Genomic DNA, 144,179 nt, shown 5'->3' on the forward strand with positions numbered 1-144,179 from the left:
TGTAAGGACTCCAAGCAACAAATTCTATTAAAGAGTATGTGTGGGGACAAAAAAAGTGTGTGAATTAGTCAAGGACAAACCAAATTAAGAGCTAAGAAAAGCATTTCATCCTTGATAGAGTCTTTGACCTTGTTATAATTACTTTGTTGGTCGGAATGAAGAAAGAAATGAATTTGAATATTTGGTTCTGTGCAGCAACCTGACGGAATATGGAACAAAAAATTTTACTCAACCTCATTCAGTTCGATTTTTGACACAGCTAATTGCAGTGTTACACAGAGAAAACCTGGCATTCTCTGAGAGCGGAATAAATCAAGAATGAGAATTTTTCTGATTAAAGTGACGATGGATTTATTATAGATTTCATGTTAACTGTGATTCACATTATTAATTCATGAGTCAGGCTGTCAGTCATGTGAATTCACTGCTGTGAGCTCTCAGCAGTCTCTGACACACACACACACGCATTTGTCATACAGTAGATGTGAGAGCAGAGGATTTATTTACTGTAGATAGGATGCTTCATCTGCAAATATGTAATACCTAGAGCATGAAAGGGATGAAAATCTGAAGAGAGTTTCTTAAACTCTCTCCCTGGTTTTCTTTTGTAGCTCAACTGGTAGATATGCAACTATTGTAGCAACACCAAGGTTTGATTCCCTGCAGGAAAAAAACAAACTGATCAGATCTATACATGCAGGTAAACTCAGTTTACTTCATGACCCATGACTGCGTACATCACTTCATTAATCAGTATTCTGTTGATAAAACACGTAAAAGTTGCTTAGTTAATGTTTCCAGTTAAATGTCCAAAGTATTTCAGTCGAGTCATTTATAATTGATCAGTTATAATTATTCATTTTAAATGAATATACATGAAATGCTCATAGTAAAGATGTTCTGTGAAGCCTGTATGTTTTTGGGGCTTTTTTGTTTAGTAACATTATTGTTACTTTAAAGGTACCATAAACTCAATATTAGAATTTTGTCACTTGTCGCACAAGAGTGTTGGCTCTGAGTTAAAGCAAAACTTGTCGCAAATACTGACAGAATTCCCTTTTAGCAGGACTTCTCCGATATAATATTGGGCAGGAAAAAATAATAATAATTAAAAGCACACATTATATAGCAATCTAACCTGCACTAAACTGTGCTTATCAAGACATGTCATGATGTATTTAAAGCCACTTGTAACTGGCAATGTTTAAAACTCTTCTTTTAGCACAGTGTTTGATTGACAGGTCTTTTGTTGTTGGGATGCATCTGGATATATTACAGTTTCACATGTGATGTGATCACATACTGTTGGTTTTTCACTACCTCTGAATGTGTTTGTAGTGAACAAATCACAAAACGTATGTCTGTGAAATAAATGTTAATTCCAGGTGAAAATGGGTCTGGATATCTTTTTCCTCCTGATCTTTCTTTATGCTCTTCTGATAGTTCTGATGTGGACCCTCTCTCTTGCTCTTTTGGTATACACAGCTGTATTTAAGTGTTGTAATAATTGCATAGCCCCACTACATTTTTCAGTACGCAAGAATATTCACATGACGTTGGCTAAAATGGAAAATTGACTAGCCTTTAGTTTGAGTTTTTACATTTCAATAAATATTCTCAGCAGCCAAACACACTGCGGCACGGATCACGTTTATCCTCCCGGTTAGTGAACATGCATTTACTGTAGACTGGAATATTTATTTTTTTTTTTTTAATTTTACTAGATTTGTTTGTAGTTTTCGAGGATGGAGGCATTGTGGGTTTTTGTTACATCCGATTGAATGTGAGACTTTTCCCAGTGAACGATTAGGGCGCCTTCATTACCAACTTGAAACAATTTAAAACAATTCCTTTACTACTTTAGGGCTCATGTGCCTTGCCTGAAATCATGTGCTGACCCAACTCCCCAGAACAAAGAAAAAAAACCCTCTGACCCATTTTAGTGTGAAGTAGTGCAAGTTTCTATTCCGTCCTTACGGCTGAGATGAACAAATGAGAGCGCGGAGGCCGTCCCCGCCGTCTATAAAGAGCATTGTCTCACACAAACCAATTTATTGCAATTCCCACTAGGACAGAAATAGATTTGAGTATAGTGATTGTGCGCTGTTTTCATATAGACAATGATCATGCCCGTAGGGCTAGAAAACGAGAGAAATACAGAGAGGGAGGCAGAGAAAAGGAATGTAAAATTGCTGAGATGTTGGTGCTGTGGAGGCTGGTTAACTATCCCACGTCTACAATGAACACACTCAATGGGTTTCCGCCGCAACAGTCCGTCTACACCGTGAGCACAAAACACAACAAAACCAGGAAGCGTGTTTGGAGTGTTGCTCGTTTTGTCACGTGGCGTGGCTCGCTTGCAGTGTTGACTCTTCAAAGTTGGCTGTGCTTCAGGGCTGATCAATAATCACATGTAGAGCATTAGTTTCTCCTGCCAAGTCCGTGTCCTGTTTAGATATATACACCAACCCTGTAGAGGCCTGAAACAACGGGCAACTCAATATGATGAATGCAGAGCAACAGCATTACACACCAATTAGAGCCAATTGAAAACATGGGTGTTTATGTTCAAGTGGGTGTTGGTTTGAAGAGAACAAAAACAATATTATGACGGGTGGATGTACAGTCTGCATGTGGGAAATGGTTGAAAGGGGCTTTTGAAAGAATGTTCCAGGTAGCATCTACTGAATTCGTCGAAATAAGCAAAAATCATATCCTGTAAAGTAAGGAAAGTCAAGTCAGTTCTGAACTAAATAACTTTTCATGACATATTTTGTGCCAAATAATTCATATTTGGTATCAAATAATTAATAAGTGCTTTAACAAAAAATAGAAGCTTCCCTTTTGGCTTTTAAAACCTCTGAAATGTCTCACTGGTTTCCTTTTTAAGTGCATTACTGCAACAGATGCTGTCGATAGTTGATAACATGAATCAATATTTTATTTGAGCCTGTTTATGGGCAGATCTTTGATGGATACTACCACACTGTAAATGCTTGATTTATGCAAATGTTAAGGGAAAATTAGTTTTCTCCTACTATGCTTATTTATTTATTTCAGATGTTCTGATCTATACTTTATCATTTATACATAATCATTAGAAAAGACGCATCTGACTGAAAAAATAACTTATGAAGGTTGTATTAATTATTTTGTGAGCTTGGAATTAGCTGGGTTTAAGGTTAGCCAAATGATTTTACTAATGATTGATGTGATATGTAACTTCCTGTCATCTGCATTGTGAGAGCTGCTACTCTCATAATGCAGTGGCAATTACAATTAAGTGGTTTGTCTGTGTGATGTTTATAAGGCAGAAGAAAAAAAGAAAAAAAGAGTCAATTATCTATGGTGGAAGAAAGCAAGGAATGGAATGTGTTTTTTATGTGGCTACAATGGCTGCTTGTACCATTAGCTCAAGAAACTTTAAGCTGTTTATTTCTTAATCTTCTAAACATTAATTAAAATGGTATATTTGTATGTGCGTGCAGTCCAAATCACTGTCGTCCACTGATCTCAGGGTGTTTTAGACTGACAAAACATTAATTAGAATTTCGCCTTTGTCAGCTTATCTCATACCTGCAGGACAGAAGCAAAAGAGAGAGAGAAAGGGAAGTTTAGCTCCACTGGGAGCAGGTGTGAGAAGAAGAGAGAGAGAGAGTGAACCCTCAATTTCATCAATGTGCTTCCAATCTCTACAGGCCGGGCAAGTTTAAGATCGAATCATTGGAAGGAAAAATAAAAATAGGGCAATATTTTGATTTTTCAGAGTAAGGTGAAATGAAACGTAAGGTCCATAGAACTTGTTTTAACTTTAGCGTCATGTTTTTAGAATGCAGTTTCATGCACAAGACTCAGCAAAAGATGCGAGCGCAATGAGCACTTTGAGCACATCCCGTTTTTCTGGACTACCCTAATAGTTCTAATAGCCTTTCCAACCTTAAAAACCAACTGCTACATGGTAAATAATAGACTGAACTTCTTTTTTTTTTTTTTTTTTTTTCAACCAAAGCAGTTCCAAACAAAGCCACAGCAGAATTAAGCACTGCACATTTCCGAGCAACACATACAACAATGATAAAAACACATTGCTGAATGAATCTGTGTTTTTGAGTGAATGATTCAGTGACTTATTCATGAATACTACTATACTACTCTTTCTATTTATGCAATATAGCCATATATCATAGCTACTACAGAAACAGTAAGTGTTGAATGCTATGCCAAACATGAGTTTCATCCTTGCAAACCACACACATATATATATATATATATATATATATATATATATATATATATATATATATATATACTTTATTTTATTTATTTATTTTTTTCGAATTATTTAAAACACTGATGAGGTGTTTGGAAAGAATCAGTTGAGTGAAAGATTCAGTACCTCATTCATATGGACACTTGTTTTGTACCTGAATGAATCAGTGTATTGAATGAATCGATTTATTGAATGATGCAGCATCTCACTCATAACGAGTTATTTGTTGCCACCTACTGGTGTAACGGTGTAACCTACAGAAAAAGTCTCCACCACTAATGTCCAGACAGATAATGTGTCCTGGTATTACAGTATATACTAAATTAATATAATTAGTTGCTAGAAATGCTGTTCTTTAAGCATAAAACATATTGACAGTGGCATGTGATATTCTATTCTGGGCTCTAAAATTCTGATGCATGAATTATTAAATCACAAAGTAATATATTTTTTTTACATGTTTGTTTTTACTTTTAAACAAGTGAAAAATCATGCCAAAAAAAATCAAAAAAACTATCAATATATTATATTTTGAGGGAGTTACATATATGTCCACTGTAGTGGACACCATGCATCAAAGGTATAAAAAGTGAATCAATAGAACTAAATGTGTTAAATAAATAATAAATAAATAAATAAAAATAAACACATTTTTAAAATATTTACTACGTGAAAATGGTTTGAATACACATAAGAACATTCAATAACAACAAGCTATGTCATGACGGCACAGAAATGTGAAGAGTAACAAACAAAACGCAAGAGTGTGTGTCTATGGGACAGGGGTGTGTGGGGCTGTGTGGTGCAGTGTGGGTGGAGGGTGGGGGTGGGCTATTCATACACATGTGAGCACAAATACAAACACACACGCGCACACACACACACTCCCACCACACAATCATGCACGCATATATCTGCACTCATACAGTATACATGTAAAAATGCCTTCAGTTTTATATGACCTAAAGAATAAATATAGACTGTAAGCATTGAAATAAATTATCAAATCTGAAGACTATTTAATATTTCTGTTCAATAAAACCACTCAAGTGTAAATTATATCATAATTTTAAAAAACATAAGGCAAAATAAAGCAGAACCTATATATAGGCGCATAGGCAGAAGCATACCCTTTGGTGCATGACGTCCACTGTAGTGGACAGATATATTTTCTGTCACAGAAAAAAAAAAAAAAAAAAAATTATTGTTAAAATCTGGATAAATCTATTTCTGACATCCTATTTAACTGAAAAATATTTTGTTGTACCTGTCTGGTTTTCTGAGAATAAAAATATTTAACACTTATTCCCGAGGAACATGGTGCATCCCCTTTTCCCAAAACATATTTCAAAACAAAAAAAATAGATTAAAAAGACAACAATTAAATGGAATCGTAGACAACACTTTGGGGGTTCGCCAGTTGGTGGTTGGGACATGATGCTACATTTTAAACAGTTCAAAATGGCTTCCAAATATCTGTCCACTGTAGTGACCACGATGCATCAGAGGGCTAAATCATATCTGACCTTGTAGATACACAGACATATTTTACCACATTCAAAATAGTATTCCATTCAAATCAGTTTTCAGTTGATTCTTTTTCCTTACAGTAAATGAGTAAAGTCTCTCTGTACATTCAGCACCTCAGAAACTGTACAAAAGCTTTGTAATCTGGTACAAAACAACATACATCCGCTCAGACACTTGCACCTTTACTTACAAACCAGAATGGCACACAAACACCTCAGCGTCATGTCTCTGAATCCAGTTGGCAAGGTTCTCACACACAGACATCACCTCAGCACCATTACCAGTCCTCTGAATGCAGCATGGCAGGGTCTCCACACAGACAGAGCGAATGAAGCCAGCAGACCTGCCGCTCTCTCCTCCTCCGCTCAGCCAAGACCCCCCTGCTGTAAGGCGGATTGAGGGTGTCTAGCAGGGTAAAGTGGAAACCTTCTTCTCTCAAACTGCCCCAGGTCTGACCCAGACATTTTTGCTTGGCTCGTGGTGAGATGGAGCCACACACTGGGCTTTTTTCTTGAGTTGTTGTGGTGTCTAATCTGAAAGCCTGCTTAACTGTTCTCAACACTGAATGTAGAGCAGGGATGGGTGGGTGATACCTGCTGCTATGTACTCGTTTCACAAGTTTATTGACCTTTCAGTGTGTGGGTGGCCTGCGGAGCAAGATAGATAGATAGACAGACAGTCAGTTAGACAGTTTCAGTATACATACGGAGATAATTTTGATAGTTTTGGTAGATACATTTTGATTGTTAGAAGTGCGGTAGTTATGTAGCAAGATAAACAAATTGGTTGATAGATGCACAGGATAGATAGAGAGAGAGAGTCTGGTAGGTGTTAGATGTCCAGGATAGATAGAGAGAGAGAGAGAGTCTGGTAGGTGTTAGATGTCCAGGTCAAAGGTGACAAAACAGTTCGAAAGAAAGAAAGAAAGAGACAGTTTCAATAGTTATGTAGGTAGATAAACAGTTCAGTAGATAGACATTTCGATAGTTATGTAGCAAGATAAATGAACTCGTTGATAGACGGACAGTTTTGATAGACAGCTGATATATAAACAGTTCAATATATGTGTAGATAGACAGACAGACAGGCGGAGAGTACAGTGGTTGCACAGACAGACAGACAGACGGATGTATAGATAGATAGGCAGATACGTGTGAAGTTCTGTCATTTAGCGAGTGCAGGGACAGAAAATTCTCTGATTTCAACACACCCTTTCATTCCCTTACCATTGCAAAACAGAACAAGAGGAGAAGAGAGCAAACGCAGATGAAAATGTTACTGGAAAGGGCAGCTACACTGAAAAACCGCCTCCTCTGAGAATTGTCCTCGGCAGACATGAAAAAAAAAAAAATTGCATTTTGTACCGCATAAAAGCCTCATCTCCATAGAAGGAAGAGAAGGAGAGAGAGAGGCAGCTTTTGAGGCAGCCTGTCCAAAACGACTAGGCCCTCGCACAGTCTCATTACCTGAAGAAAAACTGTGCCATTAAATTGAAATTTAATTTGCAAAATTGTGTTTTAATGTAGCTATTCGCCTCCATCCTTCCAAATGTGGCTTCTGTCGCCGGCATATCTTAAGGCAATTTAATTGGACTAATAGAGACAGCTGTTAATAGCAGGGCTTCTATTGTGTGGCTTTGGTGGTTTTTCATCAAGGCCGGACCCTCAGGACACACTGATAGAGTTTGAAGTAGATTCACTTGGAATCCAGAAGAGAGCTTTCAGCTTCTGCAAGCAACAAGGAGAGAGATTTGACACAACACACAGGCAAGCACATGTGCCGTATGGCTTCTCTCAGAAAGTCCCTCAAAATCCGCTGAAGTAATTCACATGCCAGTTTCAGCTTGCCAGTAACACCATATGCATCTTCCATGTAGTCAAGAAGAGGCATGAGAGGAAAGATACAAAAAGACGGATATGCACTCCCTCTTATATCCCCATCCTCTAACACCTCATTATAGGACATATGTGCGGCACTTCTCAGAGAATAGAAAAACCTCATCATCAACATCAAAAGGAAAGGTCATGTCCAAGGTCAAGGATATGGCAGCCCATATTGAGTCTGAACAGGAAGATTTACAGCTGAAGCATTATCAAACGCTCCTCTATCTGCGCATAATCAAAGGGCATTAGAGACAGAGAAGCTTCAAATGGCCTGCATTACAGAGGCAGCCCTGTAATGGTATGACAATGGAGAAGCATCTCTAGAATATTAAGGTGCCGTGTGCCGGAATTCACAATGAATTCAGACACCGGCTCCAATCCCCATGTTGGCCGATGATGAGTCAGGCCCATGCGAGCAGCCTCCAATATGAGCCAGTGAAGACTTGCGTCAGACAAAGGCAGCAGATCTGGACTTAGATTTATTATTTGTCATATCAAAAAGGATTACAGAGCGTGATAGGAGTGAGTTCTACTCTAGTGAGTTCTATCTTTATATTTGTTTCATAGAATTGCACTACATGATATATTAATTACAAATTATTAAATTATATTAAATTATACCAATTTTCATTTTTAAAATTAAATGATTATTATTTACAAATATTGATTAATATTATTTATAATTTATTACAAATATATAAAAATAAGTTGTATCAAATATTATAAACTTGTAATTGTATTATTTTGAATAATTTGTATAATTTTTTATTAATTAAACAAACACACACACACACACACACACATATATATATATATATATATATATATAAAACATTTGTATTTCTCTTTGAAACAAATATTTAATATTCAATAAAATAATAATAATAATAATAATAGTACTATAAATATGCTATATGCAGTACATTTAAAGAATATACATGCAATGTTTGTAAAGTGCAGTCTTAAAAACGTTTTTCAGACTGAAAAACGAGGGAAACTTTAGTTGAAGGTTCAAAGGTGTCCACTAGAGGGCCTAATGAGGTGGTAGAAGGCAGCATCTTGTGTTTTCTGTTCCCTTTTCATCCTTCAACTGCTTGGCACATCTCATGAAGCATTTATATAACATTTAAAAGCATTTTATGCTTATATCTTTGCTTTTTATATTTTGTGTTCCTATACGCAGAACAGTCTGAAAACCTTCCACATTTTCACTGTTCTGAAGTATGCAAACCTAAATACTTTAAAATGACTCCTTAGAATCCCTGAAATTAAAGCCAGTTCTAAAAATATCCTTTACTGGTGTTTTTGTCTTTCTTTAGAGCCGACGGCCAAATACAAGACCAGCACCAAAATGTTGAGGAACAAAAGAGAAACGAGACAGACAGACAACCTCAATCTGTGAAACTGGAAAGTGAGTTCTAGAAAGCTCAGTGAATAAAACCGAACGACGAACCATGCACTTGTATAGCCTGCAGGTTTCTAATTTGAACATTGTTTTTGAACACCCTCAACAGCTTCATCAATGCAACTCAAGTAGCTCTTCATTAACTCAAAACGGGAAATGTTTCTTTTAAACTGATACCGGATATCGTTTTGCATTATTATTAATAATAGGCTAATAACCAGTAATATTATTAAAGTCTAACAAAATAGAGCATTCTGTAAGTGGGAGACACTCAACAAGTTGCAAATATTCTGAGTGACAGCCACATAAACGTATAGTTACATATGTAATTATTTATAGTATACATTACATCCAGTATTCAGTATTAAACATCAAGCGCATTTTGAACGTCTTAAATGTGTATGTCCAATAGTGTGTGTGTGTGTGTGTGTGTGGACAATCTGGCAACTGAAAACCGATATAAATAGAGGCAATTTCTTCAACGTAAAGATTCCAACCCCGCTTGAGCTCTCAAAGTACAAGAGTCTTTTATAAACTCCCGTCTGCGCTTAGAAACGCGTCCACATCACTCACATAAAGGACCGCTTTGAAAGCCCCGCCCACAATTTGAATTCCGAGAACCCGATTGGCTGCGTTATCCCCCTCCTCCTTCATCCATTGGTTGGCGGCGGATCAGTAACAATGTTTAATGCACTATGAGACAGAGTCAGACAGTCAGAGAGAAACGCGCAGAGGAGGCAGAAAGGACACCGGCACACCACAGTGCATTTATTCCCGTACCGTTATTGACAGCTGGTCTTAGTGACAGTAGGATTGAGCTGAACACTTTCGGTTGATATGCACATTTAAACTTTGGACACTTATGTTTTCCCCTTTTCGGTTTTTGTATTAGGGACTGGACGCATTTATCACGGGGATGTCTCACCCCGCATCAATGCAGTACAAGAAGCTATTCGCGCTGGTGATAGCAACGGTTGTGGATGTATATTTTACGCTTGGGTCAAGATATCTGTCCTGAAGCGTCTCCAGTCTGAGTCGATGAGCGGAGGAGAGTCACTGCATCCTAATCAGCCTCATTGACATTACAAGCGCACTTTTGGGGAGCACTTTATTTTTCCACACAGACTAGCTGGAGTTTTTTTCCACTCATTGGGAAGGTGCATGAAGGATGTAACTCGTCTTTGGTGATGGTTGTGTTTAGAGTGGATATAAGGCTACAGGTAAGTCTGTGTGATGTTTCTCATCATCATCATTCTGTTCCAAAGTGTCACCCTGGAGAAAAAAAAAAAAAAGATGAGATGACATGTCATATATGGTCCTGGAGCTGCTGGATGCGCACAGTGCCAGAGAGGATGCAACAGCTTCTTCTCGTATTTATTCAAGAAGCGCAGTATAAATAACCATCCCGGATTGTGTTTCATTTGCTCTGCCTTATGCGACTATGTAAGAATTGTATTTAACAGCCGGATTATGCCGGTTAAGAGGCTTATTTCAACGCATTTGCATTCAGGGGGTTGCCTTAAGACAGCAAGGTATAGATATGGCATCAGTTAAGCAGCTGTTTCAGGACGCAGTGACATAGAAAGAGATTTATCCGTTTTTATTTGCTCACCACCTTTATCCATAATTGCGCGTTTGATGCGCGTAAGGCTCTTCGTGCCACATGGCGCATCCTCGACGCATTGCTTAGCCTACATGTTGAAAGCAGAATAACACAAACATCCACCTGTGTTCAGCGCTAAAGCGCTCCGACGCATCTTAGGGTTGGATTGACATGCCATCCACGTCGTTCGCCAGGGAATGAGGAATTACGCATTAGAATTACGCGGTCACACTACAGTGAAAAAAAGCGCATATGCTGAGACACGAGGTGTTTGTTAAAATCTGTATGCCAGAATTAAAATCATCAAGTGCAATATTATATGCAATGATCTGATAAAGATTTTTTTTCTTTTCTTTTTATTACAGGAGAAGAGGCTGGGAAAGGCTATTTCTTTGTGGAAACTGGATTGTGATTATGCCTCCAATGCGCCTGGGCGTTCAGCAGAATATAAATTAGCTGTACAGCCCCACCGTTTGTTGTAAAAACTCAAGATAAAGAGAGCCCTGCTACAGAGGAAAGAAAAGAGCATTCAAAGGAAAAGCCCACATAATGACTTTACACATGTTTTATCATGAATCGGCATGTGTGCTCAGTAATTGAAGGTAGAAATTGTGATATTGCCAGGAAGATCAACAGGTCAGAGGCGTAAAACGCATCAGAAACCTAAGACACTCTCACTAAAAGGGATGCATCTTTCTGTTTTCCTTTTCCTACTTTTATGGGCGCAAGCCCTGACATTGAAAAACTTGAACTACTCAATACCTGAGGAGAAAATTCAGGGCGTCATTGGAAACATTGCCAAGGATGCAGAGCTGGAACTGGGAGAGCAGGGGAAAAAATCCAACTTCAGGGTGTTGGAGAACTCCGCCCCACACCTTATCGATGTGGATCCTGAAAGCGGGCTATTATACACTAAACAGCGGATCGACAGGGAAATACTGTGCAGACAAAACCCCAAGTGCCAGCTCTCCATGGAAGTGTTTGCCAATGACAAGGAGATCTGCATGATTAAAGTTGAGATACAGGACATAAATGACAACGCACCAAGCTTTCCTTCTGAACAGATCGATATCGACATATCTGAGAACGCAGCCCCAGGCACACGTTTCCCCTTGGCTGCTGCCTATGACCCTGACACTAAGGAGAATGGCCTGAAAACATATCAGATCACGCGGGATGATTATAGCATATTCTCTCTGGATGTTAAATCCAGAGGGGACGGAACCAAATTCCCTGAATTGGTCGTTCAGAGGTCCTTAGATCGAGAGGAACGGAGCCATCACACTTTAATTATAACTGCCACAGATGGAGGGGAATATCCCAAATCAGGCACAATGCAAATTAATGTGAAAGTCACTGATTCCAATGACAACAGCCCTGTGTTTGAACAGCCCTCATATGTAGTGGAGATCCCTGAGAATTCACCCCCAGGCATGATACTGATAGATTTAAATGCTACAGATCCTGATGAAGGGATTAATGGGCAGGTTACTTATTCCTTTAGCTGTTATGTTCCAGACAGGATCAAAGAGTTGTTCTCAATAGACCCCCGAACGGGTGTCATAAAGATTCAGGGTAAAATCGACTTTGAGGAGAACCCAATTATAGAGATTGATGTTCAGGCAAAGGATCAAGGCCCCAACCCAATTCCTGGCCATTGTAAAGTCACCGTTAAAGTGCTTGACAGGAATGACAACTGGCCGTCGATAGGTTTCGTAGCTGTGCGTCAGGGGGCGGTTAGTGAAGCAGCAACCCCAGGGACAGTGATCGCACTCGTCAGAGTCACAGACAAAGACTCGGGCCGCAATGGGCAGCTCCAGTGTAGGATTTTGGGGAACGTTCCCTTCAAGCTGGAGGAGAACTATGATAACTTCTTCACAGTAGTGACTGACAGACCCCTGGACAGGGAGGTAAAGGATGAGTATAACATCACTATTGTGGCCAAAGACAATGGCAACCCACCCCTGAACTCAACAAAGTCTTTCACTGTTAAGATCTTAGATGAAAACGACAATGCACCCCGCTTCACAAAAATGGTCTACCTTCTCCAGGTGCCTGAAAACAACATCCCAGGGGAATATCTGGGTTCTGTTCTTGCTCATGACCCAGATTTGGGCCAAAATGGTACTGTATCCTATTCCCTCCTTCCTTCAAATGTAAGCGAGGAGTCTATCACTACATATGTTAACATCAAACCCACTGACGGTGCAATTTATGCCCTGAGGAGTTTCAACTATGAACAAACCAAGTATTTTGACTTCAAGGTCCAGGCGAAGGATTCAGGTAACCCTCACCTGGAGAGCAACACCACTGTCCGTGTCAGCGTTCTGGATGTTAATGATAACATTCCTGTCATTGTCCTTCCGTTACTTCAGAATGACACTGCTGAGATCCATGTGCCTCGGAACGTGGGAGTCGGACACATTATCACCACCGTGAGAGCGGTGGACAATGATTTCGGCGAGAGTGGTCGCCTCACCTACGAGATCTCAGATGGCAATGAGGAACACTTGTTCGAGATTGATTCGGTGACAGGTGAGGTACGGACAGCCCAGCCACTGTGGGAGGAGGTGGCACCTGTTGTGGAACTCATCATCAAGGTGACTGACCATGGCAAGCCGTCACTGTCCGCCATGGCCAAACTTATCGTCAAAGCCTACTCCGGGCCCTTACCAGAGGGTGAACCACGCATCAACGCAGAACACCATAACTGGGACATGTCACTCCCGCTAATAGTAACCCTGAGTATCATCTCAATTATGCTCCTTGCTGCCATGATCACCATAGCAGTCAAGTGCAAACGCGAAAACAAGGAGATCCGCACATACAACTGTCGGATCGCAGAGTACACTCACCCGCAACTTGGCAAGGGCAAGAAGAAGAAGATCAACAAGAATGACATCATGCTGGTGCAGAGCGAAGTGGAGGAGCGGGACACCATGAACGTGATGAACGTTGTCAGCAGTCCCTCCCTGGCCACCTCTCCCATGTACTTCGACTACCAAACTCGTCTGCCCCTCAGCTCTCCTAGGTCAGAGGTCATGTACCTCAAACCCACCGCCAACAACCTCAGTGTTCCTCAAGGGCACGTTGGTTGTCACACCAGTTTCACGGGACCTGTTACTAACACCACAGAGACGCCAGTGAACAGGATGTCAATAATACAGGTAGGAACGACAACTTATATTCTCCTTCCTTATTACCCTCCATCCCCCTCTCGTCCTGCTCTGTCTCACTAGGTCAATACATGAATGGATGAGTAGATGGGTGTGCATACAAAGCAGCCAGTGAATCATAGTGTGGGGGGGAGAAGGGGATCACAACCGGTGATGATATGAAACACGAGTCGTTCTCCACCCATCGCCAGATGCTGAAAAGCACCGTGCTATCGTTTTTTGAAATCTAGCTTTGCTCATATTGTTTCAAGTAATGCGTTAAGAGGAAATTGAGTATGGAACACAATTCTGTTCTGGAGATATTGTTTTAATGTTACCTCTGGTGAGGCGAGATTTGATGCACTGACAGGTTCAGCCCTAAAGGCTTGTTATTTCATAACGGCCGTACCATGATGATTTGCTGCTCTTGCCTAGAATATATTTCCAGCTACTATATTGCAAATGAATAGAGCTTCGATCAATATGTAGTTTCCTGTGGCGCTTTGAATGTAAGGTTCCTACCTCTTACAGTGACAGAATTAATGTTCTTGTTTTCTTTTTTTCTTTTTTTCTGCTAATGCTCACATGCTAGGTCAAATAAATACATGAAAATGTATTTTCATCCAATGTAATGCAATTTGTCTTGACCTCAAACATTTCAATTTTCAGCCTTGACATTGTAACACCCTTACCGTATTACTTACTCAGCAGGTTTGTCTCACCTTCGTACTCAAGAACACTGTGACAATCCTCTCTCTAATAAAGACGCTCAAACTGCTTTTCAACGAAAGAAAGAAAGAGCTTTCCCAGATTTCCTCGTTCCTTGCTAATGCGTCTTTGTGTGGAGCGATTTGGTTAAGCCAGTGACAACTTATGTGTGTCTGTGCTGCTAAGCCAGTTTAAAGTCATTTGAAATCTGTCGTGTCAGATGAGGCTAAAGTCACCTCTTTAAACTCTGTACATCAGGTACGCGTGTATGTGCAGCGACTGAGATTATAGCTGGCAAAAATTAATTTAGCTCTCTTTTGCTTTATGCCTTTAATCAATTTTAGATACATATTTATTTTTAATATCATGCTTTAAATGTATATATATGTACTTTAACTTGCTAATTTTGCTATTTCTCATATTTAGGGTTAAAGATTTGAACAAACCTCTAACTTTAAGTATTAAACTTTGGTGACTAACTCGTCCCACACTGTTAACAACACTATCAACCATACAGAGCACATTAATATTGTGGCTAATTAAAAAAAGTTATATGTGAGTGATTTCAGAGGTGTGAAGCTGGTGTTTTTGTGGATAAGCTTGAATTTGTACTTGCACGTTTTCATAGGTGTCTTGTCATTCTCTATATCTGTGTGTTTGCTGCTGCATGTTTCTGCCCACGATTGTGCGAGTGTGTGCGTTGCTATTCATCGCATCCCAGCTGCAGGTTATAGGTCAGAGTGAGGCCCATTATTCTGGGCCCTTTAATAATGAGCAGAATAACTGCAGAGGTCTCATCAAACCACAGACGCAGGCACTACAGCATAGATGCATGCCCTTTTCTCTCACTACCTTCAACAAACAAGCTCCAAGACACATATATGCGTTCTGTGTTTACAGAGATCCATACAATACAGGATATACTCTCCATTATTTACAGCAGAAGTGTGGCAAGAGGCAGATCTGCTATCCTGTTACTGAGCCCGTAAAACAATCTGGCTCTCCTCTCCCCTGGCCTGGAACAGAGAGAGAGCGAGATTAAAAAAGAGCCATAGAAATGCGAATCCCAGTTGAGAGGTTATAAAAAATGTTAGAAATCCCTCCCTTTCCAGTCTCTGTCGATCGATGTGTTCGGGCGCTGTCATCTACATCTGTCATCGAAGCTAGAGGTAGCCTGAAAGCTGAAAATAAATGGTTATATATACAAATATATATATATATATATATATATATATATATATAAACACAGAATCCCCAGTGCTTGCTACACAGCTGCACAAGGGCATTTCAAATGCTTCCCATCAGGCCCAGTGGCAACAGCAGCAGCGACCAGGAGCTCCTTAATGGTGTTTTATAGTAGCTGATCCAGAGGTTGTGAACAGCTGGCCATTGAAGTAATAGCCTGCGTCTGAAATGAAAAGAGGTTCAGGGTCAATTACAGTACCAGAGCTGTCTGCTCTCGGAGAACACAACAGAATGAGGGGTGTAATTCGATTGGCCGAGAAAAGTTTCCTGGATAAAGGGATGTAATAACGCTTAATTGCACCACAGGCGTCCGGATCTATTACTTAATGGTGAACTGAGGTTTAAGAAAATCTTCAGTGGTATCCTTCCAACCTGGTAGCAAGGGAATTTTGTCTAGAGAGCATTTAATATCCACCCTCATGTTTGCAATATACTTAACAGCATATTTGAGGCTAGAAAAAAAGCCAATGTATAGTGGTGTATTTATTTGCAGGGAGAAAAAAAAATATTCATAGCTTAATTTGCTGCTTAGGTGAAAATACAAATTTTCCTCTTACTTACTTCAGTTTTAGAGCGAGGAAATGTGTGTGAGGTTAATACAGCTGATGTGAGCATCAGGGTTGGTGTTCCCGGCTATAAAAGTGTCCCCTAGGTGGCGACAATCTGCCTTCAGTGTCTTGCAAGCACATAGCAAAGTGAATGAGGCTTGATTTGAATGCACATTTGATTTGAATGTTTGCTATCAAATTTATGTCTTTCTGTAAGCGTGGCTATAAAATTTGTAGTGAAAGCTGCATGTAATTTAACATCTTTTTAGGCTTCCATTCTTCTTTTTTGTGTTTATCCCTTAATAGAGAGGTCAACTGATCCTCATAAGGTCAAACAAGTAAGGCAGGAGTAGCAATTGGGGGAGGGCAGAGTGCTTGACACACTCCAGTTGTTGCCGGACAATAGTGATGCCCCTCCAGGGATTGTCCATCTGAGCTATTTCTATCCATTAAATGCACCTAAAAACAGAAAGAGAGGAGTGGAAAGCAGATGACAACAAATCATGCTGTTGAGTAACTGCTTTGATATGAGGACTGTAGTTGTGCTTGTGGCATAATGCTGTTGTGTGGTGCAGTGAAGTCACAGTGTTTCATAGAGATTGGGTTTCTGTCACCTTGTTTTTGCAAAATTGAGCGATAAAAGCGGGTGTCAGGTAATCAAATTGCTGCATGAGTTCTAGATGTATTGCTTTGGGAACTGAAGCGAAATACTGTCAAATGGCAAGGCATGAGAGAGTCAATGTCTGACAATCTGTTTAGTGCCCTCTTTCTCTCTCGCACGCTGTGTGTGTGTTTTGCAGTGGGACAGCAGGAGTGAGAGCACAGTCATGCATGCTAATGGTTCTGTCCTTGCATGCTGCATTATACGGTACATTGTGTGTGTGCAGTGTGGGAGGGGTATTAGTATGTGTGTGTGTGTGTGTGTGTGTGTGTGCTTGCAAATTGAGTCATAACATTTCCCCTTGATGGCTGTAACAGCCCATTGTTTGTCCTCCAAATCTCTTCTCTTCTCTTCTCTTCTCTTCTCTTCTCTTCTCTTCTCTTCTCTTCTCTTCTCTTCTCTTCTCTTCTCTTCTCTTCTCTTCTCTCAGAGTAGTTTTGTGCACTGAGGCTTAGACATTTTGAAATACTTTTTTTATTTTTTTTCCTTTAAGCTCCCTGCCTGAGAAATAGAGCGTTTGTTTACGGCTTGGAGTTAAAGACAAAAGACTGAAAGAGAGAAATAGGGATCAAGGAGAGATAATCATAAATGTTCAGAGAGGAGTTCTTCCTCCTCTTTCGGTCCCAGCTCGTCCTTCTTTAGCTTATGTGTATTAAATTTGTTCTTTCTTCTGCCCTTGGTGTCTTGTTCATATTTTCAGATGGTGTGTTCGCGCTGAATTATTGATAGGTGGTTTTGATATACACACGTGATCAATGTGTTCTGCAGTATACGAGGGAAATCTAAACAGCACTTGTCTGCCAGGCTTAAACGGTGCACATGAGACCCTACAGTAAATCCTACCTTTGTTTGTTTGATTTCTCCAAGCTTTAGGCCTTCTAGAGTTGCAGGGGTTTTATTTTCTTTACCTCGTGATCACATCGTTTGTGTGACTGTTTATTGTGTGTGTGTGTGTGTGTGTGTGTATTCTGAGCTCATACGATCCTCTGCTATATTTACTCGCTCATTAATAAATCATCAAATTTAACAGAACAAGACAAGACCAGAATGTTGCGATAATCGTCTTTAATTTCTCACACCGCTTCATGTTAACAGCGGAAGAGTGTGACCGCAAAACCTCACCTTCATTAAATGATCTTTCAGAGAATGTGTTCATATTTTGGATATTTTCTTCATCCTTCATGTATACATAATCATCTATGCTGCACAAACAGACACTTGTTTTTTATTCATCTGCGAAGAAGCCTTGGATTTCAAGTGCTTTGAATCCAGATTAGAAGAAGGATTGAGATTAGCCCAGTTCTTCGGGAGATGAAAATCAATTCCGCGAAGCCAGAAACAACAAAAAAATCCATCCGTCTGTCCTCCCCTCCCTTCCTCCTTCACGTGGTCGCTGATTTTCTTTGGGTGCACTGGAGTGTGTCAAAACCTCGGCATGAAAAATGTAGCAGGGAGGGTGAAAAGATCTCTGTAGTTTTTTGGCACACATTTAGGCGATTAATTACCACACAGCTGAAGTGTACAGATATGTGTATAATAGCAGAGACATTTGTTGAACTGCATGTATAATGTATGGCAATTCTGGAAATCCAAGTAATGCCGTTGAATTATTTATTGAGTTGTATAGCTCTATAACCCAGCTCCGTCCGCCCTGCGTGGTTTGGAACCCCAGACCCGTTTGGGAACCAGCGGGCCGAGGCCATTAATAACTCATAAACGCATTCGTAATTTTACCCCACCCTTGTACAGTTCCGCTTGAACGATGGAATTAATCTTGAGAAAGTCATTGTGCCGGAGTCGTTGGGCTAGATTGACGACGTGCCTCTGAATGAGCAGACGAATGAATGGATGGATGAGTGAATGATACATATGGTCTGGAGAAGCGAACGGATATGAGAGGCTGTCGGATTTCTTCTATCCTTCTTTGTGACCAAATACATCTTATCTCAGTGAATTTGGAGCCAGAGAGACTGCTATAGTTTACGGTGCTGAAGTTACATATTTTCTTTAATTGTATGCCCCAGTGAATATTCATAAAATAAACATAAATGTCTTAAATATAAATATAGTTATTTATATATATATATATATATATATATATTAGGGGTGTAACGGTACACAAATATGACGGTTCGGTACGCACCTCGGTTTTAACGTCACGGTTTGGAATGATTTCGGTACAGCAGGGGGAAAAACTAAACTTTTTTTTTTTTTTTTTTAAATAAACAGTGGTTTACTGAACAAGTTGCTCTTTCTTTAAATACATTCAGTTATAAAAATCGACCTCAGCTTATGCTTAAAACTATAGGATGCCCTTTTACATTATAATGTTACAATTAGGCCTTACAACTTAACCCAAATTTAAATTTAATTACTATTTATTTTTAAATAGATGATCAACACTCAACTTAAAAAAAAAAAATAATGCACATAATGCAGTTTTTAAATTAGCTTATAAATAATAACATTTCTAGGCTATTTGTTCAAATATATTCAGTTACACACTGGCTGTCATAGCATGTTTCATAACAGATTAATTTAAACATACATTAAATAATTAAGACTAACAGGTTTAGCAAAATATAATGAGTATAAACACTGATTGAGCAATTAGCTACATGAGGCATGAGATGTTCAGTCATGTTTATTCGCGATAAAACTAGCAGTACAGAGGAAGGAATGATCGCGTTCACTCGCGCTCCGCTCTGCACAAGTCTGCAGCGCGTCACGGATCAGACACAGGAACCGGAGCTGATTGCGGCCACTCGAGTCAATTCTGTGGGTTTATAACAGCACGTTTCTGAACCATCCCAGAAGCGGCTCTCCAAGGCGTTTATACAGCGATGTCATGCCACATCAAAGACTGTCAAAACGGCATTTATTATTTGAATTTCCTGAAAAAAAAAAAATTATAATTACTGTATTCGTTCGGTACACATACGTACCGAACCAAAAGACCCGTACCGAAATGGTTCGGTACGAATACGTGTACTGTTACACCCCTAATATATATATATATATATATATATATATAAGGGCTATATATAGCTATTAACAATGTACTAACAGTGTCCCATAGTCATTTCTGTCACAGCTTTTTGTGGTGGAAATGACAATTAAACTGTATTATCACACTTTTTTGAATAATTTGACAAAATTACAGCTTGATTGGAAATGACAATATATTCTCCTAAGCAAGTATATCATCTTTGGAGAACATTTTTAGGATTTATTTGTTGTGGTGAAAATGATGCCACAGCTGTGGGACAGTTTTTGACACATTTAGAAATGATCTTCTCATAAATATTGAAATGGTTTATGATTATTTCAGTCTTTGTTTAGATAATCATCATTTTAAACATTTAATAATTCATATCTGTATGATTGATTTCCATATTTGAAAATTGAAAGTGTGTCTGGGACAAGAGCAGTGCTGATCTAGGAGAGTATAGCAAAGATCATTTTAGATGTTTATGTTAGTTAATGTGTCATTTTTGCGAAGCGCAGCAGGCAAGTAATGCTCTTACAGAGCAGGGGTTATTTAATTACTTAAGCAAGCCCTAAAACCTATTCGTTCTGAATGTGAAAAGGAGAAATATTCCAGCAAGAGTAATAAGACCCCAAGATTTGACCCTCGAGGCAGTAAAACACTGAGGCACTTGAACTAATTTGCTTGGTCAACTCAGAGAAGGACATAGTGGAGTAAAATTTTTGAGGAATTGAGCATAAAAACTTTTGGTGTTTGTTTAAATTATACCTGCAACAAAATGTTCTTTTTTTTCTATTGATTTCACAGTAAACACCAGTGTTCCTTGTTCCTTGTCCACAAGGACGTTGCACGGCAGGGTGTTTGGGAAACAAGTCCCAGTTACTCCCTGTCAATATTTGTTCTGGCTCCTCCACGCGAACAGTAGTGGCTAAAGCTAGCCTTGCTAATGCTTGAGGGCATTGGCGTTGGAGTTGCTGTCAAAGGTTTGGTTGCTTATGTGCTTGTTTGTTTTGGATAGTGGGATAAGCTAACCCTGATGAACATGGTTTAGACTGTGTCAGTGATTTCAGGCACAGTGACACCCACATTTCAGATGGCTTATGGTTGTGTACACTCCACTCTTTTTCTCTGGCGCCAATTGCCAGCTAGCCTTTTTAGCCATGTGGCGCTTAGTTTTTGAGACGAGACACTCAATAAGACAACTGCTCTTTAATTAGAAACAAAAACATCATCTGCATGTTTAAATGATGCAGACACTAAGCTAGAAATCTGCTTGGTTACACGTGTCAAATGGCTGACCTCTGCCTTTGTTCCTTCCCTCTGAATGCTGTAGCAACTTGTAAATAGTTAATGCTATCTGTGTGAACAGTGTGGCTGCTAAACAAAAAGCCAAAATCAAATTACAAGGCCAGAATGAATTAATCCAAAACAGGAAAACAAATAATTGAACACAAGGACTGAATTTGTGCTGGATTTAATGAATGAAATGAAATCCCACACATCAGCAGATAGTGAAAGACTACATTCACACAGTAACAGAGTAGGTTTGTTAGACCTGTTTTAGAGTGTGTTCGCTTTGCTTTTTTTTGCATCTTGCCCATGAATCCTGTATTTTAAAGATGCCAGGTCAAGCTAAAATAAGTTTAACTTCTAAAAATGTTCTGTATTTTGATTGTTGATTGGACTCATTAATGTGCTAATTGTGAAAACACATGAATGTTTTGACAGTTGCCATGTCTGATATTTACTTCAGTTGCTGTGGTAATGGGTGTTCATATTTATAGCACAAATAGAAAAAGAATTTGCCTTTTTTTTCTTTACTCATTGTGTTGATTGTTCGTATATTTAGTCATTAAAAAGGTCTTGCGTAGACACATTAATTGGTTATGAAACAAGTTCTAATGCAGGGGTGTCCAGACTCGGTCCTGGAGGGCCGGTAGTATGCCTAGTAAGACCTTGATTAGCTGCTTGTGTTTGATTAGGGTTGGAGCTAAACTCTGCAGGACACCGGCCCTCCAGGACCGAGTTTGGACACCCCTGTTAATGTTAATGAACAAATAATATTCTAAATGAGCGACTGTGTGCACAATGTTATTAATTTGCATAAAATACACCCAAACCATCTCCATATAAGGTCTTTCATTTAGTCTTTCACTGCTCTCAGCAAACATATGACACTCTCTAAAGATGCATGATTTTGCATGTATGTGGTTTCAGTTGTCCTACAATTTAAAATAAAGTTTTACTTCAAAAGTTATTGATAAATTATCTGCTTTTGAAAGCATTTGCATTCAGATTTCACACACAAATTTGTGCATGGTTAGTGATTTAAGAGCCAATATTCAAACCACAACTACTGTAAGCTGTTGTATGAACAGGCAAACCACAAGTCACACCTGTTAGTAATTGCAGTTGTCGATTCCAAACTTTGTAGCCAAAGAAAACAGCTTCTGCAAATTCTGCTCTTAATCAATGCGAACAGATCGTTTTCTCTGCGTCTTCACGGCAAAAACACACACAGCTGTCTGTTGCGGTGTGTTTGGCCACAGGGAAGCCAGTCCTCACAGTTCTCTGCTGCGTCCTTTCTCTATGTGGCAGAAATTGTGGAGCATTGTTCAATCACAAGCTGTGCTTTCAAGCACCATCTCTCCTTTTATTATTTGCAGATTGCGTCAGTTCCCCTGCAGGGCCACTCTAGACCCCGAAGGGTTCTTGGTATACCTCCCATGGGGCTGCTTCTGCTAAACTGTTTAAATGGCAGCATCCACTTAAGGCCGTGTTTGTTTGCTTTCCTTTATTTTTATTTTTTTTCATCAAAAGACAAAGTTTGTACATTAGCATTAAAAAGCACACATCTGGGAATTGACATGTAGAAGGTAACGATAAAAACGGCATCTTGTTTCAATGTCAAATGATGTGGAACATGTTTTATTAAGTGTTGGCAGATGTCCAAACAACAGATCTTGGTTTTTTTTTCTTTCGACAGATGTGTTCTTAGGTACTTTTTCACACTGGGAATTGTGGTCTTTTTTTTTTTTTTTCTCTGGAAGGAAAGAGAGATCCTCTTTCCACTTCTTAAAATGACATGATGCTTTTACTCGCATCATGTCATTTTACGATTTGCGGAACTCTTTGTAAATATCCAACAGACATGTTGTTGGTTGCAACGTACTGATGCCATTAATGTTGTCAATGAAAATAGTAATTAAAGAATTCCCGCTAGCATAAACAGTAAATTTGCACAGTTCTTGTCCGCCTCAGGGTGATGTTCGAACAAGTTCTTCATACTCCTCTAGTCTCTTATTCCTCACGCTTTAGTGAAATACCTAAAGATAACTCCTGGCTCTAGGCCTGTCTTTCCAGTGAGGTGTTGTGCACAGGAAGATGCCTCTCTTTTGAGATATCGGATTGCCATGTGACAGGGCCGGCTGGTAACATAAACCCCGAATCTGTGGCCCGGTCAAGTTTAATGAGTGAGCTTGTCAGCACTCATGTTTTGTACACAGTCTTATCTGTCTACAGTTACATCTTTTCACCTGCACTGATGGGCTGAGGGCTGTCAGCACCCAAAGAAAATGGCTGGCGGTTTTTATGGGGCTCTTATTTCTGTTTGTTTTTCTTAATCCTAGTAAATAGAGTGGGAAAATGCTTGACTGGCAAAAACCTTCTATCTGTTTATGGTTCTTTTCTTCTGTCTGTTTGTTTTGTTTTTCTCTCTGTCTGTGAGGGCGATGTCCTTTTCTATATGCTTGAGTTCAATAATGCAGCATTCATGCAGAGACATATGGTAAGATGTATAAGGTGACAGGTGACACTGCTCATAGGAAAAATGAATTGGTGAAACTGTAATGCTCATTATGGTGGCTGTAAATGTAGGAAAGTTCTGCCTTTCCATAAAAATATATGTCCAATTGTAGGATTTTATTTTATTATTTATTCTAGAACGCCAGTGAACTTTATTTTATTTATTTGTTATTTATTTATTTATTTTTCAACTGTGATTCATCAGATTTTATTTGCTTATTTGAAACATGTTATTGAAAACATAATCTTAAAAGTTTTGAATTTTATTCTCTTTCCTCGTTCAAGTAGGAATCTGTACTATTTTATTTTATTTTTCATTTTATTATTTTATTTTATTTTACTGTACATCAATAAAGTTTGCCAGAAAGTACTACTACTTTTGTTTATGATTAATGATTTAGTATTAAGTTTATGATAGCTAGCTAGGTTATGAAAAGGTTATTTAGCAGAAAAATGCTAAATATAAAATAAAGCATCAGTTTTAATTGCCTACATTTTCTTTTCTCTTACTTTTTTCCTTGCTTTGTCAAGAAAATATGAAAGTGCCGAACTTGAACCAAAAGCTTTTGAACAGATACTTGGATTGATTTTTGCATTGTTTTATTTAATCAGCACAGAAATAGTATAAGATGCTGGCATATTGTAAAGCATTCACTTTTACAGAGAAGTCAGAAATCAGGCAGATAATGTTGATTGCTCATCAGTTTAATACAGTAGACAAATGCAAGGTTCCTGAGAATAGATTGTAAATCAATGCCTCACTCAAGTATCTGTATTGTATCACAGCACTTAAACACCGGACTGAAGATTACTGTATGGCTATCCACTTAGATTTGCAAAAACAGTATATCAAAACATGCTCACGTTACAAGCAAATAGCAAAATGAATGCGCCTTGAAGCATGCACCATCTCTCCATCATTCTTGGCGCCCTTTTAAAGTTAAATCAATCCACAGTCTCTGCACGACGATTGATTGATCCAAAGAGTTAGAGGTTCAGTCGGAGAGTTGTTTTCTAAAAGACCACTAACACGCTCGGAGCTGATAATTGCAGCCTCGCTTTCTCGTACATGCTCTCTCTATGCTCTAGTCATTTCACATCAGAGGTGCAATGGCTCATGTCGCTGACGACCAAATCCAAATTTCTGATGATTAGATTATCTTGTCACCATAGCAACCTTCACACCTTTCCGTCAATTGATTTATTAATAAATGAAGTGGTGCTCTTCGAAATCCGTTGCCTCCATTCTGAGCCGGATCTAAGGTCAGTGAATATGCAGGGCTTAGAGATGTGAATGCCTTTCCGGCTGGGTGTTTTTGGTGTATTTCACCTCTGGTGTATTTTAAAAAAATAGTTCACCCAAAAAATGGAAATTCTCTCAGAATTCAGTTACGCTTATGACATTCCTTCTTCTGTGAAACACAAAAGAGGATATTTTGAAAAACGTCTGGGTTGTCGACTTGACATGAAAAAAAGGTAAAACAATTCTAAAATATAATTTGTAAATATAGTTGCTCATGTCTTAATAAAAGAAGTCTGCAAGAACCACAAATGTCCTGGCTTGTCCTAAAGTTTTCCATCACGTTCCTCGAGCATATCTATATATTTTTAGGTCTGGATGGATAGAAAATTGGAGCATAAAAAAAGCCAACAGGTTTAATTCCTTTGGTGTTGTCTGCAGAACACTGCACGTTAATTTATACAAGCTTCAATAATGATATTGTAATTTATGCCGATAGTCAAAAGTCTGCCTTGTCTTAATTACAGAACATAATTGCAGCCCTAAATGGATTTAATAGTGACAAAAATGATCAGACATGAAAACGACTAAAGACAAGTTGTGAAAAAAAAGATTCATTCAGGACAGAATCCCACTCTTAGCGCCACCATTCCGAGTAATCCGAGGCAGGAGTCAGTATTTTCATAACAAACAAAAAGGTATAGCGAAGCCAAAGCAGAGGTCACTTTCAAAAAAAGAACTCATATGGAATTTTATTCAGAACTGTTGGGAAGGCAGGAGGAGCAGTCAATCATTCCTCTTTATAGGAAGAAAAGATTGGAGGGCAGAAAGGAGAGAGAAATCTATTGACTCAGACCCTTTAGTTCCTTCAATCTCCCATTTGAAGGTGGAAATTTAAGCGTGTTTGAAGGCAAGGTCGGCCGAGTTTATAGCTTTAGATTATGCAATTGTTTCTTCAGGGGTTTGCTGATTAATTCCATACTCTGGCTGACAGGTTCTTAATGCACAGCGGACAGGGCTGCTGCGGGACATTCTGACAGCATTGCATTAAGCAAACCTCGCTTTTCTCAATTTATACGCACGCATAAAGAGAGATGCACGTAGCTGACCCTGAGAGAAATGGAAATGGAGAGAGAACGAGTCACCTTGGAGTGAAAGACAATTGTTCTGAGTGCTGCCACAACTGTAATGCGCACAGGCTTTTATGTGCGAACGCGTGTGTGTTTTTGTGTGTGTGTGTGTGGCATCTCTTTCTGAAGTTGTTTGGAGAGCAGTCTAGCAGCTTAACAATGCTTTCTTTCATTACTATATTGAATCATATTATATATTTAATTTTGGGCTTCACTTATGAATTGTTTATCATCTCCCCGTGACCTAAATTCAAGGCTCTGTTTCTCTGTTGAGTCAGTTGGCAACATTTGAATCTTTATCAAAGCATTTCGAATTGCAGAGGAAGGCTGCTGCGCTAATGAATGGAGTCTAATGGAGTCTGGTCCCACAGCTTCTGGATTCTACGCCTGGCTCATGGGAACCACTTTACGTGATCTTTGGTCTGGTATACATTATATCATGTGTTTGTAAGAAAAAGCGTTTGTTTTGAAGTGACATGCTGTAAACTAATTTGGGAAGAGATCTGAAACTCATTTGCTTAGCTTGTTTCCAAAATGCTCCAGGAGTGGATATGTTTAACCGCCCTCCTTTCATTATGCATCGCAAAACGCTCTAGCTAGTTTGGTGTTTTGTAATTAGTGCTCCTTGCTCTAGGGCTCATGCTATCATTCATGCTTAGGGATTTGAACAGACACCTACCCGTGAGAACTGCATCTCGGCATGGACGTGACCGGCTAAAACCCTAACAATCACCCTGACCACCCTAGCAACCCTCTGAATATTACCAAAAACACACTAGCAACCCATTTGAAATGTCAGCAACTTTTGCAAGCAAAAATTATTTTGCATAAAACATATGGTTCTATCTATAGTCTTTGTGGCAGAATGTAATTTACAAGTTTAAGTGTATAAGTAAAAAAAAAAACAATGTTTTCCAGGTCAACAGCAACACAGTGTCTCGTTTCTCATTTCCATTTAAACTGCTACTAATGAATCTTTTGCTGTTCGCTGGGAGCCTTCAGGAGATGATCAGAGATGAACCTGCTTCTGCTGCACTGCTTTAAGCTCTGTGTTGGACGTAACGCACTCTGAATTGAGTGTACTTTTTTTTCAAACCACCTTGTTATTTAATACATTTTAAAAGCGATTTCACACGCCGGCCTGGCGGTCTGTGCAGATTGTTCCTGCATGATGGTGGGAAGCGGTTTGGCGTGAAACAGCCTCTGTTTTGAGAAAGCGTGAGAACTGCTGTGTTAGGAATTTAAGGGAGAAGGGGAGGAGAAAAGCGATATTTCATTCCCTGAGGCTGTACATGTCACAGATGCGGTTCGGTGATACCAACACAAACAGTCCATGGACATCCCGTTTTAAACTTCCCATCTTCTTTGAAAAAATAAAAATAAAGCTTCCATTAACCAATATCTGTGCTCATCATAAAAGCATGCTCATATGAGAGATGAGAGGCAGCTCATATACTCATCACTGCTCCTTGATGCATTAGTATTTTCAGCATTCAGACCTCTGAGAGGGCTGCACATAAATAATCCATCATTTGTTCTGCAGAGATCAGGTTCGTTCATTCATTCACATCGGACTTCCCGATAAGTGCATAAGGTTTCTTAATACATGTTTAAGATCACCGGTTCTAGACGGATCCTTCACATTCTGATAAATTTTTGATAATCATGCATTTTTAGGAGAGCAAAATAAATATGCTTATTGACCTAGTATAAATTACTTACATCTTTTGTTATAATAAAACAGTATATAATAGTATATAAGGTAGTATTACATATAATTACACATAATAATTAATGTGTGAGTGTATGTGTGTATATATATATATATATATATATATATATATATACAATACAATTTTATTATTATTGTTGTTGTTGTTGTTGCTGTGTTGATATATATCATATATTCATTGATGTGTGTGTGTGTGTGTGTGTGTATATATATATATATATATATATATATATATATTAAATATATACTAGTTACCAAATATATAATACTAACATAATGTGTAAATAAAATAATTAATGTATAATGCATCATATTTAATATATTATAATAATATAATCATAATCATATAATCATTTTTGCCTTATTTTACTTATTGTGCAGATTATGGAGTTCACAGTGAATCATTTTAGAATTTGGATATTGTGTTGCAACTTCAATGTAAAATCTGTATCCTGAAGCAAAACCAGTTGAGAACTGCTAATTTCGACAGTTTCTTCCCCCCACACACACACACACACACCCATGACGCAGACGTCAAACGCAGCATGACTCGCACAACACCTGGGGGCGGCTTAGGCAAAGCTGATCATATCCTCAGCTCCCAAATCACTAACAGGTGGTCCAAGACTGGGCTGCGCTCACCTTCTGCAAACTGCATGGGGTGTTTTTCAGTGGATGTCTTTTCTAAGGAAAGATTAAGAGGTCTTTGACCTGCTGCACACTAGTTTTAACACCTTCTTTAGCAGAGTTAACCCTATTGGTGAGAGCTCTAAGGCTATTGGCCGAGGGGTTATCATGCTTAAATAGGTTTAGCTTGGCGTGCCCGTTATCTGTTTTGCGTTTGAAAGACGACCAAGTGTCATTACCTCAGCTCAACTCCGGATCCAACTTCCAGCGCGCTCCCACACGCAACCTCTCAGATACTTATCCAGCGATAATTTAATCTCCTGCGTCGAGGCCGGAGAATCCCGACCACAGCTCCATTTGTGTTCCCAGCTCCAGCCTTTTAACAGCAAGCAGATAGGACCGATATCGAGGGCCGACGTCTAGTTGGATGTGTTTTGCGGTTTGGCTTGAAATTTTCAAAAGGCCTCCGTTACGTAAAATGGAAAAACTAATAACGGAGGCTCCAGCAACACGGAGAATTGCTTTGTGCACTTCTCACCAACATAGACTGTAAAAGTTTGATGTACAAGTTGAGCGCTTGTAGGGCTTAGGTTACAGTTTGTCTCTCAATCTCGTTTTCTTGTCATGCCTCATTGTCTTTAATGAGGAGATATGTTTGGGATGAAGCAGGTTGATATATCTAGCTGCTAAGAAGCTTGGGAAGATTCGAGTGTATTGATTTTCCTGTTCTAAAACGGTTGTCTCCACCTTGCGCTTCTTAACGTTCAAATTATTCTATGCTATATTTATCTTTCTTGCCTTCTTGATATATATTTCATTTATTTGCAATTTTTGTACTAGGGTTGTCATATTTGTTGTTCTCTTTCCTTTGCATGTCACATCTAGTGCATCTCTTCCCTTAGCAAGCTAGGAGCTCAAACAGTTATGAGTTTGATTTCCTGAGAATATATTAAGTCATACATTACATTCAAAATTTATTTTAAGATGATTTGGATTATCAAAAACATAAATGTAAAACGTAAAAGTTAATAAATATTATGGAAATGTTATGGTTTTATGTGTGAAATGTTAAGGGCAGCTATCTTAATGCATTATTTGGTGCATGCCTCAAGATGTCTTCCTCATTTAAAAATATTGTTAGTGGTAACATATCCTCATTTATACAAAATTGTATTGTAATCAACAACAACAACAACAACAACAAAACTTTAGTGCATGATTCAGTTGGATCATTTGGCTTTCCATACATCTCCTAACTAAAAAAAAAAACGCTGTGTGATGATCATTACAAAGAATAGTTGGGTTATGTAATACATGTCTTAAATAAATTATATGTAAGACATGTATTAATTGCATCAGAAATAAAAGTGTGTCTGTGTGTATATGTGTGTGTATATATATATATATATATATATATATATATATATATATATATATACAGAGTGCACTATGTGAAAAAAAGCAGAAGGGGGGATGCTTTTTAAAACTTTTTTCTCTCTTCATAGGCTCTCTCCATTTACACGGTTATTCAAACAACGAATAAATTATATAGAGAAAGTGAGCAAAGAACACAGTATCAACGTGGCTTTTTGAAACATCGAATTCACTGTTTCGAAGCGCTCCAGTCGGATCCCACCGGGGATAAAAAATAATTCAGCAGAGGCAGGGATGCATAGACCAGAGGGGGAAATTCCCCCAGCAAATCACACCCTGTATATACAGTATATATGTGACCCTGGATCACAAAACCAGTCATAAGTAGCACAGGTATATTTGTAGCAATAGCCAAAAATACATTGTATGGATCAAAATTATTAATTTTTCTTTTATGCCATTTCCTACCGTAAATATATCAAAACTTAATTTTTGATTAGTAATATGCATTGCTAAGAACTTCATTTGGACAACTTTAGAGGTGATTTTCTCAATATATAGATTTTTTTTGCACCCTCAGATTCCAGCTTTTCAAATAGTTGTATCTCGGCCAAATATTGTCCGATCCTAACAAACCTTGCATCAATGGAAAACTTATTTATTCATGTATAAATCTCAATTTAAAAAAAAATTGACCCTTATGACTGGTTTTGTGGTCCATGGTCACATATATACATATACATCTATATATTGTATTTATATATTGATTATAAATGTATATAATCTTCAAAACAAGTAAGAACAATCGTTCATTTGAATAGCCATGGAAAGGCTGCTAAGCACAGCATTTTATTGTTTTTTTAAAAGTGTCGATTTTTATGAATGTAAGAGGCTGCAGTGGACCAGATCTTTGGCATGTGTTTGAGATTGTTTGTTTTTAAAGTGCTTTAAAAGCTTTGCGCTCTTCTGCGAGGTGTCCTCGGGGAGGTCTGGACCACCAGTGGAGGAGAATCAGGAGGAATGCAGGAGTCTTTTGTGTGAGGCTCTGGGCTTTCAGGAGCGACCTCGGATGATTAACAAATCAATTACACGCCGCTGCATTTGGTAACAGAGAGACATGTGCTGTAGCTCTGTATCCTCAGCATGGAGCCGTGCCGATTCGAAACACCCCGCACTCTGACCGACCCCTGACGGCACTGCTCCAGCCGTGAACCCAACGGGTGACCTTATCCAATGAGAGTGAGCAGATTGCACATGTGTTTGTTTGTCTTCACATTCACTGAAGCAGAAGTGTGCTTGACATTTCCAAAGCAGTACCTCAAAGCCGCCAGCGGAAACTTTTAACACCCTTCCGTTCAAGAAACACATTCAAGACGGCGTCATACACCCTGAACCGCTCTTAATTAGTGCGCAGTCCATTTGTGGATGGTTCTATTTCTAATATGCTTGCATTATCTCTTGCAGTATCATGTTTGCATTTTTAGAAACCACTTAGCTTTTTTCCAAACTACAGGGTTCAGATAAGGATTAACTGTCACGCTGTTTGATGCTAACTGTCTCATCCGGGGTTCTCTTCCATGTAACACCTTTTTGAAATTCTAATTAGTCCCCCACACTTCATCCAAACGAAATCAAATTATGTGGGAGATATCTGCACAAGTAAAACATACAGTGCAATGTGGGAAGTGAGGTTGTTAAGCTGTCAGTGAAATCGCAGGGCACATTTTGGCCGAACCGCAGAGCTCACTATTTGAAAGGCAATATTACAGGAACAAGAGGTGCACATCTTTGAACAAATTAGTTTTGAACAGTTTTTGTCTTTCTCCTCACACATTTTCCCATGTTTGAAAAGAAGGAATATGATTCTTTATCTCCATCTGTTGCTATCTTTTGCTCTGTTTTCTTTGCCCTTCCAAGGGTCAGTCTACAATATGTGTAGCATATATATAGTGAGGAAAATAAGTATTTGAACACCCTGCTATTTTGCAAGTTCTCCCACTTAGAAATCATGGAGGGGTCTGAAATTGTCATCGTAGGTGCATGTCCACTGTGAGAGACATAATCTAAAAAAAAATCCAGAAATCACAATGTATGATTTTTAACTATTTATTTGTATGATACAGCTGCAAATAAGTATTTGAACACCTGAGAAAATCAATGTTAATATTTGGTACAGTAGCCTTTGTTTGCAATTACAGAGGTCAAACGTTTCCTGTAGTTTTTCACCAGGTTTGCACACACTGCAGGAGGGATTTTGGCCCACTCCTCCACACAGATCTTCTCTAGATCAGTCAGGTTTCTGGCCTGTCGCTGAGAAACACGGAGTTTGAGCTCCTCCAAAGATTCTCTATTGGGTTTAGGTCTGGAGACTGGCTAGGCCACGCCAGAACCTTGATATGCTTCTTACAGAGCCACTCCTTGGTTATCCTGGCTGTGTGCTTCGGGTCATTGTCATGTTGGAAGACCCAGCCTCGACCCATCTTCAATGCTCTAACTGAGGGAAGGAGGTTGTTCCCCAAAATCTCGCAATACATGGCCCCGGTCATCCTCTCCTTAATACAGTGCAGTCGCCTGTCCCATGTGCAGAAAAACACCCCAAAGCATGATGCTACCACCCCATGCTTCACAGTAGGGATGGTGTTCTTGGGATGGTACTCATCATTCTTCTTCCTCCAAACACGTTTAGTGGAATTATGACCAAAAAGTTCTATTTTGGTCTCATCTGACTCATTGGCAAACTTAAGTCGGGCCTGGACATGTGCTGGTTTAAGCAGGGGAACCTTCTGTGCCATGCATGATTTCAAACCATGACGTCTTAGTGTATTACCAACAGTAACCTTGGAAACGGTGGTCCCAGCTCTTTTCAGGTCATTGACCAGCTCCTCCTGTAGTTCTGGGCTGATTTCTCACCTTTCTTAGGATCATTGAGACCCCACGAGGTGAGATCTTGCATGGAGCCCCAGTCCGAGGGAGATTGACAGTCATGTTTAGCTTCTTCCATTTTCTAATGATTGCTCCAACAGTGGACCTTTCTTCACCAAGCTGCTTGGCAATTTCCCCGTAGCCCTTTCCAGCCTTGTGGAGGTGTACAATTTTGTCTCTAGTGTCTTTGGACAGCTCTTGGTCTTGGCCATGTTAGTAGTTGGATTCTTACTGATTGTATGGGGTGGACAGGTGTCTTTATGCAGCTAACGACCTCAAACAGGTGCATCTAATTTAGGATAATAAATGGAGTGGAGGTGGACATTTTAAAGGCAGACTAACAGGTCTTTGAGGATCAGAATTCTAGCTGATAGACAGGTGTTCAAATACTTATTTGCAGCTGTATCATACAAATAAATAGTTAAAAATCATACATTGTGATTTCTGGATTTTTTTTAGATTATGTCTCTCACGGTGGACATGCACCTACGATGACAATTTCAGACCCTCCATGATTTCTAAGTGGGAGAACTTGCAAAATAGCAGGGTGTTCAAATACTTATTTTCCTCACTGTGTATATATATATATATATATATATATATATATATATATATATATATATTATAACATGGTCTTTATTCTGTCTTTATTCTATCTATCTATCTATCTATCTATCTATCTATCTATCTATCTATCTATCTATCTATCTATCTATCTATCTATCTATCTATCTATCTATCTATCTATCTATCCATCCATCCATCCATCTATCTACAGTATCTATCTATCTATCTATCTATCTATCTATCTATCTATCTATCTATCTATCTATCTATCTATCTATCTATCTATCTATCTATCTATCTATCTATCTATCTATCTATCTATCTATCTATCTATCTATCTATCTATCTATCTATCTATCTATCATTCTATCATTCTATCAATCAACCTACCTACCTACCTAAACAAGTGGTGAAACTATATATATAGTTTAGTATGAAGTGGCACAAAGCAATTTCTTAACACAAGCGCATTATTTTTTGGATAGAACAATATAGTTACTTTTCGTTACAATTGGAAAAGCAACTGATTTCCTAGAATGACCCCCAAGCCTTTTGCTCTATCTAGTCTTGCTCCCTAAAGCCTCAGAATGGATAAACCATCCACCATGTTTCAACTCAGGGAGGTTATCCCTTGCATCACACCTCTAATGTGCTTAAGTGGAAAGTCAAGTCACTCCTCTCCCTCTCTCTCTCTCTCTCTCTCTCTCTCTCTCAAGCTCCCGTTCTCACTCTGTCCCTCTATCCTTGACCGTCTGCCTCAGGTCTCACCCTGGTGTCTGAAGTGTCGTAGAGGGTCTGAGCATGAAAAATTACACTGTAAAAGCCTTTTTATATATCATAATGAGCTTAAGAAATGTGTTTTCCACTTCACTTGTTTTAAGAACTACGGCCAGAGCTGTAAGGACGGGTTGAATGTCAGAAAGCCTTTTGCTTTTTGCATTCAACAAACCTCAGAGGCTTTAATAATGCAAAACACAAGTTTTGAAATGTGAATTTTCATTTTTTTCACTGTACTTAAACCAGAAAAGGACAGCCGCCATCTTTTCTGTCTTTTCTGTTAACATACTTAGTTATGGGATTATGTTCTGCTATTTCCAAAGAGAAAATTGGGTCTTATCTGGTCTGTATGACAGTTGCCACTGACTGCATCCGTGTCGGCCGGACACAGAGAGTTGGGAGATAGAAGCAGGACTGCCCTGAAGCGCTTATAATCCCACCCAGGATTACTGTAATCTCTCTCTCTTCGTTTTTGAAATCAGGATTTATGAAAAGAAATGGTGACTAGATGCGGTTATTGCCACTGAGATACACTATAAGGCTTAAATATGCATAAGGGCTTCTTTTGTGGCTCAGATTGCTTGATCTGTAGTTTTGGTGAGTGCTGGAATTGGAAATCGTAGTAATTGCTCTCAAAAAGGATTTCATGTATTCAAGACACAAAAGAACAGACGTAAAAAATTCAATGCAGCTCTGTGTTTAGATTTTAGCATTAATTATTCTTATTCAAGCATTAAAATAGCATTTAGTCCACATTTTTAGAGAGGCTATGATCACAAAAGTGTCTAAAGGGAGACATAATATATATATATTTTTTTTCATTAGCTTTGCTTATTAATATTAATTAAGTGACATAACATTCATACAATATTTCCAACTGAAATGCAGGCGGTCGTTCAAACAACGATTTAAAAAGTGACCGAATGAAAAATCTGTCAGCGTTTTCTTTTCTCTCACCCTCGTGTCATTCCAAACCAGTTTGACTTTTTGCGAAACACAAAAGATGTCTTCTGTGTAAATGTCAGTGTCGTCTGGACCTTGTTGACTTTTGATTTTATGGACAAAAACAGCTGAAACAGTATGTAAAATATCTTCTTTTTTGTTCCACAGTCAGACAGGTTTGAAAAACGTCAAAATGAAATAAGGGTGAGTAAATGAAGACAGATTTTCTATTGTACTGTGGCCAAATAAAACAAAAAACAAAGAGATTTTTAACGGTGACAATGGTCATGTTCCTGTCTGGGATCATTTTAGGACAAAGATATCACTCAGAAGTAGCATCTTACATGGACATTTGGGATGTACACAGATTAGACTTCAGCATTAATGCCGATTTATCTAGTGTGTCCTTGCACATCAGTGCTGCTTAAACCCTTAAACAACAGAAAGCAGCGTGCCGTGGCTATTATATTTAAAAGGTTCCTGTCAAATCCAGGCTTAGATAAAAACGGATGACCTGCGGTGTCTGTTGGGCTCCCTGTAATTAATCTCGATGAATATAACTCTGACCACAAACGTCTAGAGTCATGTGGCGTTAATTTCAAAGGAAGCAATTAATTTTTCAAAACTTTTAACTGGGGGTCTGGGGCTGGGAGCAGGAAATGAGCGGCGATGGCATTTGGTTCGTTAGGGCTAGACGATTGATAGGCTCAGTAACCACAGGAAAACACATGACCGGCTAATTGAATTTGATCACTTGGTATTGCACTAGAGAAATGACCTAATCAATGCTTGTGCCATCGAGTAGGCCATTATTTGTCTCTCCCCCTATAATGAATACATTGCTTGAGAGTCCGATTATTCTCTTATTCATTTGATTCGGCTCGACACGCACAGGGGTAACTTGTCCTGGTCTTGTTTGTTATGTAGTTGTAAACATTGATCGCTCTTTGTTTATGAAGCTTTATTGTGTACATTTCGCAAATGCTATTCTACCCAGGGGCCTGGTGTTCAAACAGCCAAACAGATGCAAAAAAAATCCCTGTTTGCCCTTGAAACCTTTGATTCTCAATAGCCCGTCATGTCAGATGGCTGTTTTACACTCAATTAGGGAGCTGTTGGACCCGAGTCTGTTTGCAGTCAGAGTTTAGTTTGTTTAGTTGCTGTGAAAGTTTTCTTCTGAGGTACAGTTAATGTGGACTCCAGTTTGTATGAATAAATCTAAATGATGGAAGTGAGCCATATTTGAGGTTCATTTGCATCTTTGCATGGTTTTGGTTGCATTTACCAAAGTTTAATGCATTTCTCATTGCTGTTTTTCTCCGAATAAAAGTTTTGGTGGTAAATACAACACAACATATAAATAAAACAGTTAAAACAGTGAAAAATATAATATTGTGAAAGTAAAGTCATTATTTTTATTTTATTTATTAATATAATGCCCTTATATAGGCCATATACAACAACAAAGTCATACCACTATGAGATTAAAGTAATACAATTTAGTGAATTTAGTGAGAATAAGTTGTCGAAGTGTATGTATGTATGCATATATATATATATATATATATATATATATATATATCATAAAATATGAATAAATCAGTGAAGCTGACATCTGTTTTGTGGTAAAGTATGTCAGCAATTTAGTGCAATGAAAAAAAAAATATGTATACTGCTTTTCATAATTTATTAATATAATATCCTTATAATGATAGGCCTCATACAAAAATAAAGTCATTAAATTATGAGACTGAAGTTGTATATTTTAAGAATGAAGTCAAAATAATGAGAATAAAAGTTGTAGAATTCCAAGATTTATTTTATTTTATTTATTTTATTTTTTTTGCACAAAAACACTACCGCTAATTACAAACAAACGTTTCAAAGTGCAAACAGCTTTAGTTTTACTTTGCATGGGTTCAATGTAACCTTTTAATTTGTTCATCAAATAGTAATTGAGTGTGTGTGTGTGATAAAACTATATAGCCACCATCCCAAAGAGTGAACAGTTTGTCAAAAAACTGTGTATATTTGTCCAATTGGCAGACTTACAAGGTGAAACTGGACAATTTTTCTTCGTAATGCACACACATGCTCTTCTCTGAGTCGTGCTTGTGTTGTCAGACAGCAGAGGGCACATATCTGGCACGCCGGAATACCCAGATGCATTTCACAAGCCGGAGAGCTCCAATGACGTTCGAAAGGCAGATGGGCATCTATGCTGCATAAGCATCCCTTTCTTTCCCTCATGGCATCTTCCCCCCACCTCCGTACCTTTCACTGAATGTGCCTCGATATTTCTCTCTGTGTTTGTCCTGTAAACACGCTAATGCACACACACAGGTTTGCTTGTCTTTTGTTCATTTGTCTCTATTGAAAGGAGGCATCTGGCTGGTCACCGTGAAAACACTCCAGAGAGGGTACTGAGGATTCACTGAAATAGATGAGCCATTTTCTGCCCATCTCTTGAGAGAGTCTGTTTTTCTCCCACACACTCCCTTGTACATACAGATTCCCTCTTGTTTTGTTGCTTATCTTCAGACTGCATGGGAGCTTAGTGAAACTTTTTAAGGAAACGGCTTGTGATGACAACTGTGTGTTTGTGAGCGGGAGTTTGCTTAGCTGCTGTTAGGGGAATTTAAAGTTGATGTTCAGAAGTTAGCTACATCTTACAAAACATGTGATTTGGGGATCACGGTTTGAGTCATATACATTTTATTAGTATTTATAAATTAAGTAAATGTATTATTATTATTTAATATAATGATGAAATAAATAGCATAGAATAAATTATATTTAATTATCTATGCATATTTAATTATAATTATATACATTTACATGTATATGTATTTTAGGGGGTTATGCCAGGGGTGTTAATCTTTTATTATTAAAAGATTATTTTATTTTTATTAGTGAATTCTTTTATTATAATGACATATTTTGTAGTGACAGGGCATGGAAACTGGAAAGAAATGAAAAATTGAACAGTATTATACTTGGTTTACCTGTACAAAAGTGTCACTGTGCCACTTTTCTTCTTCTCAGAATTAATACACAAGCAGTGATGCTTTCTTTGAAAGGTATATGTAGAAGTAAGAGTTAGCAGTTAGCCTTTGTCTCTGTCAATAAAGAAGCATGTGGCATTTTGAAAAGTCTATGTTGAAGTTTAGAGCATAAAAAAAGTTAGAAATCAGCCGAATAACTCATAACAAAGAAAAATCTAGAAATCAGTCATGGAAAGTCTGAAGTACTAAGCGCTTTTGCTAATGGCACCAGATGAAAATATGCAGATGGAAGCTAAGCATGTTGTTAATACTCGATTGATGCAGTAGCACAAATGATGGTCCAGTGCCCTCAATTAGGATTTAAACACTCAATTAAAACAAGCACAAGTTTAGTAACAGCGATAAGTAGTGTAGGTCATTAGCTGTCTGCTAGCCTGTAGCGTGTAACAGCTGGACTGGATATGAAAACAGCAAAAACGCAACGCAGCATTATTTATTAAAGTCACCTGATGGCTAGGCTACCTGATGCCATGCACGTCTCATTAAAACCAGGACCCCGACTTGTAAAAAATGACTGTGTGCTAATTGGCAAGAGAATGTGTAATCCGTTCTGCAGTAATGCACTTTTTATTAGCTTTTAGTTGTTGATACAAAGCCTTTATTTATAGCGCCTCACAGCAGCACCGTTGGAACGAGAAGGCGACTTTGGACACCAGCCTGCGAGATTGTGTTGTGTTTTTCCTGATTGTGGATATTTGCAGGTTGGATGCTTCTGATAAAGTTTTTGCTAAAGACACATGGTAGACGAAGAAAACATAAATAAGCAAGCCGCATGGACTCGTGCACGACCCAGTGCTGCCAGCGGACACAGCTTGTGTAATCTCAGAAAAGCCTCATGAATCTCGATTTAGACCGGCACTATCCTCCTCGCTCTCTCGCTCAGACGTTCTCTCCAGGGGCAGTTTGCATACAGGCAGGATGTTGTAAAACACTTCCCCGGAAAGTGCTCTTATCAACTTTTTAAAACGTAGATGTGTGGAGGTCGTATTCCTGTGATTCCTGTCGCTGCCAAGGGCACTCAAACGCTACTATCAAAACTAACCTTCTTCCTCCTTTCTGGCATCCCTGTGATTATGTTATTAATAGACAGTGCCTTTTTTAACATCTTTTAATGCCTGATTTTCACATTCTGGGAAATTAGATGTAGAGCTAGTTGAATGTACTGTTTTATACTAAATTTGCTCTTTTTTTACCTCGAAATTCCGCAGCTACATGCATCGACGCTGCAAAAAAGGTTGATTCGTCTCCTGACCCTCGTGCTAAAGAAAACTTTCTACAATTTTTTCCTCAAAAACTGAAGTTACAGAATCATAGTTCACCTTAAATTTTCAAAAGACTCATGGCAATTACAACTTTAGCTGTGAAGCGTTCCAATCGTTGATTTAGCCTTTGATTCGCCTTCTGCATCTGTGCTTTTTATCTGCGGCTGGGGTTGAAAGACGCGCTCCGTACTGTGATAGAGAGTCTCAACAAAGCTTCAGAAAGGTCACGAGGGAAAGGGGAGGCCTACGTGACCTTTCACACAATCCCACAATCCCCTCCTGCTGTGACTTTACCGTCTCGTTTCATCATTTCATCCGTCACGTACCATTCAAATATCTCCCTTTGAAGTCCAATGGTGCGTTGAAGAAAAATATTATATCTCTTTCTAGCAAATCTCCAGATATTGTTTTATGGTGGAAGGATTTATTAGTGAAAAATGAAATTGAAAAGATAAACATTGCTCTCGTACTTTGATTATATAGCAGTTTTATTTTTATCTAAAAGACCCAGATTTTCCTGGTTGCATCTTTCAAATGTCTTTGAAACAACAGGTGCGATAACACTTTTATACACCGAGTACATGTTGTAATGTCAGGCATAAAAGCGTATGTTAGTAATAAAGAACGTTTCTGCACTGCATTACTGTACCATCAAGATGTCTGAGAGGTTTTATGGTGCTGTAGAGAGAGAGAGAGAGGGAGAGAGAGTGGATGTGGACGGGAGGGAGGGAGAGGAGAAATGAACCAATGCATTAGTCTCCCTCAGTCTCGCGTTTAGCCGTGTCAATATTGTCTGGACCACAGCTGAGTCCAGATTTTCTTCTGTTCCACTCCGTATTGACTCTGAGTTGGTGCACAAACACAGTGTGGCAACATTGATGTAACATTGAGTTGAGTAATTGAAACTCATAGGAGAGAGATCAGAGAGGGGCTATCGGTTTTTCGGTCATCGTCAGCCATTGAAGAGAGAGAAACACTGAGAGAGAGAGAGAGAGAGAGAGAGAGTGGATATAAGTCTGGAAAGAATGACAAACCGGTGAATTTTACTCAATAAAGCCTTTCTTATTACTCAGCTCTGTCTTTGTTTGGCGGAACTGATTAGTAGATGTTGAGACGTACTCTTTTTTTCATATAATGATGACATATATGCAAGGTCCTATGAGCTGAAGTAGCTTACCGTGTAAGAGAAAAAATCTTGAGATAACTGTATGTGAATATTTAAAAACAAATGCTGATTTAATATGATTTAAATAAAAATATAAAATATTCAAATCAAATTTTATCATAATAGAATAATGTAATAATATAATACTAATGGAATGTAATGTAATGTAATACAATAATTTTACAAAACTGGTAACTGGTACTAATTATCAGTTTTGTCAAATTATTGTATTACAGTAATATATTATATTAGTAAGAATTACAAATGGGGGGGAAATGGAATTTTGGAGAAAATGTACTTAATTGTCATATAATAATGTGACAAAATTACTGCATATTGCATAAAAATTATATATTTTTTAGATTTGTTGAATAAATATATGACACAGGCGTGTTTTTGTGAGCATTCTCACCAAGAAATTAAATAAATAAATAAATTATATACACACACAAAGTCAAAACAGAGAGGAAAACAGATATATACATTTCTACATTTTAATATAAATCTGCAAAAACAAAGGTATTAAATAAAATATATTGCTATAAAATAAGCTCTCGGTGAGACATTATGGAGCATTTAGACTACACTGTAGTGCAGTGAATAGTGAATATGAAGATCAGATTGCATTGCTGTAATGCTGTGTATTTATTTTACAGTTAGTGTCAGTCTAAAGTAAATACAATTAGCTTCTATTACGAACAAGAGTTGTGAATGGGAAGTTCCCTGATGGATAAAAAAGGTTGTGCGTGTGTGGGTGAGTGTGCAAAGCTTTTAACAACTCATCCTCTCATTTTCTTATACCAACACACTCCCTCCTCTTCATTCCATTTTCTGCCGTGCTCCTCCACTCTTATTTGTATCTAACAGGTCATTAAGTTCACAAATGTGCAATTGAGTGTTTTGGATGTTTAATTAGCATGTTTCCTTGACTAATTAAAATGCACAAATCTAAGGATTAAAGCCCCCCTCCATTTCTCCCTCTCTCCCACCCCCTTTTTTATGAATAATTAATCAGTCTCTTTCACCAGGAGATTCTGTTGCACACTAGGACACATTTCAGTGTTGTGCAAGATGTAAACTCTTTTCCTTTTTCCTTCACAGACAGACAATTTTCCTGCTGAGCCCAATTACATGGGTAACAGGCAGCAGTTTGTTCAAAGGTAAGGCCTATTTAACAGTTTTCTCAGCTTTATTTGTCTTAACCTCCCCTGCACACAAATGTTCTTCGGATAAGAACTAAAAACCCATGCATCCATGCCCAGGTTAATCCATTTGATCATTTTCGTCTTGTTTTTCTGACTTGTAGCAGCTCCACATTCAAAGATCCAGAGCGAGCCAGTCTCAGAGACAGCGGGCACGGGGACAGCGACCAAGCGGATAGTGATCAGGACACTAATAAAGGCTCCTGCTGTGACATGTCTGCTAAGGAAGCGCTCAAGATGAAGGCCACTGGCCTCAAGCCTCAACCACTTGAACAGGGTGAGTCCTTAGAATTTCATTATAAACCAAAGACTGAGTTGTTTTGTCTTTTTCTGTACTTTCTTGCAGTCTTTCTTTTTGCTATTCGCGCATTGTTGGACTTTCCTTTTCCTCCTTGCATGTTTGATGCTTTACTCTGGTTTTCACCCGTCTCCATCTGGCACATTCCACAAATGCAGTACATCTTGGTGTCTCAAGGTTTTATATTACTAGGTAGGGGTGTCCTCGACTAACGATTTTCATAGTCGAATCAGAATTGTGAGAAAAAATAAAAAATAAATTATATATATATATATATATATATATATATATACACACATACATATACACATACACATACACACATTATAAAAGAATATTTAAAAGTTCAGAATTAAAAATTTGTTATGACTACAATGACTAAAATTAAATTATTGTTCAATATTGAATTTAAAGTAAATTTCAAATATCTAGTTTTTCAGTAATTTAAAAATATATATTTAACATTTAACATTCTTTACAAATGTGCCAAAAAATAACTTATGTAATATAGTGTTGACCTTAAATTTTGTACCCTATGCCTTCTCTCTCTTTGCTGTTTTTTTTTCTGCATTTCGTTTTTTTTCAAATGAAGCTTTCAGTCCTTTCCCTGAGTCTTCAATCAGTTATTCATTTACTGATATCACTGCAGTTGAATCTTCTTGCTGTCTCACTCTCATTTTCAAAACAGCTCATCTCTTTCTCCCGCTCTTTTGCTTTTCAAACCATCTTCCATCCTTTAGAGTCCTTATTTTCCTCTTTCCTCCATCTTTCATTTTCTCCCTCTCCCACTTGCTCCCTCTCTCTCTTGTATTCTAGCCACGTTCTCAGTTTATCAAAGCAGGCAGGCCCATTATGATTTTATAAGCCAAACCACTCTAGCCGTTCCATTTAGTGAGTGCTGGTTAGGCGCTGGGAAGCGCTTCCTTAAAATTTTGATAATGGAACATGGAAAATGACTTATCATCCAGCAGGCCATGTCACATTCTCCACCTGATTAAATATGAATAATTATTCTGGGTCTCTCTTGGTAGGACAAATTAGTCGTGACATGGGTAGAACAATAACTTCTGATAAGAAAGCAGTCCCATGCTCCCTTTCCACTGAACTCATTCAGGAAGGAAGCATGTAAAGATGGTTTTATTCATCTAAACCCAGGTCTGTTAGGTCATGTTGAAGACTATTACACCGGTTGCTGTATCCCTCAAATGGCAATCCAAGGAAAAAACTAAACAAAACAAAACAAAACATGAGAGAAAGAAAGAGAATAAATGGGCCACAGAAAGCAATACATCAAATATAATGGCACAATTAATCAATAGAACAGAGGGGAATCTACCGCTATCTGAGCCGAGGCAGCGGACGAGTACACCAAGCCTGTCTGCCTTGATTTGGCTCATGTGTGTATGTGTGTGTGTTTTCATTTGGATTCAGGAATAGACTGAATGCACTGGCAAGAGAAATTGGCCAATTAAAGAGGCCCATATGTTTCATATTTTGAGAATGTAGTCATTTAATGGTGCATGGGAATGGTTGGAGAATGGCTGAAATTAGCTAGTTTAACGTTGTGACTCACATTCACAAGAGCTACAGATGCAGTAGTTGCATGTCCAACAAGCTTTATAATAACCTTAGCCATGAACAATGAAAACCAGACAGTGATCTGCATGTGTTTTATCCTTTTTTTTTTTTAGTTATTAAAGATGTTTTCTGCATGTTATGCCAGCCGGTGCTAATAGGTAGTGACAAGCAACTGTCTGAGTGAGTGAGTGAGTGAGTCAATCATTCACTGAACTGATTTATTCAAAAACACTGATTCATTCACATACTAAGCAGCTGAGTGTCTTAATTGTTAAATAATTGAATCATTTAATCAACCAAACAGATTTGCTCAAAAACAGTAATTCATTCAGGAACAAAATGGGTGACTATCCAGTGAATCATTTGCCCAAACCCAATCGATTCGTTTCAGAACATTGATTCATTCAGGTTTGAAATGGAGTAAATCCATTACTCATATTGAATTGTTTTGTCAAAGCACTGATTCATTCAGGAACTAAACAGCTGACTGTCTTTATAAGTGAATAATAATTTACTCAACCGAACCGTTTCGTTCAAAAATGTTGATTCATTCAGGAACAAAACTGTTTCTGTTTTGACTTCGACTGACATTTTTTTTTTCTGAGCAAAAATACACAAATTAACTAAAAAGTCACTCAGTATTTGTTCATTGAACCATTTTACGATAGCAAAGTCACAGTTTTTCTGCATGGAAAGACATAAGCAATATTCAATAAAACATGTACACTGAGCAGCGCGAGTACGGCATAGTAAACAAACTTATTTAATCTTTTTTTATTTATTTATGTTTTTTAAATATGCTGCCTTCTGGCTAGTTCTATAGTATGTAAATGTATTATCTCATATCGTTCACTTTTGATGTCCAAACTTTACTCGCTTTCCTCACTATGTTTTCTTCTATTGAGTATAGAAATCAATATTCATTCTGCAAGACAGTTAACTGGGAACGGCTGTCTGTTTTGCCAATATCACTCCAGGGGGCTGGGTGTATCTTCTCTCAGACAGGGACACTTGAAGCTCTCTCTCACACAGAGATGACACATGACAGTCTAGAGAAAGCCCAGGCTAGCCTAAAGATCCCCTGTGTCCTCTTGTAAGCATTATCACCTCCAACATTAGACCGTCTCCACTACAGCCAGCTTCTAAATCTGCGTTAAAAGCCTTTGAAATGGATATTTTACAGTTGTTGGAAGGCTATAACAACATTGCAGTGGAGTGAATGTTGTGTTTCACTGCATATGCAGCTTGATATAGCGGTGTCTTTAACAGTGGAGTGTTATAGCTGTTTATGGCAGCAGGTTATAGTCAGGGGATATGAGTCTGTGTGTGTGTGTGTTTATGTGTGTAAGGAGCCGCTTGGGTTTGATGCATTATTTAGGAAATGGGAACTTCTCTTTTTCTGCCTGCTTTTCCCTATTGTATCATCCTCCCTAATCTTTCATTCCTTGAGTTTGACTTATATAACACTAGATATAATTTAGTGTAAATAACTTTAAAGTTATTAAAGTATGCATTATTAAAATCATTCATTTTTAAACTTCGATACTGTGGGTGGGGGAAAAAAATTTGATTTTCCAAGTAGTTTCCTCTCCCTTTAATGAGACACCTGAACTTGTTTGTCTTTCACAAGTTTTGACAGTTCTCAGGTGATTGTATCTGATATGGTAAAGAATAGACGAGTAACAAACTATCTGCTGCACAAATGCACCTCTGCCCGGTGTCTATATATATATATACAGGCAATCAGCTGTATGATTGATGACCAATGAAATCTTCAGAATTGCACTGATTTGCAAAAAATAAAAAAATAATCACACATTGATCTGCCTCTGAACAACTTTCCGTCTTGGATTATGTCACCAGGAGGGGAGAATATTATAAATAATGTTAAAGATTGCCTTCATTATTGAATAGAACTTTCCAGCTAATTCCAAATTGATAAAAGTCCCAGCCTACATGCTATTTTATTGTAAAATATCCACTATATCACATTACAAAACTAAAATGCTTTTTCATATTGACTTTAAGTAGCTCCTCAGGTATGCATAACCCTGGTTGTAAATCCAGTCGCTAGATGTATTTCTAGATACACATGCATGCTTGGAATATTAACTATCTGCTGTACTAACAACTATTATTGCTGATGGCGAATTGTGTATTCATAAGGGCAGAATTAAATACAGAGATGAGAATGAAAAAAAGAGAAACAGAACACGTTATGCTGAAGTTTTGGTCTTTTTTTTCCCTGTATGACAATCCTATATATACACATGCATGTTTTCACTTCCTTTCGGGCATGCACTTTGGCTAGTTTTCAAGGTTGTGAATTTTTTATGCCCGTGTAAGTGTGTGTTTGTGTTTGTGTGTGTGTTTCCTTGGACTGTGTATTAAGTCGTAAATTCAGTCGGTAGAGAGAGACCAGACCCTGTTCACACAGACATAAACAACAGAGGGTAGTAGAAGACAAGACTCATCTTCCTCTCTTTCTCTCTCACTATCTACTTTAATCATGCTCACCCTCTAGCGCAAACACATTTATAGGAATCATAACCGAAAAGACATACGCATTGTGAATAGAACTCGCAGTCCCTCATGAATCTAGTGTCATGTTTTCATCCCTGTAGAGAGTTTGTTTTATCTGCCATGTTCCTCTTGCTCTTTCGTTCTTTCTGCTCTTAATTGGATCAGAACCAAGTTGTTCTTAAAACAAACATGAGCTCTGTTCCAAAACCTTGCAAGCTGTCTACCTAGACGTTGTTTTAAGGCATCATAGGCACTTTCCCAGTGGGAATGCTGTTCCGAAATGAGGGCAGCAATTTAAAATGTTGTTATGGCCAAAATTTAAGTTTCCTTTCCAGACACGGCAGTCCCAGGATGTCATTTTTTTTTTTTTTTTTTTATGAACTCTTTTACTCAATATTTGTGTGTGCTATGTATTTATGTTATTTAATACACACTCTTTTCTTTTTTCTGTCTATTTTATTTCACTTCCCTCTTTTTCCCCCCTTCATTCTTTTTGTCGCCCGCACGTGTGCTAGTGTGAAATTGATTAATTAGGCTCTCTAAATTGGGAGCTGTGTATTAATTAAGCAGAAAAGTATTTTTTTTTTTTTTTTATTAATTGTTGATTAATTGATGTAAAGTTTTGCCTGCAGCAAGGGCTAATCCTGGAATGTGTTCATCAGCGGCCATCACATGGTCTGATACGCATGTATGCGAGTTACGAACACCGGCCCATTATACGCAAAGTGCCGAGATGTGTACCTGCGATAATGTGTGCGTGTGCGTGCGTGAAAAGGTCCCATTAGATTGCTGTGTAAGTGTTCTAGATGACCTCCCTTAATTGTGTTTGATTGGAGCGCGATAATCAAATTGTCTCACCTCTTTTCCACTGTAATGCTTTAGATTATTCATCTGAAGGAGCAAAATGGGAGATACTGAAATAGAAAAAGAAATTATTGTAATAACTGAACCATTGTCTTCCCAGGTTTATCCAGTTCATTGCTATTTTAGTATTACTGATATACTATTTAATATTATATTGTTTTAGATATTATTTGGTATCGTTTTTTTAACTAAGTTTTAGTAAATCTTTTGTTGTTTTTTTTGTTTGTTTTGTTTTGTTTAATATATGTGTATATATAGTAGTTACTTTTAAATTCAGTTTTAGTTCTTGTAGAGTTAAACTAAAAGAAAATGAGAAATGTTGCCTTGGCAATAAAAAATAAATATATTTTATTTTCATTTACATTTATTTTAAGTTTACTTTTAGTTAGTAATATTATCATTGTCCAGTTAACTGTAACTACACCATTATGGTGGCATAGAAGAATATAGCAATATTTCATTATATTTCCAAATTTCACCTTTTTTAAAAGGACTCTTAAAAGTCTGAAATGTGTGTGTATGTATATATGTATATATATTAGTGATTGTCCTGGGACATCAAATGCAGAAAAAATATATATATTATTTATTTTTTTCTTTTTCCTGCATTTGATGTCACAGGACAATCACTAATGAAGGATTTGAATCAGTGCCATCAGCCAATCGGCATCATCATGATGTAATTTTCGTGCTGCTCCAGAGTGATTAGTTATATGACATTTACTCAAATAAAGACGTTAGCAAGCCAGGCAACTGCCATTGAGATGAATGAGAACGTTAACGGATAGCTTTCTCCAGACACGAACCCAGTCACCCATTTCCTGCACTTTTTTTTTTTTTTTGGCAGAGTAATCAAGATCTCTTTTACCCACTTTATCTTATGGAACAAAGCACTGTGATGCTTGGTCACACACACATTATAGTTTTGAGACTACCTGAGAGCAACAGCTGATTGATTCTCTGTGGCCGCTGCAATGCTTTGAATTGAATAGTCAGGTGGAGGCAGAGCTCTGGGAAACAACAAACGCTACAGCAGGACTCCAAAACAAATCAGAACGTGCACGCTCAGACGAAAGGTCTGATCAGACATATCGATTATGATCCTGATTCTACAAGCCTTGTTTAACTTCTCCTCCAGCAACATGATTCATTCATCAATAAATGATTCATTCAGTAGGACCTTCGTAAACTAAATAGGTGCTGGAACACTCAAGTGTTTGAAGACGGCATCTTAATGCGTGCAACTTGGAATAGTTTAATTAAATATCATTTAATAAAGACCCTCATATCAGGACCCAATAATGCCATTACTTTTCATGGCCCCCAGAATATTTGGTTGTCAGAAGAAGGAAAGAACAAAGCTTCTGCTTAAATAAAAAATAACAAATAATATACATATAATACATAAAATAATTTAAAATATATTAAAAAAATTAATTAAAAAAATTCCATCAGTGGTGTGAAAGAGTTAATTTAAGACTGAAAATATCCAGTGGGCATAATGTTATCCATTAGGATTTGGTTGGATTAGACTTGTTAAGCAATGATATTATTAATGTACATGATTTTCCCCCACCTACACAGGTTGTGGTTGCATTAGCAGAAATGGCATTTTCAAAAGCAAAGAAAGTTATTATTTTCCTTCAGAATGCTGTGAAGATTTGTGCACATTAAGATCAAGGAACGTTTATTTCGTTATCTCTAAGAACTATGCATCACTTTTCTCGCACCTGTTTTGTACATGGCATCAAACGGAAAGCACTAAGAGATGGGTACACATACACGCACTGCCATTTAATAACTTGCAAGTGTGTCTGGTGTGTGATAAAGGGGCTGAGATTATTTATTTATTTATTTATTTTTCTGGTAGGAAATAAATCAGGAAACGTAAAGCACTCTGAAAATATACCTAAAAGGGCAGATATATTTTTCTGTGCATATTCCACTTTGTGATCCTTAAATACATCCACTTCAAAGGAGCAAAATCTGTTAATTAATTACATTCTAACTGATGCCCTTTTCCCACTTGTTGCCTAGGTAACCTCCTCTTTCTGGCACTCAGGCATTAGCGGAATCCATATTGACATATTTTAATGTGTTATTTTGGCTCCTTTTACCCCCTCAAAAAAAGGCAATTTCCTGTCATTCATAGTTCGTGCGCATATAATGTAGCCGTGTTTAGATGATGGTGCGGTGTTTTGAAATGGCTCAACACTTCTACAAGGCTATTCATACACACTCTCAATGGAATATATAAGCACTCCTGGCTTTCTTGTCAATTCTTTCCACAATACTTCATTCATCTATTTTCCTTAAGTTCCTCGTCTGTTTTCTTCTCTTTTCTACAAAGAAAAGCGGGTATGTGTAATACAGATAAAGAAAGATGTGTGTAAATGACTGCCATGTAAGACATCAGCCTGTTTTCGAAGATGGTAGAGCCGCAGTACACACACACACACACACACATTTTGGGTGACTCAAATGTCTGCTCAGATAAAGTATAGGCTTGTGGAGAAAATGTTTTTTTTTTATACGTGCTATTAATATTACACTTGCTAACCTTGACTTATTAGGTTTAATTATATTTTATTATATCCTGTTGAATTTTTAACAAAATAATTATGAAACAAATTTAAATAATTATCACAGAAAGGTAAAGGTATTGATAAGTTTTAGTAATTTTACGTGCTTTTGCCATTTTTATTTTACTTTTATTTTTATTTTTGTGTGTGTGTGTGTTTTTTTTCTTCAATGTTTATTTAGGTTTTCTTGTGATATTTATCACAAGCTTCAGCTTCATTTCAGTTAACCAAAACAATTTTAATAGTTTTAGTTAATAATAACAACACTAAGTTTTTATATAAGTATTTATGTATTTGTAATATTGCTTAAGCTTCAACCCTAAACTTACAATTTGATCCATATCCCATTTGGTAAAATCAAAGTAAACGTGCATTGATCTTTTCATTTCTGCAAAGCAGTTCTGTATGGATTATACTTTTGCACAACTCTATAATCTCCAAAATTTATCTTACTGAAGTTTATATTGCAGAAACTCTGGAAGCAGGGCTTTTTTGAGTTTCATAGGAATAGACTCAGCTCTGTCATCAATGCTTTCGTAAGCCGACTGTCAGTAAGAGTAATCACTGTCATTGTCTTCCTTTAAAGTGACTCAAATATGCATTAATATCACATAAATCTCACAGTTTTAGACGGCAGTGTATTTTTCATGTCTGACAAGTTTCGTACCTCTTTTTTTTATTTCTAGGTAGAGCTGTCACCACGCATCAGATTTAGCCATATAAGCTCTTGAATTTGTTCTCTATCAATTCCGACAATAACAGACATTTTGCAATAATGTGATTGATTCGCAGTCAGGAGAAAAACGCAACTAACAACGTAGACAAATTGAAGGGTCAGCTAATCTCTTCTGATTTATTTAGTTCATTTTTTGAGACCTCTCGGCAGTGGTGCGGTGATACATCAGTCAAAATCGCAGAATAGTTAATCACATTCTTTTCTGTATTTTTTTTTTCACTTGTAAATGAACTTTGTGCAAATGAGATTTTGATCAGAACATACATCAAAACTGATCGTCTATTTTCCTGAGTCATGTTCCTAGTAACACGGGGGTGAGACATACGGCACAGCTGTGCGAGCACTGGCTTGGCCGTAGCAGATATATAGCCTGAGACTTCGTGAGCATGAAAGCAGCTGACCTGCTGAGTCCCGTGGGGAAGAGCGGCTTTTCCCTCATAACGATTACAAATCGCCAGCAATGCAATTACCAGGGGCTAAGCAATGACTCTCGCGACTTAAACAATGGTAGCCGGTCTCGGACAGCATTGTTCAATAGCAGAATAGCGCTGGAGATTTGTTGCTCTCTCAAACGCAATAAGACACCACGTCCATTCACTTCTACAGACCTTCTGGGAGCACTGAAGGCTGTTTTCAGGGACCATCAAAGTAATATTCATGTTATTAAGATGCCTATCTAAACATTTAGCACACTGAATACTACCTCAGGCTCCCAGTTTCCAATGAAGATATATGTCTGCTTGGATTTTTAGGTATTTGGGGATATCTACACTGAATACTCTTTAGAAATAAAGCTTCCTGAAGAGGGGTTTTCACAGCGAAGCCATTGAAGAACCATTTCGGGTTCCCCAAAGAGCCTTTCAGTGAATAGTTGAAAAGAGTGTAAGAGGAAGAAAAAAACAAAGTTACTGTTAATTTTCTGACCCCACATTATCTGTTGAGTTTATGGAAATTTCCTTAATCTCTAAAACACAACACAGTGCAATTCATAAAATAGAAGTATGAAAAACCATTATGGAAAATTTCAGTATTAACACAGTAGAGTATGACAAAATATTGCCCCAGGTGGTGTTTTGGTCGCACTTTATTTTAAGGTCCGATTCTGTTTCTAATAAATAGGCATGCTAATAAGCAACTAGTTAATAGTGAGAATTGGTCCCTATACTAAAGTGTTACTATTTATTTTATTTTTTTTTTAATCATTGCTATTATAGTTTTATTAATATTTAGAATGATTTTTTATTTTTATATTTATTATATTTTCATTTTAGTTGAAGTTTTAAAAATGTAGTTGTTATTTATTTATTTTGTTTGTTTGTTTGTTTTGTCTGGTTTTAAAGGTTTTGTTAGGTTTGAAAGTAACCTAAACAAAAATGCCAAAAAAATATGTTTTTTTTTGTTTTGTTTGTTTGTTTTGTTTTGTTTTTTCATTTAATGTTTATTTTATTTCAAGCAATGAAAAGGATTTTATGATTTTAGTTTTAGTTGTTTTGTTCTGTTTTTTGATTTGTTGTTTTAGTTTTAGTTTTAGTTTTGCAGTTCCCGGGCCACAAGATATATAGTCGACATCCCTGTTTGTTTGTAAAAATCACATTAATGTTGTGTTTCTGTTAAGGACAACAGCTGGTACTGCTAGCCTCGGCCTAGAACTCTAATTAACGTGTTTGTACGCATAGGACCTAAACACTTACCATATGGGAGACTGCTGGTTTATATTTCAGACATCTGTCTGGTAAATGTGATTAATTGATGTTTAATGGTTTTCATCTCAATTCTACTGATCAAAAAAGATGTCTCAATTCAGTGGCGTCAATCGAATCAAGTAAGGAAGTGAATTGATCTTATAGTGATTCATGAAAGATGCTTTATTTCCGTGAAACCTGCTCTTTTGCATGGGAAGTGTGCAACTTTGGCTGTCAGATGGCAGGCTTCTGTTGACGTTTCAGATAATTATTTCATCACCCTGAAATCGATGTTTTTCGCCCTCATTAATAGTGCCTCTCCTACAACAGCCTTTGTTCTCTAACTGAATAAGCACGACCCAATTGATGCATGCGAATGTCAGAAGAAACATTTGGAGAGGGAAATTAGAAGCCTGAGCAATCTGGAGTAGCGTGAGTCTTATCATTCATGTATCGCTGTTGTTGTGGATGTTGTGTCCTCACCTCACTCGTTCACACTCTCAGGCTCAGACGCGCACACTTAAAGCAATTTAGTCAACTAAGCTAGCGCAATCCCGTGGAAAGGCTGCAAATCTTTTTAAAGGCAATATCAGGAGCTTAGGATTTTGTTTCCTTTATTACGGGAGATTTAAAGGATTAGCTTTCACTCTTAATACATAAAGTTTCATTTTGTTCCATTGTGTGAGTGTATTTGTGTGGTACCGGACACATTGTGGACCTTAAGTCCTCCCTGAGGTGAAGAAAAAATGTCCTGTGTCTGCTTGTCCTGTAGTGATTGATGACTACTTTTGTCTCATGGCTTACAACTGTGAGAGCGTTGAGATCTTTTAACCGTATATGGCCTACTATATCATATTTGATATGCAAATTTATAAAGCCTAAAGTGTCAGTGTATCAGCTTTTTGCTATAAAATCTTTACTGATTTTTAGAAAGTAAACATTAGATTAACTGTTATATTGTTAATATTTTATTTTTTATTTTATTTTTTTTAGAAAAATCATGTAAGAATGAAGTATAATACAACAGGAATTTGTGGAATGTTTGTTTGTACCATATTTTGTATTTCTCTTAATTTGAATTTTATGTAATAGTCTGCTATAAGATCTCATTAATTTACTGAATATTACAAGTTATTAGAAATTCATCTTACTAAATCTTACAAATTGCATGTTTTTGCTCAGTTTGTGCCTCTGAATGAAACTGAGGTGCTATATGATCTGTTAAAGCCTGATTTAACAAATATGATGCTCAACAAAAAACACATATGCAAGATTTTTTTCTTCTTTTTTTTTTTTTGATTTTGACTAAAGGTTTAATAAACTGTTCCATTTCTAATTTTGTATTATTTTATTTTTTTCTGACTATTATTTCATATGTCAGGCTTCGCCAGGTTAAAAGCATAAAAGTAAAAATATTGTTTGATTTGTTTCTGTGAAACAGTTGAAACTGTATTTTAAAACTCAGTTCAAAGATTAATTTGTGTCAGCTCAATAATGTTCCAAGAAATCTTATTTATATAGAATATTTATATATTTATTTATTAAAAATTCAAATATTTTAGAAGAAATATACGTAGGTAAATGCTTATTATTGGTTACATTGGTACATAAAAAAATGATTATTATTATTATTATTTTCCATGTTGATTCATTTAAAAGAGTGGAAAACATTGATTACTTTTAACTAAGTTTTATTTCTTGCATTTAAACATTTTTGTGTTCAATAAAAAATATTGAATATTGCAATTTTTTCTATTTTAGCTCTATTTCCCAATCGGTCTGCCTGTGTGTGCGCATATACCCACATACCTCTTTTTCATGTAATTAAGCTGGAACCTCGTTAGCCCTGAGTATCGTGGTTATGATATTTGAGAGTCATAACGACACTGTGTCCTCTGCCTTCTGAGGGAGCAAACCATAAATCTGTGACATTAGCCCGCCGCCCCTGTCGCCGTAGTGACTAATTATGCTCTGTTTGTATAAGTAATGGCTTATTCTTCACACGGTACAGTGTGATCATGATTAAGAAGGGACCCGCCGGAGCCGTAGACTCATTTTCCTTTACTCTCATTGGCCGCTCGCTCATCATCTCCCTCTCCTCTTAAATGAAAACTCATTATTTGACGTGTGCTAAATGCTATTCGGGGTGTTTCTCCCACTAGCCCGTGCAGGAATGAAGAAATTAGGAGGTATTAATCCATAAGGAGCTAATTTATACTTCACAAGCGAAGTGGACAAGGACTCGTTTCAGAGAAAAACTTTAGCGGTGGTAATTGGAGGCTAGTCGCAGCGCAGAGCAGCTCAAGTGCAACTCACACGCTTGTTCTTTATGATCTTTTGCATCTGACCTTATCATTTTTTCCCAACGCTTTGACATAAAGGTTGGAAAAAATGTTTTTTGGCAAAAAAAGGCAGCTTTTAGAAAAGTGTTTGGTTTTATTTTTCAGGGCTCAGCCTGGACAACAATACAGTCTCTTTTATTTTTTTAGTCGAGAACCTTTTTTTACTGTCTAAGAATAGAGAAATGCTTTATGAAAGCAATCAGATTTGAGTAGAGACCGCATTTAAACTGGGCACAGTGGCTGTAAACCATTACATCCAATATCCCAAGAACATCAGCAGTAGATTAATATACTTTAACAGTGCTTGAGAGATTTTCACATATGAGTTCATAAACCAAACCTGACAGCTCCAGATGCAGGCTGCAGTATTAATGCAAAAACTGCTCGCCTCTTTGTTTTCTGTCACACATGACCCGTGGTACTTTTTGGCAGTTTGCACAGTTACGGACAGATGGAAATGCCCAAACCATGTCTGATGATATATGTCAGAGCCATTTTTGTGGACTTTTTCACTAAACAGTCAAGTAGAGTCTATAGTTTTCTGTTTATATCACTGCAAATTCAAATATGTGTTCTGGGTCACTGATACTGAATACTGGTTTATCTTTATTGCGTTTTCATGCAGCCTCTTTATGTGTAGGTCAAAACAAATGTAGTTTCCTGTTGAAAACAGAATTACAAGGAAGATTAGACATATTATAGGTTGGATTTATTAATCGTGTCTCCAACCACAACAAGTGGCAAGAACAGCACTTTCAAATTTAGATGGTTCACTCACTCTCATGTGGTTCCAAACATGTTTTTTTTCTTTTTCTTTTGTGGAACACACAATAAGGTATTTGAAAAGGTATTTTAGAAGAAAGAAGAGGAAGGTCACACAGGTTTGAAACAACATGTTGGTGAGTAACTGATAAAGGTTTCATTTTCAGTGGCGTGATCCCATCAATACACATTTACATTTATGCATTTAGCAGACGTTTTTATCCAAAGCAACTTACAGTGCATTCAGATTATACATTTTGTTTTATCAGTATGTGTGTTCCCTGGGAATTGAACCCACAACCTTTTTGTGCTGCTAACGCAATGCTCTACCACTGAGCCACAGGAACATTTCTAGTGTTATTGTGCACAACTTTTCAATACACACTATTCCTGTTCACAATCCAGGCAATTCCATTTCTGTCTAAAGTATGTCACTTGGGAAAAAGTAAAATGGGTTGTGAATGTTATATCTAAGCATTTTGCCTATTAGCCTGATCTATTTTTGACATTCAGAGTAGCTGTAGATCGTTGTCTTCACTTTTTTTTCCCTTCCCCCCCCCCTCCCTCCCTCTTTCTTTCCTTCTCATGGTTGACGTCACTTAAACTGATTATTAAGTTTGATAAGCACACATATGTTGGATTAATTAATGCGTTGAGTCTAGTCCCCGGGCGATTCGGCACAGATTTTAGTTCTAACCTTTTACTTTAAGGCATTGTTGGGTGTATAATTACGCTTGGCTTAATTAGTAAGTTATTAAGACCTGTGATGAGATATGACAGGATCTAATGGACTTCAGAAAAAAAACGTCTGACTGGAGGATTATAAAGATTGTTGAAACTTAGTTGAACTGCCATGCATTTCATACAAACAACTTGATTAAGTTGAAATTGCATCTTGAATGGTATTAAATAGCAACACAGCTAGCTGTTGTTTGGAGCGCATCATCTGTTTTCGCAGGCAGAGCTTAAAGCGTACTCTCAACGCTTGTGCAAACTCCATTTCTGATGGAGGGCAATTGATTGGAACTATCAAATAATAATCAGGCCTTATTGTTTGCTTCCTGAGGTTTTTATTCTTAAGCAGGGCTTTTGCGAGAACACAAATTGGCGACCTTGGTTCAAGTGTCCAATCATGTACACAGCCACCCTTCCTTGCCAAGTCTATCAAAATCCCAATCCCAATTTTTCTGTCCCCTCTCTCTCTCCTTTCTATCAGTCTCTCTGTGATAATGAATTATCCATTATTTTCCTTTTATCTACACTGGCCTCTTCTGCGATAAACAGCTTGCGCTAAATGTGACCGCATACTCAGAGTAATTTGCAAGGACCTTGTTTTCTGCGACGTCTGGAAACAGTCTCAACCAGTATATACTGCATATACATTCCATGTCTGTGTCAGATTGGAAGCAGGTTTGAAATAATTTATGGTCATGTCCACTTTCTTCAGGAATGGCTCTGTTTCAGATTGTGATATCTTGCTGGCGACCCAGGGAATGTTTTATGAATAATTAAGAAGTGAAAAATGTTTATGCTAATGACTTTGAACTAATTTGAACTCTTTCCTCAAGGCAACCACTTTAAGGTCTGTTAGGAGTAAAGCCGAGCATCAGATATTAAGTAGATGAAGAAATAACTCAACTGTACATAAAAATTACATCATTTACTCATTCTCATGTCTTTCAAAACCTGCATGGCTTACTTTCTTCTTGGGAACAACTTGGCCACTTTTTTTTTTTTTTCAGTTACAATGAATGGGAATTTAACCTTTCAATACAAAAGCACCATTAAAGTATTATTAAAGTATTTTGTGAAGCCGTACGATAGCTTTGTGTCAATGAGGTAAACTCGAGAACTGGTTCATTAATGATTCATTCAGACAACTTATTCATTCACTGTAAACTCTAACTAAATAATCAATTAATTGATTTGAGTAGGGCAAACTTCAACCAATTAGTACAAACAAATTAACTTTTATGAGTGTGTAGAACTTTTCTTTTAAGTTCACAAAACTGACACATTGTAAGTAATCTGAATTGTTAGGAGCAATTAATATGTGTGAGTACAAAATAAAAATCTGCCAGTTCTGCTTATTGAAATTTTAACTTTGAATTTCTGAACTGACTACCTCAAATTTTTGAGTTTTGCCAACTTATTTGGGTTTACAGTGTTAAAAAGATCCAACTTAAAATAATGATTTGTTCAATAAGCAGGTGACTCTCAAGAACACGTCACGAGAGATTGGGCTGATGTCAAGATTTGTATTTAATAACATCTTATATTTCCATCTGTTCTTCGCACAGAGCTGTAAACTTGGAAAATCGAAGTGGGGTCATATTGATAATGGTACTTTGTATCTTTTAAGTTCCTTTTGAAGCTTTCTTTTTTTGTGTGTCATACAGAAGAAAGAAAGTCATAGAGGTTTGAAACGACGTAAGGGTGAGTAAATGATAACAGAAAGCTCCATTTTGGCTCAACTATGAGGCTAATGGGATTTTACACCATTCCCAAAAACAGCTTAGTTACACATAGTGGCGGTGCATAAAAATAAAGTCTGATTTAAGATTTCCTACTCTTTGCCAACTTTAAGGGGAACTTGTTGGCATTAAACCGTTTGTTGGCCATTGCTTTGCTATTAGTGGAGGTTTAACGTGACCCTGGTCTCATATACAGTAGGACTGTTTAGTTTAATGAATCGTGCTGCGATGGAGTGTGTTGTGTGGGTACAGCCAAGCTATGCAGCCTTCAGGCCTGCAGAAGGCCTCCTGACCCGTCTTTGGCACACTACTCTACTTTAGCATGTATGCTATTTGTACGTGCTTGAAGAAATCTGTACCTCTGTGTAAGTTTAAACTTGCATGTGTCTGCCTCCGCCTCTTAAACTCTGTGGGGGAAACATGTTGTCCAGCATCGCCATACCGATGATGCCCCAGGAGGAGATTATGATGATGCGTCCGCACTTCCTGGCTCTCTGCCACTTCTTCCCATCTGTGCTCTGTCTTCAGCAAGCGTTTCGAGTGTGCTTGTGTAGTAATGGCTGGTTTAAAAGGAAGTACAAAAGAAAACATAATGTGGTGTGTTCCAAAAAAAAAAAAAATTCTTAGTAAATATATTAGCAATATTATTATAAGTATTAAGTAGTTCAGAAACAGGTTTGGAACGACATGAGGATGAGTAAATTATTTTTATTTTTGGGCAATGAAAACAAGGAGATTTGCATAATTCAACACTGTCATCTCACATATTTATTGTTATATAAAGTGCTGTGCTCAACACCCTTGCTCTTGCTTTTGTCTGCCTATCCTGTTCTATAAATGATGACTTCCTGTTCTGACAGCTATGGAAGATTCTCAAGGTTCTGTTTTCTAAGTGACATCTTCTGCCCTTCATCTTTAAGCTGTGTTTAAGCGAGCCGAGTGTGACCTCTCCGTGGGAGGCCTCCTTACATTCACACTTGAGAAGGGATTTGAGAGAGATGCACATGAAAGTTGTTTGCACCCGTTGGGTGTTGCGCGGTGTTCTTGTATGTATAGGTTTTTCTCCCCAATGGGAAATATTTTGTCTCAGTTTGGTGGGTTTGAAATGCTCAAAACAAGTGTTTTCTGCCTCTATCTGCTCTTTTTCATTTATTTATTGTTTTATTGTGGCTTTCCGACTTCTTTCTGAAAAAAACTAAACAAAAAAAAAACAAAAAACTGGTTTTGTTGTGATACGAAAAGGAGGAGAAGTATAGCATGAATAAAAAAGGAGGTTGGAGCTGTGGATTAGCGGTTAGGATTTCATCACAATGTGCACACGGTTCTGTAATAAGTGATGTGAGTCATTATTATTATTGTTAACTAAAACTATGCAAAATATTTTTTTATTAATTGAAATGAAGTAAAATATAAAAGTATAACAAATCTCAAACTTTAAAAATAATTTACATTTAAGTTTTAATGTAAGTACTAAATTGACTAAATTTGAAAAATATAGCTAAATAAAATATTAAAAAGACTAAAACTAATAAAAATTAACCAAGCACATGAAATTACGAAAATTAAAATGAAGCTAATTCTAAAAAAATACTATAATACTACATGAATAATACTATTATTAAAGTAACACTGATATTATTTCAAGTTCTCCAACTTCTCACTATCATATCGTAAAACCAGATTAAACTAATATTTGTGCATATGCTCAAGTGTATTGCATAGATGCACTTTTATATGTGGGTGGCCACGGGTTCGAGTCTGACTCGGGTCGTGTCCCCAGCCCACTTCATCCTCCTGTCTCTTTTATTTCCTGTCTACTCTCAGACTATTTCGAGATGGAGGATAGACAGAGATAAACGGACTGAGAGAGGAAGGGGAGGCGTGCTGTCTCCCCTCAGGAGGTGAGCTTAAGTACAGATCTGTTGTTTCCTGAGGGCTATAAGCCATCTACAGTTCAAATAATAATCAAAAGACAAGCTGCTGAGTGAATAAGTCTGTGTGCTTTATGGTAATTCGACGGATCATTTCAGTATCTCCTACCGTGGTAGTTACTGTGATGTTAATCGTTCTGCTTTATGATACCTACACAGTGATGTCAAAGTCAATATGAAATCAGAAATGATACCCTAGACTTTCTGAATATGTTGTATTTTATTATACATTTTATATTGTAATATTATAATGACTTTTTAAAATGAAATGTACACTAAAATGTAATAATAAAAAAAGTAAATAAATGTATAAATTTTAAATATCTATAATTATTTTATATAATATTATACACTGTAATAATTTATCATATTTTTGTAATGATCTTTATATAATAGTTTTGTCCCCCATTGAATATCAATTTCACTTGAAAATGTGTCGCATTACTGATAAAAAGGGTTGCCAGTGCTGATAAATTTGACTTTAATAAAACATTGACTTCCTGTCTCACCCTGATGCTCATAATTACTACATTATTTGACATTTCACCATTATTCTTATAATAATTCTTTAACACAAGCTTGTTTCATTAGCAGAGGGTGACAGTTACTCAAACGCACAAACAGCAACGCAGGCCTTTCTGATACTACAAGATATATAGAGTATATAGTGTGTGAATGTGTCTGTGATCATTTGTGTAAATGTTGGGAGTGTTTTTCCTCGATAACCTCAGCTTGTTGCATTTTTCTGATTTTTTTTTTTTTTTCTCCTGCTGAATTAAGATAAGAGGGTTTGTTAATTAAACTGTCACATGGCAGCACCTTGAGGAATCGCCATGGAAGAGCTGCTTTAATTGGGAAGCTATTGTCTTACTACACACGCTCATCTTATCCAGTAACTATCATAACACAGAGCAGGGAGGAAGTATCACCCAAGACAACAGGAAGTCAGGGAGTCAAGGGATGTTGTTCTTGATATATGATGTCCAAATGTGTTACCTTGTCAACATGTTGTCGTTTTCCTTCTAATCTCTCTCACCTCCTTTTTAGTTTTGTTAAAAAAAAAAAAAAAAAAGCATTTCTGTTGCTATTGAATCATATGCTATATTCTATTGTTGATATGAATCATAGCTAAATTCATCTCACCCTGTACACTGTAAAAATAAAAATAAAAATAAAAATTAAGTTCTAAATAAAGGTAGCTGGAGTATGTTTTGTAAGATAATACTGTTTCAGTATTTCTACTAAAAAATGTTGTTTAATTCACTTATGTCATTTCTTTCTAATTTTGTAAATGTATTAGCAATGTCTGAGTGAGTTAACTGGTCAGAAATATTATTTAAATAATATTAAATACACTAATTTACACCACCAAACTTACTTTATGTGGGTTACAGCTACCAAAATATAAATATTTAATCATTTTATATTATAATTTACCTCTGATTATAATTTTTCACTCAGAAATTGCTAATGAATTGAATTAAGCATGAATAAAATCGAATCTAATAGTCTTAGTTTTGTTTAAAACTTTGGGAGAAAAAAATAGATAATGTACCTCTAGATTCTCTTTTCTCTTATTATCTAGGGAGTGTGTCTAGAGGATCAGTGCTTTTAAGAGATGAACCGCCTTGGCCGCAGCGTCAACTGTAAATACCATCAGCAATTACCAGTGATCAGAAAGAGAGAGAGAGAGAGAGAGAGCAATTTAGCATCAGAGTCCTGCATGGAGGATCAATTATTGAGATTTTCTATCTCTTTACATCCCATGGTGCTCATTACATCTGTGGCTATATTGGGTTGTGTGTGTGAATGTGTTTCGTAAAGCAGTTATTTTGAAGCTATAGATTCACAGTCACATGCAGGCTTGTGCCTGTAGTCTGTAAAAATCTGTCCGGCCATCTGGGCTGAAGGTGTTCAAAATCCGTCTTGATTAAAAAGTGCAAATCTGGAGATCACAGGCCCAGTGATCCTTTCTTTCACCCTTATATGCCGAGCCCAGGCTGGATACAGGAGTGACCCCTTCAGTAATCTCGTCTGGAGATTATGATGATGCTTCTTTAGATGAGGATGTTGTTAAAGAGGAAGGGAGGGCACGAGCCACATAGAAAACACTGTTGTTGTAGCTAAGTGCTAATGGCATTTGAATGAGATCTCAAAAGGTAAAACCAAAATTACATGTTATATTTGGACAGCTCCAGATTTAAACTCTGATTGGATGAGCAATATTTGAAGCCATTATTATGTTGTGGCTACAATGCAGAGCAAAATATAATTTTCTTGCTTAAAATGTTGTCATGTTTTCCAGCAAAAATATCTAGACATGCTTTGAGAAGCATGTCTTATATACTCGTAATAAAAAGTGCAGATTTGTCATTATAGATAATATTATATACATATAGAAGCAAAATTGTGTAAAATGAGATTTGTTCAACTTCAGGCTCATTGTGCGTAATTCTGGCCTCTTTTGGCGTACCAACTGAGTTTGTGTTTTGTAAACCAGTTTCCACCAGTTAAAGCAGAATGAAACAAGCATTCAGTTTGTGCTTCGTTATCACTGCAGCCAATTACGGCTCTGCCTCTGAAAATCGGTTTTGCACAGATCGTGAGCTGCCTGTCTGAGTATTTGCCTCCGAGCTTCGGTTTCCCACCAGCCGCTCGCAATCGCCTCTCTCCATCGCCTCTCATAGGCACGTTGGGCGCGCAGCTGCTACATCAACATGACAAGTGTTTCTAGAACATTCTTCATTGTTCACTGACCAGTAATCGAAGTGCAATGGCCGCCGTCGGGGGATATTTTCTGCTGTTGGGCTCTGAAGAGCAAGCACCTGGGCCTGCACTGAGGAGAGAGAGATAGTCATGCTCAAACAGACCGCCTCATTGTGATTTCACCTCAGGCTTTGTCGCTCTGAAAAAACTCACGGCCTGCTCCAAATCAGTGATGTTTGCTCATTCATTTGAATTCACTGTAAACCTCACACTCCAGTATTGGAGAGGGACACATTCATTTAAATTAGCTTCAGCTCAGCAAGTGCAAATACGTTTATGACCTCTCTCAGACTGTGACCAAAATTTTATTGCTTAAAGCAGAAAGTGAGACCTCCACGCACAATTACGCACTGTTTTTAGCCTGGTTGTAATCTACCTCTGTCTTAAAACACTGAGTATTTTCAGTATTACTTCTCAATAACATCACGTTTTTCTTCTTTTGTATTCCACAGTGGAAACTTTTAAAACGACATGAATGTGAGTAAAATATGACAGAATTTTCATCTTTGCGTGAACAATCCTTTTAAAAGTGAATATCATGAGTACTACTGGGCATGGATTTAGAATAAACCACCTAGCAATGATCTGGCAACCACCCACAAGTGATTTTCCATTGAAAATATGTTTATGTTTTACACATTTTCTTCAAATCAAATGCTGCTTGATTTTTTTCCAAACAGCAAATTTTCACCCAAATGTTTTGCAGTTTCAGATAAGAGTGCATGATTTTTATGGTGCTTTTACAAGGAAACTCAGCTCCACTGTTTTCCAATTCCCGAGAAAACATGAGGACACTCATAAATCTAATCTGTAATTCAGAACAGAGAAACCCGTGGAGCATATCTAATCCCAGTGAACCGGCTTTACAATGACCACAGTCTGTCATCAGCTGTGAATATCCTTTCAGGAACGTGTTACTTCCTCTTCTCTTACTAGAGTAACTGTGCTTTCAAAATACAAATAGTTGCTTAGTGGCCTTGGTAATGTGTTGTTTGGTTGTTGGTGTGAGATGAATGTGTATTATGAGGTTGTTTACAAGCCAGGTGTTTTGATGAAATCTCAGATCGGTGTTTTAACATTGTTGAGCGTATATAATCCTTTTCTTATCCTGTGTAAACCCACTAATCTTTGACCTTAATCTTAAAGTGCTACATTGAATCAGAGATTGGATTTTTTCCCTGTCTCTTCCACCCATTTAAACGTTGAAAAGAAAAAAAAAAGAGAAAATAATAATAATTTGTTGATATCATTTTACTCGCATTGAGGGAGTCAATAAAGCAGGAGTTCATAATGCTTAAAATTGTATTCTTCATAAACGGCATTATAAATTACCAACCTGCAAATGTGGAAAAATAAATAAATTAGCAGCTGAAAACAAAACTGAAATCGGATATTAAAGTGAGATCTCCAAATGGGTGTCCCTCAGCAACACGAAGGCTAAGCGTCTCTTATTGCATTTCAGTCAAACATCTCTTTGTAATTTGATCAAATTTATGAAGTAGAGAGTAAATATGTATTTATATGAAGGCTACAGAAGCAGTGAGGCTCTAGACGGCGCAATGCTATGCCTGTCGGAGAAGGAAAGGTCAATGCTAATTTAATCAAGTGAAACAGAAATCTGCTAGCATGCTAAGCTAGGTAGCGCGTCAGGATGTGGAAGCAGAAGATACAGGATAAGAGTTGGACAGACGTGCGGTCAGAGTGTGTTCGTTTGCTCTGTAACCAGGTTAGCACCAGGATTCAGACATTTAATACTTTAAATAGAGAGACGGTCCTCTTATCTCTTATTTTAGTCATGCTTTTCTTGTTTGTTCCATTTTAAAGTTGTTGTCATTCAGTAATGCATGTTTATTATTTGCTTGTAACTCCAGTTTATGTATAAAATTGACACTACACTTAGTCATTCCAGCAAAACATTTCAAACTTTTTGTAACCAGTGCCTTGAGCGAAACAGAATTAAGTACAGAATATTTAATGTATTTGCAATAATTACAATAACTATGGTATTTTAGCAAATCCTAATGGTAACTGTTTGAAAGTACTTTCTTGGAAGCATTTCAAGTGGCCAGGTCCTCTATTGAACCTGAACTGTTGTGCATTCTGTAGGCTTCCTAGACACTTGGTTCCTGGAAATGTGCTTTCTTCATATCTTACATTTTGTAACTGTTCCTTGAGCAGTGTGTGTGTGTGTGTGTGTGTGTGTGTGTGTGTGTGTGTGTGGATTCCTGGTATCAGCTGCAGAGATTGGCCCTTCCGTCAGTGGCAAGCTTGCTTACGATGGGGGCCCTGCAGCTGTTGCTTTAATCACAGAAACGCCAACAATGACAAAAAAATGTCTTTAAAATTGAAATGTATTTATCCGTTTCAGTCATTTTTAGATTAGGACTGTCAATTGATTAGCAAAATGTTAATGAAATTAATCACATCTCACACCAATTAATTCACCTAATTAACAGCAATTTGCTTTACATATATCAATATTTTCCCATGTTGTGTTAAAAAAGCATTTGTTTTGACATCACAATTAGTGGCTTTAGCAGTCATTATATTTTATTTCAGTACATTCTCATTTTAAGACACCATGTTAAGTAATTCAACTAAGCACTGACTGCGGATTCGCAAAACATGAAGTGTCACTTCATGCTTGAATTGCTTTGATGGTAGGAAATCCCTTATTACAGCATTTGCAGGGTCAGGAGGCATAATTAATAGCATTACATTTTTATTTCAGATTTCTTTTTTTGTAACTAATCACACTAAATTAAATTGACAGCCCCAGTTTAATAAATGCATCATCTCAGCCGCTCTCTCGACTGCAATGTCTCAATTTGTGAATTAGAGTGAGGACGAAACGAGTGGACGGCGCAATAGACAGCCAGATTAGGAGGGGTGCAAGGAAACCAACGCAAAATTAAAGGACTGGAACAGCTGTGTGTCAAGCTGTGTGAATAGAGAGGGATCTGGCTGTGCTCTCTTCCTGTCCCACTGAAAGCCACTCATGAGACTCAACAGCTTTCTCCCCATGACCCTCAATGTTCACATTGAGAGGGCCGGCTTCAATAGATCAATTACCGCAATGATTACGTTCATCAAATACTTGATTGAAACTCCAATCCCGCTATAGAATGAAATGTTTTGTCACGCACACACTCGTCCAGATAAGAGAGATGGATTAAAGACACTTTCGGTCTGTCGTTGGCCCTTTCTCTGTTTTTCTTCTTTTCAATTATTCCCTTTCTTTATCTTCCTCCTCCATCTTCCTGTCTATCGTTCGCATGTCTTCATTAAAAGGTCACACTTTATCTCTCTGAGTTTACTCTTGTTTTTTTCTCCTCTCTCTTTTTTGTCTTCCCCGCATCCTTCCCTCCCATTCCACCACTTAATAGGGTGAAAACCATCTCCATTACTGTGAAGTTGTACACTCGAGTACAGATAACACCCGCTGTGTCTAGTAATGAGTGATTGGACATCATCGAGCGTGTGTGTTTAGTTAGCTTGCCGTGCCGCCGTAATCCTCCTGCATCTTGGAGAAAAGCAGATAATTGACAGACGTATAATCCTCTTCCTCCGCATGGGACTCCGGGGAACCATCGCGGTGACAAAGTGATGACATGTAGAAAAGTATTCAATCCAATTGTGTGAAAACAGCAGGGGAAGGAAGGAGCGTAGACCGAGAGTGACATTTACATTACAGGAAGTGATTTAGAAAGGGAGTTGCTTACTGCCAGTCACTATTTCGCTCGGATCACATTGATTTAGACCCATGCAGGGCAGCTGTTTGGTTTTGTTAGCTTTTAAATGATGGAAATACTTGTTTATATGCTGTTTTGTCAGGTTTGGCTGATTAGCATTGGACAGTTAGCTTCTTTTGGGCATTTGTTCATTCAAATAAGGCTGAAATAAAATATTAGATAAAAACCTCTACTTGAACTTATTTTATAGCAGTTAGTTGCAGAGGCAACATCATTGTTGTTTTTAGTACTAAAACTGAAACACAGAGAGAAAATTCTGAGAGATGAAATGTTAACAGCTAGATTTATATTTTATATCCAGGTATTATAGACTTCCTTAGTCAATACTAATATGATGTTTCCGGATAATTTATTAATTGTCGAGTGAGGAACAGTCCCCTTTTTTCACCCGTTGTATTTTTCATCACTGAAAACCTGGTGGGTTGCTTTAGTAATTAGATGAGTCATTGCTTTCCAGGCTTAACATTAGTTTATCATTGTGAAAAATAAAATACAAAGATAAGACAGAGATGAAAAAAATAGAGAAAAGGGAGAAAAAAACAATACTTTATAAATTCCATTTGGGAAAATTAAAACAAATTAATACAATTAATGCAAAAGGTGTTTTGTGTGTTTGTTAGCGTAATTAGCCATAGTTATTATAGAAGCAAGTGGGACTTGATTCACAGTATGTGTGTGTGTGTGTGTGTGTATGTATGTGTGTGAGCACCTGCTATCCAGTTCTTTCCCACCTGTAGAATCCCGCAGCGGATTTTCAATCTTTTCCAAGAATGAACTTTGGCTGCCGCTGTGGGCGATTACGGCACAAAGACCAAAGGAGAGCTTGAATGCGAACTGGCGCGTTCACTAGAAAGATATTACAAAAACTTCACCCAGCATGAGCGCGACTTCCTCCGTTCCTAATTACAAAAGCGTAAATGACACAGCAAACTTCATTTTGCCTTTTCCATCGCTTTCTCTTCTTTCACGCAGCCCTGTAATGGGCTGAATGTTTCTGAATGCACAAACAGGTGAGGAACTGCACCTGTGTCTCGCCCCAGTCACTGCAGCTCTTGAATATTTACAGCGCACATGAAAGACATACCACAGAGTGTGTATGTCAATGGGTAGAAATCTCTTCCTGTTTTATCCTCTTTCATTTTTTATTCCTGCAGTCTTTTTCAGGTACACGTCATCAGAAATAATTTTCTTCCCTCGTGTCGTCTGTGTGGTGCAACCGTTGCTTTGTGTGAACCTCCCTTCCTCTCTAGTTTCCATTCAGCCGCTAAACCCCATTAGTCCTATACACAAATATTGAGAGTACACAAGGTTTCATTAAGACTTTTCGACAGGCATGCTGTATTTTTATGTGGATGAATTCACCATATTGCTAAGCACAGCATAGACTTAACCTGCTGAGTTGCTGTGTTAGACTGCAAATCTGATAACAAAGCGATTATTTTATATATTATTATTTTAAATAAAATCTAAAAAAAAAAAAAAACATAAATATTACAATTGAATTACAACTGAAACTGGCATAATGATAACATGACCAACCTGCTCAAGCTAACCAGCAAAAGATGACAATACAGCATATAAACATTCACATATGTGTTATTTACTTATATAATATTTCATTTACTTTTCTTTCTTTTTTTATTTATATAAATGATATTATAAAATCTACAAAGAATTTAATACAAATCTTAAAACAATAAATTAATTAAATAAATAATACCAATAATAGTTTTATATTTAAAATAATATTGAAATAGTTATTAGTGTTTTATTATTAGTATTATTATTATTATTATTATTATAAATAGTATAATATTGTAATAAAAATATAAAAACTAAATTAAACATTAGTATATACAGGTATTTTTTACATATTTTTTATTTTAATATTATTTTACAATTTTGTATAATTATATATATATATATAAATCTAATAAATATTTTATAAATCATATTAACAGTTATTTATGTGTTTTATACATACACACACAAACACATAATGGTGGATTAACGCAAACATTGCCAGGAGAATATGCTTGAGCAGATTTTGTAATGTGAGTTCAATCTTTTGAAGTGTGTGTAAACTCATCTAGAGTGTGGAGGACAGATCTGAGCGTGAGTGTGATCACTGAGATCAAAGATGCTGAGAAGCTGAAGTCCTCTTTTGCTGCTGAAGAGCCTGATGATGCAGGTGAATTAAATCATCTGTGATGCTTTTTTCTAGAAACCAGTCGCCGGCCAGACAAACATATAAACACACTCGGGGGAGGCACAAAAGCACACCGAACTATACAGCACATAATGGAGCTAATTTCACCCCATTCGAATCCACACAGGAGAGTATGTACTCACCCAAGAGAACATGCTTTGTTGAAACGCCACATCCAGCGATCCATAAAAGTAGCCCAGCCCCCCACCCCCAAAGTCCCTTTCATGTGTGTGTTGTGAAGGTTAGCGCATTCTCTTTGAAAGGCCAACAGATCTTTCCCCCGCAGGTGAGCGCTAAGGCCCGTAAGCCCCGCGCTGAGCCCCTGCTGCGCCAGGAGAAAAACATCTCTCGCTAACCTCTCTCCTCCCTTCAGCACCCATTCTCTGCCTTGCACTTTTGTCTCGTTCTGCCAACTTCCGTCTTCAAGGAGGTCCTGTGTGTGAATGGACATTGATTCGGCTTTGTGTGTTTGTTTGGAGTCGTCTCCTTCGGCGTCTACTCCGGAGGCGGCCTACCCTGAGGCCTCGGCTTAGAGCAACTTAACCAGGCATTAGCTGCCTGCTGCTCGGCTGAGAATGCATAATGAAAAGGAGCGTTTGATCGAAAGACATTTGTCCTTGGCTTAGTTAAAGCATCTTCGCGTCCCCTTGCCGTTTTCAGGAGGCTTGTCGATGAGCCTCCCCGGAGTCCATCGGTATTTGCTACCGTACCACCCCTCCCAACTTATCCTGGATCAAAGCAGTCTCTATAAAGAATTGTGGTAAAACAGCATCTACTGTATGTGAACTCTTACACATAAAGGGATGCCAAGAAAGAAACATTCAGTGAACTGTTCCTAAAAGAACCATTTTTTTTTTTTTAAATCTAGTAAGTAAGGTTACGTTTTAAGAGTGCGGTCACATTTACCGTTGATTTTACGGGTGTAATCCAGTCATTCCAACAGGAGTCTGGAAATACTGGTGTTTTGTGTGAAATCGAAACAAGACATTTCGCTCTTGTTCAAGTTGGTCATGCCACTTGCGCTGATCTGACCAACAGAAAGCTTGAACAGAAAGTTCAGGTTTTTCCCCCAATTAACAGTCTGTACAAGTTGATGCTAATTGCGGAAAATCAGAGCCAGTCTGCAGATTTGAGTTGACAAATTTCATAGAAAATCCCATAGTGTATGATGGTCACAGGCCCTGATTGTTTAGCTACAGACTATGGAAGATATCAGAAATTTTGAGCCAATTTTAGAACACAAATTGTTTTCATTTGTCATGCGTATCCTAGCTATTAGGCGCATGTTTCTGTGTGAGTCTGGTAGTGTGTGATCCTCAGTTGTTTAGTGTATGATTGCCAGTTTTTCCTCTGTAACTGTTTATAAAGTCAGAAAGTGTATGATGCCTAGTGTTTGTTCTGTTCAGATTTTAAAAGCTGTGTAGTGTAATCCGTGAGAAACATCTTAAAAATCTGTAAAAAAAAAAGAAGCTTTTTCACTATAAAGAATCTTTTGCGCAGTGGAAACATTTCATGGATGTCAAAGATTTTTCATGGAACTAAAGATGCCAATAAACCAATACAGTGTTTTTGTGGGCGGAGCCTATCTGGTGGTAGAAAATTATATGGAAGGCATGGAATAAAAGAACAAAAAAGGTAAACTGCAGTTTATATTTCAAAATTCAGACTTTATTCCCGCAACTGATGCCCACTGCTCCGGGTGTGTGTGTTCACTACTTGGATGGGTTAAATGCAGAGCACAAATTCCGAGTATGCCACACGTCACTTCACTCACTCACTTTCTCCTCAGAATTGACAAACTTGCTATTGTTGAGTTAAATCGATTTATAAAGTCAGAACTAGGAGATATAAACTTGCATTTGCAAGAAAAAAAAGTCTGAATTGTGAGATGAAATTGGTAAATGTTATGTAAAATGTTATAGGTTTAAACTGTATTTCATGCTGTAACTGTAGGGCTAATACAGTATGAGCTGCAAATGTGCATATTATGTATCTGTAGTCTGTCCATTTAAACGTCTGCGTTTAGCTTCAACTGGCATCGTTGATGACAGTATTCTATAAAAATTATTTACATTCCGATTCTGACATCCAAAGGCACAATACATTTTTTCTCTTATTCCATGAATTTTACTCATTTCCCTCCACTTGTTACCAGTGTTTTTCTGCCACCACAATGCTCATGCAGCTGCATGTGGCGTAACTGTTTAGTTTACTCCAAATTGGTCTAACAGTACTTAGCTGTGATTTAGACCTGAGAAGAAATAAGAGATCTTCAGTGATATATTCAACTGCTCAAACATGCGGACAGGTGTGGCAGCAGCCTTGAGGCCTGTTCCAGCTGCCCTGTGAGCCTTCAAGGTACGAGGCCGACTACACACACTCACACATGCGTTCATCCCCCTACCAACTGCGCCCCAGTCTGCCAGGGCACAGGTGTGAGCACTCTGATGCTCCTCTGCTCATGCTGCGCAGCCGTATCACACTTTCTACACAAAGCCTGTGTTCACGATCCCCACCCCACTGTGACTGTGCCCTCTCATGTACCCTCACTCCACATCACCCCCAGTGTCACACCTTTTCAGATGCAAGGCCAGTGCACACAGTCCACGTGAATGCTAACATGCAGAACTAGCTGTTTGACATTTAATGTAACATTCAACAGAATATTGATCTTGTTTTTGCTCTTCTATTTTTTGTATATTATTAACTATATATATATATATATATATATATATATATATATAGTTGTTCATTTATGCAAGTGAGGTAGCAAAATAAAGTAAAGGTAACACTTTAGAATAGGGAACACTTATTCACTATTAACTATGACTTTTCCCCCAATAAATTCCTAATTTGCTGCTTATTAATAGTTAGTGCGGTAGTTGTTAAGTTTAGGTGTTGGGTAGGATTAGGGATGTAGAATAAGGTCACGTAGAATAAGGCATTAATATGTGCTTAATTACTACTAATAAATGGCTAATATTTTAGTAACATGCATGCTAATAAGCAACTAGTTAAGAGACCTTAAAATAAAGTGTTACCAAAGTAAACTATGACATATTAAACCCAAAAATTATTCATACAGTGGACTACCAGTAAAATTTTGGGACCAAAAAATTATTCAGACACTTTGACCTGACCATGTTTTTTTTTTGTTTGTTTTTTTTAATCTGCTAATGCGGCCTTTTTACACCACATATTGAACAAAATTAAGCAGTTGTCTGAATAATTTTTCGTTGATTGTAATCCATTATATACCTTTCTATCAAAGTTATCTGACATTATCAAGATGAATTTGTTCTGACACAGTTTAACTCTGAGTTCTTGTAATATGTTATTACTATTTTCTAAACTATAGCGAATAAACTGTGATAATGTGAGAAATGTTGAAGGTGTCGGAACAATATATATATATATATATATATATATATATATATATATATATATATTAGCTCATTTAAAATACATTTATATTTTTATTTATTTGTATTTTCTATATATATTCAAATTATATATTTATTTTCTGTTATTTTTATTTACTCCTTTATGGCCTCATGATGTTTTGTTTCTTAATTATGACCTTCAGGGCAGATTTATAACTGATGTCTTAGACTGTCACCTCCTGTTTGCGCCCGCTGGTGGTGTACAGCAGATTGAGAAAGGGAGAGAAGGAGGGAGGAAAGGAAATTGATGTTGGCTGAGAGACACAGCGTGGACCAAGGAAGGCAGGAAGCTGGTAGTGTGGTGCTGAGATCGGGAGGGGTCACTGGCGAATGAGCACAGAGAAACGGAACGACGGGACTGAAAAACGAGATGCTAATAAAAGATTTGGCAGGAGGCCTTAATGCACTGAGTCAGAATATACTATCTGTCTCTCTTTCTGTCTCCCTCATTCTGCTTCCCAGCTGGAGAATCAAATAAAGCACCCAGCCACCCGAATTCTTCTGAGAGATGGAGTGAGGAAAGAAAGAAACACTGGCATTTGAAAGCTTCCTCCTTAACTGAGAGTGCGAGGTGTTTGTTAAATGGCTTCAAACTCTTAAGTGGCCTGGATTCTCCTTCATGTGTTTTTCATTCTTTCTCTCACCCACCAGGCTCAGAGGGAAGTTTCTCTAGGCAAAAATCAAATGAGGGTGAAGATGAGGACTATGTTCATTATGTCGGCTCTCGCTGTTGGCTTATTAGACTGCTGAGACAGCGCTCAGTGTTAAATCGTGTGATTCCAGGTCCAATTAATATGGTCCGTCACAAAGTTTTGATGGCGAGATTTTGTACATTTAATCAATTGTAAATGTATGACTTGAACCAAATAAGACAGCAGTCAGCAATTATGCACATACCTGCATGGCATCGTCTTAAAATTTCAGTTTGTAATGTAGTTAAAAAAAAAAAAAAAAGTCATCATTCACTATATTACAAAAATAAATAAAATATATTTTAAAAGATAATGGCAAAAATGTATTTATCCCATAATAAAATGTATTCCATATTTAAAAGATAGACCATAAATCCAAATAAGACAGCCGTCACCAATTATGCACACATATGCATGATATGGTCATAAGAATTGAGTTTGTAATTTAGTTTAATTGAGAAAAAAATAAATAAATAAAAAATATTTGTTTCTCAAACTCAATTTTTATTAATTAATTTTATATAATTTATTCTATATTTTAAAAACATTTTTTTTTAATGTATGAAATACTTCAGTTTGTAATGTTTTTTTATTAAAATATATTTCAAACTAAATTATTGTGATGTCATACATGTGTATATGTGTTGATTGCAGATTGTAACATATATTTTCTTATTGTATTCCATTAAAATAAAATATAATTATTTTTTACAGCAATTGCATGACAATTCAGTTTGTAATGTGTTCTGAATTATGATGTCATACATATCATTTGTTGATTGTACAGTAACATATAATTTATTTTTATATTGTAATGTATTGTATGAAATCATAATTTTTTTTCATACCATCTATTATAAAAAATAAAATATGTAGTTTATACATTTTTTATAATTGTATGACATCATAATTTAGTTGTAATTTTAATTGAAATACATTAAAAACTGAATTATGATGACGCATGTGTATATTTGTTGATTGTAGACTATATTTTATTTTTGCAATATTTTGCATGATTATAAGAATTTTTTTTATTTTTTTTTATTTTACAAATTAACCTCTACAAGCACTGTTGCTAAAAGCATCACATTCGTTCTAAGATTATAATTAAAACATAATTAGGATGTCAGAGGTTGTGCTAATATAGTCAGACCTTAAAGCCATTATAAAGCAAGCCATGCAGAACCTACAAGCCTTTCAGATGTGACAATATTCACAAAATAAAACATCTCAACTCTTATTTTTCCAGATGCAGCAGAGAACAAATCATGAAGTAGTGTTTATATTATGAAGTGACCTTCTGTTAGGACTGTCATATAAATATGGCGTCGTCTCGAGTTGCTGCTCTGCCTTTGGGATTTTGTAAAATGAGATTTGTCGTACACACATCATTAGCTTGATGAGTGGGACAAGCGCTGTGCTAGCAGAAGCCTCGCACTCTGAAATTGAAGTCTGAGAATCCCTGTAAATGGTGCACAGAGCTGAGCTTGTGCTTCTTGTGATAATAATTGGGCAGTTGATTTGACATTCCTCCAGAATGGCTGATGAACAGCCCATAGCTCACGATGAGCCATTCGATATATAGATCTGTGCCTGGATCATCAAGAAAACACAGGGATGTCACACAATACAATTATAATGAAGTGTCCCCAAAACAGCTTGTAACATTGTGTACTGACTGTACGTGAGGAGGGTTGGGGGTGGCAATAATTCACACCGTACCTCCTGCTTTGGATCTGGCGACGAATTAGTGGCCTCAGCCAGTGTCACATGTCTTATTGTTAGTCATGGCGACCCTGCCAAGTCTCAAGGTCACCTGTTCCGCCCAGGCATGAATAATCTATTGAAGGATTGTTCCTCCTCACTGGGTGCATGGAGATGTGTCAGTGTGGATTATTTATGCTTTATTGTGCCTCCACTGAACGAGCAGTCAGTTCTGAACATACTGGAGAAAGCAAGACTGATTTGCTTCATTAGCTTAGCAATGCATTACTGTTGTTTTCTTTTTTCACTTGGAGGTTTGGGGTTGGTAAAAGTTTTTATTTATTTTTTATTATTATTTTTTTATATGTCTCTTATGCTCACCAAGGCTTAATTTATTCATCAAAATTGTGATGACAAAGCTCAATTTTCAGGAGCCATTACTTCAGTGTCACATGACACTGTCAAAAATCATTTTAATATGCTTAAAAACATTTCTTATTGTGAAAGAATTAATTTATATACAGTATATATATATTACTGACTCTGAACTTTCAAAGAGAAGTGTAAATGTTTATTTTGCTAGTCTTGCGTCAAAAGGTGCTATGAAAGTGTGAAACAAAGATATTCCTACTCACACAGAGAAACTGTTTAGCATGCATACCCACGCTAATTTATGTTTAGGGAAGATAAACATCTGCAAAATCTAGCAAAGCAGCTCAGATTCAAAACCCATGCAGATCTGAAGAGGACACTCTGTTAAAGTGTATGTGTGTGTGTGTGTGTATATATGTGTGTTTGTGTGTGCGTGGGAGATCTCATTATTTAAAGTGGACAGCATGTTCTTCCTCACCTTGTCACACATGCTAGTTTGTGCCACTCAGGACAAGCCCTTGTCTTTTTCTCGCAAAACACAAGAGCACCAAATGATAAATGTCAAGCTCTCTCTCTCCCCTCTTCTATGGTACTTACTCCTGTCCTCTCACACTCTTGTAGAAAGTGTCCCTGAGGACGTACCAGCCTGCTGACCCTCCAAATACGCAAACAGTCTTCATACATGGCACAAAACCCTAGGTGTCCCCCTAGGTTCGGTCTTAGGCTCGATACAGAACTGGCTTTTCCTCTGCTCGGTCCACAGATGCACCACAGATGTCCATATGTGTGTGTGTTGAAAAGACATATTTTGACCTCAGGAGATGCAGGTGCAGTGTACCGTTACCATTGAGAATGGGTAGGGAGTTTGAAAACTTTTTCAAGGTTAGCAGAAACCCCACAGACCAGAAACAAACTGAAGGGAACCCCAGGGATAGGCTTTTGTTGGCCAGACACACACAGTGAAATCTGGAACAATAGGGATTCGGGAGCCGAGTTGCAGAGGATCATTTTTCATGACATGGCTTGGCCTTTAGCAGAGAAACATCTGAAAGAGCAATTTAAAATATGATTAATGATGATAATAAGGTCAAGTGGTCATCATTTATACACAAGGAGCCTTGCACATTGCATGAAGAAAACCAATTGGCTATACTTCTGCGAAAGTAAACACAGATATCAATTTAGCTATGAACACTTTAGCACAGAGAATTGATGCACTTTCACTGAATGAGGAAAAGGAATAGTCGTTTTTTTCAAGATGAATATCCTAATTGTATTTCGATATGCATTGTAAATGCCATGCAGGGAAAATGAGCACATCTGTCTGGATCTGTTTCTAAATCAAACTGCTCTCAAACTTTAACAGGCTTTTTGAATTGCCGTGTCCCATTGTTCGTTTCAAGGAAAACGAAAACAGAAGTGACATGAAATGGAGCAAGAAACGATCGAGGAAAGTCTCAAAATGACATTTTCGTAAGAAAAAAGTTTCTAATCTGATCATGCACTGTTTGAGGTGAAGGATAGATTAATATTGATGAGAATTACAGTTTGGGAAATCAATAACACAAATGAAGATTCTTCCAGCATATGCGCTAAAGTCATTTTCCGCTATCATCTGTTATTCCCAGACACATTTTTGGGGGTCTTAAATGGGGTGATGACTGCTAGATTATTGAAAACATTTCTTCTCATAAATTCATGAGGTTGTTTGTGTTTCCATGTTTTTGTCTCCCAAAAGACAGACATCATCAAACTATTAAATATGGATGGAAGACTTTTGTTTGTTCTGCTCAAATCACTGCACTTCTCTTGTCAAACGCACATTGAACCGATGGCACGGGTTCCGGCGAGTGAGGTTTGTGTGTGTTCACGACCCGGGTCTCAGCTTTACCTGAGCTATTTGAGCTTTTATATTCACAGGACAGCAGCTGCACTTTCCATTTCACTTTTTTTTAAACTTTCATTTTTCATGTTTTCCCTTTTGTTCCCTTATTTTTTCCCTGCTTTCTTTCATTTCCCATTTTAAAATACATTATTTTTTTATCCTCTTCACAATCCTGGACCCATTTGACACACCATCAGAACAGCCCACAATAATCCAAAATGTGGTTTCTTCTGAGCTGAGATGAAAGGAGGGAAGATGCACACACACATACACATACAGTGCCGCCCGCACTAGACACTTGGCTCTGTGATATGGCAGGGCTGCCTTGGGATAGCTTCAAAGCCCAGTGACATAAATTTATGATAGCAGCGCCACACTTTTTGCCAAAACTGAGCTGTTGTTGTTCTGCTGAGAGGCGGGGTGAGGAGAGAGGGAAGGATGTACTGAATGCATGAGCATGATAGGAGGAGAATGGGGTAATTCTTTGCCATCTTTTTGATCATGTTCATGGAAAACTCCGTTATTTAGCCAGATCCCATTTTCCTCATTGAAAGTCTTCTTTTATGGAATTTATGACTTTGTTTAGCTTGGTGGTGGTGTGTGTATTTATTTTTCACTATTTACACGTTTTGGGTTAGTAAGATCTCTTGATGTTTTTAAAAGAGGTCCCTTATGCTCACCAAGGCTGAATTTATGTGACTTATTTAAGAAAAAAGGTCAAAGCAGTAATATTGTAGGGAAAAAAATCTTGCATTATTTAAAGTTATATTTATGGGCTTTTTATGCCTTTATTGGGATAAGAAAGTAGAGAGCTGACAGGAAAGTGTTAGGCGGAGAGAGGGAAGTGATATTAGCAAAGGACCTCGAAGCGAACTCGAGTCGTTGCGAGCGCTCTTGCACTATGTCGGCACACTAACCCCTAATTTGTTGTAATGTAAAATAACTGTTTTCTGTTTTAAAACGATTTTAAGTAATTTACTTTCAGTGTCACATGATATTTCAGAAATCATTCTAATATGCAGATTTACTGCTCTAGAAACATTTCTTCTTGTCACCACAGTTGAAAACCATGATAACATTTCTAAAGAGAGTCTCTTTGAATGATTCATTAAAAGCACCAGCAGATATGAGTCATTTCTTCATGAAGCAGATTACACCAGTTGTTCTGTATGATTGTTCATTTTGCCAGTACACTGTTTTTTATCTCACCAAATTAAATTTAGACTGCAAACTCACATTCACAACTGCAGTAACATATCTGTGGTGATTCAGCTTTGCTGAAAAGTGGTGCAGGAAACACTGACTCAAGTGTTACGTTAAGACAATCTGTTTTTGCACTGATGACAGCTTTATTCATTTGTGACGAATAACCTTTGGGTTCATTTCAGATGTCTTTTTACTTCACTTGATTATTAAAAATTAGCCAGAATTTTCACATGGTTATTTCTTAATTGAATTTCCAGCCAAATGAATCTTTTTTTCTCTCTTTCTCTCTCTTTCCAGAGGAGGATTGTGTGAACTGCACAGAGGAGTGTCGAGTGCTGGGTCACTCTGACCGTTGTTGGATGCCCCAGTTTCCTACAGGGGCTGGAGGAGCAGGAACTCCCCAAGCTGAGGGCTCGGACTACCGCACCAACCTCTTCGTACCGGCCGGCATGGAGGCAGTCGCAGTGGAAACCGAAACTTACGAGACAGTGTGCAACCCCAACGGCAAAAAAACGTTCTGCACATTTGGGAAGGAGCGTCGAGACCATACCATCCTCGTGGCGAATGTTAAACCCTACCTAAAGACCAAACGTGCCCTCAGCCCTCTCTTGCAGGAGGTTCCTTCTGCTTCATGTAGCCCTACCAAAGGCTGCAATACAGGTTCCCCATGCTCTTCGGCCAAAGGGATGGGTGACGGAGCAGAGGGCACACCCAGCACCAGCCACTACGGACCCCCAGATGGACAGTACATCTCCCCGAACAAGCAGAACAAAGAGCAGGGCTACTCCACGCTGCCTCCCTCCGACCCCGTAGCCAAAGTCCTGGCTGAAGCACGTTCGCGGATTAGCCAGGAGACGGCGGTGGAAATGGACAGCGTTTTGGAGCAGGGCGGAGGAGAGATGGGCCGCGGCACCATGGACGCAGACCAGGTGGTCAGAGACATCGACAAACTGCTGCAGGATTGCCGGGGAAACGAAAACACCTCCATCAGAAAGTAAAGCAGACTTTGCCAGCATAAGAAACTACAGCAGACGAAACATGGACCAAGTCGAGACGCTCTCCGGGAGAGTGTGATGCAGATGGGGACAAAAAAAAAACACGTGTACTTGAAGATCTTGACAAATAAACATAGGGAGCAAAAAAACTGTTTGCTTACGTTCGTTTGGATGCCGTGTTGTGTTTTTGGGGGCAAGGGAATTTCTTTAGAGTTGCAGAAGTTGCTGCTTCTGGCTTCTTGTGAGCTTTTTCTTCTTCTTCAAGTGCCCACCAGCTTCAAACTCTTTCTTACTGTGACGTCTTTCTGTCACTGAACTGCAGACGGAGTGCCCCACCCTTCGCCTACAGGGACTTTTGGAGGAGAAGGGGTGGACGAAAATGGTTTGTTCTGACAATCGCAAGTCAAGAGGGTTCGGGGTGCATCAGACGCCCCTGGAACGGTTGGACCACACCAAGACAGAGACTCTCTCTTTAACTTTTATTGGCTTTGTAATATCAGCATAAGAAGTGCAAATGATATCAACAAACTCGGAGGGGGTGTGTGGGGCCATTAATCTTTAGGGCGGGTGGGGAGGGTTGATTATGAAATGTAACCATGCTTCACCTGTCATTTCTAGTCACGTGTAAACTGTGTCCTCCTCCCCCTATGTATACGTACACATGGAACATTCCAGAACAGTGAACCTGTTACTCTCACTTATTGGTCCTCTGTGATCATCTGTCTTCAGCTTTTCACTACTTTTAAAGTGACTTTCCACGTGTCTGACGTTAAGTTATAACAGTCACTCTCTTGTATATTAGGGACATTTTTCCTCAACTGTGAAAAGATATATCTATATATACATATAGATAAATATATATAAATATATGAACTTATGTATAGTGTCCAGATAACAATGAAAATATTTATACATTTTGTAAAAAAAAAAACAAAACATTAATCTCAGAAGAAGAAAAAAAAGAGGGTGCGCACAGGATGAAAATGCAGTTGAAAATATTTATTGAACTGCAAAGGACACTGTTTCAATTTCATAAAAACAATACATTAACAACAACAAAAAAAAAGGATTTTAAAAAAGGAAATGTCCCTTCACATTGTCACTTATACACAATATCATTTTAATGTGCAAAATGTATCCAATTTAATGTGTTTACATCAAAACAACATATTTTTATTGATTTTTCTGCAGTTTCTGTGCATTTGAGCCAAATTGTTACGTGTACAAGAGCTATATTGTGTATTTTATTAAATTAATATATGGTTGTGTTGTAATATACATGGGCTTATATTGTACTTGGCAACTGATGCCTTAGTAGTCGTCAAACTCTATGAGTTTAATTTCCATTCGGTTTCAATCTTGGTTCACTCTTCTGCTCTCGCTTTCTGCTTCGCCTCGCTGCTGTGAGTTTGGACAGGTTATGTTGTTTGAAACACATGTTGGAAAAGACTGCTTACATGACATGTTCACTACTTGCTAAGCAACTTGTTTTTGTCTACAAGAAACAAAACTAAAAAAAACAGCCACACATGACTACAGTTTGCGTAGTTTTTTTACAATGCAAAGACTGTTTTATGGGCAGCTAATTTTACAAAAATGGTCATTGTTTGGGTTCATTGAAGAGTTTTTCTCTCTCTCTCTCTTTCTCTCTCCTCAACCTTCTTGCTCTATTTTGATTTGATGAGCAGTGGCAGAAAATCCTTTGTGAACGTTTAGTGATGCTGTCTATTCTGTTTAAGGTCATTTGTACTCCAAAGGGTCGGAAGAATTCGGAAAAAGAACATGCTGTGCATTGCATAGAAAGGACCAAAAAGAGGTTCCCTCTGAGGAATTTGTGAAGTCATGGATCTATTTTGTCATATTCTCTATTCTTTCTCTGAATGCAAAAAACCTGCCACATTTAAAAACTTTCGCTATGACGTTCGTGCTGTTCCAAAAACTAGTGAGTTGCCTCACTGTCTTGAGTTGTATACTCAAAGTTTGACACAAGAGGAACAAACCAATATTTTACATGCATATCAATACTTTTGAATATTAAAAGTTAAAGAGTTATAGAATCAACATTTTCCGCTTGTCATCTTATATCTTGGATATATTTTTTCACTGAGCTTGTTGCAATGCATTCTTCAGTGTTTTATATTTGCTTCCTTTGAATACGACCAAAATGAAGGGAACTTAAAAGTTAGCATAATAAAACCTAGCTTTTGAAACAACCTTTGCATCAGCAGCACAAAGGTTCCCATCGAGGGAGCTCACCAGTTTTTTTGGAACGTTTTTGTATTTTCTATGTCAAATGGAGCTCAGTTGTAGCAGCATTGGTATCGCAATCTATCCATCCAGTTAAGCTTATGATGCTCATAATGACCTTGTGCACTCTGTTCACATCATGGAATATGAGAATATAAACAATGAATATATGAATATATATGTCTATACATTTATGTTATTAGAACGGTTCCCTGCCCACACAGTGTACTTTGGGATTTGAACTATTTCCAGGCACAGCAATGTAATGAAAAAGCTCTCCTCGTAAACGAACTCCAGTGATATGTTATGTTGCCAAAGTTTTGCTGCATTGTGACTAAAATGAGCTGCCACAATCACAAAAGAAACAGAAAAAACCCAAGGGGAAGAAAAGCATTTTCGTGATCGGCTATTTATGTCATCAGAAAGCGTTGCCCACGGTGTGCGTTAAACACAGGTCGACCTGCACAGCTACCACAGGGAGTGAGAAAAAAAACTTCTCTCATCAGCCGTAAAGACACAATCGTGTCTGTTCCATTATTTATTTATTTATGTATTCATTGTTCTACCCGTGCATCTCTTTTCCTGCTTCAAAGGATGCACTCTTAGACTTTGTTTTTTTTTGTCTTTTCTCTCATCGTTTAATTCTTTATTTTCCGCACAGTGGGTTTATCAGTACCCGGGAAAAAGAGATAGCAACAAAAGCAGTTTGTTGTGAGAAAGTGAAAGAGAAGCACTGTGTTCATATCTAAATGAGGGTTTTTTTGTTTGTTTGTTTTTTCTCTCCCAAACATAGTGATGAGTTTGACATGCCGACACACTTGACACAACCGCAACAAATAACAATACACAGCGCGGCAGTTGCATCTCAGATCTTGCTGTGGTGTGTGACACAAGCACTTTTTATTTTCTACTGAGCCGATTCGCCGTGATCAGCGCACTGCCACGGTTCAGTCTATTTCATTTACATGAACAACGTCTTCAAGAGACATCAAGGTTCTTAAGAATGCTTTAACCCGAAGCCACACAGATAGAAATAACTTCCCTGCTTGTCGCTCATCTCAGTTTGTTTCTTTTTTTATTCCTTTATACCTTTAGTTAAAGTTAATTTTTTATTGCTCCTGGATGTGAGAGCCAAGGTGAATGCCTTCACGTCGATGTGTGTGCATGAGAGAGCTATAGTGTGTTTCACTAAACATTATAGACCTTACACTGGCACAAAATAGTGACTTAGTGTTTGGAATAGCATACTAGCATACTATATTTATGCAGTAAATAAAATATGTATGTTGATTTTAATTATGCCAGGATGGTGTGAGCCAATCACTTGAGCTGCAAATGTCATGTGACTAATCACAAGAAAACGATATCATGAAAAAAAAAAAATCATTAGCAACTCTCCAGAGCTGATGGCATAAATAAATAAATAAGGCACTAGTGAAATATCTACTAAAATTAAATATGTTTTTATATGTATATGTGTGTGTGTTTATATATCAAATGAGCTTGTGCTAAACAGTATAAAAACTGAATACAACAGAACATACTAAATACTATACTGTATCCCACAATGCTTTTTTTCCAAAATATACTTTTTCCATATGATGAAGAAACCTACAAGCAACTGACATGAACATTATAAAATTATAAAGGCCATCTATGCAATTCTATGAAAAATATGCCATTTTGAAGCAACTGACATTTACATTATGCTTAACACTGTCACAAAAATTGGATTAAAATGCAAAAATATGTAAAATTCTTACATGTTATTTTCAAGGTAATTAAATGTCACTCACTGCATTAAACTTGCAATATGAGTCGTGGCATATTTTTTTAAACATTTAAAGATTCACATTTCACATACTTTTGTAATAGCACTTTCTGTAATGTTTAATCAAAATTATATTTAAATGTAAACTATATTTATTATAAAAATACAAATAAATAAATAACAGGCACAAGTAAAATATCCTCTATAATTAAATAAGCTGAATAATTGTGTTATTTTCTGCTGCTATAAGTAAATACATACATACATAAATGCATTTCATACATACCATATACTGCCAGTATAAAGTATATACTGTGCAGAATTTGGCAATTAGTAAGCTAGTATTCTTTACTTAACTTAGCAACAGTTATTTGCCGGGATCACATGAGGCCCCCAATTCAGGACGTTCTCTAGCAATGCCTGTGTATGCAATGCTTCAGTCTTCAGCCGAAGTGGAAGGCATGGTTTATTATGTCAGCCTTGTGAGCTATTTGCTGTCTAATGGACTATAAGTTGCTGAGGTCAACACATAGTTGAGATCCAGCAAAAAGCAGTTTCCTCATTATTGTCTAATTACACTCAGTAGGCATGAAGAGAGACTGATTGCAGTATTAGTGAACAGGGGTATTTTTGGCCATCAAAGTCTAATGAGTAAATCCGTAATTGAATGAGACTTTCTACATGTATTCACAACACACACAAAACAAAGCATACACAGTATGGATGAGCTGCTATTGCCTAAAGCTATATTCTATGTGATCTATGACATTATAAACAAAATTATCTTATTAATAGATACGTCTCCATGCTTTTGTCATCGCTACGCCATGGGAGTAAATATGCATGGTACATGTTCAAACAGCTGCTCCATTAGATGGTGTCTTTATTACAATCATCAAACAATGTGGCAAAGAAATATATTTATATAACGTATCACAAATCTGCAGCGTGCTTCCGTAGTATTGGTTATCGCCTCTCATTCCCACCCGCCTCTTGTACACCGCTGCATTGGGTTGAAGGGATCTGTGTTTTTTTTTTTTTTTTGCTGAACATGGAGGATATATTTAAAGTTTAGCTCCAGGCTAATGATTCTTAATTTATCTCATTAGTTCACATTCCCACCACTCAGAGAGATTAAAGCGCAGAGGTAGCCGTCAGGCACAAGGCAGGCAGTGAGCGCGCGGATGCTCTGAATCACAGCGATGGCACTTCTGCACAGTTCAGCTGCTCCAGGCGCCAGGCCAGAGGAACCTACAGGCAGGTTTATACACGAGAGCAGCTTTACTAAAATGACAGACACGGCTTATAACATAAACATCATCTCTCTTTGCATAATGCAGGGTTTTTTAGGCCATTAACGACAAAGAGTCCTGGTTCCAGGTGGCCTGGAACATAAAGATCAGCAAAAAGAGGTTGATTGTTGAAAAGAACAAACCCGAGCCACTCCGTGTTACTTTTATAAACAATTTGAATTTTATTCTTTAGAAAATCCACAATGATTTTCATTTTTTAAACCAATTTGCTATGTATATATATATATATATATATATATATATATAATTTAATTATTTAGTGAAATCACTATAACAAATGCTCTTGAGAGCCTACTGCTTTTATAAAATGTGAATATGGTAACAATGGTTCTCAATAAACAAAACAAAAAAATCACAATAAAATACAATAAATAAAATAAAAATTTGTTCATTATATATGGTTAAAAAATTAATTAAAAGTTTCATTTATTGTCATCTATGGTTCCATGAAGAAACATCCACAAAACATTTCCACGGCACTAAAGTTTCTTCAGATAGAACTTTTTCTTTATATTAACAAATTATTTTGATATATTTTATAAAAACATACTATATTAAAAATAGCAATATTTGTATGCAGCGGTAGCCTCGCCGTTAGAGCGCTGACATTTACAGCGGAACTGCGCTCAGTTCAATTCTCATCTTGAGGTCCTATGTCGATCCTGCTCTCCTCTCTCTATCCAATACTTTCCTGTCATCTCTCCACTATTCTGTCTGAATAATAAAGAAATAAAAAGCCACAAAAAATTATAAAAAAACATTTAACACATTATTATTGATGTTGTTGTTGTTGTATATTAAAATAATATATATTGCATATAATTAAGCAATATTTAGCACATTATATTATATTATATTATATTTAAACTGATAGTGTGTTTGTTTGTTTTTTTGTGTTTTTTTTTTGTTTTTTTGTTAATGCCTTTGTGGATCATTCAGTCAGATTTCAGAATTTTAAAAACTGTTTATTATGGACCCAGCAAATTATTTTAGCCAGTTTGGGAATATTTGCCTGAGGTAAAAATATTTGCAGCTGAATAAATTCAATTGGACCCTGATATCACTAGCCCCTTGAAATTAAACACAAAAGTAACTCAGTTTCCAGCTTCTAAGCCAATTAAGAATTTCATGGAAAATACATAATGCGTGGTACAATATTTATTTTTCAAAATAATGTCGGATGGAAATTCATTTCCATCTCTTATCTTGTATTTGCTTCAATTTGCAGCCGCATTTCATGTGCGTTCCTTCTTGTTTGTATATATCAGTAGCTTGGGGGCAGGTATTAATTAATGAGAAGGAGGATTCTGGGAGAAATAAAGTCTGGTCTTTTGCACAGTGCTTTCCCGTGCCAAGCTCATTTAGCTCAGAGCTTTTTCTCTGGGTGCCTGTCCACCGTAAGCTCTGTAGACAGACCTCTAGCTAAGGCTTAAACACTGGGGCAACTAACAAGCATCACTATCTGAACTGTGCAAGAACTGCTTAACTTTACAAGTCATTAACAACCAAGCAGATTTCCCAAATTTATTTAAATAAGATAAAGTCTTATTAGTAATCCACTGTGAAGTCCATAACAGTGTGGGTTTGGCAATATTTGCTAATGCGTAGTATATGAAATGTTTGCAGTCAAAAATGCAATCCATCACAAAGAAACCGCTCCACTGACTAACGGGAAATGATGTCGTCAGCTTCATAAAAGACAAACAGAATGACCCTGTTTTGAACACCAAGGTGACACACCACACCACGAAGATGCTAACACAGGAAGTAATCGTAGCCTTGCACTGACTCGAGTGCTGAAAAACCCATGTCATCAAACAGCCGAAAGCCGATACGCCTCAATGTGAAGGAATGAGAATCTGCATTCATGGCCTTTTGGTGCGTGCTCGGGTGAGACCTTGATTAAACCAGACGAGGAAAATTCCCTCCGTGTGTCCTTTGAGAAGCACCGCGCTTTGTTTTACGGTTGAAATTTTTAATGATATCTCTACAGGCATCAAAATGAACCAACAGAAGAAAAGAGATGGACAACAGCAGCAAAAAAGGTTCCAATTACCAATATTAGATCATCTCACAGCAGCCATGTTGTTTTTTTTTTCATTTTTTTTTTTTTATTGGATTAAGTGAAATGTCAGGCAGCTAATTAGAGAAGTCGAACTCGCTCTGCCTGAGTAGAGAAGGGGCATCATATCCCCAACATTACATTCAAAAGGTTAATCTCTAAACCCTTCGAAAATATTGTAGCCCGAGTGTAAAGTGCATTATCAGTCTGCCTGCCTGTCTCGCTGTCTTTATTTAGAAAACGACTTCCATTAAAAACATACCTGATGTTTTCTTCGAGCTCATTCTGCTGTGCAAGAGCAGCATGTGCTTTGATGCCTATTGGAAATTACATGCATTTAGCAAGAGAGTACATCAGTGTTGTATTGATTCCACAGACTCATTTGTACTGTTTTCACATTAGAATTAGCAACTAGCTAAATTAATAACCTTAAAGTTAGCATGAAATTAAAAATTAACCCTATCTACATGCTAATTGCAGGTTCTAGATATTATTGTGAACAATTCATCCATGTATGTTTAATAAAAAATAAAAATAAAAAAACACTTTAGAACACTTAGGGCAAGATTTACTAACAGCTTGCACCAGCACAAACCATCTTTTGGTGTTAAAATAGTACTGTCAGGATTTTCTATATGCCCTATTTAGTAAATCCACATCACAAAATCCAGTCAATAATGACGCATAGAATCAAGCCCAACCCTACATTTTTTTTTTTTTTTTTGTTAATCCGTATATACAGCTCGTCCCATGTTGTAAATTTCATTGTGGCCTTAAAGACTAGGAATATAATTTCTGTATCGCTACAATCATCAAACTGAAAAATGATGACTGTTTTCAAAGAGGTTTCCTCTTGTTCAGTCCATTGGTTGTAGCTGTGTCGAGCCAAACAGGATCCTCAAACAACTAACAGCACCAACGAGTAATTTTTAGTATAAAATTTTAAAAAGGCTGTGCAATTTTAGGTAGACAGTTTCAGTCTTCGAAAATCAATGCACTACAATTCTACTTTGGCCATTTTTGCATGTGAATTTGGACACATAGCTTATTCCATCTTAGCAAACAGATGCCTTTTCATCCATCTATGAATCCATTTATCAGCTAAATGATTTGAGCTTGCTATGATGGGGAGGCAAAACTGCTGAACCTGAGGGCTATTATGACAGCATCTCCACCCAGTCACTCAACACACACAGCAGTGATCCGTGACAAACAGGGTGTGCTCCCGTGCCACCCCAGGCTTCTATTTTTTATGTCTTTGTTTTACAGACTATAAACGACAGCCAGTACACACACATCTGCTCAGTAAAAGATGCTCTCTCTCCTAACAAAGCAGCAGTCAGAAGATAATGAGTCCTGACAAGTCCATAGATGTGAAGAATTGCATATGCCAGAGAAAATGAAAAGGTCAGTAAGCAGTGAGGAAACTTAGTATGAAGTAGACATATGAATCCTATCCAAAGAATTATTGCCATTAGCAAAGACCAGCAATGCCCGGCACTGCCAAATCAATTCCTAAATATATGCCGAGATTACGCTCTCTCTAATGCAGCTCGACCTGTACCTTTTAGTGTAGCTCTTTTAGGACACAGTTTATGCATTAGTCAAAGCAAAGCATATTAGAGCCTGTGAGATTCTAGGAATAATTCTGAACAGAAGAACAGTTTGTTACACTCGAGTGCAGCATTAAGCACACCTGTTCGATGTTCAAATAAAAGTTCTTATAGCTGGTCTAATGTGAGCTTAAAACTCATTTTAAAAAAAAGTAGAGATTCAGATCTATATTCAGACATTTCAAAATCAATCACAGAATGTTGCTTGAAGTTAAGAAAAAAATGCAATGGGCCCTTATTGCGCAATGATCTAAGCGCATGGTCTAAAGCGCACGGCGCAAGTGCACTCAGTGTGTGTGCAAATCCACTTTTGCTAGTTTAACGACGGGCAAACGGTCGGCGCGCCCGGGCGCATGGTCTAAACTAAACGGGTTGTCCCTATTCTTTTAATGAGTAATGGGTGTTTTTTGGGCGTAACGTGCAATAAACCAATCAGAGTCTCATCTCCCATTCCCTTTAAATAACAAAAAAATATTGCGCCATTGATTTTAGATCAGGTTTGAGTTGGTCTGTGGCGCAGTCTATTTTCAGTTCCTCAAAATAGCAACGCGCCAATGATGCGCCTGAACACACCTCTTTTTTTAGACCAGCACGCCCATGGGCGCACAAATGGGCGCAAATGCGCAGGATGGGAAAATGAGAACTGCGTCTGGCTGAAACTAGCAAAAACACTTGCGCCGCATTGCACCGGGTGTATGATAGGGCCCGATAAGTGAAAATATCCTTAAAATATATTTTTGAAAGTCTTTTATTTTCACTAAAGATGCATTTAAAAAGTGATATTGTGAAATATTTATATTAATAATAACTAATATTATTTATATTAATAATTATTATTATTATTTGTGATGGTGATGGTGTAGCAGAGGCCAGCGGGTAAGTGCTGTGCAGGTAAAACCTCACTCCCCGATCTCAAGTGGCGCTCTAGCGAATGAGGCTAGGGGCCGTGGCCTTTAGCTTCCTTGTTAGAGCGCCTGCCTCACGCCGGACACCGAAGGAAAATATATCACTTCTCCTTTAAGCGTTCGCGCTCAGACGCATAACGTATGTGAACGGAGAAGCAGAGGTAGTTTTACTCTCTCATATTTATCTTGCATTTACTGTCTCTTTGTAATCGTAATCAGTGCATTTATGATGTTAAAGCATTGTTAAGAGGTTCTGTCATAATGTGTATCAGTGTGATTAGCGTATTTTCATTGAAAGTAGCGCTTTTAACCGTGTTAAATTTTAGCGCTTCATTCGCATGTGTATTTCTCCATGCAGGGATGTGAGAGTAGGCCTTCTGATGTCCGTGTATACTAATTTTGCCTCACTACTCTGTTTAAGGAATAAATTCAGTGAATCCATCATCCCACTATTGGTGTAGTCGTGTTTCTGTGGTGTCCGGAGGTTACCATTTGAAGTCTGCTACAATGGCAAGTCTGAATTTTCAGCAGCCATACTCAAACCTTAAGTGTCACATGATCCTTCAAAAATCATGTATTCATGAATTTTTTTTTTCCAGGATGCTTTGACTATAAAGTTCAAAAGAACATCATTTATTGTTAATGCATAATTGCTAAAGAATGAATTTCTCTCAATATAATATGACAGACCCCAAACTTTGTCTCAGAAACTTCTCTCCTCAAACAACAAATGTCCAAAAACATTAAAAGAAGTGTTTTAATCATTTTGAATAGACCATTCCTTTATTTATTTATTTTTTTTTAGTTTATTTTAGCTCTGTACTTTTTTTTTTTTTTTTCCTCCTAAATCCAAGCCATCCTAGATAAAGTTGGAAATAAAATGCATGTTTCTATAAAATCTCAGGGGCACCTCCACCTTGCCCTCCATACTTACATGGGTCACAACTATAACAAGCAATGTGTCACAAGGCAAGATATACAGAACAGCTGCAAACATATGCTCATCAAATATTTCCTCATCAGATCAGCTGAAGATGGATTATTAAAAAAGGCTGAGGATCTGTGCTAATGGAAGGAACACTGGTATCTTTTAAAACTACATCTGGTACATGTTGTTCTTGGTGGTTACTCATATGCATACCCATAATTCACAGTTGTGGAAGTGGAGGTAGAACAGGTGGAGGTGTCATTTTTCATGCTGTGTTGAAGCGCTTTGTTCTGAGCACCAGCCAATATGAGGACATTCCTCACTGGAATTAATAGTCTGAGTTGCTGAAGACTGAACAAAGACAAAAAAAAAAATGAAATAGAAGAAGGTGGTGAGATAAATGAGACAATTTTAAAGGAAGCGACCCCCAAAAGAAAACAACAACAACAACAAAAGCGCAATAGAAGCAGGCCATTCGACCCATGCACTTCTGAAACAAAACAATAACTTTGTGTGAGGAACAAACCAAAATTTAAGTTATTTACTTTTAATATATCAAGTCCATGTTCATATTTGGCACCAGCTTTTATATTATTGATGCTAAATGCTAATGGCTATACTATAAACTAACTGTTTGAAAATGCAGTGAGGTGACTGACATTGTTGAATATATCAGTCTAGCTGTCATGGTAAAACATGAACCAATAACATATTTGTTTCTCCATCAATGATACGAGTAAGGCAACCTGCCAGAAATTCACGCACCTTGCACACACACATACACACTCTTTATAATTTCCCTTCAGGCACCAATATCTGGAATGCAAATTGAAGACGCATAATCACATTTAAATTAATACTTACTGCATTCTGCCCCCCTTTTTTCCCATTTAAACTTTGTGTTGACACTTGTGCTGCTCTCCATGAGACCACATCCTGAGACAACTAATTAAGTTTGCTTTGTTATGGAACACTAAGGCAAACAACAACACAAGGTAATTAAAGCCCCCCATCACCACTCTTTTGTTTTGGCCCAAGTGACCCGCTATGAGGCCTTGACGGGATTTTAATTCTCTTTATCTCGGGACGACGGCGTTCACATCTCTGCAAACGGGCTGACATGGTAGCTGTCACCCCTCGGAGGAGATTCTAGCCTGGCACGACACTGCTGACAGCGCGATGTCTCTGGTAATTAGGAAGATAGGGCCGCACATTGCACGCATCAGCATGCAGCATCCAGTATGTGTCAGACGTACGGGACGCACAATGCCCGAAATGATCCACTCAAGGTAAAGTACTTGACATAGACAGCTTTCGTTGTGCCAGGACCTCCTTTCACACTTTTAACTTAGAGATCGGTCCATAATTACACAAATAAGAAAAACAGTTTTCCATGAGTCAGTGTGAATTTTATGTTCACGTGGCCTGATATGTATTAGATAGGGATGGGTGAGGTCAATTAATTTATCTAGAGTTATGATATAAAATGTTTATATATATATATATGCTATAAAAGTATAGTATGCTATATACATCCTACAGTATAAAAAAACAAACAACAATATATTCTTTATAACATGCTATTTTAATATATATATATATTAAATAAAGAATATATGTATATAGGATGTATATAGCATACTATATCATGGTGAGACTAGTCATAGCCCTACCATGTTATTTATATATCCATTCCTAGTATTTGACTTAAGATGTTATGAAATGTATCTCTTATTACGTCAGCTCTGAGAACTATGAAATGCAGGTACAGTAGATTGAAAATTGCTCAAATTATTGCCTTTATAAGACTAATGCACTGGCTAAAGTGCAAATTATTAGTTTGACATAGGTATTTAGAGCTACTTTTGCAATGGAAAGTTAATCAACCCTCATAGTGGCGTTAAAGTGTCTGAGTCACCATCCTGGTGTATGGATTATATCTGTGATATTTTTTTTTTTTCCCTCTCTCCTCATAACATATTACTAATAAAGTCTCTGTGTATCTGAGGCCTGTGACCGAAACACAGAAATGCTAACAAAGCTGATTAAGCTTGGCACAGTGTCTGTGGTCTGATTGGTGGGCCGGCGCTCTTTGAAAGCTCCCATGATGACAATGAAAGGCAAAACGAATTGATGAGACAGGCCAGCCTGAGCCCCGGTGGACCCACTATCAAAGCAAATCAGCAGGAGACAAACACAGAGACAAAGTGATGCTAAGCTAACTTGAGAATATTAACACAGATAGAACTGCCATTGAAAACAGCAGTTTGGAGCAGATGTTTTTAGTGTAAATGAATGCACAGTAACCGTGTAACCATTAGCTCCTAAAACCCTCCACAATTGACTTTCCCTCTCCAGTTACAATATGTGAGAAAAAATAGGATGCTATTGGCTCTGCAAATGCAACCTTCATTCCTACAGTACATCAAAATATTAAAGGGACAGTCCACCTAAAAATGTATTCTGTCATTATTTACTTACCCATGTCATTCCAAAGCCAAGATGTTCTCAAAATATAATTTATTATTCACTCATAATCCATTTAAACAATTTCGGCAAAATTATAATGGTACTTTTTGCAAGTTTCACAACACTTTCAAAGTGAAATGTCCAGTGAGTGGCACTGAAATTGGGTTCCTTTCCAAGACAAATGAACATGAATCTAGCAACATTTTATTAGGTTGGTTGTTAAGCCCTCTGTAACGCAAGAGCAATACTGTACCAGGTGAGCTACTGAGCAAGTTTACTACATCAGAAAAGTCATACACGTGGAGCTATGTGATGTAAATGTCAAAATGTATTTGTTTACAAATCATGCACTATGGTCAAAGTGTTTTGAGGTCATATTGTGCAAGAAACCATGCGAAAAACATGCATCTTTATATATTTGATAATCTGATAATCATAATGTGTGTTAAAATATTAGGTGTTGTACCGTGTCTTATTTCAGCTGGAAACTGAAGTGAATTGTATTTTATGTATAGGTACATTTTTTTTGAGTTTTGCAAAAATGTCGCTAGAGGCACGGTTGGTGCTAACAGACAAGTTCCGACAGTGTATGGGAAGATAAAAAGGGCTTTGAAGGTTGAGAACCTGGATCATGTTCCTGTTGGTGTTAAGCTATGTTTGTGGCCAATACTGATCAGGATTTGACTGACAGCTGAACAGTGGAACCTTTGAGATCGCCCGCAAAACATAATGTGTCTTAGCGGCTTGTGCTGATCGGGTTGCACATGGTACATCTTCCTCTCTTCCTCACCCTTCTCCTGTTGATGCTTCATGTCAACAGGCCATTTAATCCACAAGCTCTATCGCCTCAGACAGGGAGCATTGTTGTTTGGTGAATAAATCTGATATGAAACTCAATCATCAGGCATCTGATAACTCGGAGCGGCAGTCATGCGATCGCCTCCATGCTGCTGGAACTATTTTAGTGCTCTTTCATTCATTACAGAGAAATGCATAATGCATCTCGTCGAAAGAACGACATTCAGGAGAGCAAATTAACTTGAGTGATCTTCGAGGAGGTGGATGTGGTGATTGTATGATCTGGAACCCCCTCATTAGTTACAGAACTTCGACTCTCCAAGCATAAAATAATTCTCTTCTTTATTACCATCCATGTGGTTATCAAACACCCTCCCCTGGAGCGCAGGAGACGGGCCTATGTCTGATCATCAAGATCAGATTTTTGATAATGATTTCATCCATTTTGGAGTCCTGGGGTGTCGTTAATTCAGAATCGAAATACATAAATACCTCCCAACCCAGATGGTAGACCATGCTGCCTTTGAACCATTCAATTTGCAGGGTTTTTGCCCGTGCCATGGGTAAGTGGGCTGCAGCTGGTGTGGGGTGAGGAAGAGAGGAAGTGCGTATGTGTGTGTAACAGACAGAGAGCGTCAAAAGGAATAGGAGGAATGTCAGTGTGTGTGTGTGTGGGATTTCTAGACCACATCAGAGCCTGATGGCCCTACGCAGAAATACTGGAGCAGAAAATTATCTCATGTGTTGGGCAGCATTGCTACAATGGCGGTCTGTTCTGTTCTGAAAAACAAAAACAATGCCAAAGACAGTCCTAATTAAAGATTTAACATTTGATGATAAAGGACTCCATCTGTCCATCTTGTTTTTATTATTTAAAACATATTCACAAAGAATTTACAATGAAACACAAAGGAAGAAAGGAATGTGTAATCAAATTTGGTTATTTGGTTCATTTTAAATGTGTTTTATTTGTTGTAAAAAAAAATAATAATAATAAAACAATTGTGGGATAAAGTGTAAAATATGACGTTATTAAATTAATAAGATAGACAAGAGATGCATAAGAAGAAGACAAAGTCATATTGTGATATGAAGTTGCAATTGTGATAAAGTCATAGTTACAAGTAATAATGTTAAATTACCCTTTCATCCATCCATCCATTCAGCTGAAGTCTTTCTTTTTGCCTCAGAGTAAAAAAAAAAATTAAAAAATAAACATAATTGTGAGATAAAGTTATATAAAGATATAGGCCTGGTTTCACAGACAGGTTTTAGACTAAACCAGATTAGGTCATAGTTCAATTAGGACATTTAAGTAATTTTTTTATAAATGTGCCTTAGAAAAAAAACATTACTGGTGTGCATTTTGAGACAAAATATAGGCACTGATATATTTTAAGATCAGTCAGTGCAAGTTTCTTTCAGTTGAAACAGCTCAGACTTTAGTCTGGGACTAGTCTTAAACCTTGTCTGTGAAACTGGGGGATTATCACAACTGCAATTTCATATCTCACAATATGACTTAAAGTCAAAATTACAAGCAATATTGTCATATTACATTTTACTTATCTATATAAATGATTTTTTTATTAATTCAGCTGACATCCTGGATTTTATTTCAGAGTAAATAAAACATAACTGTGAAATAAAGTCCAGAATAAGAAGTTGCAACTGTGAGTAAAAAAATAAATAAAATAAAATAAAAAAATAGAAAACATTATACTGTCAGATATGAAGTTGTACTTGTCATAAAGTCACAATTACATTTTTATGTATTATATTTAGGTATTATATTTATTTCAAGAAGTCATGTGGGGGGTGGGGGTATTGGGGGTGTGGCCATAGTCTCTTGCACATGAATATTTAATAAATATCCTGAATTACAGAATGTATTTTTGAAAAATGGTAATGGTAATATCTGTCATGTAAGCCACTTACCTTGTTTTAAAACAAAACAAACAAACAAAAAAAGAGCTTTTTTAAGTAAATATGAACTTACTTGCAAAGAGATTCACCAGTCCCTTTCTGCATCCTGGGTTTGATATTGAATTCAGAAGCTGGGCAGAGCTCTGTGCACTCTGCATGTTGGTGGCAGAAGGGCTTGTGTTGGAATTTGTGATGAAGAGGGGAACGCTGGGATGTGCTTGGCCCACTGAGCTCCACATTATGGATGTGTCCACGGCTGTGAGGCTGCATGTCTCTGTGACAGCTCTCTCTCTCTCTCTTTCTCTCTCCGCCGGTCTGCAGCATGCCGTGTTAGATTAGAAAGCCTGTCTGCTTTCTGCTCCGGGACGGCCAATGCATTATGAACACCACAGATCTAACAGAAGAGGAGAGAAGGATGTTTGTCATATGTAGGGCTGGTGATTCCTTGCAAGTATAAAGAAGAGCACTCTGCTGTGAGCTCCGAAACACGGTGCCGTCGTAAATACTGCAGACGGAGGGTTTGTCATTCCGGAGTGCCGGAGTCACATTGCCTGAGACTTGGCAATATGCCTCTTGGCTCCACGGTGACAGCGCCATATATTGTGATGTATTGTTGTAAATGTTTAAATGCATTCGCGTCTAAGCTGGCAGAATTGCGCTGTAATGTAATTCCTTACAAGCTATAGGGTGGAAATAGTTCTGGTGTGAGCGTGTGGTGACGTTTTCGCGAATGTGATCGATTGTATTCCGCTTGCAGGTGATTGATGCGTGTGAGCGGGGCCCTGTGTATTACCGTGCATAATTTAGCCTGTTTGCTCTGTTGATAGAGTAAGCTTTCAACCGAGCGCGTCTCACAGGAGATGGACGTTATCTGGGCGCCCAGTTTCCGCGGCCGTTTGAAGTCGCCTGTTTACTGTACAAACAGGTGAGTCACTGTTAAAGAACTTGGGCTAAAGCTAACAAGCTTTACCACAACGTGTCACAAAGTGGGAATCTGAATGTAGAGTTTCGAAGCGATGATATGGGTGCCAAGACTCAGCGTTCGGTGACACTTGTTTACGTGACAAGTTCAAATCCGCCTTACGAGGAGCTACCGTGCTTATTTGAATAAAAAATAACTCGTCCCCCCCTAAAATATTTCATTTGCATAAAAGCTTTCATTTAGCACAGATGAACGCGGGAGGCGAGCGAAGAGCTTGCTGGAGATTAGAGCAGTTCATTTGTCACATTAAGAAGAATTACGTGTGTTTGTGTCACTGAGCAGAAGGAAAGAGAGAGTATAGGGTGAAATAAAGAAACGACAGAGAACGAATAGTGTTTGAATGCAATACAGTAGCAGCATGAGCAAACAAATAAAGGAATAAATGAGTAAACCGAAAACAAACAAATGAATACATTTGAGCCTGGAACAACTAAATGACAACAGTAACAGTATTAAGTGGGATTTCAGGAACTAATAAATGAGGGTGCTTAATGGTGGCTAAAGAGAAAAACAAATCTAAATGGAGCCTGACCTATGTGGAGGGAAAAGTGAATTAACTCATTAAATAAAAAAAAAGAAATACTGACCACATTCCCTGTTTTGTGGTCTGAAAGGGTTGGATAAAAGATAGCAAATATCACACATTTTTCTAGTTCACCCAAAAATGGATTGCTCACCCTCATGTCATTCCTTAACACCTTCTTCCCTTAAGATCTTTGGAACACAAATTAAGATATTTTTGTTGAAATCCGAGAGCTTTCTGACCCTGCATAGACAGCAACACAACTGACACATTCAAGGCCCTTACTACCGTAAGGACATCGTTAAAATAGTGGTTGAACCATAATTTTATGAAGCTATGAGAATACTTTTGTGTGCAAAGAAAACAAAAATAACTATTTACCAATTATTCACTTCTGTGTCAGTCTTCGACACACATTCACAAGAGTACTGATTTTATATGTACTATTTTAACGATGTCCTTACTACCTTTCTGGGCCTTGAACATGGTAGTTGCGTTGCTGACTATGCAGGGTCAGAAAAGCTCTCGGATTTCACGAAAAAATATCTTAATTTGTGTTCCAAACGAAAGGAAAGGATGTGACGTGTGGCCAAGTATGGTGACCCATACTCGGAATTTGTTCTCTGCATTTAACCCATCCAAGTGCACACGCACAGCAGTGAGTAGTGAACACACACACACACACACACACACACAGCAGTGGGCAGCCATTTATGCTGCGGTGTCTGGGGAGCAGTTGGGAATTCGGTGCCTTGCTCAAGGGTCTCACCTCAGTCGTGGTATTGAGGATGGAGAGAGCGCTGAACATTCACTCCCCCCACCTACAATCCCTGCCGGACCTGAGACTCAAACTCATGACCTTTGGGCTACAAGTCCGACTCTCTATATCGATTAGGTCAGGACTGCCCCTAAAGATGAACGAAGGTCTTGCAGGTTTGGAACCACATGAGTGTGAGTAATTAATGACAGAATTTAGATTTTTGGGTGAACTACCCCTTTAAAAGTATAATATTAACATTTAAATGTATTACAATTATTTATCTATATTAACATTAAAGGTAATTCAAAGAACAGTATTAACCTAACCCTATTATTTTTATTAGCATTAATTGCATTATATGCAAATTATGTGAGCAATTTTGTCCCCTAAATATATGAGCAAACCTGCACATGCATCACTTTCATATTAGTAAATCATCCTAATAAATGCAATACAACTTTAAGCAAAAACTGCAAAATTATTTTTCCGTCTGTTGCGTGGTCAGTGTGTTCGTGTTTGTGTGTGTGTTCTGATTAAAATGATTAACGAACAAACACACAACACTGGCGTCCTGCAGAACGGCAGACGTTTGAACAGATGATTGCTCTGACATTGACGGATGGAAGACAAACGTGTTTAATGTTCCAGGTTCAGACAAATCTAGAATGCCCTTATTACAGACTCCAAAGGCAGCACTCGTCATTTGCAGCGGGCTGTTTATTGAATAGAGAGCACAAATGGAGAGAGAACCTTTGTGTTGTAAAAAAAAAAAGCTTTGCTCCAGATAGTTCACTCACCTCCCCCTTCGGCTCTCTGCCCCATAGTGGGTGGAAAAAAGAAACTTTTTGTGCACCTGGTTGGCATTTTCCCTCTTTTCTCCACTGTGGATGAAGGTCAAATGAATAAGACTGCTGTGCTGGGGTAGCTTGACATGGCATGGTGGAATGTACTTCATTTCAGATGGACTTGTTGGACGAGGCTTTTGTAACTTTATGTCTGGAACTCTCCCTGCTAAACACAGGGGAGGGACAGGGCATTACAGGAGCAGGGCCTTTGTGATTCTGTGAACAGAATGACCCACAATTTAACAAGCAATGTCTTTTTTTTTTTAAGGCCTGAAATCCACAGCACTGTATCAGATTGTCGCTCAAGCAAGCTCTGGCCTCCTGCTAAGATAAGGCTTTCACAGCTAAATGTATCTGCACACCATCACTCGTATTTTGATGATTCTGGGACACCTCGGTTATCTTTGGATGTCTGCAGGTGTTTAAATGATGCTTAGAATTTCATCATGTTTCCATAATGCTAAACACAGAGGTAGAAAAACTGGGATATGTTGTATGGGTGGGGAACTAAATTCTTAATTCTTAAAAACTTAATACTAGAGTTTTACATTAAAATACAACAAATATAACCAATAATAAGAACAGTAACACATTGGAAAACATTTGGTGTAGGATTTACTTTGTAATTATTTGAAGTTAACAATGTTTGAGTGATTGTTTCAAAGACAGTGTTTACAGTGTATCTTTTCATTGTAATGAATAAAGATATAGTGAACATTAATTTGGCTGGATTGCTTAGTGCAAAACCTGAATTTAAGTGTCATCTGCTTAATCTGTTAATCTGTATAATAATTAATACTTTTATTTATTTATTTTTTCGTTAGGCTTCTACTACACAAGATTGCAAATGCAAGATGCTCCCCAAAGACATTTACATTTACAGTACATTTATTCTAAAATTTGACATTAAAATACAATAAGAATAGCCTAATCAAAAATAAGAACAATAACGTCTGCTTTTCTCTGATAGTAAAGCACAAGTATAGTGAACACTAACCTGGCTCGATTACTTAGTCCAGTTTCTACTGAGCATATCACACCAGTCCTCGGGCCCTTACACTGGCTTCCAGTTACATTCAGGATTGATTTGAAAGTACTTTTACTCGTTTATAAATCACCCAATGGCCTAGGACCTAAATATATTGCAGATATGCTCACTGAATATAAACAGATATATACAGATATAAACATAATATAAACAGACCACTCAGATCATTAGGATCGAGTCAGTTAGACATACCAAGGGTTCACACAAAACAAGGGGAGTCCGCTTTTAGCTATTATGCCGCCCACAGTTGGAATCAGCTTCCAGAAGAGAACAGATGTGCTAAAACATTAGCCACATTTAAATCTAGACTCAAAACACATCTGTTTAGCTGTGCATTTATCGAATGAACACTGTGCTACGTCCGAACTGACTGCACTGTATTTTATGTATAATCATTTTCTATTTTCACCTGTTTTAAATTCATTTTAAATCAATTTTAAATTACCATTGTGTATGAAATGTGCTATATAAATAAACTTGCCTTGCCTTATATGAGAAGTGCAAATACATTTGACAAGCACCTATGGGAAATGCATGGAAAAATGCATGGAAATTATGAACAAAAGTACAAAAAAAAAAAAAAGAACAGCATGAAAGCATTCTGAAACAAATGAGGTATGTCACTCCATTTTGGAACTTGAGGAATATAACTACACCAAAAATACTTGTTTGTTATGATAAACAGGTTTGGTTTCCACAAACAACACACATACCCTGCAACATTCTGCACAGAAGCCTGAAGCGAGACAAACACTCAAGCTCTCCAAAATTTGACTCTCTAATTTAACTGTGCAGGCAAATGTAGATACGAAGGTGGTGTGCCACCTTTTGACTGTAAATTGCTTTACCGATGTGCATTTATAAGTGTGTGAATTGCTATGGTTTCTCCATTCTGATGTGTGACAGTAAAATAATGGGATTGTCTCACCTGTTTTAATGCCCAGAATGCTGAAAACACCTTCAGGGCCAGTACGTGCCAAAACTGCACCTTTGCTTAAAAAAAAAAAATAAATAAAATAAATCTATTTTTAAGATTCCTATTTCACAACACCGTCTCACACTACATAGTATTTATTACTTTCGCCCTGATTGGCTGTGGTTAATGACAGACCAATTTCTTGACCCCTTTTTAACCCTGCGTCATCTTCCTGTCCAAGGGCATCTCTGCGTGTGGCGGAACTGTGCAAGAGTGAAAGGCTTTTGCGTGAGTGCCAGCAGTGTTAGCTGGAACAGCTGGAGGTGTTTGAGAGAGAAACGTTTTGGCTCGTCCTTGGTTGAGCAGCATATGGCAGCTGGCCCACACCTGTAAGCCTTGACCTCTGCATTCAGGCCCGGTGGACAATCACTTACCACAATATACAGCACATTACAGCACTGTGGATCCCAGGCTGGAAACCAAGAGGATTTAGAGTTCAAACCACAGAAGGAGTGATCCAAGAACTGGACAAATGATCTGTTCCCTTCTGACCATTGTGACCTTGAGCAAAAGGAGACCGGCTCTGTTGTAATTGTACTTTATATATGCTCTCTGAAATAACTGATTCTGATTGGTCAGCTAATGACTTCAGTTCAATGTTATTGTAATATTGTTGCAGTGTTCGTTTTATTGATAGGATGATTGTTTTGTACATTGCAAGGGGCCATTCACATAGACTACTTTTTTTGTGGCTAAACATGCAAAACGATGGGCAGTGGAATGAGAAAAAAAAAAAAAAAAGTTGAACATAAGACGATGCAAAAGACGCAAAAGCGATGGTCAAACACATCTGTTTAGTGCATGTTAACAGAAAAACAATGGAAAAGCAATATATTGGAATGCAAAAACATGTTCTGTGTGAACGGTCCCTAAAAGATTATTTATTTCTTTGTGGAAGCTCTATGATAATATAATTAAATTAAACTCAAATCAATTTCTACGAATGTATTTATTTACTGAGTAGTCGTGCATGCATAGTGTGTGAAAAATAATCAGTGCCTAAAATATTTCTAGAGGGGAATCAGATGCACTAAGATTAATTTGAGTCTGAAACTCCTCTTTTGCAAATTAATACTACCAAAAAGTCATATTTTGGGGTGTTCAACAGTGTTATTCTTCTAAATGCTCTGTTCAGGAACTGGATTTGTCTGATTCGGGGTATAAAATGGAATAGATTTTATTTAAGTGTCAATAAATGCAAAAATAACTATGACTCTGAAAGAATAATTTTAAAAAGTACATTGAAAATTCCAGTGGTGCTCAAAGTTGTGCTAGAGTCACCAACAACAACACTAACAGAAGAGAAAAAGGGCAAGCGTGGGTTTGATATAATGTATGAAGATGTGTGGTTTGTGTTTTGGCAAGAGTTCCTTCATCAAATTTGTATACATTCGTTTCTTGTGGTGTTAGCGCCAGCCTGACCCTAGTGCCATATTAGCAGATTTCACAAAAGCAAAGCTGTGTTTTGAAGTTCGCAAGCGACTCTGACCTGTGTCAAAGCTGGTTTGTGTTCTCGTAGACTCTTGTAATGGCACAACAATGATGAAACACTCTCATTCTGATTCTTTTTTTCTTGTACGCTAAAAACTTGAACAATACAGACTTGGGTCTCATCGCTTGCTGGAATGATTTATAAGTTCTGCGTCTCTAACGATCTCGGCGTCTGTGCTATCTCGCCTACTTCAGCAGGCATCTGCCATCAGTCCTTGACACGCTGTACACGAAGTCAACAGAGGCCGCTTCTGAATATCAATTAATTAAAATATAGTCTATAAAGCATCACACTATCGACTGTGCAATATCTATTTTTGGTGAATTAAACTGCTCCACTCAAAAGTTGTTTGTTCTAATATCATCCTCATGACTCAACGCAATTAATGTAAGAGTTTTTCATGGAAAGTGCGAGAAAAGCTGCCAGTTTAATCTGAATATGTATGATGAAACTGTCTTCTTGTCAATAATGGTAATTACAGTATAGGGTTGCACACTATAATTACCCTTTACTCTTTTGGGGTTAATTCCTGTGTACGCCCTTGATAAGACCTGATGCAGGCAGATGAGGAAATATATTGACCCTGTGAGTGCCCTCTAGCCTGGTCAAAGTGATTACCCACAATGCACCGGCTGGCGCAATCTCTGAGCCATCTGTGTGTGGCTAGGAAGTGGCAGTGGCTCCTGTCCAGATGTGAGACAATGCAGGGATTGGGGGAGAGAATGAAGGGGATGAGGGGATGCAGGGTAGGGGGTTGAAGGTGCAGGGCGTCAGGACGAACGGGCTGTGGGGATCTGAGAGAGCGAGTTCGACTAGAGAAGCTGGCCCTTATGTGCATATGAGTTCAGCTGTAAAGAATTAACTCAAGCAGCCACCCGATCCCTGATACGGGCACACACAGCCAGAAACACCTCAGTACAGGGTAAATGGGACACTGTTGTGTACAACGCATGGCTACAAATACAAAAAAATACAAAAAACACAGCCATGATGGCTTTTCAAATTTGTGAAAATCTGAAAGTTTTAAACATTTCATGTTTACAATTTTCATCCATCCAAATCGGTAACAAAGTGCACAAATAATGAAGTAGTCATGAGACTTATCTATACACAAGGAGAACAAAATAATAATAATTATAGTAAAAATAATAATAATAATAATAATATTAATATAAAAGAAACACAATACAATAATTTTCCTCAGATAAATACAATCATAAATACAATTTTTTAATACATATACAAAGTATTTAATAAACAAATTATAAGTAAATTAATCATTAATATAGATGAATAAGAAAATATCAAGAATCCTATTTCATCATATAAAATCTCTTTTTAGTTGTCTTAATATATGTGCAAAGCATTTTGATGCACTTTGCAAAGAAAAAAGAACACCTAATACATTAATAATTATTATTATATAATTATTAATATTAATAATTACTTTTTTTGTAAAAAAAACAAACAAAAAAAAAACAGTGATGTTACTGATATTAATGTAACTGATCAAATTAACTGATTTTAATTAAAAAATATTAAAATAAAATTTTATTTATTGTAATTCATATATAAAATGTAATTTTATTTTCTTTAATATATATATTGATGCACTTAATTGATGCATCATAATTAAGATAATACATGTGAAAACTATGGTAAGGCACACTAATTTTCAATATCAAGCAGCAAAACTAACTGTTTTGTGCAGCTAAAAATAGCTGGACACGGATGAGACCAGAAGCTAGACCCATAGAATTTCCCGTAATTAATTACCCATTAATTACGGCAAGAAGCACTAAAATCTGATTTTAATAACACCACCCCAACCACATGCATCTCACACTTCATGCCAAATAAACAATTTTGTATTCATTATTACATTTCATTTGTGCAGTCTTTTTTTCACACAAGTAGTGAGTCATAATAACGGGTTTTGAGGTCACCTGGTTCTAGAGTTTTCTTCTTTCATCTCGGCCAGTTCCTGAGAACTGAGAGCCGCTCGGCAGTGACACGCCTGGCTAGACTTATAGAATAGGCATCTGTGTCGTTGTATTAGAGTCTGACAGTGAGACTTCTCAGGTGCATCTAATGGCCGTATCTAATAGCCAAGCGAACAAAGAGATGAACAGTTTATTACGCTAACAGCATTATCTGTATATCTGGGCAAAGCACAGCTGTAAATCAGCTCCAGCGCTTTTACTCTCTCACAGTGACACTTTAAATTCACTATGACAAACACCTCAGATATGTGCCTTAATATTCTACGCCTCCCACTGGAAGACTTCATGTCATCTCTTCGCTGTCTAAACACACTTAAGACAAATACCTCCAATAAAAGCAAGTTTTACAGCAGTTAGCATAGCTCCTCTTAAAGTTTGGAGGTTCTTAAAAAATGATCAGCTAAACTTTAATATATGTCAAGTTTTCGACGACAAGAAGCGGAGAAACATGGCTCTTAGCGACAACGCTTGCATATAAAGCCAAGAGACAGAGGGGAGCAGAGCAGGCGGTGTAAAAGTGATGCTATTTGAGCCCATTTTTATGATTCTGCACTTTGTGATTTATAGCAGAGCTCTTCCTCATAAGTGTTGAGTGTGTAATGTCAGTGAGATATATTGTTGGCGGAGTGAGAAAGTTTTTCTCAGGTTGTTGGGATTTTATATCTTTCCCGTTTTGATGGACGATTATAGAAAAAGGCGGCAGGTTGCACCATAAATCAGGCCTCAGTCAATGAGCGAAGCAGGTCCGCCGTTTATGTTTACTAATTCTCCAGGTGATGTCGTAAAGAAGGAACGTTCAATGTCATCAGGGACCATAAAATGGCAATGGAGGACGCCACTGTTTGTCTCTCTCTGTCTCTCTCTCTCTCTCTTCCACTCACTCCTCCTTGTGGTGAGATTGCTGCTGCATATCTAATAGTGGCCATGAGCAGAAACTTCCTAAAGGACGCCTTTTATACCCTGCCTAGCTTATTCTTACTGATGAATACATAAGTTTTATAAGCTTTCTGATTTTCTTTCGGGTTTCATATTCTACTATGAATCGTTTAAGGAGGTTGCTAGATGTTTTACAAATATTGTTGTGCTGTGATACATCAATACAATAAACAGATTTTATATCAGGAAGAAGAACAAGAGCGCATAGGATATTAGCATGTTGTTGTTTTTTGAACAAAGTACAACAGCGATACCATGTTTTTTTATAGATGGATATGTACTATGGAATTCTTTATGTTAGAAAAATATATTTTTAAATATGTTCAGGTAACTTTTTTGTGCATACAGTCATTTCTCTGAATCACACGTACACGTTTGAAAAATGATCATAGATCAAATGTACGACGGTTTCTACTCAACATTTTATAAATGAGGCCCATGATCTCTGCCTTAAATCATTCAATCATGTGACATAAAAATCAGCATTTTGTTGCTTTTGTTGCTGCAACATGTTGGAACAATTAGCAAGAAAATAGTTGAGATGCTACTACAAAATGTGATGTGAAAATGTATATAAACCCTAGTCCTACCTGCTGTTGTTCTATATGGATTGTACAATGTGGAAAACTGCGTGAATGAGGATTAATTGTCCGTGTTTTACAGATTGCCCTCGTAGATCAGTATTTGATTAGTGCTTCAGTGATCCTGTACAATAAGGTTGCATACATTTAGCATCAATTAGCATCTTTGCATGGGCCCCCGCAGCATGGGTTAACCTCTCATCTTCTCATAATTAGCTCTCTCTTGTTATGAGGAGTCTCCTTAGAGCCCATCATAAGCACTCGGCTCATACTAAACTCTCCATGGAAATTGTTCCTATGATTATATGCATACATGATATACACACATGAGATTAAATGACATACTGTATAGAACTTCTCAGTTATGAGTCGATAGTGAAGAAAACATATCTGGTGGGAGAAAAATTGTTTTCCACTTTGGTAGTTACTTTATATTTATATTTAAAGCATATATAAGAAGATATCTGCACAATAGTTCCATCATTTTCTGATCTGTACACACATTATTAAATAACTTGGTTATATTTGATGTATTTGACTATGCTATTTGCTTTTAAGTTTTACTTGTCGCCTTTATACTCAGTATAAATTATTTAGTTTCATTTATTTATTTCAAATACTGTTTTTCTTCTCACATAAATTTGTGTCAATGGATATTCAGCTGTTTTGGAAAACAAGACAAGTATACTATTATTAGCACTCAGATAGTGTTTACGGTGGCAGAGAGATCTCATCGTGCTGCAAATGAAAAAACACATACAAATAGAAAAAACACCTGCAAATTAAGAAAACATCAGTTTGACGACACAAACAAATATAGAAACGCACTGCAAATATGCACAGACCACATCAGAAATGTTTAAGGGAACATGTCTGGGACATGCTTATCAAAGTCTACTCTGAAAGGTGAGATTTTAACATCCTGATCATATGATTCATTATAGCTTTTTTTTTGGATATTATTAGCCTAAATAAGCTGATGAAATACACTACTGTAACTGTGAAACGTTATGTAAGCTGGCTACTTTCACAACTTTCTTTACAATATATAGTGTGTTTCTGTTTTTGCAGCGCATTTTTGTATTTGGTTGTGTTGTGAGTATTTGCAGCATGTTTCTGTATTTGCAGCACGTTTTTGTATTTGGTTGTTATGTTTGGTTGTGTTATGAAATGTTTTCTTAATTTGCTGATGCTTTTTCTATTTGCATGTGTTTTCTTAAGTTGCAGCGCGTTGAGCTCTCTTGGCCACCGTAAGTATTAGTATTATTATAGTATTATTATTATTATGCAAAGTACTGAATTCTACACAGCTTACACTAAATCCTGTCTATTTAAACAAAATAAAATAAATAAATAATAAAAAAAAAAGAAAAGAAAAGAAAATGGTACATTACTGTCCATATTGGAAACAAAATTCATTCATTTGTTCATTCATTCATTCATTTTGCCAGCCCAATTAAAATAATGAGTCAAAAAGTGATCTGTAGATCATGGTTGATATTACTTTAGATCTTACCCTGGAAATGAAAAGTAAAGTAAAGTCAAGTGCATTGCATTATGGGATACAGTATTGCATGCAGTGTACTCTGCCACATTTTGTGTAGTAGTACTGCATATCATCCAGATACTCTATGCATACAGAAAATTTTGTGCACAGTATACATATAATACACTTAAAGCAATATACATACAATACATTTATAAAGTAAGAGTACCATGGTAGTATACTAAGTTTTAACAGATGGAAATATAATTCAGTTTCAGCTGTGATTCAGGTGCCAAGTAAGCTTACATCTGAGGCTTTTGTAGTTTTCTTAAATTCTAGTGTCCTAATTGAATCGCTAGGCTCCACATCTGTTCAAGTGTCTATGTACAGTGTATGGTGGTGTATTGCCATATCCAAGAGCCAGCTTTACAGATTACACCATAAGGACCACAGAAAATTGTTGGAAAAAATGTGTGGAATCACATTTTAAACAATCCCACATTTTCTCATCTTTCATCTCTACCCAGCATGGAATGTGTGTGTGTGTGTGTGTGTGTGCGCGTTTGTTCTTAAAAATAATCGGCCTTAGCAAGCCTATACTCGCTCTGTACTTTTTTTCTGTCGGTGAACAAAGAACGGTTTAAGAGTCAATGTATTTAATTGCATGTCTTGTTGAAACGGAGACAGTGTTAAGAAATGTTTGTGTGTGTGTGTAGGAGTTTGTGTGACTGTGTTTGTTTTCAGTCACTTTGAATTATAATGTTATCAAGAGCACTTGAAAACAAGGCCATCAGCTCAGATTTCTAAACGAAAAGAGAATCATTTATCACGGCGCCATGTGATCGACATCCAGTGTGTTTTTACGCTGTCGATTTGCTTATTAGCTTAAGGAAAAAATGTCATTTGTTTTATGGTTGTCTTCATGCTTTCAATAGAAGGGTGTTTGCATGACAGTTCATTCAGAAGAGGACATGCGTTTCTCTAGTGGACATTCATCATGGCTGTGCTGCAACTGACGGATTCGCTTTAAACGGCTCCTTGCCTCTTAAGTCCCAACCGATTAGTCACCGTTCACTTTCATGAGGCCTAACTGGACTCTCTTTTATGTGTAAAGTGTTTTAGCATATTTTCTATAATGCACAGAAGAATTAAATCATTATACCACAATAATATAGCATTATATGACAAAAATGTAGCATTATACACTGATAAAATTGCATTGTCACATAAAACAAATATTTAAAAGATTTTTTATAGAAGTTTTTACACTCTGCAATCCAAAATATTAACGTAAAAAAGATCACTTTTTAGCATCATAGTGAACTGGGAAGACTAGAGAGTTTACAGGATAAAATATATTTACAGGATAAAAACTATTTTTGATGTTTAAAAGTAAACTCTCATAGTAATATCTTAAAATATAGCATACACTGATAGAATTGCATTGTCATAGAAAAGTATACAAGATATGCTTTGACACTCTTCAATTAAAAATATATCAATATCTAAATCAAGGGTCACCAAACTTGATCCTGAAGGGCCGGTGTCCTGCAGAGTTTATCTCCAATCCTATTTAAACCCACCTGAACTAGCTAATCAAGGTCTTGCGAGTTATGGGTTTGCATTGACGTCACTTTCCCACCGGAACGGACTGAATGGCAAAAGAGCCTGCTGCATGGCTGGATTATTAACCCATGGCCTATTAATAGGGAAGCAGCGAAAACACGAGTAAAACAAACAATTATCAGTTTAAAGTTTAAACTAAGGACTCATTGGACTCTATATAGTATTCCTTACAACTTCCCAAATATCCAGTGGTCCGTGGATATTCACATGCAGCCAGGAATCACATTTCCTGACATTTTATGTGCTTGATTTCAATGCCGGGGAAATACATAAAGAAAATTTGTGATTGCATTTTGTATATAAAAAATAGTTTGGTCTAAATCGAGGTGATTACTTATATCAATGTTATATATAAATCGTCATATCGTCCAGCCCAAAAAATGTTATAGTTTTTGTCAGTGTTTATTTAAAAACATCAAGTTTCAGAATATAAGATGGCAAATATTTAATTGATGGGCTGTCAATACAATATAACAATACAATTTATGATTTTACAGCAAATTCAACATTTGATATAAAATAACTGCAAATCTGTTTCACTGCATGGAGTCCATTTATTTCTTTGAATTGCAGGGATCCATTTGCTTTTTTTTTTTTTCTGTAGCTTTCGGCAGTCTGTAAAAATATCCCTCAGATTTCTTGTCAAATCTTTTTGTACAGTCATTCACAAAACTCTCTCTCGTTTTAGATGTGTTTTGTGTGTTCACGCTGAAAACCAATACTGCCATTCAGTCTTTGTGCCTCCCAGTGAGAGGAACTGCGGCCACTCCAGCTGACAGTAGCGTCATGTGTAAACCCTCTATACTTGAAATGTCCAGTTAGGTGTGCTGAGGCAACCTGAAGCTAAACTCTGCAGGACACCGGTCCTATGGTGACCCCTGATCTAACCTATCAATATTTTAGCCTCCTAGTGAATTGGAGAGACCAGAGATTGTAGTAGCATCTAAACTAATGTTGAGGTATAAAAGTACCATTTCACAAAACTATAGCATTATACACTGATATAAAAAAAAAAAAGATTTTTCACTCTGCATTGAAAAACACCAATATCTAAACGATCAATATTTTAGCATGATTGTAAATTGGGGAGACCAGAGTGTTGCAACACCATCAGAAAGATATTGACAGTAAAGGACAAAATATCAAATTTTGATGGTCCTTTTTGAACATTCTGTTGACACTAAGTAATGTTGCAATGTCAACAAACTCTCATAAGAGTATTAGTAGACTGTCTGCTTCATATCTACTAACTCATTGTGTTGGTCTCCCAACAGATAGTCTACTGACTATAAGTAACTTTGCAAGAATGTGTCAACTTAATCTAACCCTACCAGTCAACTAATACAGTACTAACACTCTAATGAGAGTTAGTAGAAATGTACATTTACATTTAGCAGACGCTTTTATCCAAAGCGACTTACAGTGCATTCAGGTTATACATTTTGTTTTATCAGTATGTGTGTTCTCTGGGAATTGAACCCACAACCTTTTGCGCTGCTAACGCAATGCTCTACCACTGAGCCACAGGAACACATGTAGGTACAAAATTACTTATAGTCAATAGAATGTGTTAAAGGGACCATCAAAATTAAGTGAAACCAAAATATTTACAGGACAACCAATTTTGAAATATAAAAGGACAACTTCATGTCTGGTTTATAAACTGACCTATAATATAATGGTCTATAATTTGATGTAGAATCATAATTTCGACCAAGTAAATATGATTTCAACAATAAATGTCTAAACAAAGCATAAAACATCCATGCATTACAGCCTATCCAGTAATGAGGTAAACTTTTCGTACTCTAAACTGTACATTTCAGATACATTTGGGAGTAATATGAAAATCTGAGACATAGCACGCAGGAAAATACTCTCTGTTCTCTCCTTAGTCTAATAACCACGCAGCTCCAGCATCCACATAGTTTCATGAATATCTCTGGATCATTGCGATCTCTGTTCTAAGGTCAGCACACAGTCAGATCAATGACACAGTCTCGCTGCAGCACCGGTGACCATAGCTCTCAGACCAGTCCTCTGTCATAAAGTAATAAATCAGTTGTGCTGAAATGCTTCCACACTTTCATTTCATTCTGTCACACGGCCGAAAAGGCTGTGAAAGGGGTGCAGAGTTTCACATTGATCTCCTGCCAGAGCTCTCGGCCACCATGACTAGGCGGCTTTTAGGAAAGATGTTGCAAAGAGCTCAGTTTCAAATCCGAAATGTCTGGGAGTGCTTGAGCACAGAAAACTCTGTCTGTAAGGCAGGTCTCATTATTTGTGAACTAGTGTTTAGATTTGCTCTGGAGATTTGTTCACTCACTGCAACTGAAAGACGCTGTTTTCCAGAGTGCTGGTGTGCGTCAGTTAACTTTCTAGAGGGCTTTCAAAGCTATTGAGCCTTGCTTCATCTCTCGTATGACTTGAAGAAAGCACAAACATGATGTTAAACATGATCTCATTAGTATTCATAAAAAGGTAGCCCTAGCATATAAACATTTAAGTAAGGACAACATATGAATATGGTGATCATTCAGTACCACAGTATACAGTGGGGCAAAAAAGTATTTAGTCAGCCACCAATTGTGCAAGTTCTCCCACTTAAAAAGATGAGAGAGGCCTGTAATTTTCATCATAGGTATACCTCAACTATGAGAGACAAAATGAGAAAAACAAATCCAGAAAATCACATTGTAGGATTTTTAAAGAATTTATTTGCAAATTATGGTGGAAAATAAGTATTTGGTCAATAACAAAATTTCATCTCAATACTTTGTTATATACCCTTTGTTGGCAATGACAGAGGTCAAACGTTTTCTGTAAGTCTTCACAAGGTTTTCACACACTGTTGCTGGTATTTTGGCCCATTCCTTCATGCAGATCTCCTCTAGAGCAGTAATGTTTTGGGGCTGTCGCTGGGCAACACGGACTTTCAACTCCCTCCAAAGATTTTCGATGGGGTTGAGATCTGGAGACTGGCTAGGCCACTCCAGGACCTTGAAATGCTTCTTCTGAAGCCACTCCTTCGTTGCCGGGCGGTGTGTTTGGGATCATTGTCATGCTGAAAGACCCAGCCACGTTTCATCTTCAATGCCCTTGCTGATGGAAGGAGGTTTTCACTCAAAATCTCACGATACATGGCCCCATTCATTCTTTCGTTTACGGATCAGTCGTCCTGGTCCCTTTGCAGAAAAACAGCCCCAAAGCATGATGTTTCCACCCCATGCTTCACAGTAGGCATGGTGTTCTTTGGATGCAACTCAGCATTCTTTCTCCTCCAAACACGACAAGTTGAGTTTTTACCAAAAAGTTCTATTTTGGTTTCATCTGACCATATGACATTCTCCCAATCCTCTTCTGGATCATCCAAATGCTCTCTAGCAAACTTCAGATGGGCCCGGACATGTACTGGCTTAAGCAGGGGGACACGTCTGGCACTGCAGGATTTGAGTCCCTGGCGGCGCAGTGTGTTACTGATGGTAGCCTTTGTTACTTTGGTCCCAGCTCTCTGCAGGTCATTCACTAGGTCCCCCCGTGTGGTTCTGGGATTTTTGCTCACAGTTCTTGTGATCATTTTGACCACACGGGGTGAAATCTTGCGTGGAGCCCCAAATTGAGGGAGATTATCAGTGGTCTTGTATGTCTTCCATTTTCTAATAATTGCTCCCACAGTTGATTTCTTCACACCAAGCTGCTTATCTATTGCAGATTCAGTCTTCCCAGCCTGGTGCAGGTCTACAATTTTGTTTCTGGTGTCCTTTGACAGCTCTTTGGTCTTGGCCATGGTGGAGTTTGGAGTTGGACTGTTTGAGGTTGTGGACAGGTGTCTTTTATACTGATAACAAGTTCAAACAGATGCCATTAATACAGGTAATGAGTGGAGGACAGAGGAGCCTCTTAAAGAAGAAGTTACAGGTCTGTGAGAGCCAGAAATCTTGCTTGTTTGTAGGTGACCAAATACTTATTTTACAGAGGAATTTACCAATTAATTCTTTAAAAATCCTACAATGTAATTTTCTAGATTTTTTTTTCTCATTTTGTCTCTCATAGTTGAGGTATACCTATGATGAAAATTACAGGCCTCTCTCATCTTTTTAAGTGGGAGAACTTGCACAATTGGTGGCTGACTAAATACTTTTTTGCCCCACTGTATATAAAAATACCTTGGTATTACTATCTGATAGGAACAGAATATATGGTAATCATAGTCATGGTATCATGACTATCATATTTACACACTAGCATTATTTTGAACCTTTTTCCATTCATCAAAGAGTCCTGGGGAGGGAAAACTGCATCACAGTTTCCACAAAAATTCAAGCAGCACAACTGGAGAAGAATGCAGAAAAGTCATTTAAATGACTTTAAACATGGTTGCTGGTGCCAGATGGGTTGGTCTGAGTATTTCAGAAACTGCTGATCTACTGGGATTTTCACACACAACCATCTCTAGGGTTTACAGAGAATGGTCTGAAAAAGAGAAAATATCCAGTGAGTGGCATTTCTGTGGGTGAAAATGCCTTGTTGATGCCAGAGGTCAGAAAAGAATGGTCAGACTGGTTCAAGCTCATAGAAGGCAACAGTAACTCAAATAACCACTTGTTATAACCAAGGTATACAGAAGAGCCGTCACCGAGTGCTACTCCTGTCAGCCAAGAACAGGAAACTGAGGCTATAGTTCGTCCAGACTCACCAACATTGGACTATCGAAGATTATGAAAAGGTTGCCTGGTCAATCAGGGTATCTTCCGTTCATTCGTTTTTTAATTTAATATTAAAAGCAGAAAAATAAGAAAACGGTTCCTTTTTTTCGTTTTTCAATTTTTCACAAAAACGAAAAAACAAGAATTATGCTTGATTTTCCGTTTTTACGCTCCTGGTTAGAAAATCAATTAATGACTTGAATATTCCATCTCTGCATGTGGGCGGAAATAAAACGCCCCTTTTCGCTGATTGGTCAACCAAACATTAAACCGTGCCGTCATTAGTTATTCCGCAGTTCTGCGCAGCAGAAAACAGTCCAGCTGCTACAGTTGTATGCATTCTTAACGCGTTTATTGCAACTATATTTAATTACTTTCTCACCAAACAACCAGACTAACAAATGGCTAACGAATAGCCCGTACCAGAGCAGAGCTTATAGACAACTTACTTCTGTATGGGCATAATTTCGGTAACCTGTGCGAGAAATAAGTTATTAAAAAAGTTATAAGTTATTATTTTCTCATAGCTTAATATTAATTTATTCACATCTGTACTCATAGCTACCCCCTAGCCTACATCTTTGGCACATCACCTATTTTATTGAGTTGCAATGATATAGATATGTAAAGATATGACATTATTTCATATCAGTGTTGTATATGGTCTATTATTCTATTTTTATTTTAAATTGTTTTCATTGTTATATTTTAGGGGTAATGTTAGCCATTAGCCATTTGTTAGTCTGGTTGTTTGATGAGAAAGTGATGAAAGTTGCAATAAACGCGTACGAATGCAAAACAGCAGGACTGATTTCTGCTGTGCAGAACTGCGGAAGAACTAATGACCGCACGGTTTAATGTTTGGTTGACCAATCAGTGGAAAGGGGCGTTTTATTCCCGCCCACATGCAGAGATCAGAAATTCAACCTATTTATTCATTCTCTAGCCCTGAATGTAAAAACAGAAAATCAAGCATAATTCATGTTTTTTCGGGGGATTTTTTTTTTTTTTTAAATTGAAAAAAGGAACCGTTTTCTTATTTTTCTGTTTTTAATATTAAATTAAAAAACTAATGAACAGAAGACACCCTGAGTCTGGTCTTAGTCTTGAATTCTGTTGCAACATTTGGATGGTTGGGTCAGGATTCAGGACAACATGAAACCATAGCCTCATCCTGCCTTGTCAAATGGTTCAAGCTGCTGCTGGTGGTGTAATGGTGTGTGGGATATTTTCCTAGCAAACTTTGGACCACTCACTACCAAATGAGCATTGTTTAAACACCACGACCTATCTGAGCATTGTTGCTGATCACAGGTGTACCCATCTTGTGGTGGCTACTTTCAGCAAGATAACACCATGTTACTAAGCTCAGATCATGTTAAAATTATTATTATTTTTATTTTATTTTCTTGAACATGGCAATGAGTTCACCACAATACCGAAAGAGCCTCCACAGTCACCAGATCTCAGTCTAGTAGAGTACCTTTGGGATGTGGCGGAACATGGATGTGCAGCTGACAAATCTTTAGCAGCAGTGTGAGGCTATTGTGTCAGATAGATCAAAATCTCTGAGGAATTTCACGGTTTGAATCTAATCATGGAATCTAAGCAATGACAGTTCTGCAGGCAACAGGGGGTCCAACCTGGTACTGGTATGGTGCACTTAATGAAGTAGATAGTGAGTATATTTTATGGTATTTATGATGGTAAATCAGGGAGAAGTACCCTGTTTTTTTTCCATCTGCTAGATAGCTTAATGTCTTCCATCTTCATTCAGTCAAATTATTGCTGCTTTTGTTATGCTACATTGTACACTTATGATTCACCTCTGCCGGTGGTTTCCAAGGTGATCTATCATGCATTCCATAAATTGTCTTGTTTGTGTGAATATTTTGCTCCTGTCTGTACTCAGTAGATTCAATGTTTTGAAAACAATTGTTTAGCAAGGATTTTTACACAACTCATAGAAAGATAATTATCAGCATTGTTCACAGAAAATACGTTGTGTTACCGTTCTTCTAAAGTGGCATCAAACCGCTAGAAAAGCACAGGAACCAGTCAGAATAATGAGAGTTGCTTTATCACATGTCAGACAGTTTGTTATGTAAATATCTGCTTGTGACCTACATGTCTTTAAAGCTTATATTTTAAGCGTGGTTCAGGCTATGTTAGCAGTAGTTTTTTTTTTTTCTCCCCGCAATTGCAGAGGAAACTTCAAACAAACATCTCCACTGTTTCTCTCTCTCTCTTCCCATCAGCCGCTGCATTCATTTCCTCTGAGCAAAACACAGCTAAATATTTTGTCTCCAAAAGAGCGAATTTACATACTGTTTTGGAGGTAATGGAGCAAAAAGCTCGACGTGCTCACACGCAGACAGTGACTGAAATGAACTATTAGCCGTTTTCTGTCGACGCGGCCATACCTCATTTGCGTCGCATTGCATAATTGTGTTTCATGCCTTTTTGCGAGAGGGTGGGGGCTTTATTTTACACTAACAGCAACGCTTTGATGAAGAAACGCTGTCTTTCTCTTTGCAGAAAGGGAGTTTGAGAACTCAAAGGTGGGAGGATGGAGACAGAGAAGGCTGAAAGAGAAGAAAATAAACTCAGGCTTACGCTAGTGCATTTATGTGGGTTTGGCAAACTAATTGAATGTACTTTCGTTTTGTGATTGAGGGTTTTATGATCTAGAGGCAAAGCGGAGTCTGCCAGTGCAGTTCTGGCTCCAGAGACTCAGTCTAATCAAAATGGGTTTGGTGGCATAGCCCTTCAGCACCGTGATATCTCAACAGACACTCGTGGGTTTAAGCCATCTGCCCTCAATAATACACCCACCACACGCGAGCTAAAGCTCAGCGACTATACCGCATTACTGCTCACCAACACCCGCTTTACAGTTTAAAGGCACAGAAAAGTCCAAACCCCAACAGACCGGCAGAGCTTTTGATATAAAAGGGAAGCCTTGAAATTGAAATGCGAGGGGATAGAGGATTATATTGCGAAAAAAGCTTTGTCAACATGAGCAAAGTTGCACACCAATTCTTTGATGAGCCTAGGTAAGTCTGGAAGAAACTAAGGAAAGTGTCCTAATCGTGTTTAAGACAACAAGATCTTATGATGCACTGTTAAGGTCGTCTGAGGAGCTTTGCTCTCTGTGTTGGTATTATACTTTGGATGTTTAAGAGTAGATGACATGAAACACATTCAGGAAGCCAACGCCCTGTGGTGTGACGTGCTGTAATTTTGATCATTCTTTCATGATATTGTACATGCAACTTTAATAACTTCATATGAATTGAAAGATTGCATGGAATATTTGTTAAGCTCTTTTGAAGGCAAAAAGTGATTAAAATGATGGAAAGAGAAATGATGGCCAGTTACAGGACCAATAATATTGGTCAAATGAAATGATATCAAATAAAACAGTAAAATAAATATACAGAAAACTTCTAGAAAACAGAGATGTAATATATATATATATATATATATATATATATATATATATATATATACAGGTGCATCTCAATAAATTGGAATGTTGTGAAAAGTTCATTTATTTCAGTAATTCAACTCAAATTGTGAAACTCGTGTATTAAATAAATTCAGTGCACACGGACTGAAGTAGTTTAAGTCTTTGGTTCTTTTAATTGTGATGATTTTGGCTCACATTTAACAAAAACCCACCAATTCACTATCTCAACAAATTAGAATACTTCATAAGACCAATAAAAAAAAAACATTTTTAGTGAATTGTTGGCCTTCTGGAAAGTATGTTCATTTACTGTATATGTACTCAATACTTGGTAGGGGCTCCTTTTGCTTTAATTACTGCCTCAATTCGGCGAGGCATGGAGGTGATCAGTTTGTGGCACTGCTGAGGTGGTATGGAAGCCCAGGTTTCTTTGACAGTGGCCTTCAGCTCATCTGCATATTTTGGTCTCTTGTTTCTCATTTTCCTCTTGACAATACCCCATAGATTCTCTGTGGGGTTCAGGTCTACTGAGTTTGCTGGCCAGTCAAGCACACCAACACCATGGTCATTTAACCAACTTTTGGTGCTTTTGGCAGTGTGGGCAGGTGCCAAATCCTGCTGGAAAATGAAATCAGCATCTTTAAAAAGTTGGTCAGCAGAAGGAAGCATGAAGTGTTCCAAAATTTCTTGGTAAACGGGTGCAGTGACTTTGGTTTTCAAAAAACACAATGGACCAACACCAGCAGATGTCATTGCACCCCAAATCATCACAGACTGTGGAAACTTAACACCTGGACTTCAAGCAACTTGGGCTATGAGCTTCTCCACCCTTCCTCCAGACTCTAGGACCTTGGTTTCCAAATGAAATACAAAACTTGCTCTCATCTGAAAAGAGGACTTTGGACCACTTGGCAACAGTCCAGTTCTTCTCCTTAGCCCAGGTAAGACGCCTCTGACGTTGTCTGTGGTTTAGGAGTGGCTTAACAAGAGGAATACGACAACTGTAGCCAAATTCCTTGACACGTCTGTGTGTGGTGGCTCTTGATGTCTTGACCCCAGCCTCAGTCCATTCCTTGTGAAGTTCACCCGAATTCTTGAATCGATTTTGCTTGACAATCCTCATAAGGCTGCAGTTCTCTCGGTTGGTTGTGCATCTTTTTCTTCCACTCAACTTTCTGTTAACATGCTTGGATACAGCACTCTGTGTACAGCCAGCTTCTTTGGCAATGAATGTTTGTGGCTTACCCTCCTTGTGAAGGGTGTCAATGATTGTCTTCTGGACAACTGTCAGATCAGCAGTCTTCCCCATGATTGTGTAGCCTAGTGAACCAAACTGAGAGACCATTTTGAAGGCTCAGGAAACCTTTGCAGGTGTTTTTTTAGTTGATTAGTTGATTGGCATGTCACCATATTCTAATTTATTGAGATTGGTGGGTTTTTGTTAAATGTGAGCCAAAATCATCACAATTAAAAGAACCAAAGACTTAAACTACTTCAGTCTGTGTGTACTGAATTTATTCGATGCACACAGCGAGTTTCACAATTTGAGTTGAATTACTGAAATAAATGAACTTTTCCACGACATTCTAATTTATTGAGATGCACCTGTATGTATGTGTGTGTGTGTATATATATATATATATATATAAAATTGAAATGTTTCTTGTGCACCAAATCAGCATATTAGAATGATTTCTAAAGGGTCATGTGACACTGAAGACTGGAGTAATGATGCTGAAAATTCAGTCTTGCCATCACAAGAGTAAAATACATTCTAAAATATATTACAATACAAAAGTTATTTTAAACTGTAATAAAATTGCATGACATTACTGTTTTTATTGTATTTCTATCCATACCACAGCAGTGTATTATGGTATTTATGACGGTCACTTTCATGATAATTATGTTGAAGTGGCCTTGCATTTCCATCTGTTTCCAGTGCTTTTTTGGAAGTCAGAAGCCGATATCAGCAAAACACATCTTCATTCAGTCAAATATTGATATTATATTTTTAATTATGAACTACAAATGTTCTTGATATGGATCTGTGGATCTTATTTATTCATTAATTTATTTTAATTTATTTTTTTTATTTGTTTATTGATTGATTGATTGATTGATTGATTGATTGATTGATATCATGTACCTGTATTTTGGGATGAAATTCAGATGGGCTGAGCAGCTGTGGAGCTTTCCGATCTGCCTCAAATGCACCCAGAGATGTTTTTGTATAAGTATTGCACTATAAGTGCAGCAAATTACTGTGTACCCAAAGTATATCCACAAGCACACATATATTTACGAACATTCATGGAGTGGAGTGCATGCCAGATTCTGAAAGAATGTGAAACAGGCCATTGTGTGTGTGTGATTTCAAAATTACAGCACTACATCTCTGATTACCTCCTTGTATAGCAGAGATCACAGCCTGTGTATCCTTAAGATCCTCGAGTCTGTTTTGAGTTTTACTCCTCCTTCTCGCTCAGCGGTGTTGTGAGTCTGTGCCATTGGCATTGTTCCTGAGTCATGCCCATCACCTTCTGTAGCTGCTCTCTCAAGTGCCAGATGTGCTGTCCTGGAGACCTGCCAACCCCATTGTGTTGGCACAGCAGGATCTAATGGGAAACTGTGCGTGTGACCATACTCACTCACAAAGGTAAATTGGACAGCGCACATTTTCCTTATGTACAGCAGTTTATCCACCTGCAACAACAAAAAAAGTTAAATTTACTAAACAGTTGCACCACCTTAGCACACAGTAATTCAAAAACCTGCATTTAAATCACAAACCACACAAAATACAGGTTAATCCGGCACTAAATGCGCTGAATGATCCTTTCTAAGTTATAGGATTACATTTTAATAATATAATTAATGTTTTACTAAAACTTGTTTTGAAAAATGTCCTCTAAAGCTTTTAATCAATTTTCACATATTTATGACAGAATTGCATTCATTCAAACAGACATTAAATAATTTATTTAATGGGGAGCCAAATTTTACTGAATTAGATAATGCTGATTTCCAAAATATTCATAAAAAACTTTATAATTCACAGTTATTTTCATGAAAAAAGTATGATTTTTTTTCACATATGACCAAAATTATTAGAACACTAGTATTTTCACCAGTTAAAAAATGGTTTTAAGTCAGTTATTTCTATCTTTTACTGTAGTGCATCAGTAGGAAATATCAGTTTACATTTCCAAGACAGACTGGATGATGATGAGAGGATTACATTTTAATAATATAATTAATGTTTTACTAAAACTTGTTTTGAAAAATGTCCTCTAAAGCTTTTAATCAATTTTCACATATTTATGACAGAATTGCATTCATTCAAACAGACATTAAATAATTTATTTAATGGGGAGCCAAATTTTACTGAATTAGATAATGCTGATTTCCAAAATATTCATAAAAAACTTTATAATTCACAGTTATTTTCATGAAAAAAGTATGATTTTTTTTTCACATATGACCAAAATTATTAGAACACTAGTATTTTCACCAGTTAAAAAATGGTTTTAAGTCAGTTATTTCTATCTTTTACTGTAGTGCATCAGTAGGAAATATCAGTTTACATTTCCAAGACAGACTGGATGATGATGAGATCAGATCTCTGTGTGGAGCACTGGCTGTTGTCAGTTGTGCAAACAGAAATCTCACTGGATTGTTACAATTAATGGCAAAATTAATGTTTGGTAATGCAATAATCTGATATTTCCTACTGACAGACTACAGTAAAAGATAGACATAACTGACTTTAAACCATTTTTTAGCTGGTGAATATACTAGTGTTCTAATAATTTTGGCCACCACTGTATGTATCAGCTTTAATAAATGTATCCAAATAACAAAAGTAATCAAATGTCAACAGTTTTAATGACAAAAGGTATTCAAAATGTATAATTTAACTCACACTCTGCGAATGAGTGGGAAAATAAGTTCAAATACTACATTTAATGTCAAAGAACTTTACATAAACAAAAATGTATAAATGAGTCTGGAATTTTCTGTCGCTGTTTGGATGTAGTAAAACACCCACAGACAGAAGAAAACATCTGGGTCATGTCGGCTGAGAATTGAAAAAATAACCTGGCTCTGAGGAAGATAGGAATCATGTCTTTGTGGCAATTTTTCTGGTGATTAAAGGATAATACAAGACCTCTTCGCCTTACAAATGGCTGTCGAAAGCAAAAATGCTGTGTGGGAAATTATTATTTGCTATAGAGCATAACAGGCACTGTTTTTAGAATCAGCACTCCAAAATTGGTAGGCAACAATCAGGCCTGTTGGATTTCATTCTGGATTTCATTCCATGTAAGTAGGCAAAATATAATATTATTAATCAATATAATAAAATTATGTATCATAAACAGTGATTCAACTGTGAAAAGACATTAAATTTACTTTAGTCTTTCAATGTCCATAGTTTGTATCTGTGTGTGTGTGTGTGTGTGTGTGTGTGTGTGTGTGTGTGTGTGTGTGTACACATATAGGCTCTTCGGTAGCCTACAGTTATTTTTTTCTAAATAACAAACTATGGACATTGAAAGACTGAAGTAAATGTAATGTCTTTTCACGATTGAATTGCTGATTGGGCAATTACTTGAGAGATAATACATGTCCATAAGTTAAAGTGTATCTTTTAACATATACCTTCCGATGTTAATTCATGTTGCCAATTGACCCTTTGCAAAGACCTGCCCTGACAAGCATCGCGATGCAAAGACAACACTGGTAATGTGCCAACAGACAAGACAGATCAGGTTACTTTTAGTAGGTAACAAAGTCTCATCTTTAAAATTTTGTCATTTTTTTTAAGAAATTCAAAGAATGAATACTGTTTTGTGGCTCATTAATGTGTCGTGACAGATCGCTGTAGCGCCTCAGTTTAAGCGGCACGTGAACCAATCATCTCTTCCTCTTTACTAGTTATAGCATTAAATAAACATGAATGAACATCAGAAGGTATATTGTTTCAACCACGGAAAGATTTCAGTGTACACAATTTTTCAAGTTCAAGTCTACTGTGTTAATCTACTCTCCAGTCTGGTTTGTTTGTGAGACAAAATGTCAGATTTACCGTTATGATAGATCAGATCGCCCGTCAATGCCAGCGTCACACTAGATTTAAAAGCATCAAAACAACATTTATGTTTGAATTTTGTAATAAAATGTACATAAATAATTTAAATGATTTCATTCAAATCAAATTTAAATGCTTTCAATCAAAATTCAGTTTTTGATAAAAGTCGCATTGCTCAAAATGAATGCGTCACGCTTTTTTGCCATTGCCTGATTTGCATAATTCCTTAGCAACTCGGTTGCTGAAACTGCAAATAAACGGCACTATCAGCGGGCACAAATCGTTATTAGTAAATTCCTACATTTCACAGTCTAGGTGGCACACATTCATAGTCATGGACACAAGTTCAAAAACAAATCATCTCATGCACTGGAGGACACATGCAATTCCGTTACATGCAGATATACTGGCAAAGGATGTGCACAAGTGAACACACAGTCTCCATCCCTCCCTCTCTGTCACACGCGCGCACACACACTCATCCTTTGATGAGTTAAATCCTTTGCTGTTGCAGTCCCTGAGGAGGAAAGTGGAAGTGTGTGTCCTAAATGATTGGCCTATTTGTGCAGAAAAACAGATTCTTTCATTTGCCTAACTCTTTCACGGTGCTTTGTTGTTGTGTCAGCTTTAATTTGGATCTGTAAACAGGTTAGAGCTGTCTCTCTGCCTCTTTCTCTGGCCATTGACTAAGTAGCCACACCACCTAATTAAGTCTTAAATGGTCAACCCTATACTTTCTCCATTTTATGAACTGTAATTAACCTTTAACATTCAAGCACTCTCTCTTTCATCTGCTCATGCTCATTGGGGCATCTGCTGAATGACTGTGATGTTTATTGCTCTGAAATCACTGGAAACTGCTCAACAGCTCAGAATGAGCTAGACATAAAAGTTAATATGTATAGAATTTCTATTTTAATGTAATGTTTCTTATTTTAAAATTTTTAGTAGCTTGGTTTAATATCTGTCATTTATGTTCGGTTAAAGAAAAAATACAATTCGTTGTCATTATTCACTTATCCTCACGTCTTTCCAAACCTATGTTGTTTTTTCACAGAATGCAAAATTATCCTTCTTTAATGAACTTCTCACTACAACAACACAACATCTTCTCAATACAGGTGACCACAACTGTTAAGTTGCAAAAGAACACCAAAAGTACCATCAAAGTGGTTCTTGTGCACTTCTTGTATTCCAAGTCTGAGGTTGAAGATATATTGGTTTGTGTACAAAAATGAGCAAAATATGAGTTCAGCTAAAAGATTCATTAATGGAATTGTTAGAGAATTATTAGGAAAATGGGAATCCCTTCCAGTCTTCCAAAATAAACATGGTCTACAAGTGGATTTTGTATCCTCATCTACCATTTTGTATCCTCATCTACCTTCCAGCGGGTCCTCTGGACGCAGTGCAGGCCACCTTTGCAAGCACATAAATCACATATTTCATTAGTGGCTACAGTGGGAAATAAAGACACTTTATACACACAAACACATCCAGATGTATAGGATGAGTTGGCAGGCATACGGCTTCAGTCGTGTGCATTTTGGTTCTTCTATCCAGCTTTGAGAAGACAGCGACAGCTTGATGGAGAACCTGTTTTTTTTTTATGCATGACCACACTTTCATTAACGGCTTCTGTCAGAAATGGTTCGGGCGAATGTCGTCTGCACCAGAACAGGATGGAGTGTGTCTTTCTCAGGTTGCCAGATTGACGGACAGACTTTTTGGCACTCGCTGGTAAAATTAGCATAGGTTGTGCATCTGTGTAGTACAAAAACAGTGGCCGTGTAAAACAGAGAAAGAGAAATAGAGGATGACAGCTGCCATTACTAGTAAACTTTTAATGCTGGCTTTCAAGTCAACATGAGGTGGGTTTCACTATGTGTGCATATAAGAAGTCATAAAAATCATGATTAATCAATAAATTTATTTTATATTTACAATAAAGATTAGAAACATTTAGAAATATTTCATCTTACTTGGAAATACATCATATTATGGAAGTAATCACATAATGCGTAAGTCCACACACACACACACACACACACAAACACACTTACTTATGCTTCCATAATATGATGTACTTTAGTAAAACAGACCATTTAAAGAGAGCAGGACTATATAACCTGACGAAAACGATCTGTTAGCATTCCCAGTGGCACTTGGCTGCTGGATGACCCTTTAAAGTAAATAGTACATTCGTGTTGACTTTAAAGTGACAATAATTCCCTGTTCAATTACCCAATTTGTTGAAAACTCTTTGCCCCATTTATAATTTCACTCGGAATAATCAGTCTTTGCATTTGTTTAAGAACTAAACAAAGTATCGGAGATAAAAATACTGGATAAAAAAAGAAAACGGAAGACAGCTATTACCCTACCCTGGAGACTTCCCTTGATACGGTAAAATAATTCACCCCCCACACTACACAGAGTGTTTTAAAGGGATTTAATTTTTTTACTACTTTTAGTATGACAAGTCTATTTTTCATGCCTTTGTCTCGCCTCACAGTGGACTGTGTTTTCCTCTTTAGAAGACTTGTTATTGTGTTTAAGGAATCACCTGGGGAAAAGAAAGTCTCTCCAGTCGGAGCTGTAGGTGATTGTTCTTTAACAAACCCCATTCCTTCACCCCATCTGCTACTTCTACCTGCGCCAGTCCTCTTGTATCTGTTCCTCCTCCTCCTCTAATTTCCTCTCATATCACACACATCCACTTCTCAGAAGCAACTTTTGCTGACCATCCATCTTCCAGCACAGTGAATAAGTTTGTTTATATGCTCAGTTCCCTGTGTTCACATTGCCTGGAAGTGCTTTCATTACGGTGTTGTGCTCGGGGCCTTGATGGTGCTCTCTGTTGTCTCGGCCAATCATCATCTCTCCCTCTCCACCTCCATCTCCTGGGAATCCTCAGGCCCGGGGTCGACGTTCTATCATTCCATATTTCCGATTCAGTGAGATTGCAGACGGCGGGTCATCCGTAGCCTGTTCTACATTCCTGATTTAGTAAAAGCGCTGATCCGCGGTCAGTCCTGACCTGTCAAATGTGTCCGCGGCCTCTCATCTTTTATATAACTTACGTGTCGGTGCAAAGAAGCTTAATGGTTCCTCTCTAACATGCTTTTAATAACATGCTTAAGAAGTCAGAACAAAGAGGAATTACATGCTCAAAGAGCTCAATGCAGGCGTTAATGCATTTCCTTTGCCTTGTAATGTGCTTAATGAATAGCTTGCCTTCCTCTCTTCAAGCACATTATGTTGAAGTGTTCTCATTTTTTTTTTGCATATATTCGTTAAATGGAGCATTGAAGGTTATTTATGTGTTTTACACTTGCAGCCAGATGAAAGCCATGCATTTATTTACATGCATGATATTACTGTTTTGTTTTGTTTCGCTTCTTCGCCATTTAATTTCTTGTTTTGTAGTAATGTGATGCCAAGCATTTTTTTGTAGCTCATCCAGCTTTCATTCTGTTGGTTTATTGTGTTTTTCTCAATGGATCGTACAGTTTTCCTCCTCATCCTTGGGCTAGGCTTCCTGAAAAATGGCCTTCTTATCCCTGCTGGCTCCTGCTAGGATGACATTTCACCCTGGATCGATGGCGGTTGTCGTCCCGGGTCTCTCGGGACATCACCAGCTACAGAAGAGTGACCCTGGGGCAGCACCTGCAAATCCTGTAGCGTTAGCTGGAGTCAAGAGGGCAAGAAAGCCTATTGTCAAAAGTCACAGGTCAAAACAACAGTAACAGTGTTGGAGAGAATTGCCTCACTTGGCACATTTGGTGATTGGAGAAGATTGGACCATATTGTGCTTTTCATTGCCTTAATAGCTAGGTCTGCGCAGCCACAATTCATCTCTCTTTGAATATAATGTGTATAATAGGATGGGAGAAAGCGAACTACAGAATAAAAGAGATAACGTAAGCAATATCACATGTGATTAGCAGCACTTTCTTTACTGTTTGCTATGATTATATCTCAAATAGTTGCTGTAAGAACTTCATTTTCCATCTCCAGAAGCAAATTAAAGTAAATATTACCAGATCCCCTGTGATTTTTGTGTTTGGGTTTGCATATCAAATAGAAGCAAAGTGTCCACCTCTATATTAAGCCTTTGCACAGAGCAGTAAGTGAATTGGCTAGCAGGAAATGGCAGGTGACATTTGGAGAACTGCCCAGAACGTTTAAATATATCACACTTTCAGCTCAGCCACTGAACTATTAACTGGACTTTGAAGCAAGAAAAAAGGTTTTCTTAAAGGAAGAGCTAATGTTCTATTGCTGTTCACCTTTGGTTAATAGGTCTGTGCCTGAGTTTAAGTACCATCACTAAAAGTAAAGGTCATTGTTCTCATGATTCAAGTGAAAGGAAAGATGGATTAAACCTGGCAGAGAGCTGATTTCTTTTAACAGAGTTAACATCCTCCGTCTCTTTTATAGCGATAGCTCACCCAAAAATGAAAATTCTGTCATCATTTTGTCACCTTTGTGTAATTCAAAACACATATGACTTTCCTTTTTTCTGCGGAATAAAAAAAATAGGTTAACGTACCATATGCTTTTTGCTATATAGTGAAAATTGCTTGCTAATAATCTTTCACTCTTCAGCTGTTCTAAAATTTAAAAAATGGCAGGATTTTGTGACATTCACACAATGTGTTTTAGCGGACTGAAGTAGGAAAAAAATGCAAGGTTTAGACATATTTTGAAAAAAGTGAATTTGAGCACTGAATGCTGTGTTGTGCAGCAAAAGACAAGAGATACAAGCGTAACTGTCAAACACATCTGTATAGAGCATATTTACATAGAAAAACAATGGGAAAACAGCATTTTTATGTTGGCATATTTAAATATATGTGGAGAGCAAGATTTTGGGTGAATTTTGCTTTGGTTCTCATACAATATATATATATATATATATATTTTTTTTTTTTTTTTTTTTTTTGTGTGTGTGAGTTTTATGGTGCCTTTTTTTGTTTTGTTTTGTTTTGTTTTGTTTTGTTTTATTTCCTTTTACTTTACATGATTGGTAAGATTTTTCCTTTTTTTTCCCCCACATAAAAAAAAGAAGTACAGATTTGGAATAATGATCTACAGAATTTTTATATTTATTTTATTTTTATTCTATTTAACTATTTTAAATGGTTAAATACGATAAAAATAGTTAAATATTGTATTCTAATTAACTTTTCTAGATAATGTTTGTTTGTTTTTTTTCTCACTTCAAAGAAATATCTAGGCAAAATGGCAAATCAAATATGTTAAGCGCTAAGCCAATAAGAAGTATCTTAATCTACAGATCTGAAACACAGAAATTACAAAACAGTTGCCACTGCATTCCCGTATTAAATGTTCTGGAGCGGGTTTGTGAGCTAGCTCTGACTGGCTGTCCCCTGCGATGGCCAGCAGAAGTGGGCTCCTTTGTAGAAGGGCTGTTATGATGCCTGTTCCAGAGCATCTGCGGTTTCTGGGCAAATATATAAGAGGGCTACTGTGAGCTATTCTCCTTCATTTCCGTCCATTATTTATATGACAGGATTTCATTCGCTGCCACGGAGCACAGTCGCCGTACCTTGAAACCCCATTGGGATTCCAGGTGTTAGGCAAGAGCAAGGACAGCTAGTCAGTCGGTTTCCCCCCTGAGGCTCCAAACCTCCAAACGAACTGCTTCCTCTTCCAGCTGGGAGGAAAAACGAATGGTGATGGAAGGCCTTGAACAGTCCTTGTCTTTCCTGGCTGGCGTTGCCTCAACAGTTCAGCGGTTTTTGTTTCTCAAAACTCATTGTTCGGGAACCGACGTGTTAAAAGGTACGGCTATAAATATATATCGGAGTTAAAATTATTCCGGAAAGGTCATAAATTGATAATTGAGACTCATTCTGTGGAGCCTAAAGGCCTGATTTGTCCTATTTCTTTTACTCATCTTCCAGATGCTACTGGTACTAGGACCTCCATTTCGTAGAAGGAGGTTATGGAACATGGCTGGCCCTCTCCTCAACCATGAGGGAATACGGAGAGGAGGGTGTTTCCATTGCTATGTAGGTCTAGGTGATTAGAATGAAGCGTTATACCCACGATACGTCTTAATTGAAGCTCCGCCAAGGACTTTTTTCCCCTTTCCCCAGTAAGATCTCCATTTTAAATCACTCCCTAGTTCCCGTTCTCTCCCTCACCTTTGACAGAAGAACTGAAGTTCTCACACCTGCATTTGCCATCATCATTTGCACAAATGGCATAGAGACAGAGTGAAAATGAATGGATACTAGGGGCATATCCTTCTCTCACCCTCCCTCTCTCTCTCACCTTCTGCTCTGATATCCTCCGCATGCGGAAAATGCCAGTGAGCATCTCGTGGGCTTTCTGTATCTAACCCAAATCCTTCACTTTGCTTGAGAAATGGCTGGCTGAGCCTGGCCCAAGAGACCGGTCTGCCCCGCGCCAGGCATCGGTTTACTTATTAAATATAAGATCTCCCCGCTCTCTCCCTTTCTTTTTTCTCTCTCTCCATCTTTCTCTTCATCCCTCAGTATCTTCTCTGTCTCAGAGGCTGCACCCGAGCTCCCCAGGAGTTTAGGCCCAGCGTTTGTTTGAAGAGCAGTAGAGAGAAGCGGCATTCTGGGAGCTTACAGCAAGGGGGGAGGGGTGGTGGAAGCTGGTCGCCCAGGCTGGATGGATGTTCTGTCAGCCTGCTTCTGTGATGTGCCGCCCTATCTGAAAGGCCCTGATGGCGAGATAGGAAGACTATCAACCAGCTAGCTTCAAAGTCCAACGAGCCAGTCTGATCCTCAAGGGGGGCAGACAGAGCAGGGGGAGGAGTGTAGAGGAGATATTGGATGAACAAATGTGAAGAAAAGAATAGGACAGAAGGACGTAAGTGATGTGACAAATGGGTAATGGCGAAGAGAAAGTGTTAAAGGGATAGTTCACACAAAAATGAATATTCTGTCATCGTTTATCTCCCTCATGTCGTTCCAAACCTGTATGACTGACTTTCTTCTGTGGAAAACAAAAGGGAAAAGTATGTAGTAAATTAGCTTAAAAGGGAATTGTATATAAATAATTACAATTAATTATGATTAATTACAATTATTTATATCGGTTGACAGTAATAACTGTAGCACAATTAAATTGCCATCAACTGATCTGTTCGTCCAGCGACCATTCAGTGTAAGTTCATATCAACTCTAAGAAAGGATATTTTCGTGGCCACAGAAAATACTTTCCTAAGTATTAATGCATTAGAGCATGTAGTAAGGATCGAAAATCGTAAAGGGACATTAATTTGCAAGGCAGAATCAGAAACTCATGTAATTTGTGCACACAACTTTTATTAACTAAATGCTAACACACATAACTAATCTAAACAAACAAACATACATACACTCACGCGTATATACAAAAGGGGAGCTAAAGTGGATGAATGAAGCCATTAGAGAAAACAGAATGCAGTTATGGAAAGAGTCAGTTAACCACCTGAGTAAAACCATCAGCACCGTTTATAACGGGGTCTATAGCTTATGTTATGACCCTTTGTCTGAGAGCATGGTAATTTGCAAAGGGGTTGGATTGGACATTGATATACAAACTATTAAAGATTCTTAGGACACTTATATGTTGCATAGGTATCAACATTAAATATACACTCTCAATATACACTCACATGCGTGATACTGTCATAAACGAAGACTGAAACGGAAGAGAAGACATTTTTGACTAAGTCATTAGTTTTTGTTTTCTTTGCACAGAAAATGTATTCTTGTAGCTTCATAAAATTACAGTTGAACCACTGTTGTCACATGGACTGTTTTATGGCCTTTAACATGGTAGTTCCATTGCTGTCTATGGAGGGTCAGAAAGCTCTCAGATTTCATCAAAATTATCTTAATTTGTGTTCCAAATATGAACGAAGATCTTAATGGGTTTGGAACGACATGAGGGTAAGTAATTAATGACACAATTCTCATTTTTGGGTGAACTATCCCTTTAAATGCAAAGTCGTACGCTATTCAGAACGCTTTTTAACTTCCAATTTCACTCTTGAATTTGAATTAAGGATGCTGAATTACAATTCACGTTTGAATCATATAACCTAAATAAATGTAATTTTTCAAGTAGAAAAAGAAGACTCATTAAGACTGATGTTTTGCAAAAGTCTGAAAGTTTTATAGGCCTTACAGACAGATAGATCTGTTTGTAATGTCACTTATAAAAAGATATTTCATTTCTATACACTTCTTTATATTTAATAAATAACTGTAAGGACACCTAATTTCCCAGAATGTAAATTCCACTTAAATTCCAATTCAAATACCAATTAAATGGGAAACAAGATATATTTCTTTTGTGTTTTTCAAAATCAAAATCATATATGGTGTGACCAATTCAAATTTAAAATGAATGACTCTGTTCTTAAATTTTAAGGCTAATTCATCACCACACTGACAGACAGCGACAAACGGCAATAGACATTGGTTGACATTGGTTGGTGCTTGTTTTTGCCCAATGAACATGTTGAATCAGTTTGTCGTCTTGGAACGTCTGAGAAGTGACGTGCTGTACTCTGTCAGCATTGTTCTGCATCTGTTGTTGCAGTGTGAATTTTCCTTTAAAAGACTGGCTCATTCACAAACTGACAAAACCCACTCCAACCACCTGTGGAACCCCATTATTCCTGCAGATGGAAAGATTCCATCACATTAACAACGAAAAATGACAGGAAGAGAATGTTGCACATCCTTTTACTCATCCCACCCCCTCTACAGAGGTTATAGTTCACATCAGTGACAAGTGCATTGAGGCATCAACTTCTCCTCGGATCTCTCTCGCCATCATGTCTCTTTTCCATTTTTTCCTCTCTGGCACTCGGGTGCTTTTCCATCCCCACAGAAAGACGTCAGGCGCTCAGTCAATTAGGCACAGATGGCAAGATTACAGCGAGAGAGAGTAGGGTGAGAGGGGCCTGTGTTAAACGCTGAGGAACACACACATCAGACAGGAGAAACAGCACTGCAGGGACAATCCAACACGAGAGAGAGACAGAGAGAGAGAGAGAGAGAGAAAGAGAGGGAGAAGGCCGGGGTCACAAAGGCTATGTGAGAAGAAAAAAAGAGAGAAGTGCCTCATTGAATATTCAGAAGGGCTGCTATTCCCTGCTTCCGGAGGCATGGCCTTGTTGTACCGCTACAGATGTAGAATCCACTAAATGGATTGTTGTGTGATAAGAGACAGTGATCCAGGAATAGAACACAGGCTGTAAAATATTTCATCACACAGAAAATGTGTTTCTTCAGATCTTCTGTATGTACAGACCAGAGATTGACAGGAATATTGATATTACAGGAATAATTGATATTATACAGGATTGTCAAAATCAAAATCAAAACATCAGTTTATAAAATGAAGCAAATAGCAGGTTTACTGTGTTGCACATGCAGTGCAAATGTATTGGAAAGGTTTTCCAGAAAGATTAAAAGCAAAAATTTGAAGCTTGTATTATCATCCCCTTTAAGGCTGAATTTTGACTTTTATACAGTAGTGTCACCAAACTGAATAGTAAAAACAATGACATTTAAAAATAAAATAAAGTAATTTATTTTAATAATGTAGTGATACTTTATTTGCTGTCTTGTCTAAAAATGTGTGATATTTGAGCTGTAAAATTTAAATCTTGTTATTATTAATTCTACAGTAGTATCTAACTTGCAACAATAATGACATATTTAAAAAGAAATAGTAATTTATTGTAATATTAATTTTTTTACCTTGTCTTATGAACTAGAATTAACTGTTCTTACAAGTTTATAATATATATGTGTGTGTGTGTGTGTGTGTGTACTGTATATGTGTCTGTCCCACATACTCACCCCATCTGCCATTGGTTAGCCGAACAGATTATTTATTTAGCTAAATCTAATTTCAGATAGATTATAGTTGTCTAAGCTGGAAAAGTAGTGCTTTAACCAACCTGGTCTCATAAAAATACGTACCTCTGCGCACTTTTTGTGGACACCGTTTTACGTACCTTGCTGCACGTTTTGCCGCAGTTTGAAATAGAAATGTCCACTGAGTGGCGCGAAAACACAGGTTCAATATGTGAACCCTGGCACGTTTTTATTACGTAGATATTGGTACGTATTGCTGTTTTTTTATTACGTTGCTTCAGATATGTATTGCGGCGGTTCAGAATTCAAATATCCGGGGACTGTCGCTAAAAGTTAATGCCCTATCGTGTTGGAAATATGCCCTACACCAAATCCAGCCCTAAACCTACCCGATAGTGTTAACAAATGCAAAACTGATATAAAAAATATCAGTTTTCAAATCTCCCAACATATTAATATTGTTTTGAAGCCATAGCATGATATTCTTTAAGTAATTGTGCGAAAATTACGCTTTATTAATCGCAACTCTGTAAATCTGTGTGAAAGTGTTCATTTAGTTTGGAAACTGCAGTGATATGTACTTATTGGTACATATTTCATGTCACGCTAAAAAGTGCACCCAGGTACGTAAATGCCATGAGACCAGGTAGGCTTTAACACAAAAATGACCACACTCACAAGTGTTTTTCAAATGAATGCATGTGGATGTGAAGCCAAACAGTGCAGAGAAATGAAAGCAACTGTTAATATATATATATATATATATATATATATATATATATATATATATATAATTTTTTTTTTTTTTTTTTTAAATCGAATGCAAGTTCAAAGCGCTTTTTTAAATAGCCTTAAAGTATTTGCAAGATGTGCACTCTTGTATATATCATCCAAAATATGCCCCTGCAGTGATATTAGGAATAGACCTTCACCCACATCTCTGGAATTCCAGTGACTGTGGGATGTGACAGCCAAAAGAGTGGATTAAAAAAGGGAGAGAGCAGAGAGAGAGAAAACGCTGTCCTAGATTAGGACAGTCGAGCATTTGGAAAGTGTCTGATTCATCGAGCTTGAAGTGCAGCGAAGGTTAAGTGAGATTTAGAAGGTAGGTTGGTGTGCGTGTGTGTGTGTGTCAGAGAGAGAGGCCCATCATTATTATAGGTGTGCACCGGGCCACCAGGACGCAATTAACCCAGCGAGAAATGTATTTATTCATGCCTCTGAGCCACACTGAGCTTCACACAGGGTGAGTCAGCAGTCCGAGTACGCGCGCGCGCACAAACGGCAGCGCATCTATACATGCTGGAAACAAAATATCAGTTTAAATGTGGCATTAGAGTGCATGCTCGCCGCCTGTCACGGTTATTTAGAAAGCACGCAATGTTCTCGCCGTAACCAATCGTTTAGCGCTTGACCTGAAACGCTTTCGCACGCACACACACGTGCTTACACGCAAGTGCCATACCAAACACCGGGCTGACAATACCTCATCTATGTTCACACAGACACAGAGCGGGAGTCGGGGGAGGAAGCGCAGCAGCGGAGAAAAGCAGAACTGACAGAATGAAGAGGCCCTAGCAGGAAAACATCAGTAGAGAAGTCATCCCAATGCACGGCAACAGAGCAGTTCCCATGGTGCACCGCAGGCAGCCTATCTCTGGGGCTGGAGGCAGGTAATAGGAAGCTGTAATGATAAAGACGGGGAGAGAAGCCACAGGAGCATCTTCCATTCAGCCCTTTTCTCAGAGAGAGGGAGAGAGAGGGGGATGAGGGGTGGAGAAAAGACTTTCTATCAGAGGCAGACTTCCATTTGAAAGCTGTGAGTTAGGCAATCTGTGGTCTGGATGAAGTGAGAATAGTGAACATGAGAACCTAAAGAAGAGAGAAAAGTGGATGTGATTGCAATACAAATGTTGACTTACAACTTGCAACGGGAATCAGAAGGGTATTTAACAATTATCTGAAAACGTTCCGTTTAAATAGGAATTTATATTCCAGGTGCCAGCATTTTAATGCTTCTTCTTTTAATTCAAAGTTCCCATAAATCACTGTTTTGAATGTGAATCTTTAACTACACTTTATATGAACAACCTGGCTGTCAGTTCACCCAAAAATGAAAATTTGCAGGTCATCTATGTAGATGAGTTTGTTTTTTCATCTGGACAGATTTGAAGTTGCTCACCAATGGGTGCCGTCAGAATGAGACTTCAAACAACACAATAATCCACATAATTCCAGTCCATCAATTAATGTTTTGTGTAGAGTGTGCTTGTAAGAAACAAATCCACCGATAAATTTGTTTAGAGCTGTTTTGGACTGCTTTCGTAAATGGTGATGGATCTGTGCATATTTCTTTCCTGACTTTTTCAATGGAGGAAGCAATATTATGGCTAGAGGTATCTGTATTTTAGCCAGAATAAAAAAAAAAAGTATTGATGGATTTATTACAAACATGCAGATTGTGGATTACTTACATTACTAATAGATTACTAAAATGCATTTAACAGCTGTTGGAACTCTCATTCTGACGGCACCCATTCACTGCAGAGGACCAATTGGTGAACAAGTGATGTAATGCTAAACTTCTCTAAATCTGTTCTGACGAAGAAACAAACTGATTTACCGTACATCTTGGATAACCTGAAGGTGAGTAATTCCTTTAAGTCACAGGAGTAAACCAGCAACTAGTGATTTTAAGACCGATTTGAATGATTCACTAAAAAGAACTGGTCCATAAGAATCATTTGTTGGAGAAAGATAATTAAAGATAATTTATGTCACCTTTACCTGGAACGTCACCTGGAAAGCTGCTTGATATTTACACGGGTCCTACCTCTTGCCTGATCGTAACCCTTCTTTTTAATGTTTTGTTTCTCTGATATTTTCTTCTTTTTATCTGCCATCTCTCTCTATCTTATAGTCGATCTGCTAATATCCTTCCTGTGCACTCAAATCAAGCGCTCGCTTCTATCATGACAAGACGTGCCCCCTTCTTGCTGATTGGCTACAAGTGTGTTTAGGGGCTCGGTCTGGCGCTGTGGTAAAAAAAAAAAAAATGTTTTTTCAAAAATCGCTTAGTGCACCTTTAATTACATTAAAATCCAATATATGCACATAAAAATAAATTACACTAAAAATGCATTTGGAAGTTGCCTGTGATGGATTTTAAGAAGTATGAGGGTAAGAATTTTCATTTTGTGGGTGATCTGTACCTTTAACAGATACTATGAAAATCACTCTGTTCCAAATATGATACAAATCAGTCTTTGGTTCCCAACCCTACTTGGGAGGAGAAATAACAGCATGTTAGGCGATTGGCATTATCAATGCTAATTGATGAATGTTGGGGATTTGTAACTATGGCTCGTAACTAAGCATTCTTGGATATGGCCCATCCGTATGCAAAGCATTCTGGAGGCTAAATTGAATCACATTACATACAAGACAGACAGTGCCTCGCGGGCTACCACGGCAGATGAGATCGTAAAGCTTAATTTCCATGAGACTGCATGCGTTTAAGGAGATCTGGCATCCAAACTTCATATTTATTCATCGAAACATGGAGACTTGAGCACTTAACAAGCTTTTCTCTCCTCCTCTGTTAAACCCATCAGGGCCTCTTGACGGTACAGCAGGTGTTTATGTATTTTGGTTTTTTCTCTAACAAGGGAGGAAAAAACAGAGAAAATACTTCCTTGTTGTTTTCCGAGTTCATCTTAATAGTCTCCCATCTGCCATGTAAGCCGGGTGCTCTCTAGAGCAAATGCTGTTTGGCTGTGTGGTGATATCTCCTGGATTTTAATCCGGTTTGGCACTGCTGATAGGTGGCCCAATCCACTTTTCCTCGCATGGTGACCAGAATATCGATCTACGGTCAGCGAAGCCTGCCTCCTCACCCCTCACACGCTCCATCTCACCACTGACCCCCACCGGCAGGATCAGGGGAAGAAGTCAAACCAACCAATCAAGCGTGAGTCTTGGAAAGGCTGAAGGGATATTGGCTGATCGTATATTTGACAGGCTGAGCAATGAACCGTTTAATTACGTCAGTTATTCATGCTTTCTCTGTGCCGAGGGTCAAATGTAGTATCTGGCTGCCTCAGCCGATGATCTTTTGGCATATAACTGACACATAATTGCCAGCATAATTACTTTTTTTGGAAATTAGAAAAAAAAAAAGTTCAGTGTTTTCTATAGCTATAGCAACACAGTACTTCTTTTTTGTGCATATACATATAAACAGCACACTTTCTGTACAGCGAAAATCTCTATTGAGAGAAAATTATGTGTCTACGAAATATGAAATTATGCTTTTTTTCTTTTTCTTTTTTCCCCCTTTCATCTCCAAGTTGAAATTTTTCCATCAGAGGCACTTGTAAACATCTTCCTCTTATATCCACAGAATAGCTCACTCACTCATAAAAAACTCATCTCCTCAGCCTCCTGGTCATATTCAGTGTGTTATCATCGTTTAGAGAGCCTGCCTGGCTCTAGAGCCGAGACGTGTAATATTGTCAATTTTAACAAATATAAGAATAGTGTCTGTCAGTATAATGGTTCTCTTGCACTCCACATCCATCCACAATGTATTTATTTATTTTATAATATTATTTATTTATTTATTTCAAATCCTAAAAAGCTGTTTTTGGAAAAAGAAAATAAAAAAGGTAATTGCAATCTGTTATCTCATAATTCAGACAATCCCCTCACCCCACCCCTTTGCAAATTCTGAATTGACATCTCATAATTCTGAGGGTTTTTTTTCTCTGAATTCTGAGTTTACATCCCATATTACATTTGTTACTGTAATATAGAAAATATTGATTAGAAATTTAATATATTAGAGTAATTCATTTTTTAATTATAATAATTGTAACATATGCTATAAATAGCCTATTATAATAATTATAATTTTTATTTTGCATAACGGTATTGTTCATTCTAATTACTGTCATTTTTAATCAGAACAAATTGTATTTTATTTTGTATGATGGTACTTTCAGACATGTTTTAGGGAATATCTGCACCATTTCTCAGGATTTAATCTAGGAAACCTCAGTCTAAGAATGAGGTGATCTCTCACCTTCCATGCTCCCCAACAGATCTAGGGCAGACAATAATCAAATGTTTAATGTATTTTTCCCACTTGCTTTTCAGCCCCAATCTAGTGCACATGTCAGAACACAAGAAAATACAGTGTTGGCCTAATTAAGTAATGAACCTGGACATCATAAGAATGCCATAACAATAACCCCTTCCAGTGTCTCACATGCATTCAACAGGATACCTTAGAGAGAATTTTTTTTTTTTTTTTAAGTTTAGTAAGTCTGTGGCCCCTTATCAGAGTAGATACATATCAGACTGTCGCATACGATTACAAAGGTAAGTGCCATACAATGTCTCATGGTAATGAATGTGTGCTTCTTTATTAAGCTTTTTTTCAGACTATTGTCTCTCAGAAAGACAGCCACTTCATCTGCTAATATCACGTCTCCACAGTGCAGGGCACCGAGGTCAGTTTAGAATGAAATTGCTGCTCAGGTTTAATTCTAAAGTCGTATGTGTGTGTGTGTGTGTGTGTGTGTGTGTGTGTGTGTGTGTGTGAGAGAGAGAGAGAGAGAGAGAGAGAGAGAGATAGAATAAATGGGGTGGGTTTTCATCTATTTTCTGCAATAACAAAGCTGCTCAGACAAAGATAAAAATTCTTAAGAGAAATTAAAGGAGTTTCATATAAATGCTCCAGTGCATTAATTAGTATCACTGCTACTGGAGGTTATTTATCTAGCGCTCTATAAAGGGCTATTATTTGTTCATTCCTGCCTTTTCAGATGCATTTACAATGACTTAGTTCCACAAATTTCACTGTGTTGAATTCACTTGTCTCTTTATGATGTGGTTACAAACCTATCAGCCACACTGTATTTAAGAGTAAAATAAAGAATATAAAATATAGTAAATCAAAATAACAAAAAAAAACATCTTAATTTTATTAAAAGTACTCTTTTTATACAAGAAAACTGGGTTACACTTTATTTCGATAGACCACTTTAGACATTCTACTAACTATAAGTAACTTTGTAACTACATGTCAACTACATGTCAGCTAATTCTCATTCATTTGCAACTACATGTCTACTAACTCTCAGTAGGGTAGGTTTAGGGTTAGTAGAATAAGTTGACATATACTTGCAAAGATTCCTATAGTCAGTATGTTGTATGTTGTGGGTCCATCAAAGTAAAGTGTTAGAAGATATTAAGCAGACAGTCTACTAATACTCTAATGACTGCTAGTTGACATGTAGTTGCAAAGTTACTTACTGTTAGTAGAATGTCTAAAGTGGACTATCGAAATAAAGTGTTAACGAAAACTGTTCTGAATGTGTCATATAAACAAAGAGTCAGTAGCCAGTCAGTGCACTGTTTTAAGTTGCACATGCCTTAAGTGAAACAAAAAAGACAGAGCTCAAACCACCAGAGCCATGTCTGAAATCATGGGAATACTGTCAGAAATATTGTCACAATTCAATCTGTCAGCGAGAGAGGAAGACAGCGGAGTCAAGATACGAGCATCATAGAGAGCCAAATATATACTGAGTCACAGACCCTGACATGGGCTCCTGCACCCACCCAAACCCCCTCCTTCTCTCCGGGCTTTTGTTCTGTTGAGCATCTGCGTTTGTAGGGCTTCGCTGAGCGTATTTCTGAGTGGCAGCTAATGGAGGAGGCTGAGGGACCGAATATGTTAGCTTCACCTCAGACAAAAATAAACCTGAATGTTGCATGCTAAACACAACCATGTCAATGTTTCACACTTGCTGGAGAAAAAAATAATAATAATAATATAAAAATAAAAAATAAAAATAAAAATATATATATATATATATATTCCATTCCTCTCTCTATGTCTCTCTTTGTAAAATGTGGAAATAAGTAATAATGCTGAGCTCTAAAAGATGTGAGCTTTACTAATGGCTCAGAACATCTATTTGAGCTGATCTGATTTCCTCTTTTGTTTGTCTTTCTATGTTACACATTGTTAAAAAATGTTAATATCTGATCTGTAGTCTCATATTTAATCCAATATTTGTTAAAAGATCTTAGTTTCTGAAGAGTTTCAGTGCAATGTAAAAATTCTTTGTCAGGTATCCTAAAAAAAAAAAAAAAAGAGTTATATGCCATGAACCAACAGTGAATCACACCATTAAAAACATATTTGAAAGTTGGACAAAAAGACAAAAGTACAAGACTATGTACTTTAATGGGGGAAATAACTACAATCCCACCCAGGTGAAAAACAAGTACACTTCCATAATGTACTTAATGTGCTCTATTTTTGTGCACAAATTTTGTACTTAATATAGTAAAAATGATCCTTAAGGTCAACTTAAGATCATCTAAGTGTACTCAACTGTGCTATTTTGAGACACCATGAATATGAACTAAAATGCACTTTTAACATACTATCTTTGTATTTAAAAAATGTATTTAGTTACCACTTGTAGTACACTTGAACCCATCTTTCATACACTAGTACACTACAAAGATAGTATGTTAAAAGTGCATTTTAGTTCATATTCATTGTGTCTCAAAATAGCACAGTTGAGTACACTTAGATGATCTTAAATTGACCTTAAGAAGTACTAAAGGATCATTTTTACTATATTAAGTACAAAATTAGTGCACGAAAACAGAGCACTTTAAGCAGATTATGGAAGTGTACTTGTTTTTCACCTGGGAAGAAGCATTGGGAATTACATAAAATAAAACTGACAAATAATAGTATATTATATTAGATATATTATGCATATTATACATACAAATATTTAAGTAGTTTGAGAGCACACAAAAGACTGATGGAAGTGGGCAGATGCTGCAGTCTTCGATTGGTTGCAGTTCTCTAATTGGTAAAGATTTCTCTGCAGACTCATGTATAATGTAGTTTTTCAGTAGGAATTCTACTGTTGAACACCATTATTTAAAAATTAAATGGAAATAACGTGGGCTGATGGATTCAACATTAACAACCTAGTAGCACACAACAGGTCAGTCTTTAAAGGTTTATAAGTTATTGTTCAAAATCAATTCGCCTATGGCAAAAATTTATGGGATTTTTACTTCCAGAGCCCAACTGTTGCAATGATACAAATGATACACAACGCTTTAAAGGAAACATTTAGCACATTTTTATATTGTGATAATCATTGTTCTAAACAATTATATTTCCATAATCAGTCAGAAAACAAACATCTTCATTTAAACTCAAATCTTCAATCATATTCCTTCTTATTTTCCCTTCACGTGTCTAACTATTTCTCACTCCTTCTATCTCCTGTGCGACCATTTTTTCCATGCTGTCCCTAAATAAAAATGAAGAGTGCATCCGTGGGTGCTCTGACACTTCTACCATCTGTCCAGGGGCTCAGATTTACACCCCAATATCTTCATAACTCACACACAAACACGCAGAGCGCCACACAAACCGAGAGAGCGCCCCAATGACATCTGAAGGACTTGTGCTTTAGCTCCAGGGCTCGATGATCTGAGTGACTGATGTGTGTTTTAAATGCCACTGCAATGAACTCGCTGGTAATAGAAAAAGAGAGGGAATGAGAAGGAAGGAGAGTACGACAGGAAGAAACGAGAGAGAATGCTAAGAAGGCAGGGCGGCAATCTAATGTTGCAAATGAAATAATCATCATGAAATAATGGCAACTGTTTGTCTATTTACAAAAATGCCTATATTTAAGATATTTGTAGGTGAATTGCAAAATTTCCATCTACTTATTATACAGTTGTAACAAACTAATAAACGTCATACATGAAATAAGAATTATGGAGTATTACTAATAAAATAAATGTGTTTAAATAAACTGAGTGTGTTTTAAAATACACAATAACCAGCTTTATATATTTATCTCATACATTTTAACAAATTAAATTTAGCTTTCTCCACAGCTTGCCAAATTTAACCATTTTCATCTTTCTTTTTTTTTTTTAACTGAATAAATTTGTTTTCACACTTAACAGATTTATGCTGATTCTGAGCAACTTGATTAAATGCGTTTTGAAAATATGATCATTCACATAAAATCAAATAAATGCAAATAAACTGCCATGATTAGTTTATCTTATTACTGTAGATATAACTGTGTGTGTGTGTGTGTATGTGTGTGTATACACACACACACAGTATATAGGTCTATAGAGAGACAGAGAGAGAAGTTGATGAAGGAAGGAGGTATCAAGGCATAAAAGTCAGAGAAATTGAAGAGGTTCGAGAGGAAAGGAGAAAATGCGAGGAGGAATAAAAAAAGGTTTTCTTTCCATCCGAGATGGGCAACATTTGGTGGAGAGATAGAGATTCTTAAGATGTGCAGAGGATGTGACTTTCTATCTCTCGTCTGATTATAGAGCTATCGGAAATGTGCTGGGGAATTGTGTTCTGTCTGTGCTCAAGGCTTAAGCACTTGTCAATTTCATTCCTCTACGGCAAACGATTACTTACAGACCCCTCCGACAGCAAGCTAATGGGCTCCTCAGATCTTGGCAGAGATTAGATGGTAGGACATTGCGAGAGATGGAGCAGAGGCTGAGAGGACATTTTTAAGGAAAATTACGCAAATGACCTTGGTCTACTTATCACTGTGCTCCTTGCCAGGAATGTAGATGGTCTCCTTGGAAATTACAAATGATCTGAACCTCACTTAAACCTTGTATACTGGTGGTTTTTTTTTTTTTCTTCTTCTTCTCAAGGCAAAAAGACAAAAAACACAGTAAAACAGGGGCTGGAAGTGAAACATTTTCTTTTCTTAACCTCTCCTCAGGTTATGACTGAATTTAAAGCAGTATTTCAAGGTTAAATAGAAGTTAATCTTTCTTGACAGCATCTGTGGCATGCTGTTGATTACCAAAGAAAATTATTTAGACTTTGTGAAAACAAACTATAAAACACATCAATAGACATGCAACCACGACAGAAGTCTTTAGCTACCCTATAGGCTTTTATTGTAAGTACAGACACAGTATATTACCAGATGCAGTAGTAGTTGACTATTTAGACTATATATCAGGTGTATTGGAGGGTATACGCAGGTATACGGCGTATACCCACTTCTTTATCAGTCGGCATTCTGTATACCCACTTCTAAATCCCCTCTGATCATTCAGTAGTGTCCTGCAATAGCCAAATCATGACAGTCCAGCGTATGAGTAACTAATCCAATTGCATGTAAATAAATGCAAATATTCCCTAAAAACATCCAGTAAAGACAGTGATGCGGTCAGAAATTAGACGTAAACACTCTCATGCAGTGTATGTTTCATTTATAGGCTACTCGAAGCCGGATGGCCTCGAAACGGCCTCATAGAAGTACTAACTTACGAGTCATGACGTGCAAGAATCCAGCTATCGCTGTAGCCAAAGCTATCTCTTCTGTAGCTAAGCTGAATAAAATGAAACGTGAAGACAGTAAACACATGATTGCGACAATATGGTTTATGTGTGGTTTTCAAGTCATCTCCAGGTAATAAAAAAGCATCTGATTCTGAATAATGCAGTGCTAATTGATAGCATTTTTTTTTTTAATTCATTTATTTAGCACTTGGCAATAGATACAACCTGAATTCTGGAAATGTTGGGACGTTTTTTAAATTTGAATAAAATGAAATCAATAAGAATTTTAAATCACATGGGCCAATATTTAATTCACAATAGAACAAAGATAACAGAAATGTTTAAACTGAGAAATTTTACAATTTTATGCACAAAAAGAGCTCATTTCAAATTTAATGCCTGCTGCAGATCTCAAAATAGTTGGGACGGGGGCATGTTTACCATGGTGTAGCATCTCCTCTTCTTTTCAAAACAGTTTGAAGACGTCTGGGCATCGAGGTTATGAGTTTCTGGAGTTTTGGTGTTGGAATTTGGTCCTATTCTTGCCTGATATAGGTTTCCAGCTGCTGAAGAGTTTGTGGTCAATGTTGACGTATTTTTCTTTTAATAATGCGCCAAATGTTCTCTGTAGGTGAAAGATCTGGACTGCAGGCAGGCCAATTCCTTCTACTACAAAGCCATGGTGTTGTAATAGCTGCAGTATGTGGTTTTGCATTGTCCTGCTGAAATACACAAGGCATTCCTTGAAATAGACGTCGTCTGGAGGGAGCATATGTTCCTCTAAAACCTTTATATCCCTTTCAGCATTCATAGTGCCTTCCAAAACATGCAAGCTGCCCATACCGTATGCACTTATGCACCCCCATACCATCAGAGATATGCACAAAATATGCACCTCTTCTGTGGATAATATTATTTTCATAATGATCCTTACTCAAGCAGCAGAAGTTAAGTGACCGCGTGCAAATATTATTGGCCCATTTTGGAGTGAACTAAATATGCAAGACTAGTTTTACATGTCACTGTTTATGACACAGGTCATTCATCCTTTGCCAGGCCGTTTAAAAAGAAATTGGGGGCATAAATTAAGAGTATACCCACTTCTCCAGGCATCACTACACCATATACTATTAATAATTTAAATTAATTTTAGTTAAAGTTTTAGTTGTTTTTATGAATTTGTATTATTTATTATTAATTTTAGTTATTTTAGTACATCAAGTTAAGTTTTAACTAATAAAACTAATAAAACTAATAATATTTTAGCTTTTAATATTTATTTTATTTCTTTTTTTTAAGTAACAAAAATGTATTTTATGGTTTTAGTCCTAGACGACTAGTAATGTAAAGGTTGTTCAAGCCCTACATGTCAGTGCTGACCAGTGTTGGGCACATTACTTTAAAAAAAGTAATTAGTTATAGTTACTAGTTACTTCTCACAAATAGTAACTGAGTTAGTAACTGAGTTACATCATTATAAAAGTAACTAATTACCAGGGAAAGTAACTATTGCGTTACTTTTAAAAAAATGTTCAAATGTCAAATAACTTTGGATGCCCTTAATATTAAATGTTAAATTAATGAAATGGACACTAAAAAGAATAAATTATTATTATAAAACATTGTACATTAATCTACACTATTTATCTACTGACACTTAGTATCAGTCAGTCAAGCATTATAATATAATATTATGATAATTTAATATTATATGATGATGAGTATAGTAATTAGTAATTAGAATAACCAAGTATGAATGCATATTTGTCAATATAAAAGGCAGTAAGGATTAATAAACTGCTAGGTTCATGAATATTAATCACGTAGTCTGCGTTTGCTCGAATTGATTTGCTGAAATCAAAACAGGGACGATAATAGGTGAGCGCCAGCCAATGAGATTGTCGTTTGCGCATTAGTTCCGCCCACTACCAGAGAAACCGGCAGTTCTTAAAAGCTGAAGAATTCCACAGGAACTCTGTTATTTTGACAGGAAAATACAACAAAGAATATCGTTTACATGTAGCGCGTCAATTCTGCATGTTATGAAAGACTCTCTTGCTCTGTATCTTTCTTTGCGTGCGTGTATGTGAGAGAAAGCGACGGCGAGTTGTGCGCCTTCACACTAGAGTTTATGGTACGTCAAATACAGCTACACTGGGCATCCATTCAGATGAACTGAAAAATTTAATTCTAATAATATAATATAGTAACGCCACATTTTATTGTCAGTAACGGCGTTGTAACGGGGAAACGGTAATTCGTTTGATTACTCGTTACTGAAAAAAATATATTTTTATAACGCCGTTATTCCCATCACTGGTGCTGACAAGTGGTAACTTGTATTCATACAACAATCTAACCTATTTGTCTTAGAAAGAGGTTGTAACAGAAAGATGAGCTTTGAAACAAATAAACATTCACAAAAAAAAAAAAATTTCACCCGTCTTTGTGAGGTTCTCATTAAAAAGTTACTCTCTGCTTCCTTCTTCCTGTCATCAGATGCTCAGAAGAAACGCTTTAATCACCAGACTGATTCTTCTTGTGCACTCTAGTCCTACAGTGAATTCCTATTCACTTTAAACACTTCATATGACGACAATATGCATAGACTCATATACTATATGTGCATTTAAATGTGACTAAGATTGACTGATTTTTCTTTTTCTGAGAAAAAAAAAAATTACATTGCTATATGGTTGTTGAGTGTTTGCTTGTGTGTTGCTATGTGGCTAGGTTG

At 37.4% G+C, this 144,179-nt stretch overlaps 1 protein-coding gene across 1 annotated transcript; it reads left to right on the forward strand.

Moving 5' to 3' along the window:
• Positions 1 to 9,819: 9,819 nt before the first annotated feature.
• Positions 9,820 to 79,131, forward strand: pcdh17 (protocadherin 17). The gene is made up of 5 exons (XM_058790562.1): positions 9,820 to 10,308; positions 11,057 to 13,858; positions 41,706 to 41,764; positions 41,911 to 42,083; positions 77,905 to 79,131. The coding sequence occupies exons 2-5, from the start codon at positions 11,378 to 11,380 to the stop codon at positions 78,603 to 78,605; spliced, it is 3,414 nt and encodes a 1,137-aa protein (XP_058646545.1). The 5' UTR covers positions 9,820 to 10,308; positions 11,057 to 11,377; the 3' UTR covers positions 78,606 to 79,131.
• The last annotated feature ends 65,048 nt before the right edge of the window (positions 79,132 to 144,179 follow it).

Source organism: Onychostoma macrolepis, chromosome 11 (assembly GCF_012432095.1).
Source record: "Onychostoma macrolepis isolate SWU-2019 chromosome 11, ASM1243209v1, whole genome shotgun sequence".
Classification (NCBI taxonomy): Eukaryota; Metazoa; Chordata; class Actinopteri; order Cypriniformes; family Cyprinidae; genus Onychostoma; species Onychostoma macrolepis.

Coding starts and splice junctions, on each gene's coding strand:
- pcdh17 (XM_058790562.1), top strand. CDS start 11,378: ATGCATCTTTCTGTTTTCCTTTTCCTACTTTTATGGGCGCAAGCCCTG. Junction 13,859..41,705: donor ACAGGATGTCAATAATACAG/GTAGGAACGACA, acceptor TTTCCTTCACAG/ACAGACAATTTTCCTGCTGA. Junction 41,765..41,910: donor AGGCAGCAGTTTGTTCAAAG/GTAAGGCCTATT, acceptor TCTGACTTGTAG/CAGCTCCACATTCAAAGATC.